This window comes from Drosophila mauritiana, chromosome 2L, assembly GCF_004382145.1.
Source record: "Drosophila mauritiana strain mau12 chromosome 2L, ASM438214v1, whole genome shotgun sequence".
NCBI lineage: Eukaryota > Metazoa > Arthropoda > Insecta > Diptera > Drosophilidae > Drosophila > Drosophila mauritiana.
Window position 1 is genome coordinate 17,848,134 of NC_046667.1, and position 120,055 is coordinate 17,968,188.

A 120,055-nucleotide genomic window follows, 5' to 3' on the forward strand; every position below is an offset into this window, starting at 1 on the left:
GAATACTTTTCCAAGTACATAGTAAGCAGGCCGAAATATGAAGAGCTAGGCCAAGTAAAATGGCATGCAAAGCAAAAATTGAATGCAAGCCTCAAAAATGTTCTATGTTGTTGGCTGCTTTGGGCCATCGCCGTTGTGATGCAGACATCACATGTGGAGAATAGAGTGTTTCTGGAGCAGCAGGACTAGCAGGAGCAGGAAAATAGCAAGGAGACCAAGGATGTGCCACCGACGGGCGGGGGACGCCTCCTGTTTGTTTTTGCCGTCTGCTTGATGCTATTCCGGCTGCTTTTCCGGGGCTTTACACGCCGCACTCAGAGCTACGGAAAAGCTACGCCACCGAATCCCGTCCTGTCCCTTCCCGCCCCGCCTTCGAATCCTTCTTTCGCCCTTCTGACCATTACACATTACGTATAATCATCATTTTGTGCTGGCAATAAACACATGCTGGCTGCTCTCAGCAGCTTGGCTCCCTCCCTCTGGTTATCATCCCCAACCGATCCCACCATCCATCCCCCTTAAGTCCGCCCATGGACACGGGCACATAGCCGGAATTTACAATTTCCAGTCGTGTGCGCCCTGAAATCACAAACCTTATAGCATGCGATATTTTTATTGCATGCTAAATGCAAACCTAACAAACAAAAATATTAGTGGAAAATTTTGAAATTTTAAGTTGAAACCAAATAAAGGGTAACTTCGCATACTGAAATGCTCTAGCTCCACGAAAATGTTTAATGTGTTGCAAATTTGGTAACGATGGTCAGATTACCACTGCACTTGCACCAAAATAAAAATTAGAAAAATTTACATTTTCAAAGATGACAATATCAACATTTTTGCAGCTATATTTTTCTGCACAAGTCCAAGCGACCCTATTTCATCCAATAGGGTGTGCAATTTCTATGCATTTTTCATGGTTTACCTTTTCATAGTCCAAATATGGCCCCAGGCTTATTGAATGTGTGTGCTTTGATTAAATTTAAAATGTTTGATAATACTATTTGCTGCCTGGTTTTCGGGGGCACACAGGGAGTGCACGATGGCAAGTGTAATAATGCAGAAGTAAATACATTATGGGGCAATGAATCGAAAATGGAAATCGCACAGGGTGAGGGTGCGAAAATACGGGTCACTTTAAATATTTCCCAGTTTATAGTTAACAGTATACAGTATAAACAGTATATATCGTACAATAATGTAGTTAAAGCAATATGTTAGGGCCTATAATTATTATGTAAGCTATACGATCGCTCTATTTGATGGCCATTACAAACTTCCTAAGCTGCGTAGCTTACTGTTTTCTCTTCTCGCCATAAATCGAGCCTGCGTTTACATCATTCTAATCGAAGTGGGTTTCAGGTCACAGTCCCATTGCGGACGATTCTGGGGATCTGGAGCTGTGGCAAACACAGCGGGCAGCCTTCAATATTTGCGGAACGGGGAGCGGGAAACTGGGAACGGGAATCGGCAACCAGAACGAGGAGCCACTGTGCCAAAGATTCGCTCTCGGTTGGAATTTGTATGTGTGCCATTCGACAACACGACAGGCAAACAAAAGCCGGCGAAATCCAAGGAGGCGGCCGGCAAGGGGGTAGATTATCAAACGACAAATAGACAGAAATCCGGCAGTTGCAGCAGCAACGGCGACAGCCTGAAAGCAAACTTGGCCAAATCAACAACAACACCAGCAATAACAACAAGCTGCAACAACGGCAATGCACAAGAGCCAAACAAATTCAAATCAAACTAAACAACAAGAACAGCGGCGGCAGAAAGTATTACACTGTATGGAGTGCCCGTTTAAATTCTACTTACTTCCAACACTTGTTTTTGTCGATCCGAAATAATTTTTCTTTGTCCATCTAATTTTTTTTTATTTACTTGCCTAGACTAATTGGGTTGTGACAAATTGTCACGTGGCTCAATAAATAACATGCTTTCGGAACTTTGAGCCATTGATTCTACGGCTTTATTTAATTATTTTATATTCAATATATAAAAATGTTTCTACAAATAAATCAATCATTTGTGGGTCAAATACATACAAGCTGTTAACGGCTTATAACTTGTACTTTACAATCCCATAATCATAATAAATAAATTAGCGCCCTGCTAAAAAACTTTATTTAATCTCCAGTTATGACGCAAAGGAAAATAGAACACGTTAGTCACCTAAAATTTTCCACCTAAATAGATGTGTCATCAAAACCGGAGATGCAGGCTAAGCTGTAATGAGTTTGTTATTTTTAACAATTTTAACAATAAAAATACAGCTCCAATAATTTTTAAAGTATTATTTTAGCGTAGCATAGTCCATATACCCCCACAATTTAAAAGTACCCTGCACACAAAGTCGCTGTAAAGCGTAAACTAGAACGAGCAATGCTGCTAGCTCGTCGCGCATGTAGCGGCAGCAACATGCAGCAGCAACATCGACGAACGCCAGCAACATCCAGCGGCAACATGCAACCCCAGCGACTGCATATGTAAAAACGCATACGCCTGGTGTTCGCAGCATGCTGCCGCTGTCGCTGCCGCCGCTGGCGCCGACGTCGCGGCCGCTGCGCTGCCCATGTTGGCAACTTTATAAACACGGAGCGGATTCAGTCGTTTGGTAACTGTTGCTCCTATCAGTCGTTCTCTGTCGCTCTTGGATTGCGTGGGCACATCGGTCGTTCGGCATTTTGGGTTCGGCATTTCGGGATTTGATATCGTTATTCGGGTCGGATTCGTATAAACCTGCGTCCGTGTGCGTTAGCCGGCCATTGAGCACTATCGCTGCAACTGGCATTTGGCCCACCGTGTGTGTTTACAAGTGTGGCATAATCTTCGATTAGCGCAACCCAACCGATCGGATATACCCCTTGAAAATAACAAATACTAGCAAGGATTTAAAAAAGCATCCAAACACACACTGTACACCCCAAAACACACACACACACACACGTCACATAAAAAATATAAACCAGAGCCCCAGCGGCCGTAAAGTGCCACCAAAACGTACTTGGCCGTATATTTTATGCATGAAAAGCTAAAGCAAGTGCAACCAAACGCCTGAGTGACACCAAGAAAAAAAATATACATACATATAAGGAAACCCAAAAAAACAAAACCGGGATTACCGCACACTCATACGCTCACGCTCAGTAGAAAAAATACGCGAAGCCAAAGGAAGTCAGCAGCAAAATTATGTCACGGATCGTTTTTATATGTCTCGCAGCCATCTTAACAGGTAAGAATAAACAACGGCTCAGAGGAAAGTAAAGCCAAAGTCGCGCTCATGAGATGATATCACGCGCTCGTTTAAGACCCGCGCAAATGTGTGAAAAAGTTTAGCTTACTTCCAGATACCTATGTATATGAATAGAAAGATGCTAGCCAAAAAACGTGTTCTCACCTCGAGCTGTATAAAAATATGATTGTTGAACGGCAAACTTGATTGATGAGAAGACATCGCCCCGCGGGGCTGTGGAAAGTGTTGTCTCTATGAAAGTGATGATTGAGTGAAAAGTTCGCTGTCATAATATCCATAAAATTGATAGTTACTCCTCTTTTGGCGGTTGACCCCGTTTGGTCCATAGCTCCAACTGCGCATGCTCAGAGTGTGACCGAAGCTGTTTTGAATCTGTGTCCGTGCCAAGTGTGACCTTTCTCATCTTGGGTACAGCTGGCATTTGCCATGCGCCAGCACAGGTTGGAAAGGTCAATTACACTTTGGTCTTCTACGGTGATTTCAACCGAATTGGGCTTGCCCGAAAGATCTTCGCCGCAGATGATTCACGGATCGTAATTAATAGGTTTAGTAGCTGTTTTAATGGATTTTTTTGGTTTTGTGTTTATACGTGATAGGGTTTGATAGCTTTGTGTGCCCATAAGAGGTTTGCTTGGTTTTATGACAGTATTAGACTGTTTAATAGTTCTACTTTATGGGAATCGAATAACGTGATCAATAATGTGTTTTTGAAAAATATTTTGCCTTGGAATATTATTTTGTACTATAACAATACTAGTTTCCATATTTTAGCATTTCCCGCCAAATATGTAGAAAATTAAAAACCTTCTTGAGTATTCCACGTTTTAATATTCGCTCCATTGTAATTAGTCTTTATTTGGCTCCTTTTTTAATATATTAAAATGCCTCATCTTGTGCCAGCATGCATCCTTGAAATTAGGAGACAACATCAGCATCCACTTGAGCATTACTTTCATCTCTTTGTACCACGTACGAATGCGGATATAAATTCTATGCCATCATCAAGGCCCCAAAAACGCTGTCGGTTCTATTTAATTAAAATCCTTCAATGTTTCAGCCCGTGCTTATTATATTGTACCCTCTTATTACGTCCTTGAAGAGCGAGAAGGGTATATGGGTGCAGAGCTAGCTGGGGAAACTGAGACAGATTTCTCATTAGCTGAAAAGAAGATGCTGGTTTATGCCAAAGCCTAACAACATTAACACAACACACGGCACATGAAGCTGTTGCTTTTGCAGCTGCCTCATTACTGCCACAGCCCCTCGGCAGATTCAAGAGCCCCTCCTGCTGGAACCGCCCAATGGTGAAGCCACCACCCCATGGAACCACCCACATGACGTGACTTTAAGACAGCCGCGTTTTATTCAGTTGCTAAGCCTGCCTGCAACCTTTCAAAGGTTTACGAAAATGTAAATGCAAAAACTGCACACAAAAAACCAAAATAAAGTACACCAGGAAATCCACTGCAGGTTCTGCCCTTCTCCCCATCTCTTTCCGCTGGCCAGTTGCCGTCTTTTTCTAGCAGGGCTTTGCCACTTCACACTGAATACTTTTACATTTTTATAGGACTGACGCATCGCAGACATCGCATCAGTTGACTGCCGGCTGGCTGTTGTCTTGCAATTATAAATGTTTAATGCAGCTCCGGCCATGGCACCATGGACCGTTTTTTCAGACGGGCATGGGCCGGAAATTCAACTATCCGACCCAAAGGATACGCTTAAGCGTACAAAAAAGGGCAAAAGTCTCTATAGTATTTAACAATATTTTATGCGAATCGAATTTTCGTGGTAATAGTGTTTATTAACATGCAAATATAACCAACCGATTTATTTCTCGACACTTTTTCTGGATGTTCTCAAAATATACTTAAACTTTAAATTACTAGCTCTTGAGATAACTATCCGCTTTTTTTTAATAAAAATAAACTCTCCATGGCATACTCCACTTTCGCAACTATATATATGAGCAGAACCCACATAAAAATCAACCACAATTTCCTTTGCAAACTTCCCATTCAATTTTATGGACGCTCTTTGTGCAAGGACATAAAAAAGGGATGAAGGAGACACGAACTGCAACATGTGCAGCATGTAAATAAGGCATTGCATCCAAAAACCATTCACAGTAATTCAAATGGCCAAAAGGAGCTGCAGTCGTGACGTATTTAGTTATGACTGCCTCATCTAGGAGCGAACAAAAAGCGGTCCAGCATTTATGCATTTTAATGGCCACCAATTGAGGCATGTTCTATGCTATATTTTGTATATATATGTACATACATATATGCCAGCTGGTATGGTCACAGAAAAGATCCAGGCATTGAATTAAATACGTGCAGTGCTTGCCCAGTTTGCTGCTCCCAAATGTGACTCGGACAGTGACTGTTACTGCGAACTGTGACTACTGCACCTATATCTATTCCTTTTGGTTTTTTGGCAATCCACCCACTCCCGCCCATGACATACATAATTTTCAACTCTTTTTCTACCTATGGTAATTGCAATGGGAATCGCAGAGAAGGGCTAGCTCCTCCGTCTCTCATTCATATTCATAACATCGTTTCATTTTGGCTTTTTGCTTTGCTACCTGGTCAACAAAAAAGCGTCCGAGCGACCAACTGAAAATTTTGCAGTAACTGAAACGTTGCGAAAAAAGGACTGGCCATAGGACACAAAAGCTTTATCGCGCTGGGGGCTTTAGTTTACCAAAAGGTATTCCCCAAATGAAAAGCGGGAGTTTTCCCGCTCGAAGGTGCGGAAGGAAGAGTCGGTTAATTGCTAGCGGGCTTCTTTCAAATGCCTTTCTTCGCCACTTTATTGCTTGCTTGGATTGTAAGTCTGTAATCAATCTATGATTTATGGTTTGTGATATACATATGCTGCTCTCACCTTGGCAAAATCAAAGTTGCCACACGAATATTATATTAATTTCAGTCAATGCGTGCAGGGAAAATGTATTTTTAATATATACTACTACTATACTACTATACTAATAAATTTACATAAATATTTGTCTTCTTCAATTCTCATTATAATTAAAACTACATTGTCAGGCCAAAACTTTCAGCGCTTATCCCTTTCCAAATGAATTGATTTGTTTCCCCAAAATTTGCTCTATCATTTTTCAATTCGATTTTCCACATTGACACTTATATATATTGCTGAATAATCGCCGGCAGCCAATTTTTATTTACAAATTTAGCAATTTGGGCGAGAGACAAATAGAAATGCACAATTTCATGACTAATTTGCTGAAAAATGACTGAACATTGTCAACAACAACTCTTTGCATGCATCCCTTGTATATGTATGTACATACGCGTTTATCTGCATGTTTGTCTGTCTTTTTGTGAGCTTGTGTGCGTGCCCAGGAAGTTTGAAGCGCTTTGGGCCATGCTGGAATTTTCGGGCCAAAAGGGTTGGCTGAGGAGGGGGGGAGTGCGATATTGACAAAGCGTATGCCAGGCAAATTAAATATAATGGGGGATCTACCCTATTTATTCTGCTCCTCTGCCGCACGACAAAACAGTTGAAAAGACAATAAAGAAAGAAAAGCGGGAAAGCCGGCAAAAAGTTGCACAGCTTATGGAAAAGTTACCCGTTTTCCTCTGCTGTTTTTCGGGCTGCAACTGCATACAAGTGTGTGTGTGTGTGAGTCTCGAGCACAATGAAGCGAACTTATGATCGATTCGGCGGCACAGAGTTGTCTTTATGAGCACGTACCAGGAGCGTGAAAACGTGGCCAAAATAAGGGAAACCGACACAATTGCAAAAGGCCAAAGGAAGAAGTTCCAAAAATGCGCTTTTGGAGGTGTTTCGCAATGAAAAGAGACAAAATAATGAGGATGGGGAATCCAATAAAATGTCTTTAAACACATTTTTGAAATCATAAAATAAAAAATGTATTTTTAATATCCATTTAATAATATATAAAGTTGAATCAGCGGGACTTTCAATATTTGTTGCACTAAAGGGTGAATTTAAAGGGTTATCAGCACGTTCCATTTGTAATTCCCTTTTTATAAGTTACTTTCCCCCCTTTTAAAAAACCACTTATGAAATCTACTTCATTGTCAAGTTATTTATACGAACGCGCACAATTGCGATGATAATTGCAATTATTGTTTTTCTCCATTTTCAAACAAATATTAGTTATTCTGCGGCTGTATGTGGTGATTCATAAGCTTCGCAGGTTACTCATGCAACTGGCGTACAAAGGCAGTAATCGACTAATTTGACGTGAACAGAAACCCGCTTGATTGACTCAACTTTCTATATCCCCGCACGTTTCTTCTACTCGTATACATCTTCCTATGTTAGTCAGCCCCAGAAAATTGTGTCAGGTTTGTTTGGCTTTTTCACATTCTCATTGACTCTTTATATTTGCGCCCAGTGCAGTTGGCTTTGATTTGGGTCACGATTTGAGCTGTTGATAAGAAGCACACTGAGAAAAACCAGCCTTAAATTAAGCCCGGTTTAACCAGGTTGCCAAAATAAATATGGTCAGCCTCTTCAAGATTGTAAAAATTATGTAAGAAATAGTTATGATTTAAAAACGAAATTTAACAACTTCAATAAATTAGTCGGAATTTTACGCTGTGTACATCACCTGCAACAGTCCCACCTGCAATTACTATTGCACGATACACATCCAGAAGTTGCTCTGTATTCTGTATTCGGTATTCTGGTTCTGTTTTTGTTTGGGTCGCATGGGGAATATGTGAACGATTAGATAAGGTTTACGTGGGCAGTACTACACGGAGTGGGTGGTGAGGGAAGGTGTGCAAGGTGTCCCTTATCAGCTGACAAAAACAGTGACAGCTTTATGCTAAATGTTGATAATAGTTCTTGGGTCTTACTGGGTCACCATTGTACGGTGCACTAAACATGAAATGTGGCGAATGCAATTCGAATCGCAGAACATTCTGCACGGCAAGAAAATATGTTCGCAAATCGAATGGCTAATAATTTGTTAAGTACGTTCGATTCATATCCACACGAATAATGGAGCCAGCTTTCATCCCTGCACAGAACTGCCTATTCATCGATGAATATTATTAGGTAATTGGAAATGTAAAATTATTATGCCGCACACAATCTGGGCCATAATGCAATATTTGGGCTTACGGCCACACACATGTGCATATATCGACATTATTGGCAATAAATTCAATTAAAATTTTATCAATGTCGAAATTGCTAAACAGTTGCACTTACATCGCTTTCGATTCATGTCCGTTTCTCTTTGGAAAATTAAATCAATATGTGAATATGATTTTTCTATTATATTATGCATCGCCATAAAATGACCGATTGAAGGAACACCAGAAATGCTCCATAATTGCTGCATTAAATCGTAATCTGTAATTTGAGGGTGTGGGTGTGGCTTAGGGATTTCTATATACTAATTAAATGTGCAGTTCTAATTAAATTTACATGACTGTGTAAATTGAATGGACTCGTCATGTCAGGCTGACTGACTTATTGCCTGGGTTTTGGTAGGGGGCTTTGGGTTTTTGGCTTTACGCTGGTATGAGGCTGCATGCCAGCCCCGAAAGTGAAAAATAATTGAAAATAATGTTGCGCCGGGCATTATAATTATTAATTATATCAAATCATAATGCATTTGTTCACCGAAAAGCACCGAAACGCAAATAAGCGTCCAAAAACAGACGTGCAGAAAAAACTACTGACTGCGGAAAATGCCAGCCGTTAATTAAATATTTTTAGTCTGTGTAAAAAACCGGGCTTAATAATACGAAGCCCACACCTTAAATGCAGTAATCACGCGGCATTCACATATGGATAAACAGTCAATCAAACAAATATGAGAGTGCTGCGGCGAAAGAAATAAAAAGATTTTGCAGATTTGCATGGAAATTGAACAAAGAAAATTGCGATTAAGAAATTAAAACAGATATGTATAATGAGCGAGCAAAAAGCGTTTATAAGAGGTAATGGAACAGATTGATGTATGTAAAAACATGTATTCATGAATGCGATAATTGTATTCATTCAAGATTCACAAAGAGCTATAATTGGTTACGACTGCGAGTTGGAAAGAGAAACCAGTTTCACAGTGAAATAAATAAGAAATTATAAATACGTAGGCATTAAAATATACATATTTAGTTGCGCCTCATGTAAAATTTTAGTTTTCAGATACTGCTTTAATCGCGGCAGATCGGCTTACATAAGTGATTAAGTGATGTAATCCATTAAAAAAAAACCGTATGAAGAATAATCTGACTTTACCATATGCCCTCCCTCTAAATTTTATAACCTAGCAACAGGTCCGAGCTCCATGCCCCCAAATCTTCATCTCAAAGTTCAGAGACTCGGGTTTTTAGCCATTCAGCCATTCATTGGCCTTATAACCATTTTCTTGGTATTACACACCCCGCACACCTCCCCGTATCCGTCATTATTTGGCTCGGAACAAAAGCTTCGAACAAAACGCAATCTTTAACCATACATCTCAGAAAATGCTAAAGTTTTGTCCACCTCTCTCCCTCTCGCACGCTCGCTCTTCGCTTGGATTTTAATTTCGTATTTCAGTATCTCACGGATACACAACTCTAGTAGCTCACGAACCGGTTTTAGTGCGGTTTTTCAGTTTTTCAGTATTTCAGTTTCAGTCTTATTTTATTGTCTTTTATTCGACTTTTCATGTTGTTGGCTAGCTGTTCCAACTAGTTTCCATTTTTGTTCATTATTACTTGCTGTTTTTATTTCCCCAACCTTTTCTACAAGCATTTTCAACGTTGTTTCTTTTTTACGTTTGCTACGTTTGTTTTTTAATTTGCCACAGTCTTTTCTCTTTCAAGCGTAAAAACCAAAGCACGCACACATGCGCAATGATTGCTGTTGTTGTGTGTGTTAATATTTTTAACTGTTATTATTGTTGGTTTTTTTTCCGTTCCACATTATTGCCTTTTATTTGGTTCTGTTGTTGCTCACTTCTGGTTTTTTTACTTTACTTTACTTTACTTTTTTTTTGTTTATTCAATGGGTGTTGGCAGTCAAAGAGAGTAAAAAAGAGAGGGCGTGTGTGAGAGAATTGTTAAAGTTAATTATTTTATATTTGTATTGCCTGCACGTTGTATTTGCTCAACTTTTTTGTTCGCCTCTTGCTGTTTGACTTTTTGAAAAAAAAGTGCAAGAAAATACAGAAATACAAAAAGTCGAATTAAACTCCGTAAAAAGTCTGTGTGTGCCCCCCTCGTTGGCACCACCCCCTCATCAACACTCCTCCGTGGGAGCCACCAATTTGACAGTTTCGTTTCAGGTTTGCGTTTTGACCCATTTTATTTTTTCGGGTCCGAATTGGGCGTGGTTACTGAACCCAGATCTTGAGCAAGTCGAGCTTACTGGCCAGAGAAAAAATTAAAACGGAAATGAGGAATGTTAATAACTTATTAACGGTCAAAAAATAATTTTCAAAGCATAGATCCTAAACAATCATATCTTATTGTGTTAACTGGAAATTAAAAAGCTGGGAATTAATTTTCTTTCAATTTCATTTCAATACTTGGGTGATTCAGCAAGAAAGTATATGATATTAAAATTTCTAGTGTCTGACTTTATTTTCCTATCATGAGATAGTATCATGCCCATCAAAAGGGCCCAATAAATGTATATTTCTTTCTGTAATTTATGACTTATTCGTTTAATTTATGTGTGCGTTTCAGCAAGCAATAACTAATCTTTACACAGACCACACACATAATTAAAAACATTTTCCAGCTTGCAATTTTTCTCTTCCTAATGACAATTCCTGGTGCGGACAGTGCCAAACATAAATGTCTGAATTTGTGTGCCTGGCAGTTAAAGCGGTTGGGCAGTGCCAATTCGAAAAGGAGATGGGATGACATGCCAGAGGCTCGTTATACGTCCATTGTTGGGCTTAACTCTCATTTTACAGGGGGGATGGTGGGTGGGGGTTGCGGGGTTGAATCCACACCTTGGCCGCACAAACAGTGTTCTCAGTGCTCCTGTGTGCTGGCAATCTCAGCCATCTCCCTCAAAACTCTGTTTAATTTGATAAATGTCCGGCGTTCGTGCAACAAAACAGTTGTCAGCTGGCTGGCTATCCACTGTAACCGATGCACTGAAGAAAAGTGCGATTTAATCACCAATCATGGTAAATAAGCAACTACAGTCTATGAAAAATGTAATGAGGTGACAATAGTGTCATTTTATCTCCAAGACGGAGAGATTCTTTGCCAAAAATATGGGCCATAACATATCCCAATTTCAGGCAGTGTACTACTACTGGATATCCAGATTTACTGGTGTCTTTACTACCGCAAACAAGCGTGGGTTTGTGTGCCTGTCATTTACTCATTTATTGGCCAGACAATAGTCTCCACTGAACAGAAAGATTGACAGACTGACTCGACCAAGATTAGGATTGATGTTAGCATATTAACATGTCAATTCAAGCGGTCGGGGAAATTACTGCAGGTGGATTTAAGCTTTACAAGCTGCGAATTCGATTTCGTTGAATGAGCAGGTAAAAGGGTTTTCACGACTTTCCTCCTCTTTCACGTCTTTATTTAGTTTTCATTGCGGCCTAATGGCGTGCGTGACTAGGCCCTAAAAAAAGTGAAAAGCTTTGCCCATAAGAGCAATTGCAATTTCAGCCGAAAAACACATAGAATAAAAATTTAATTTAAATAAATTTCACAACTCACGCACTTCTCATGGGAATTATCCCGCGTTTAGCCCTTCTTACACTTTTTTGGCCATATTTTTTAGGCAATTACTTTCTAAGTGAGCTTGTGAGTGCGTGAGTCAGGCCGTCAGGAAAGTTTTTCACTTTATGGCATTTAATTTATAAAACTTGCGGAAAAGGGTTTGCCAAGACAGAATAACTATAAAAAAAGAAATGTATAGTAGAGAGAGCCAAATGTCAGCTGAAAGTTTCTCTGTCTGTTTTTTCCTAACTAGCTTTGGGCTTAGTCACGCCTGTTAACTTATCGCTCGGAATGAATATTCCCACTTTTTTCTGCTCTTTTCTGTTCGAGTCTAGCCAACTTTGATAGTGTTTACCTTGTGTGTGTGCGCGTAGTATTTGCGGGATTTATCAGTCAGCGACTTGGCTTTATATAAATTCTATTTTTTATTTGCCACTTTTGCCCGGCAACTGACTAAATGAAAACTTCTTGGCGGCAGAAATGATAAACAAAAGGAATGGCAGCAGAAAAAGTTCAAGTTTGCTGCGGTAGATTATGGGGGAAAATTCCGAAAGTTTAGATGATGGATGAGCAGAGCTAGAGGAGGATTGTGTCTTGAGGGCAAATAATGGCAATTAAATATTAATGCAATGTTATGTCACAAAAGCCTTGGAAATTAATTTACTCTCTGTTTGATAAGAAAATATCTTAATACAAATATGATAGCAAGCAATGAAATGTATTTTATAAATAAGTATATTACGAAAACTAAATTATTACTCCACCACAATGTTTTTAATTCTCATACATTTAGTGTAACAATTTCCTCAAAGGCGAGCCAAAAACTTTCACTTTACAATAAAAATCACCTAAAAAGAAATGTTCTCATATTTATCAAAAGGAAACATTTGACTCTCCATTTTTTCTAATTTCCGCATTTAATTCGGTAATTAAAAGCTACAGCACGCAGACATAAAACAGATAGACACTCTTTTACAACCGAGAAGCAGACACCACTTTCACCTTGTAAGCAGTCAGTACAGGTATTCACGGGCGTTTACAGTGCCGACAAAAAGTTTGCACCAATCATAACGCTCTGTGCGAGAGAAATACGAAATTAAAGCCATGGACAAACTTTGCGAGTAGAGAGCAATTCAACAGGGCCAAATTGCATTTAACTCCCACCAAATAAGAGTAATTAAAATGTTTGCAAGCTGAATAAATTCGATGCGAAATAAAGTGGTGGGCGATAAAAAATTTAATAATTTCGCGCATTTAAGCTGAATTGATTATGAATTTTATTTGTTCTATTAACAGGCAAAGTCTGGTCAAATTTGATTGCTGTAATTACGCCTGTAATATGATAAAAATACGCATTCCCATGGCTCCCACTTCATACAAAACATACATATGTTCAAATTATATGCAAATGTGTTTAAGTGAAAAATTATTTTCATAATCGAATTATGGCAATTATTTTGTGCCACAGCCCCTGTGCTTTTGTACAGCGCAAATTTCACATAAAATCATTTCTAATTTACCACGAAAATTCGAACGTTTATGCATTGTTTTAGTTAGCCCAATCATAGCGGTATAATTATTAAAAATTGCGATTTTTCATTTAATTTAAATATCAATAAATCGGCCAGTTGGAATAATACCACTTTATTTTGAAGAATCACGGGAAAAACGTTTAGTTTCAATATTTTTATTTAATCAACAGAATAATAGTTATGCCAAGAGAGGTTCTATAAAAAGCTAATTCACTCAACCACTGTTTCAAGGTTGAACAGCAGCATTTAGAACTAGTTTTTTGCATCTTTTGCAAATCTAGTTTGCTTTAACTTGTTCTGCAATCTGCGCACTCCACAAGTTGTCTTTTTCCTTTTGCCAGACAACGGATGGCTCGTAAATGGTTTACAACTTTGTCGCCTAACTAACTGAAAGCCGGCTAAAGTGAAAGGCCAAGCGATTGTAGCTGACCCGGCAGTAAAACGTCATTAAGTGCCCAAATTCAATTTTCCCTGCAGTTAAGCGATTGCAGTAGACGGCTTAGAAGTTGGGAGAGTAGGACCAGTAGCGAAGCAAAACCAAATCAAGGCCAACAACAGTTGAACCTTTAGCGGCAACTTGAAAATCTGCAGTACCAACAGCAGCAGCACCACCAGCAAGTACAGCTTAAAGAAAATTGCTTATGGAACAGCAGCAACATCGGTTGTTTAAGCACCAGCAACATGGCTGCCAAGAGCAGCAACATCGGCAACAAAACAGCAGCAACACCAGCAGCTGCAGTGGCAACAACGCCACACAGCAAAAAAAAGGTGTTGAAAAATGGTATACAAATAGTTTTATGTTTGTGAATTCATACAAATGATGATGGTGAAATATGTCTCTTAAAAACATGCAATATAAATAAAATGCAAAGTTTGAAAAAACTTCTGAAACACAATAGTGATTTGGTATATGTGTTTCACATTTTTTAAGTTCTACCATGGACTCTCATTTCCTTTTTTGTTGTGCAGTAGCTACTCAAACTATAGCCGGCACAAACAAATCTCCGGCTCTGCTATAGAAAAGCTACTTCCATGGCAAGTTGGCGCTACTAAAGCCAAAGCCAAATCGACCCACTTTGGAGTGCCCAACCCGAAGCCGACTGCTCCGCACTTGACTGGGTCAAGTAAAACCTTTTTGTCAGCGATAAACAGCGGCTGCAACCAAGACCAATTTAATGGTCGGCCATAAAGTGAGCGACTGGCTTGACAGCAGCCCAACAAAGGGCAACAAATTTGGCCAAGTGGTTCCAGGTTTGGGCTATTTTTCCCTATTTTTCGCGGCACACATAAAAAAATTCATAAATAAATGTGGTCGTTAGCAATAAAACATTTTCCTGGACTTCCTCCAAATTAGCGGGTTTTGTTGTAATTATTGCCACTGTTTTGAGTTGTTATGCAAAAATAGCAGAGCAAAACAAAAGGCAAATGGTGAATGACATAAGACCCTGTGACGTTCCTAAGTGAGAAATAATTGCCATATTCCGAAACGTAGTGAATTTTTTCCTTTCATTTCGCTGACATTGAACGTTTTTATGAATGGAAACTGACTCACCAGCTGTCGCCGCACTCGCATTAATTGAAAATGATTCACGAAGTGGTCGTGAGTGTGAGTCGCTCTAATCAAAGTGGTGCTCGCCCCGTTTTCGGTTTCGCCATTTTCCCCTCCCCACAATGCGGAAAAATCGCAGCTGCCAGTTTTGTGGGACTCGTTTTAGCCGAGATTTCAGCCCGACCAGACCAGCAATTGTGGGCTATGAAACGTGTTCTTAGGCATGGGGCCAAATCCGGGCCAGGCCTGGCCTTTCTCTGTGTGACGGTGGATTTCGCCCAGAAATGTTCGGTATTGCATTTTTGGGGAAATGTCTATAAATTGAGCATGCAACCGAGCAACCCGAAACGAAATGAATTTTGTTGGCGCCAGGAACGCAAAGGAAATGCAATGGAGTTTACCAAATGCTGACCAACTGATAGATGAGTGACAGATATTTTTAGTGAATTTCGGTGAACTGAACAATTTGCAAAAAAAAATATCAATTGGTTTGAAAAACAAGTTTATAAGCTGGGAACTGTTTTCCTTTAGGCTGAACCTTTAATAGATTTTTTAATCGAATCTTCAGACTGGCTGTATTGAACTGAATGTATTGCGACAAGAAGTCTTAGATATTATTTTGATATTGGGGGCTTCCCTCTTATTTTTAGAACAAATGTATCTCCTGATAAATTCCTGATCATTTAATTTTAAAATCCTACAATTCCCTAATTAATTTCCCCATTTTTCCCTACTTTTCAGGTAAGCTGAACTTTCCATAGATTTTGTTCAACCTCTGTGATCTCACGTAAGTCGATTCGAAATTTATGTATCTGAAGCAAAAGTTCTGTGTGGAAATTTCGGGAGCCAAGACACGTTCACAATAAATGTCACTTGTTGGCGGCTGGCTGCCGGAAAAACTATTAAAAAAGAATTATCACCTTCTCGAAAATGTCATCAACACGATACACGAACCGTGAAAAGGGAAAAATAGACGAGGCGAAAAAGAAAGTTGCTGTCACAATTGGTAAACAGAAAACCGCCTCAAAAGCGGAAGCGAATTGTAAACAAAAGCCGACAAAACGTTTGCTTCTTCAATACCTTGGGTTTTTGTGTTTTAGAAATTTAGAGTTAAATTTTTAAATGCTTGCCTGCTGACAGCTGTTTCACTGAGCCGAATCCCGTGAAAGTGGAAGGCTCTTCGGATCGGGTTGAAAACGCCTAATTGTTTACGTTTTCGCTAAGGAGAAGTTCGACCCAAGAGCGAGAAATGTAAACAAAATAGGAGGGAAAGCAAACGAACACGCCCATAATTAAAGCAAAACAAAAGGCGTGAGGCACACGCACATGAGGGCAGGTCGTAAATATCTTTAAACCAAAGTCGGAAAATCTTCTCTGTTCACTTGCACATGGGATTTTCATTAACAGAAAGGTTGCGGCCATTAACACGTCCCGCTGGGAGTTTTCAAGAACTTCAAATCCAAATCCACAAATAGCAATTGGAATTGGTAACTGTTAACGAATGTATTTACACACTATTGTTTCTGATTCTAGAATTATTTCTTTAAATTTTCGAAATCAATCCTACAAACTTTTTAATTTGATAATTATTTGGTTTGGCTTTTAAAATTGTTCCAGCATATTATAAAAATAATATATTTTCACTTTTACTTCGATTTCTGAAACTCACTTGCTGCTCGTATTTTTTCTCAGTGCAGGCCTCAATTAGTTTTAGCACGTGTTTGTAACAAGTGCAGGCAATTGCAATCCGATTACGATTCGAATCAACTGCAATCAAGTGCAGCAACTGCAAATGTCATTGGCCTCGTTTGAACTTCACTTGGCTCGCTGTGAGTGTTACCTTTCTATTTTCCCTCCCCGCTTTTCCAGCTGCCCTCTTTATTCAGCAAGAGTTTCCCGGTGCGCTTTCATCAAATTGTTTTCCGGCTTTTGTTTTCGTTCGCTCCCTTAGCTGCCAATTTTCTTCCCCAATACTGCGGTTTCTCGTGATATTTGCCTTGTGATAGCGTTTAAGTACATTTTCTGGTTTGGGGGCGTGGCGAAAGCAAAAGTTTAACATCAAATTTTATGCAATTTCACTTGGGGAAAATGGAAATGTACAAAAATCCACCCAATATAATTAAAGTTTTCGGCCCCAAAAAGTAACGTAACAAACTGAAGTCAACTCTAATTGAATTTCAAACGCTCACCAATGCGGTTGTAGAAATTGGGCTTTTCGGGTGGCTCATGACAAATCAATTGACTTGCAACCGAATAAAATCAAATGTTTTGCGGCCCAAAAACCAAAATCCGCAAATGTTTTCAATGTTGTGCGGGTGTTTTTGTTTTTTAATCTGTCGCTTCGAATGTGACACAAAACGCAAACAGGCGAACCAAATCCGCAAAATATTCTCAATACAGAGATTTAGAATGGTTGGTAGCACGGGATGGGTTGAACCACAATCTGTTGCACACATGATTTCATTTTTATTTCCCATTAAAAACACATAAAAATCAAACGCAAATAACAATGGCTCGCTCGTGCGGGCAAACAGAGAAATATATAGTAGAACGTCTAAAAAATATTTATTTGCCATATATAAATATCAGAGTAACAAAATTGGATTGGGATTTGTGGAAGAACGATGGCGGGGGTTTATCCCTTTAATTTTTTATTGGGTTAGTGGTTAGGCGGGGGTTTCGTGGCGCATTTTGCATAAGGGGTTTATTATTTTCAAATTGAAATTCGTTTGGTTCGATTTGGGCATTCGGCGCAATGAGAGGTCCAATCGAGTTAGTCTGGCGAGTATTGGTTTTACATAAATAACATTTCTATAATGAAGTTAAAAAGTCGTACATACATAACTTTAAACATTTTCCACATTTATCATTACTATTTAAGAGTAACAAATTCCCATTATCTGACGCATACTTCGTCGCTTCCCATTTGTGATTAAATGTCATGACTGATCCAACACTTTCTTCTGATAATCCCTGAACACAACTTTCAAACCTATAAATAGACCCAAAAAACATCGATCGATTTTAGGGGCCTCCCCTTCTTTCCGACCGAAAACAATGCAATCGAACGATCTCAAGCTTTCCGTTCTGTAAACACTTCACACAGACAGTGCCCATCTGCATCTTTCAGATTTTTCCGACTATTGTTCGGCATGCAGCCCTTTGTGCTCATTATTCTTCATTATTTGTATTTTGATTGTGTTACTGGTGCGCCCACCTCTCGCCCGCAATGTAAACTCTGTTTAATTTCAAGGAAAAATATTTATTGATTGCACTCCCAGGAAATGGAACACACAAATGTGGGGAGAAGCCTCGGCAGGGGAGGATGTGAATTTTTGAAGAATGCCAATTGTGATGGGTATGTGGGTGGAGAGATGGGGAGTTTGGAGTGATACCACTTGAGTGCCAGACAAGTGCCGAGCTTTGCATGCCAAGTGGGGCTTGTATCTGTCAGATTCGCTGATACAGTGGGACTTTTGTAACTTGTACTAACAAGTGTGTATTACTTTTTTGTGTAGATACGCAAGAATGTTATCCACAAAAAACCACAGGGCTGGAAAATCTATTTTTGTCAATGCTTTTCAGAGCTTTGTTGCCTCACTTGCTGGGCTTTTGGCTAAACTATGATTGTTTAAAGCCACGACTTCAAATGCGCATGGATTGACAATTTATTACAACACAATTAGACATAATCCACAAACTCGTTGCAGCCTCTTGGACTAGAACTGTTCTAGTTTATGGGGGCGTTACATAAATCTCTGAATAATAGGAGGGCAACATGGGAAACATACTGACAATTGAATCTACCACATCCACGCCCCGTGCCACAGCCCTTATCATTCCCGACATCGCCTGAAGTTCCGCTTGGCAGGCCGCCGGAATCAGTCCTCGGATGCAGTTCGACATTCTCCAATCGTTCTCGTTTTCGCTTCCATTTCTCCAGCTGTATCTGCATCGGTACGTTTGTATCTTTGTGGCAATGTATCTGTATCTCAGTCATCCAGTGGCATGTTTCATTTGGCATGTGTGGTGTACACACAAGTGCCTTTCTCTCAAGTGGGCTGCAGATTGTTTGTTCTTTTTGTTTATGCATCTTTGTCGTTGCCTGTCCCTTTTTTCTGTGGCTTAGTTTTGCATTTCGCTTTGTTTATCCATCAATGACGCCTGACAAGAAACATGCAACACCACCAGCGACAACAATAAAAACTACATCGAATAGGTATAAACAATGGAATCTCCTCCGTCGATTTATGTTTTTGTTGCCTGCTCAATTTAATTTCCTTTAATTCCTATGGCATTGCGGTCCTCTCCTTTGCGGCTGCTGCCATTGTTTATTCGATTTATTCTCCACTCGGTTTTTATGAAAATGTTTATAAAATATTTCCGTTCTGATTTGACAAGGCGTTGATTGAAATGGGTTAAGGCATTCATTAGCCATCTTGAAAATTCGATTTTAAAGCAATTAATGTGTGAGATGTTCAATCATCGAACAATTTAATTGGAAATTAAAAAAGCGGTATGTATATATTGAATGGAGTGCGCCTTAAAGTACTTATTTTTATTCTGATTTGAAGGCAGTATTAAATATTTGATGAAACCAATTTTCTTCCCACATTTCTCTCAATTAAAAAAGCCCAAGAAAACTAGTACCGAAAAAATCCCGAAAAGAAAATAGGTTTATTAATAATGGTGATTTTTGGTTCTACACTGACAGTTAGGTTGTGTGGAATAAGCCCCTCAATGAAAAAAATCATGACTGGGCCAATTCGCGGGCTACTTATGTGAACGAAGTCAATGCCCCGAAACAATCCATATTTTAGCTTTCTCATCACCGCAAACATGAAGGAAAAACAAGCAAACGAAATATCTCAGATGGTTTCTCAGGCCCCAAAGTCCATGATTTCATTTACCTTGATTCTTGGTCAGTGATTTAAATATTTTCTTTAACCTTAACACATTTTCATGTTAATGAGTGTTTTCTTTTGACTTACATTTTGCGGAACTCAGGCACAACAAAAGTTAATTGTCTGGCAGAAACTCATACAAATTGCTGCATAATAATTATGGGAAAACACAAAAAAGGTGAATTAATTATCAGGAAAAGTACACAAAAACGTGAGGGGATGCTAGCGAAAAGAAGGACTTCCTGGGCAAAAATCTAAACTTTTTGTTGCGAAAGTTGTACTGGTTATTCATGAAGTTTGTCGTTTTATTTCGCGGTTTTATTTGCTTTGACATTGCTCAAAAGACAAGTGCTTTTCGCCCACGAAGGTAAATTATTAGCTCTCACAGCTGTCTCTTTTTTAATTGACTTAAATTGAATAGCTTGCCTTAGTTTGTCACTGTGTAGGCGTTTATGTCTTTCAGTTTCGAATCGATTAAAGACGTATTCAAGGTGGAACCAAAATGCTTAGAGAGTCACTTGACAATTTCCTGCAATTTAGCTGTTTGTTTTTTTTACCTCTTTTTTTTAATTTTTCGTATTCGTGTTTACGTATCTCTTGCCTGAATGAAGTTTTGTGCAAAGCAACAGACACAAAAAAAAAACAGAAAAAAAATGAAAACAATTAGGTTGTTGCGAAAACAGAAAGAGAACTCTGTTTTAGTGGGCAAATCGGGGGTTTCGGGGATCCTCTACATGTGCTGTTGTTAAACTTTTTCTCAGTTTACTCGTTGTTCATGTTGTTTTCGCTTTGCTTTTGTAATTGCAACATAATTTGCTATTACATGCTACTTTTTGTTGCTGCCTCAGTTTTGTGGGTCTCTGGGTCTCGCAGCTGTTGCGAATTGCTCATAGAGAAAGAGAAAACCCGGCAAGCGGGTAAGAAAAGACAATTACCAGCAATTAGAAACGAATTGCTTAAGGAAAAATAAGAATAACTGCAAACGATAAAAGAAAACTACAGGAAATTGAGTGCTCTGTAAAGTTATTTCTAGAATTGCCGAAATAAAAAATGCAACTAAACAACGTTTTAAAATCAATCAATTTTTAAATATAAAAGATTTCTTCTTTTTATATATACCAAACCAATTTATTTGAAATTCAGAACAAATCTTTATATAAATACCTGCAGATAAAAAACCTACAAAAAAAGGTACGTTTTCAGGACGAAAGATAAATCTGCTGCTTAAAGCCCACAAAAAACGGAAGTTAAGTAGATTTAAAATTGAAAATATTGCAATGTCCGGCCAGAACCATTTGCCCATCTGCCACCTTGCCATCCGCCAGATAATCCGTAATTAGTTGCATATTTAGTGGGCCACATATGCTGAACTTACATGGCCAGAAAAACCAGCCTCTGCATTTGTATATTTTACTCTCCAGAGGACCGCAGGCACGGATACGCTAACTATATATAGATAGTTGCTCGTTGTCGTAAATAAAAAATACCAGTTAAATGGCAATTCGTGTTTTGTGCTTTGCGACGGCACAGCACAAAAATAAATGCAACACGGTTCACGAGTTTAGTCAACTATTTTTATTTTCCCGTTGCATTTTTCACATTTTCAGTGGCCGAGTGTGCGCAAGCTTTTTGCACAGACTGTGTAAAGGGCTGCGAATTGATGTTGCTGTATATGAAAACGTAATTAACAACATTTTACGGTAATTTTTTCCAACTCTTAGACTCGCTGGTAGGGGGAAAAATCTGTGGGGGGCCTGCCAACGCAAAATGGCATAACTTATGGCCTCGTTTGCTTACTTGTGTTTTTTGCATTGTGCAACGGCCGCCTCGACAATTAAGTCACTTAAAATACTTTTGCCCTAGAGTTGCATTTAATGATTAATTTTGAGTTTTTTCATCTGTGTGGCTACAAAAAACAATTGACTGCAGGCTTTGCTTTGATTGCCAAAACAGGAATTAATAAAATTAATATGGAATGGCCCATCAAAGTCAATTATTGGCCGCTGCCCCAAACAAATTGAGGCCCATCGTAAAAAAGAAAACTATTTCCATGCTCAATTGATAAAGTTCGTGCCCCCGAAGAGAATAAAAAAAACCGGCTGCCTCAAAAGGGAACTTGCCACTTGAACTTTTTTTGTAGTGGAGGAGGAGCGAGCATAATTTAAATGAATATGCCAGAGGGCAAGCAACAAAAAAATACTTTTCAAGTGACTCAGTTGGAGATTAAGCTGATTCACTTATGCAGAGGTTTGCAGTCCGAAACTGGAAATATTCATATAAATTGGGGCAAGTCAAAAGATGATTGGGAGACCATAGTCCAGCAAATTGGCACAGACCCTAAGTCAAATATATTATTGAGGTCTCAGATAACAAACAAATGTGGCAAGCGGTTGTTTGCTATTGAAATCAAATAGAGCAGATTTAGTTTAGTTTTATTGGAAATGCCTAAACAAATCAGTCACGATTTGAAACGAAGTAAATTTTATAAAGGAATAATCAATGCAGCCAGAAAAATAGTCATATATATTGGCTTATTTAAGTTTATATTTATTTTGTATTTCGCAAATATTTAAAGGAATTGGTTTGTTTATAGTTGGTTATAAAATAAAAAAGCAGAACTGTTCAACTTTAGTTGCTTTGAAGTACTTTGCGGAAAAAGTTAACATATTAGCTCTGTTTTCCCTTTTTAAATACGCTGCACAACCGTATTATTAGGGTTAATTTGTGGGTTCTTTGGCCGACTTCTCTGCGGCAGTTTTCCACATACATATACTCGGTTGCCACGCGTCTTGCATAACATATTATGGCTGCCTTGCCTGCGTGGATATAATTATGCCTATTTCCTATGTGCGCCACATTTCCATGCGAGCTGCGCTGGCATATACATATGTATGCATGTTAATGCATATATATTTTTTAATGCCACTTAAAATACAAATTGCCTGGATCTCTGTCTGAATGGCACACGTAGAAGGCTGCAGGGCTGCAGGGCTCCGACCCCCTTGACCCCCCATCCTATACAGATACTATACGCTATATGCGTAATTGTCTCAATTATTCACCAAAATGAGCCGCCGCCATGCAGCTGCATTTGTGTGTTTGCTACTGATTTCATATGCGCCTTGTCTGCAGAACTTGCTTGCCACCAAAACCACCCACCGCCGCCCAGCACCGCCGCCCAGCACCGCCGCCCAGCACCGCCGGCCCCTTAACCCTCGACTGCCAACCCCCTTAACCCGTCTTATCCGAGCTGTTTGCATTTGGGGCAAGAGCGCGCGCGTTGCAAATTACATTTGTATGCGTTTTGTGCACGCATTGCAATCGCTTGCATATAAATTGCGCCGCAAATGCAAAGCCACAACAATTGTTGCCTCCGTACGTTGCAGCACCGCCCCCTCCCCGCACCTTTCGGTCCACTAACCCACCATGAGCCCCCCAAGAGCCGCTGGATCCCCCCTTTAGGCAGTCATTAATGCGCCCGCCATGATGATGACTATCTTATGCTTATGCATGTTGACTTCGACTTCGGCACACTGAGCGAAATAAGTTCCATGATTTTAAGTCATAAGAGTCATAAGCATTTAAGTCACAAGTACTAGCCGCGATGGAGGAACAAAAATCACTGCCATCTCAACCATGTTCCCTCTGATTGAAACACATTTAAAGCTGATTTTGTAAGCCATACTTACTTTTTTAAGACATACTTACTATGCAAATACATTTCTCAGTGAGAAAGTAGCATGAGGCAGTTGCAATTCAGACGGCGCCTGCTCCACATTTGGCAGTTAAAACCGACTTGGAATGCTGTTTGCTGTTGGCTGAACGCTGATGACTTGATGTTGACTTCGGTCGATTTATTTGCTGAGCTGCGATTTACATGAAAATTTACCACACAAATTTAACCAAGTCTGATCCACGCCCCCTTTGGCCCGTTTGTGCGACCAACCCTCTTGGCACTGCAATTAAATGTTTTTTCGTTGGTGGCCATATCGGCTGGCTAACTGGAAACTGGCCAAGAATGATTTGTACGTTGGCTAGCTTGAAATCTGTGTAATTAGTGCCTTCCCCTTCATTTGATGTGGCTAACCCCCAAACTACTCGACCAGATCTGCGGTTTATTGCTGGTCTCAAGCTGATTTATTCGGAAGTTAGTGCCTTTGGGTCGAATTTAAATAATATTAGCCAATATCCGGTCGTGAAATTGGAATGCCAATTGTAAATGGGTAGTTTTTAAAGTGGTGTGGTTAAGATAACATACCTTGTTGACTGATAAAAAAAAGTATTTTGTATGATATGACACAACGATAGATTGTCAAGAACATATGTACCATTAAACTGTAATTGCCATTAAAATTCTGCAATTTTTTTTTCCATGAAATAGTTCACATTTTTTACATTTATACTTTGAGCAGAAAATAGTTCAAGTCCATCAACGTGTCTTTCTAATTAATTGAGGTTTAAATTAAAACTGCAAATGCCGCAAATAGCAAACATTTTCATTGCTGCGACTGAAAAAATGATTAATAAATAATTAAAAGCCAATTAAAAACAGTCATCAAAGACGGCGACGACATGCAATTGTCGCAAACTTTCACCTGAAAATGGCCACGACCACTTACCGCCCTCAAAAAGGTTAAATGAAATATGAATTGTATAATTTGCAAAACCGACAAGACTAAAAGCGAAAATTACTTTCGCCCCGGTTAATTAATCACTGCCAAGCGATGAATTTTCCTAAGGCCAGTGTGCAATCAATCTAATTACCGTCAATTTTCTAGCGTCTCACTGCGAGAAAAGCAACGACACTCGCACTTCACTTAGCCGCACTTCGGTCTCACCATTTTTGCCACACTCAAAGTGCAACGCACCGAATTTAACTGGAAAATGCTGTCAACTGAAAATGGAAAGCTAACATCTATTATGCAGGCGACTGCGACTCTGGTCTGTCCAGTTTTCCACTCTTGGACTCTCGAACCGAGGCAATTAATTTACGAGCTCAGTGAACATGGGCTTAGCTTTCACATCACTCGGGGCAAATAGATAAGAGCCTGGCCAAAAAGTCGGTCTAATCCATGGCCTGGCCTACACTTGGATCTCGCGTCAGCTTTATGGCATTTAGCTGTTGCTTTTTATGATATTGCCACTGCTGGATATTTGCCGGCAACTCGGCCACTCCGACTGTAAGTGGCTCTAATCCTGTCCAGCAGTTTGGCAGCAGTGACCCCGGCAGAGCTGCCGTTTCAAAGTGAAAGGGTTTTGGCCCGAACCGCAGTTGGCCATTGGCCACAGAGGCAAACAAAACATTCGGAACGAAACAAAACGCCAGGCTGTGTTGCCATTTTCGGGGTCACTTTGCAATCGTTTGTTTGTTTTCCCTATAACACTGCAGTGCTCCAACATTTTCATCTCCCCCCTCCGACCAACATGCATAGCATTTTCCGTGGCCTAGTGTTTAGCTCAATGCTCGGCTCAAAGCTAACTAATCTTCTGACATTTTTGGGCCAGCATGCACAATACGAGTATCAAAGGCGTACACAATTATTTTGGACCACAGAAATGACACTTTACCATTGGCTGCTACTCTGAATATAAATTATAAATGGTATTATAATTATTTTCTAAATTTTTTTTTACTTAATGTGTATATTAAACATCTAATCCTATCTTACCAATTACCTTGTTTCACTTGAAGGGAATTTACATTGCATGTTATCCTTAAAAGGAACCTCTGATTTAAGCCCCTCCGACAGACGTTTGTCATTCACTCAACTCTACCATGCTGTGATCATGATGACAAAAACTCTTTTGATTTCCTACCAACTTTTACAACGGAACTCACTCGTACACCGATTTTACTCAGGTTTTTCCCGCCCCGCCCACTCTCCGCCTTAGCAAGTGCTGGGCTTGGGGTGTGGCATCAGGTGGAAATGGCAGCCTTTGTTTTTCCATTTGGACATGCAATGCCGCACTTTTTTGTCTCCTTCACTCTGGCAACACTTTTCGGTGTTGCTTTCAATTCTGTTTGTTTTGTTGTCGTTTTTATTATTCTTTTTTTGTGTTTTGTGTTTTTGGCCTCTGCAGTTTCCTTTTTTGGCATCGGTAGTTGTAGTCGAGTTTGCCATTTCCGTGGCGCTCATGCGTATAATTTTGCTTGAGGCTGTCGCCGAGTACGAAACTATGGGGCCACCACCCCCGAAAAACCCCACTTTTTACATTCGCTCTCCTTACTCCACTGTATCAGTTGGAAAAAGTCGAATGTCTAAAGTGAAGCCAAAAACTGGAGGCCACCGTGACGTATGCGCAATGTGACAAAACAACAGCAGCAAACACAAATGGAAAATGCCAAAAAATATTGAACCTAAATTGCAAAATATAAAGCATTCCAGATGGTGTGGGGCATTTTACTTTGCTTTTAATTTTCAAGCAAAAATCAAGGTTCGTTTCGGTCTTTTATTTCTGCTTACATTTTGCAGAGGAATATCGGGAATTCCCTCACCGTTTTAAACCTTAAATTGTGGTCTTACATTGACAATTGTCACATGGCTGGGCACAGCATTGAAACTGGTAAGAGAGTGGGAGTTTTCCAGAGAAGCCGGGCGGCTTTCCACGCTTCAATGCCCCCATTTCACAGGCTCCATTCTCGTTCGTGAGTGGACAATGGCTGTGTTAAAGAATCCGTTTTCCACTTTTTTCTGGACTTTTTCACCGGTCTTTTGTTAGGACAACAACGTGTTAATGCTGCTGCACAAAAATGTGCATTGGAAAACCTTTAAATATTTTTCCCTTGCATTTTAAACTTGTTTCTTTTTTTTTTTGTTTGTATTTGCTTGCGTTGATGTTGAAGTTTATTTATCTAAGTTTAAGATCAACACGAAGGCAACCCCTTGAGAAAGTCCAACGCGGGTTTCCTTCCCCTTTTGCAACATGCAATCATGCACCACCTGCTGCTGCTGCTGAAGTTGCTGGTGCTTGTGTTGGTGTTGCATGCACGACATCAATGCCAAAAACACGCAGAAAAAAATTGGGGTCACTTCGCTATAATAGGATCAATAATGAGATAAATAGTCCTATATTCCAAACTTAAAGAATTCGAACTCTATATATAACTTATGTTTCGTCACTCGCGGATATTTTCCGATTACAAATCACAACATTGTTTCCCGTGCATCGGCAACAACAACATGTGGGAGTGCCTTCAGCGCCATCATCGTCGTCATCATAAATGGCCGATGCACAAAGCTCACGTTCTCCTCGTTACGCGGGTCTGCTTTTGCCTTCTCAGTTTTCCCTGGTTTTTCTTTCATTTTGTAATTTTTTTTGGTTTTTCCAAGCTTGGTTTTCCATTTACTAGTGGTCCCATATGCCTCAAAGTCGTTGCTTCTGGTTAAAGGTTTTTAGCACGGAGCCACTCTCCGCACTTTTGCGGCCTGGAATTGCCTGTCAGGCAGTCAACCGTTCTACCTCTTTCTACCTCAGTCTCTCAAATATTGCCGCCTCTTTCTATGCAACGCCACCCCTCTCTTTCTACTTCCCACTGAGCGTTGGGGCATTAGGCAATTTCTTGCAGGCACATTACACGATTTACTTTTCCATTTCAAATTCGAATTTCAAGCCATGCAAATTGCCGAGCGGCACAGGGGGAAAGCCCTCTGAGAAATAGACATAGAAAACTAGGAGCCCTGGTGAAAGAGCGGGCAGGAGAGAAAGGCAAGTCGGGCTAGAAATGAAAGAAACAAATAAGAATTTGTGGCTACCACAATGCGGCCAATGATGCACGCACAGTGTGCCGGAGTCGTGCGAAAAGTGAAGGCAATATAAGACATATATACAATGTTTCACAATTTCTAACAAGCAAAAAAACAGAAAGATATTCAACAAAATTATTAGCGTAAAAAGATTCATATAGTTTTCAAAAACCCGTTGACCATTTTAGTGTAAAAATAATTTTATATTCAATCTGTAACCACTGTTCGCGGCTCCAAGCACAGTCCCACTGTGCCTAAGCAGACTTGGCTGGCTTCTGCTTCCCTCGCTGCATTTAATGCACACGCTTGAGGGAGTTTATTGAAAAGTCTGTCGTGCCAAAAGCATTTCCTGCCCCTCGGCACAACTTCCCCAGCCAATCGCGATGTTATACAAAAGACAGGTAATACCTATGTCGAGCATATTGGGCTGGGGGTCCATTGTTGCCACTCCAACACACGTACGCACGCACACACACTGGCAATGCAAACGGCCTCACGTAAGTAGCTCTGCGATTTGGAGGCTATAGCTTTCGATTCAGAGATCTTATGAATGCGAAGCATGCCGATAAGATTTCCTCCTTATTTTCCGCCACCATCCCCGTTCGGTGATAAGCGAAACGTGTTTGGGACGCGTTATGGGAAGGGGGGCGTGGAGTTTCGAGGAATGTCCATGGCGACGATGATGACTATTATGAAGATGTAGATAGAGGTCGGAGATAAAGATAAAGATGCTGCTGCACTGGGGATTCCTTAACGTTCCCAGGTTTCTTGGCCGCCCTTCCATTCGCAATTTCCTCCTTTTTTTATTGATTTGGTCTAAAGTTTTCTGCACTTGTTCCGTCGCCATTGTTCGACTTTGGCCCTTTTGTTCGCCCAGCGAAGTGATTGGCTGCGTATGGGAATTGTACGCGAAAATAGCTTCATTATTTAAAGTAGATTCCCAGTGCTGAGTGCCGGAGATGTGAATAACTTCGCAATTGAGCTGTGCTCCGGGGACGGACTTTAGTGAGTGTGGGCCCTGTAAATTGCCTAAATAATTTGTATGCTTTTGGGAGACTGCGAGAATGTGCGTGGGACTTGGCAAAGTGCCGAGCAGGCCACGAGAAGGAAATGAAAAACGGGTTAAATGTGTGGTGAATGGCAGTTCCTTGTGGCGTGGAAAAGTTGAGAATCTTTCCTTAATTCGAATTTTATCGGATATATTGAAGGAAGTTGGAGCGAGTTGAGGTTCCGTAGGCGTTGAGTTCGAAGGAAAGCGAAAATTAAATATTTAGAAAGTAACTCAGCAAATCAGTTTTACTCATTTTATGGAACAACTCTTAACTTTCTTTTATCTGGTACTCGGAAGATACATTACAAATGAAAAGAACAACAAATATATCCCAATTAATTAATATCTGGCATAACAAAATGTACAAACGACCAAAAAATAAAATGTACATTTATGCTCCCATGAAAATGGAAAACTTTTCGCCTGACAAAATAAAACAACAAGCTTTGGCAACAGTCGAAGCCAAAGTTCAACTGCCAATCTCGAAACCCGCGCACTCAATGCACAAAAAATAGAAAAATAAACGGGAACAAAAAGTGAGGGAGTTTGCTGCAAAAAAATTTGTTTGAATGGGTGGCAAAAATTTGTCATCGCTACAGGAAGCCGGAAACTAGCAACAGTTGTTGTATCTGCTGCTGCCAAAGAACTTTTGTTTGTTTTTGCAAGTAAACCCCCAGATCCAACACACCCCGGCCCCTTTTGTACATAGCTCCTGGCTTCTGGTTTTTCGCCATTTTTTATATTTTCCCTGCCTGCAATCATTGCAGGTTCAATGTACCTGAAATACAGATGAGAGCAGCCAGAACATGCATAATGTATGTAAATTATGGCATAACAAACAGCAGCGCGAAGCTAAAACTGTGGGGCGGATTGGGTGGAAAATGCAGGAGAACGCGAAGTGCGAAAGTTACCATATTAACCACCTGTGGCTGCTTTTTCGCCCTTTCTTGGCAAAATGATAACATAGAAAAAATAACCGGAGGAAAACAATAACAAGCTGCGTTTATTATGTGTCTGCTGTCGATGTTGTTGCTTTTGTCTCAAGCGGGCTGTCTAATGGGGCGTATGTGTGATGCACACAATATTAAGTAAATAAATGTTCTCGGAGGAGCCTGCGGCGCCTTTGCATAGAAAAATAAGTTGCTTTGACATGAGAAGTTTCTTTTGTTTTTGCTCCTGGTCGTGGGAAATAGCTAGCTTCTCCATCTGTATTTCGCTGCGAGGGAATGGGTTTTTGACATGAAATGAATAACACATGAGCTAGGGATATTACTTTCAGTGTACAGACAGCGCGTGACGCAGCATTATGCGGGAGATTCTGCTTAATGATTTAACGATAACTTTAAGAAATTTAAAAGCAATATTAGATTGTTGCCCATTTAACACATAAGTAAAAACACCTAGCACAGTATCAAAGTTTTAAACTCGAATTTCTTTTCTTTACAGGTATGTATTTCCTACATCAGCTTCAGATGAGTGAAAAGCTTCCTTTCAATTGAATTAAATTAAATTAAAAGTCAGGTAATCTGCACTTATAACTCAAACATTTGCTCGACTGCAACTTAAACTCGAACGCAGGTGAGACAAAATGGAATGGAAGCGTGAAAGCTGCGGAAGCAGAAATCAAAAATGCAAACGAAGAAAAGTCGCGAAAAAGGCAGAATCGCAAGTAGTAGCACTTTGCTGGTGGGCAGCGTAAAAGTGAAAAGCGAAAAACAAAGAAAAATCTTTGCGCCAACAATTAAAGCGGCGAGCGAAGGAGAGTTGCGGGCCAAAGAGGGAACATTCGAGGGGATTCCCACTCAGCTACAGGCCATTTCTGGACAATTGGGTCAACAGGGGCCATCAGCAGCGCCACCTAGCGGCGTTAAGCGAATTACAAGCAAAACAAAGAGAAGTGCCAGAGCCAAAGTGGCATAAAAATAGAAAAACCATTCTCAAACGCCGGGGATTGCATACAAAGTGCAGTCTCCGGCCATGGATTTCCCTCACCACCCCTCCCCACCAGCCAATTTTCCATGCTCTTCTTTCCACCTCTGTGTAGTGTTTGCAATTAAAATGAGGCCAAGAATGGGAGCCATAAAAATGGTAACCAGAAAGTAAGTTTTCAGGTCTGCGCGACCAAATGAAAATCCAGAAAAAAGAATCTAGCTATAGCTTCGCCCCTCTCTTTCTTCACATGTGACTGAGCGTGGTTCTGTCTCTTTCTTCGGTCATGCTTGACCGTAAAAGTAGCGTTCCTGACCCAGAAACGTGCCAACTGGTCCAACACGCATTCTCGCCTCTTCACCAGCTCCGAACTCCGAATACGATTCCTCCAAACTCAAAAGCCAGCGACGCTGACTATGATTGCGGCAATGATGACGGTGATGGCTTTCACATTCCAGCGGCTCCGCCGCTCTTTACTTGACCAAGCTGACTTCCATTCGCTGACAGAATTTGTTCCCGCCTGAGCAAGTTTTCACTAAGAAAAATGGATTAGAATCTGAAAATGATTTCATAATAACTGATTTGACAAGCTACCTAAGCAACGCAAAAGCATGACAAAAATCTATTTTATCTGCATCTTATTAAGAAAAAAAACTTCAGAAATTCAAGTCAAAATCCAATTCAGCATATCTAAATTTGTTGAAGTGCATACTCCGTTCTAGCCTGTCCCGAGCCTTCATAGGCACTCAGGGCACTTTGCCGACAGCCATCCACTTGTTTCAGCCAACCTCCAAGCACTCTTGGCCACCAAACAACCCACACACAATTGCAGTTTATTGGATTCCAGTGCGAGTTATCCGACTGTCGCCTGTCGGCGGTACAATTTTGTATTTTCTAAACATTTTTACATTCCATTCCGAGCGTATCTGCCCAATATCCGCGCTAAATCGTTTAGCGCTCTTTGTTTGAAACAAGTTTAGTGGAAGTGTTCAGCTCGACGCTTCGCGGTCAAACACTCACTGTTTGCATTTTCCTTTTGCCGGACACACAGTTTGCCCCCATAGCAAACACTCGCTTAGCGTAATTAAAGTTTTGGGGTTTTCCCGGGCGAAAGCAAATGAACATTTTTCTCTGCTAGGGGGAATTAATGAAATGCGAATTTGGCCATTTTAAAATGCTTAGATAGCAAGTAAGTGCTACAGATGCAAAGCGATTGACTAATTGTATTTTACTTGCACAGTATTTAACAAATTATTATGTTTAAGTGTGATAAAAAAAATCAAAAGTCCTTGCACTACGTATAAAAAGCTTCTCTTGGTGTTTCCTTTTTGAACCTTTCCAAACTGTCTGTTATGCAATGATAAATAACCTCAGCCAAGTAAATTACCAAAAAAAAGTGAAGCGAGCGCGAGAAGAAATTAATTTAATTTAACTCCCTCACTTTTATGAAGAAGCTATTAATTAGCGTTGCTTACTTTCGGCTAGACACGCACTTTAATAACACAGCACCCAAGAAGTAAAAGCAAAAATCTACAAGAAAAATGTGCAGTCATAAATTAAACTCAGCTGTTTCGGAAATATTAGAAGCTAAAACGAAATGAAGGAAACAACAGTCGCGGCTGGCAAATTGACTTTCACTTTAATGATGTCTTTAGCAATAAACTCGTAAATTAATATGGAAAACTAAAAGGCATAAAAGTGGAGAGGGGCTGTAAAAGACAGCATTGACTGTCGGTGATAATTTATTTACACTTTTTTCTTTTATTCGCCAGAGAGAGAAAAACTTTCAAATTTGAATATATGAAGTGCACGTGCATCGACTGCAGTTTTCTGTGCCCCTTTTGTTTACTTGACCGGTTTTCTGGTTTTCTTTTTCGAAGGCAGACCCTGACTTTCAATGGCTTGGTTCGGTTCGGCTCTGTTCGGGTTTGGGATTGGAGTTTTGGTCTGACTTTGCAATCGGAGTCGCCATTGTGTGCCAAGTTAAACATGCAAATGTTTCGCCCAGAGTGTCTACCATGAGTTTGCCATTTGTCTGTCGGATTTTCCGAGGGGTTCCGTGTACCGGGGCCATAACCATAACCATAACCATAACGATAACCCCAAAGGCAGGCGCAGTGTCATAAATGTCTTGTCCATCAGAATGTACTATTTGGGTCACAGTCTCTGGCTCCCTATACTCATATATCCAGCCGACATTCGGGACTCGCCTTCTTTTTGTCCGCCACTGACTTCTGCCCCTCCTGCCACAAAAATTGACACTTGGACAATGCAAGTTCGGAGCTTTGATTTGGCCTATTCATAACAGCGGGGAAAACACCCTCCTCCAATTGAGTTATTAATGCTCATTTCCAACCGACTTTGGTTTTTTGGGTAGGCCATATTTCGTCCAGATTTATGGCTCTAATTAGTTAAATATTTTCCCTTTTGTTTTGTGGCTCCGCAACATGCAATCCCCAATCCCAGATCGGGATTTTATTTGATTTATGGAACACATGTTGAGAGCGGCGCCTTTCTCTTAAATGGTCAACTCTGGCACTTGGCACCAAAATGTAATGTTGATAGCACCAAAAAATCGTGTTAATTGCAAAGCGTTGAAATAGCCAGCGATAAAACGATAACACTACAAGTGATAGTTAGGAAAAATGGGGAAAAGGGTTGGAGCACTCTTAAAAAGCCATTGAGAACGGTAACATTTCGAAGTGTGCTATAAAAGTGAATGGATATTTTTTATGATATTGCTGAGCTAAAAACAAATACACTCTAAAAAGAGGACTTTCCACTATTAATTTCCGTACAAGCTAACTAGTCTTCGAAAATAATACTAAAATGGTAAATAGATTTTCTTTATTGCAAAACCTGAACATTCTGTTCAATCCATTAACTTAAAGTCCTCGCCAAAATACGTTCAATGCATCAGAGTAACCACACATTCCACATGCCCATTGCAACGGCTGCTGTTGCAGGAAGCATTTGCCACCGCCAGCATGCAACATCGACAGCCGCTGCAACAACCTGAAGCGATTGTTCAAGGTTTTCGCATAGAAAACATATTTACAAAGTGGCATTTGTGTGCTTGTTTGCAGCTACTATTATTAAATTTTCCTTTGGCTTCATGACTTTTGCCGAGCGTATCTTGCGGCTATTTGTTGGACGTTGCTGGGTGGTTACCATTATCATTTGTTGCCTGGCTTCACTTTAAATAATCGTTGGCTCTTCAAATTGTTTTGTGTTTCGCTTGTATTTTACTTTTTCTTTCTTTACCTTTTGCTGTGTAATTTTTATCAAATTTCTGGTGCTTGTGGTTGATGCAGTTGCACAATGTGCAACATTTGTGGGTTTCCCAGGGGCCGGGGACAATGCGAAGATGACGTTGATGAGCTTTTTATGGCCCAGCCATTAGGGGGCGTGGTTGAGAGGGATGGCTGGTGTGGCGTGGTGCGGGGAGGGGAGTGGTCTGCGCATTGTTTTGTGAGGCATTCGTTGTCGCTGCTGCAAGTTGCAGCATTAGCCTCTCCTCGCCATGCTTGTCATCTTGATGTATCTGCATCTCCCTACTCGCAACCGGTTTGGGCGTGCCGGTTTGCGTGTGCCAGCAATTTGCCCGAACGTTTAACGATCTGTTTATGGGGCATCTCACAGGGTGCCCACTCCTTGAAAAAGAAGAATTAAACTTTAAGAAACCCTTTACTTTCATTCCGGCCCTTCCTAGCAATCAGCTACTCGAAATCTAGAATCGTTGGTTCTGTTTTCTTGTGTTCAACTGTTTTTTCCCCTGGTTTTCAAGTGGACAGCTTTGCATAACTGAAGCCGCATAAATTCAAATGAAGTACTCCAGCTGGAGGCACAGCATATGTCGAAAGATTTCTAAGAGATTCCTAACAATAGTTGGCCCTATACAATAGTTTTTTCCTTGTGCTGCCTACCTATTGCCTTTGTCATTCAAACAGTCCCTCCTTATCCGCTGATCTTTCTATCTGTGGTCTGAGAGACATGAATTTCTTGTTAGACTGCTGCAGGAGTTTTTAAATTTTATAATTTTTTTTATCGATGCTGGTCGAATTCTACAGCACTGCTGATGGCTAGTGTTGGCCAAGAGTCAATAATTCTTCAAAAGAAATCGTCGCTGCCTTTGGGCACCCACATCCACCAACACGCTCGATTAAAGCGGAAAATATATCTACTGCTCGCCCTCTTTTCCATTCATCTTTCATTTTCATGCACTTGGCATTTCTTTTTTCTCCTTCATCGCCCTGCTTTGTTTGCTTCCCATTCCCAATGCTCATCCCTTTTTTGCTGTCGACCGCATTCAAATGCTCTTTCAATGCCAAAGCTGCCTCCTTTGCATTCCGGCAACTTTCGAATGCCTGCAGTCAGACTTGTCGGCTTAGGCCGCACTCTTTTAGCCAACTCCCCCTGATTTGCACCCCCTAGCCACGCCCCTAATCCAACAGCCCGGCCCGCAGCCCTCTTCTTCAGCCCTTCTCGATTCGGTTCTGTCCCACTCCAATTCATTCCACTCCATTCCTCACAATGGCCACATACACGCTCTTCATTTCGAATGCTTTTCCTCGCTTCTTATGTGCACGCCCTACTTCTTACACTAATAAAAAAGCCATTAAAAAACTATCTGGCACATTAACATTTCAAAAATATACATATTTAGTTACATATGTACTTTTTCTTTGTTAGCAAAATAAATTAATAATTTTGAAAGAAATATTTAAAAATAATTGCTTTGCCTAACTGAATCTCATCATCATCACTCGAATGCATTCTCTGCATTTACTTGTATAATTTAACTATTGGTAATTACCCATTTCTTTGGCTCAGTGTTGGCTCAATCCGTTTCGCGTCTTGCGAAGTATGGTAGTCATGTAGGCCTTGTAGGTTTTAAGTCCTGCAGCTCATAGTACTTCCTTCCTGGTTGATTCCGGGCCCCGAGGACTGCGATCCGAAGTCGGAGTCTCGGATTTTCGCAGTTTATTCGTCACTCAAGAAGCGAGTTTGGTTGTTCTCGGAAACGTTTAACTCCGTTGATTGATTGCAGTCAGCAGTTTTTCGTTCTTTATGCAACATTTATTTGCTGTTATGCGGTTAGTCACATGTCTTAGACTAAATCCCTGTCCCCCATTTTCCGAGCTATTCTCTTCTCTCAACTCTGTTTGGTTATGCTAATGCATTTTTTTGCGGGCAAAGTTTTTGTTGCCGCCTGTTATCTTTAATTGGCTTTTGAGTCATTTTATTGTTGGTCGTAACAATGCTTCGTTGTTTGTGTTGTTGTTTTTGTTCTTGTTTGCTCTCTATGTTCAACATATGCCCATAGCTATAGATCAAGTTACATAAACACACACACACACAGATACGACCATGTGCACAATCAAATTGACAGGAAAATACGCCTACAGACCCGCCCACAATTTTATAATTGGTTAAGTGCTATCCCCTTTCCTATTTTAGTGTGTTCAATGATTCATGTTTAAAGATTTGAATTTGTTTTCTGGGCTGGAAAATGTTTTGATTTTCTATTGCGTGAAAAGCTCAAAGGGGAAGGCTAAACTGGCAATAACTTCTTGGGCTTACAGGAATTTAAAATGTTCTTTGCATTTTTAAGGCATCTTGGTGTGGATAGTATATGGGTAGAACAATGATCGGGTTTAAATTTTAATAAATTCACTGGCACAACATATTCCTGACTTTTGAGCTATGGGAAATCCGGTGCACATGTGCGCTATTGTTTGATTATTATCGGTACGAGATTAGTTTTATTATTGTTTTTCAGAAAGCTTTCGAGCACCATAAATTTGTAATATACCTATAGATGCATTGTACACAACTTTCTTTAATGTAACTAGCCACACTAATGAAGCGAATTATTAACGACCTTAGAGCCAGCTTACCAGCACTGTTGAGCATCATTCAATAAAGTTGCATCGATTAAATTCGAGTTTTAATTAAATCCCGCTTCAGCTGCAGGATCCCATAATTAAGAAGTGACTAGTAAAAAAACGGGGAAAAACGTAAAGCGCACTGCAAAAATACATAATAAAGAAGTGGAGTACTGGAAATGAAACACTAATCGAGAATGAACTCTGGCCGAGGGAATCGATGGACCAGTCATTCGTTTATTGGTGACTTTTTAGTTACGGAAATTGATTGACATAATAAAATAATCCTTGAGAGTTAATTGAAATGAACGAGGCGGCAATGTGATAAAGAGGGGCAAAGCGTGCGCTCCATTTGATAGACAGCTGGATCAGGTGAGACAGTTGGGACAGGTGCGCAAAAAGGGCAGCTCGAAAGAGAGGGTATAAAAATGGCAAAGGCCATGGGAAAAAAATTACAGCAAATAAATGAAATTAATGCGACTTTTATTGAAATGAAATTTGCCGTAAAAACGAAGCTAAAAAAGCGAAACAAAAAGGAATTTGTGACAAAACGAAGGAAACGCTCAATGGGCTAATAAAAGTCGGAGAAGGACGACTCGTAAATTCGATTAGTCGCCAGTTCGATTCCATTCTACTTAGCAACAATGTAATCTTTAAAGCTGCACGCCTTCAATTGAATTTCAAAATTATTTGGCCGAAAAGGATTGAGGCAGACCCCGCCGACTTATTTACCATCAATCAGCAAGTTCAGGCCCGGGAAAAACTTGGCTATAATCTGCCCAGGGGCTTACAGTACGAAAATTTTAATTATGCCCGGCTTAATGCTGGAAAAACTTTGGCCACGGTCAGTTTGCCTCGCCCTCTGCCTTTTGCAACTCACTCCCTTGACAACACAACTCAAATAGCAAAACTTTCGCAACATTTTATTTATTTGCCAAAAAACGAATAACGAAAAGCATCTAAGGAGCAAAAAAAGAGCGAAAGAGAAAAGTTTAATTTAGAAAACCCTTTTTTCACAAAGCTCCAGAGATTTCCCCGCCGGCGACCGGGGAAAACTGTCAACCAATTTTAATTGACTCGCAATCCCCAAAATACAAAATACAAAACAACTGCTTAAAAGAGACAATATCACAATATCAAATACGCATTACTTTCTGCACCCAATTTTAATTGGCCCTGGACCCAGAACATTGCGCACTACAAAGTTGGGGTAGGGAAATTTATTTCTGCCCACTCTGGCGTAAAATTAAGGCACAAGCTGTCTTGTGTTTTCCTTTCGTTATTTTTTATTTCCGTCTCAATTGCTGCACTAAATACTTTGCACAAACATTTCACAAAAGCGAAGCGGAGCGAATGTGGGAACCAGTTTTTGCAGCTCCCCGGCCCGGAATCGCGTGTCCCAGCCCTAGACATATGTTAATTTTTGCCCGTACTCCCGACAGGATGATACTTTATCAGCCCTTTTTAGCTCGATATAGCCTTTTTGCCCTGCCTGTTAAATTAGCTAGATATGTATGCCTATTCCCGGCATTTTCAACGCTCGAGTGAGAAAACCGTGGCTAAATCAACATTTGATCGGCGTTTGCGAGTTAACAAGACTCGACAGCTGCCTTTCGCTAAGGGATGAAATTGCAAGTTAATCTGTGAGGGTTGTAAGCCGGTGGAGAGGGCTAGGATTAGGCTGAAAGTTAATCAAATTATTGCACAGAAAACCATGTAATTAAGGTTTGAATCCTTGCGATGTTTTTGATTAGGTAAATAATAAGTTAAGTGGTGAAAAATCTGCAAAAATGTTAAGCGGAAATACATATTTGTTATCTTTTTCATAAATACTTTAAATATGAAACATTGTCTAATATTCTGGCAAAAGTTCCTGTATCCATTAAAACAAAAAGCGCATAAAAAAGGCTCCTTTTTTTAAATGAAAAAACATTTATTTTATTTTCTGTTTTTAATTAATATCCCAAAAAAAGTGTAGTATACATTTTTCCACTCTTTATTCTGCTATGGTGGCTGCTCTTCGCCTTTGTCAGTACTGTGAAAAGTGTAAGAATAACTACTTAACCTGACAAATTGTTTAGCAGCGCATCATGCCTTTCTCCTTGTAGTTTCGATTGAACGCTCGAAGATGAGTTCGACGTTGACTGCGACGATGAATGAGACGATGATTGAGACGACGACTGGGACTTTGACTCCGACTGAGTCTTAGAGCTCGATTGATCTAGTAGCAAGGTATTTCGATTGTCAGCCTCCTGTCGTTGTGCTCCAGACTGTGATGCCTGCGATGTCTGTGATGACGAACTCTGCGAGTTTTGTGAGTTACTCTGCGAGCTTGAAGAAGAAGTTTTATGATCAGTTTCCGTCTGAATGCGCAGTTGCTCCTGCTCCTTCAATCGCTGAAGAGCGGCGCTTTGAGATGCAGAACTATCTGTGCCTTGTAGGGAACTAGTCTGCAAGCCAGTGGATCCAGCTTGAAGACCCTGTTGTGAGCCTTGAGATCCAGCGCTTTGTATATCTTGCTGTAACTTAGTCTGAGAACTAGAGGCACCAGATGAGGACTGCTGTTTACTGATTGATTCCTGAGCTTCTTGTTCCTTGTGTTGTTGTCCTAGCAAAAGCTGTGCGTTTTGTTCTGTTTTAAGATCATTTTGTCTACGCTGCAAAAGGCTCAATAAATGTTGATGCTTTCTTATTTCTTGCTGAAGACGAAGCTGATCTCGGTAATTCGACAGTTCATTGATATCCGGCGATAGAAAATACAATCCTGTTGAAACTGGCTTGCCGATTAGCCCTCCGCCTGATGGCAATTTGCCCAGTAACCCGGGTTGGGGCACCAGCTTAGGCTGATTCACTTGGCTCTCAAGTGTAGCCCCTTGAGATCCAGGAGCTGGCTTTCCTTCGGAAGGCAATTGTCCGATAATATATAGATTGGATGGGTTACTGCCCTTTGATATTTCTGCCAGCGACTTCTTTTGGTCTTCCAACTCTTTTAGTTTTAGCTGTTTCAATTGGTAGCTCAACTTTTCCTTATTTAACTGCAGAATATTTTGGTATAGCTCATGTATTTGTCGCTGGGAGTCCGATTGAGTTTGTAGCTCAGACTTGCCCTTCTGTAGCAACTGTCGAATGTTTTGCATTTCCAACTTTATTTGTTCCAATTGCCGAAGATTCTGATCCCGCTGCAACTGTAACTGCTCCTGCGACTGTGACTGTGACTGAGACTGTGACAGTGAGTTGGATTTTGACTCTTGCAACTGGCTCTGGGCTTGAGCATCTGATTTTAGCTGATTCTGCTGAAACTGTAGAAGCAGCTGTAAAAGAATTTGCTGCTCCAGCTGCCCAGGCGACTGTGATTTTGAACTGGGTCGTACGGTAGGTTGCTCAGCCAACTGTTTCTGTTGCACTTCTCTAAGTTTCTTTAATTGCAAAAGGATTTGTTTTTCTAAGTCTGATTTCAGTGCTGACTGCGTCTTCAATCTGGAGTTCAGAAATCGAAGAAGTTGCAAAAGTGACTGCATCTGTTCCGCTACCTGTAACTGTGACTTTGACTTAGGAGCATATTGCTCATCTAATTGTTTTTGCTGCAGTTCCCGAAGGCTTTGTAATTGCAATTGTATTTGTTGCTCCAGCTGTGACTTGGATTGTGACTGGAACTGTGAAGCGAGTTGCTTATCCAACTGGTTCTTTTGTAGCTGTGACTGGATTCGCTGCCCCAGCCCTAGCCGTGACTGAGATAGTGAAGACGATAGCTCCTCAAGTTGTTTCTGTTGCGCCTCTCGCAGTAGTTGCAAATGCAACTGTTTTTGTCGCTCTAGCCGTGTCGTGGATTCGGACTGCGACTGTGATGCAGATTTGTCATCTAACTCTTTTTGCTGCAGCCCTTGAAGAATTTGAATCTGTGACTGGATTTGCTTACCTTGCTCTGACTGCGATTGTGATTGTTCTTGTAATTGTAAGTTCGATTGAGAATCAGATTGCCTCTGCGATTGGATCTGAGAAGCAGATTGTGCGGCAGATTGCTCATTTGATTTTTGTTGCAACTGTCGCAGTATTTGCAATTGTGTCTGTATCTGTTGCTGTCGCTGTGCCTGCGACTGTGACTGTGACTGATTCTGTGATTCGGACTGTGACTGTGACTGTGTCTCTGATTGTGACTCCGCATTTTGCTGGGATTCTGAAACAGTTGGGTTTTCCAACAGTCGATTGTTTTGCACCTGTGCCTGGGACTGTGAAGATGCATTTGATTCAGATTGTGAGGCAGATTGTGACTGCGACTGGGACTGAGAGTCTGCATATCTCAACAGTTGCAACTGCAATTCTGGTGAAATTTTATCTACTCTATCCCGAGGAATCGTTTCCAAACTAGGATTATTTCTTCCTTCTCTTAGTCCTGTCACACCTAATCTAATATGCAAGTTATTGTTCTGAACCTGCGTCTGTTTCTGTACTTTGTCTGAGAGCAACTCCTGTGGACTAAGTAGTTGTTGATTTGGAAGTCCAAGTAAATTGGCTGACGGCAGGGATGGATACTGACGGTACGGCGATAGCGACCCATGTATTCCTATCTGATTTTTCGTAGAAATAGTATCGACTTTTGGATAGTAGATTGGCTTAAGTATCACTTGTGGTTGATGCACGTGAATCACTTGTGAAGACTGCAATATTAATATACTTTGTTTATGGACTCAATATACGTGCATATATTGACGTGCACTAATTACCTCTGGTTTTGGGGTCACCTTTGTTTGCTGCACTTCAATCAATGGCTGTGGGTTTACACCAAATATCGGAGGACTTAGAATGTCCCTAAACGATTCGTGAACCTTTTCAATATTTTTCCTGAAGCAATGCTTGCAGAAAAAAGACTCACTGGGCACCAAAGTGCCGAGGAGCATTAGGGCAATAAACTGTTGACACGTCAAAGTCCACATCTTTGGACCAAGTTCAAGATCAAGTCGAAAATTCGTCTTATATAGGGCCTGAGGCCATAACACCGTGAAATAAAATATGCCATGGTTAAAGTGGGTTCCCTTACCGAAGATAAGCCCATTATTATGCTTTTACATCACAAAAGGTTATAGATCTAGAAACTATGGCTACAAATGTTTTGAAAAGGAAAAAAAAATTGATTGTTAGAACATTTTAATATTTTAAGAATACATTTTTTGGTTGACGAAACGGTCAAATATGAATTCATTTACATATCTGTTTAATTTCAACAAATTTGATAAAGTTCCGAGTAACTTAATTCCCATTTACAACACCCCCAAGCCCATTAACCATAACAGCCGCATTGCACCTCAAAAAAGGTAGAAAATAAATAGAATGTAAAATGGGCCACAACTTGTTAAAAAAAACTTAATTAAATTGAACGCATTGAACGATGCAACAACTTTACAACGCTGTGCAACATAAATGGGTAGACTGTATGGAAAAAACATATATTGATTAATAAAAAGGATGAACGGAAAAACGTGAAATATACAAGTGCAGGCTGAAACTGAAACGCAGTCTCTTCAAACGGCTGACTCAATATAAATTTTCCGAAACTGCTTGTGTAATGTGAGAAAAGCAAAGTTTTCAGCCTGATTGTTTTGAGTTTGCTTGCGTGGGGAGGGGGGAAACTATTTGGTGATGACAAAAGTCGGTTTTTTCAGAGTCCTAAAGAGATTGCCTGCGGGGCGTTCGTCTATTGTGATTATGCGATGGCATTCCGCACTGACAGCGAGCCCAAGGGGCAATCTGCAGCCAAGTCAAGCCGCACGGAAGCAACAAGCAACAACCTCGGCTGCAGTAACGTGCAACAACAGCAGCTGCAACACCAGCAAACCAGCGTCAACAGCAACTTCAACGCTTCATTACAAAAGTCTGGTCAGGAAGGAGGCGTTTCCCAAAAGAGACCAACGAGAAATGAGAAACCCGATAGTGAGAAAGAAAAAGTGCAAATAGCAAAAGTATCTGCACTTTTCCTTCATCTTCAACTTATCTGGCAGATACAATTTTCCAAATTGCTGAGTTACTCTCTCATGGCAAAAGAAAAGCAAAACATTCGAGGGAAAACCAGACGACTGCCTTCTGCTTGAAGCTCGGTAGGTGGCAATTGAAATTATGCAACAGTTTTCAGCAAAGTTTATTTAAAGTGGGAAAGCTCTCTGGGAAGCCGCAACATTTTGCAATTCTCACACTTATTGCGGATTTGGTTTCTTTTACGTCTGCCAACCTTGACATAGTTTCTTTTACTTAAGGAAAAGAACCCATATAATGGAGTTAACTCCACAACCAGCTGCTAATCAGCCCCTATCTAAGACCCCATCAAAAAGCAAACATTGTTGACAGGGAGGGATAATAACAGGGAGTTAGTTTCAGCTAGATCTAGATAATTGTGCCAGAGTCATTCAATTAAGGCAGTCGAGAGACTGTCACATCTGACATTTATTAACGTGCAATTGTTGACAGTTCCTTTTGGGCAGAGACCCATTGCATTTGACTCCTATTTCTATGTGTGTCCTTTCTGAAGGTAGACAGTCATAAGGTATGTGCTTATGGTTTGCGTTGTCATGCGGGCCTTGTTGGTTGCCGATTGTTGTCAGTGCTGCTCGGAAAATGAGTGCAATCTGTGGTTAGTTATCGCCCGGGGGTGTCTCCGGAAAATTTGAATGGTTTGAAGCCAAAGTAAAGGGAGTTGGCCTACTGCTGGGCTTCTGCATTGAAATGGCCTAATGAAATTAATGACAAGAGACTAATTTCCAATTATAATCGCACTGATGAGCACTCAAAGGTTTAATAAATTCGTTTTGCAATTGGGAATCTGATTGATCAGATTAAGCCCACTCAAAAAATGTACTAATAAATATCATTGTTGGGAATTTTGCTGTAATTAAACAAATTAAAAATATTCTTGAAATATTCGAATAAAAGTAGCTCATTTGTTGCCAGTTATCCCAGCCTATTTAATCTTAAAATCTTTTGACTCCATCTAGCAGCTAATTCCGTTTAATAGAATCCGAAAAGGCGCTCAGATTTCAAGTCGCACACAAGCAATTACCTTCTGGCGCACTATCTATGCCACCTCAGATTATATATATTGCCAGTAGAGCGTATATCTCGCTATTCCTATAAATCTGCTCATCCCGAATGTATCTACGTATATACACATGAGTTGGCCCTGCTGAACAGTCGTGTTGACAGTGTATCTCCGGGGTCTCCGCCTCTCTCTAATCGCCGGTCTCCAGCTGAGCCAGCAGCTGAGTTTTTCCTGACGCTGCTTCCACTTGAATAGCAGGCTGTTAACATGTTGCAGCATTGCACACACTTACACGCGCCGCCCCTTAGGAGTTTTTCCCCCACCAATGCAGCCATTTTCCGTCTCAACTGATGTTGCTGCTGCTGTTGCTGTTGCCAGTGTCATCTGTCAATATTGATTTAAAATCAATTCATCTCCCGTTGCGCCAATGTCTGATTTTCGACCGTCCGAGCGCACAGCTTGAGGTTTTCATTAGCCGGGAGAATTTTTCACCAATTCCCCCCTCTAAGCAGACAAATTTGCCGCCATGACGCTTAAAGCATTTGCAAACTTTCGCATTTCGGAAAACTTCCATCAATTGATACGGTTTAAAATATCGTTACGCTTTAAACGTTTATAAAAAGTAAATGGTTTCAAGTTATTCAGTTCAGAACATTCCCTAATTTTTCTATATTTTTTCCAACTTATTCATGTGGAATTAAATTCAAAATAGGGCAGCGTTAGAATGCAAACCAATTTCTAAAGTCTCACTTTACTTGTGTAAACGCCCCCGGGCAAATGCGTCTTGAATTAATCAAATTTAGACCCACGACGACGCACCTAAAAATAAAACGCAGGAAATGTAATTCATGTGTAGGACGGTGGCTCGATGACGATGGCCGATCCCTCATTCTCGGTCTTCATGACACTTGTCCATCAGTTGGCCAAACAAAACGGGTGGAGGCGTCATTTGAGACGTGTTCGCTCCACCCAAAACGACAGCGATGACGATTACATGGCGGGCACAACCGGGAGAAACTACTGGAACTACTGAAGCTACAGAAACTAAAAAAGCAAAAGGCAAAAGGCAAAAACCAACCACCCACCCGATCCAGCGACTCTGACACGAGTTCAATGCTCCTTTGCAAATATGCAAATTCCCGCTCGATGCGATTCAATTTTTGTTGTATTTTTTTTATTTGGGGTACGCGCGCACGCACAGCCAACTTGAAAAGCGGCTTAAAGTTGTTCCACGGCCTTGTTATTTAAGAATTACTGGGCAAAAATAATGTTAACTTCGCTCTTGGCCATGCAAGGACCCACTCGCAATGCAAACGAGTAGAAAATGCGCTTTTCATTTGCGATTCTGGACCCTCCGAATCCTCATTTCAATTGCATTCAACGACGCTTAACATTTTCACTACCAAAATGAATTGCACACACAACGCACTCATATCAATAAATTTTCGCACAACAAAAGGAGGCGGGAAAAGGGCTTTCCACTACCGGGAAAAGCCATGAATGACACGAGGACTACAAGGCCTCGGATGGCGTGGAAAATATTTTATTAAATGCAATGCCATTGAGTACCGAAAAATAAATTTAAAAAATGTGTACTGCTTGTGAAAATTACACGACAGAATTGAGCGAAGGCGAAATAATTCTTTTCATTGTTCACTTACACTTTTTTTTTGATATTAAAAAGCTTTTCGTAATTGGTTTTTGATTTAACACATGCTCAATTCAATTGAGACAAATTTTTACTTCTGCTTAATGAAACGCATGTCGGTTAACCAAATTTAAAACATATTTTAACGCATTGTGGAGCCTAACTAAGGTTAACTAAAGTTTGTAAATGACATTTTAGCCGCAAATCCGAATCTGAAAAGCTTATTTAAAATCCTTAAATTATTAAACACAAAACCTTTTGCATATATTTGCATTTGCCGAAATAGTCGAAACAAATTTTGACAAATATCAACACAAACACAAAGTTTTCTGACAATAACAGAAATTGACAATTATAAAGCAAATTGTGGGCAAAAGTAAATGAAATTAGTTTACTGGTTTATAAGCCTAATTCAAATGCAAAATGCCTACACACAAAACTTTCGTCACACATGTTGGCCATAAAATTTGCATACACACAACTACAACCCTTTATGACTTATAGAGAGCCCCCAAAAATGTAATCAACATTCGCCAAATGTACCATGTGAATTTAAATTTGCGATTTAATTAAATCAAAGCATAAATTGTCTGAACTTTAAATGTGGTTGGGGCACACGATGGCCTCAAGGAAAATGAGTTTGGTCTGGTTTTGTGTTAGGAAAGATATGCACGTGTTGTTCTTACAAATGAGTTTCCATTAAACGCAGACAATTGAAAATTCAATTTTAATAACTGTTTGTTGACATTTTGATTATCCATTAGATAACTTAATAAGGAGAGAAGTCATTTTCCTGAATGATTGATAATTACTCAGAGTCTTTGTCGGCTACTATCAGTAGTAAAATTTATAAACTTATTTTGGGTTATAAAATCTTCAGATAGATTATAAGGTTACTACAAATTTGTTGACAGTTTCATAATAAATAAATGGGACACATAGATGCGAACATAACTTAGTCGGTGCCGCAAGTTGTTTTGTAAGACAATTTGGCCTACGTTGTTGGCACCTTAATTCACTTAGACGACGAAACTTGTAAAAATGTATTGCCATGAAAATGCCAAGACAGCAACAACATGTAAACTAATTTCAGTTGAGTGACATACATAGGAGCAGAGGGAAGGGAAGGATACAAGGTAAATGCTGCATGTGCAACATGCACACACACACACGTGCGGCCAATTTTGGGGTGACGGAGAATTTTAAAGTTTTGCGTCTCTAATTAAATTAAGCAAGAGGCCAACTAGAAAAGTTTTCCAACACCTGTGACAGCCCCTCTCGGACCACCCGTTTCAGTAAAATTCCCACCACTTAAGGACGTTTTCATCACCTGTTTTCGCATAGGGTCTTAGGGACCAAATTTACTTAAATAATTACTAGAGTTGTCTCAGCCAAAAAATTTGAGATTTATGGGGTGAAGTGCAGGAACTTTTGATGTATTTTCTTGGATCGTTTTAGCATGCTTTTCGTCGTTATTTTTCAGGGTATGTTGCAAAGATTCCATTTAAAATGGATTGGAAAACTGAAGTGTTTTGCCTTTAAAGTAGCCAAGCCTAATAGTTTATTTTACATTGTAAAGAAATCGATATGTTTTTAAAATTATAACTACAGTACATTGGTGGATAAATTTTCCTCAGTTGAAACTATTTTGCACCATTGTTGCGAAACATTGTTGCCGCTGCAACATTTGGCTTAGATACATGTGTAAGGGTGCAAAATCACCCCTTAACATGTTGGGCAACTTTTTGTGAATTGCAGCCAATGGAAACTCTAGGTATTGGCATCTCTTGGTATGATGATGTTTGCTTTTTGCGATGATGATGTTGATGATTTGATGAGGATATGGCGTATATAGCGGCAGATTGCTCACCCCGAAAAGCCGCAGGAAACCCAATGGCCATCACAGGTTTCTGTGGCCCTCAACGGTAAAAGTAAACGCAATTTGGTAAGCGAAAATTTCATTAGAGCTAGCGAAATTTAATAAACCCATAGCGACATCGTGCGGATGGCAAAAATGGCAGCACAGTAAACATCAGCTTGAGGTGAAGAGCAACCCCGGGCTTAGAAGCTTGCCATGTCCGCACCTTATCGAATAAAAAAGGGAAATGGTGGAAAAACCTCCAACAGTAGAAAATTAATTTTTCCAACCAAGGGTTGAGATAGTCGTTCTCAAAAAAGGGGGATAAAATATACATATCTCTAAAATTGTTCACGGTACAGCTTGTTTCGGGTAAATGCTTGGCATATTTTTGCGTTCCATTTGCATTGAGGTCATAGGTCACACATTTCTCTCACACGGCGGGGCGGCGACCATTTTTGATTTATTCGACGCGCCCCGACACACAAACACAAAATGGAAATTTATTGGTTGCACCACACCATTCCGCAAAAAGGTGAATCAGAGGCAAAAAAAACCTAGCTTTACTTTGTGGATTTCAAAAATGGTGGCTTAGATGGGGTGGGTGGCTCAAAATGGCATTGATGTGGGTTAGAGTAGCATAAGCTTGTAGTAAGCTAAGGATTACGAATTGCTAATATATCGATGATAGTCTGGTACAAACGATTTTTGCTTTTAAGTACACAATCATTTCGTGGCAGTTACATAGTTCTATTTAAGTTTAAAGGATACGGCATTCCTTAAAGAATAGCAGATGCACCACCTATTAATCATGCAAAGTATGTCACTAAGAGCCTAAAAAATTGTTGGGCATGGCAATTTCCTATACATCACTTTGAGTGGTTAACAGCCCATTTAATCAATCAATTGCTTGTGCTGAGCAACTCAATCGAAAAACAAATGCCAACGAGTCACCCAATGCCACCTCAGGCTTTAACCCGCTTGCACCCGCTTAACCCCCCGGTGCACATCCTGTTAACAGCTATCTAAAATTCCATTCGCTTTGGTTTGCAATCAAACTATCCGAATAGATTTGAATGTTCTGAACGCCACAAATTGAAAGACTCACCTGTGAGCGAGAAAAGTGAGAGAAATTTAGCACAAGTCCCGAGGACAGGTGAATAATGTTCGCCTGCGACTTCATTAATTTGAATGGGCAAAATAAATACGTGAAAAATGCTTTCATATTTCGGGAACAATTTAGGGTTCTTGGTTTTCGCAGTCGTTGGCTTCTACTGTAAATAAACGTAATTTGTAATGAAAATCAACTCGAAATACAGGCAGCAAAAGTTGACTGTGGCGCCCCATTTGGGCCACGGCTTGTGGCATTGTTGGCATTCCCATTTTCCAGCTCCTCCGTTGTTTCAGATACATTTCTGCTTTCTTTTTTTAATTTTTTGTGATTTTTTTGCATATGAAATATTTCATGATGGCACTTTAAAGCTTTGTGTATATAAGGTGTGCTCGGCATGGCGACGGAAGGGCAATAAAAATTCCGCAATGGCGTTAGCTTTGCATACGTACAGCAAAAAGCCCCAAAAACTGTCGCACATTGCCTTTATTTTATTTAGTTTCTTTGGCAATAAAATAAAATTAAAAGCATAGAATATTTTTTTGACTATTTACGAGACTATTTATGCACCAGCCAAGAGATCTCCTTTTCTCTGTTGCCGTAACTCCATGAAATTGTATTACTGCACGCGATTCCCCTGAAAGCCATTAACCCAAAACAAACCCGAAAAAAGCGTGCAGATATGGTAGCTGTATCTCTATATCTCCCTAAGCCGCAAAAGTTTTCGTCGGCAGGAGGAGGGAGGTGGGTGAAAATACTCTGGCCCCACAGTAATTAGAGTAATAAGCCAAGATGTATGACCCATCGGTGTGTTTTTGTGCACATATGTGGCTACGTGGGGCTTGGAATGTATCCTTCTATCTTATGCCGAAGTCTAGCCTCGTTTTTTGGCTGCTTTTTCTTTTATTTCATATCAGCTTAATGTAAATTTTCCTTGGTATGAAACATAACTAATTTGGTTATTTCCTTTGTTTCTTTTCAGGTAATATTATATTTCAATTAAACCTCAAGCCAGACTCTTCAGCACAATATTGCAAATCAAACAATGAAAAAACCCCTCAAAGGGCCAAGCATAAATGTCGGAGAGGGGCAGACCATAATGAATTTGCTCAATTAATAGGCAATCAGTAAGTGCCCCATCTTAACCCTTTGAAGCCATCGTGACCTCAAATACACACACACACATCCACAAAGGCCCTCTTGTGGTCTGTGCTCCTTCAAACAGAAAAGTTAAAATGCAAATACAATTTGCCACTTTAAATCTACATAAATTGAAGTGTGGAAGGGGTAAGAAAAACAGAGGGGAAATCGAGGCATTGGAGGGCCTCTTGAAACAGTTTACAATAAACCAGAGTAAGGGCTGGAGTAAACCCCCAGGTTCAAGGGTGTTCCGTGTGGAAAGAAAATCAATGAACAAGATAAACGCTCACTAAAAATGAATATGACTAGAGCAGTGTAGTAGTGTGTAAGCTAGCAAAAAAATGTGTGACTAAAAGGTAGTTGTGAATAAAAAAAATGTGGTTTAAAGATGGTTGTCTAACTGGAATTGGTAACTCTATGAAAGCCTATAACGAAAGGAGTTTCCACTAGCAAATGTGATTATAAATCACTTTGGCACGTGTCTCTCGCTTTGATTTTCACTTGTGGGGCTGCAAACAAGGTCAATATAAATAGTAGCGAAATTTAAAACGTTCTTGGTAATGAAATGAATCTGAGCATTGTATATTTCTTGATATAATTATTATCTCTTTACCTGATCTACTACACATAATCTCGTTTCGGGAACGGTTCAATCATTTATTTTGCCAGCTGTGGGCTGACAGTTCCATTTTGTCAAATTCAAAAAATTGCACTCCTCTTTGTAATTACCTAGAAAACGTAGACAGAAGCAATCGCATTCCATAATAAATTCATAATTGACAGGGGCCCTTTCCAAGTTTCCCCCTTTGTGGACTTTGTTTGACAAATGTCCTGACGCCAGACGAATTTCACGCATAAACAGGCTGTTTCCACTGCCACTTCCTCGACTTCCCCATCCTGTTTAGCCACTCCAGCTGTACGCCTCTCCAGCGGCACTTCCGGCCAAACCCGGTGAGGGTTATTTTCCGGAACCCTTTTGGGTAATTGCAAAAACTATTAAGCCAAATTATGGGTTTTACTTTACGCCGGCGGCAACCCCTTTTTATTCCGCACTTGAGAATTAGAAGTGCCGTGAAAATCAAGAGCACGCCAAATTATTATATAGATTTAACCCCGCTCAATTCCCAAATACAATATTTGCAGATCTCGTGGAATGGGGCTAAATAATACACGTTGTGCGTGTGTGCATAAAAAGAGGTTAATATTTGTTTGCCTGCCCACGTTCACACACTGAATAATCTGACTGGATCTCGAACCCCTGATAATTCCCATGGCGCTCTTTAAAAGGCCCATAAAACTGGCAAAAAAAGGAAAAAAAGTGAAAAGCCAGGGAAAAAAACAGTCAAAATTTGTGGCGCCAATTGATGCACAACAACAGAAGCCATAAAAGAAAAACTCCAGCCATTTACCCCAAATACACTCAAACGCGGAAATGTGGGCAGCTAAAAATGAAAAGTCATTTTCACATATTTGTGGAGCTAACGAAACATTTTTCACTTTCGGCTAGTTCGGTTTGGTTTTTGTGCACCATGGGTGTACTTTTTTCCCCGTAGAGCTCATCAGTTCATAAATAATTTAAGCTACCGTATTTAAGAGGAATTATTGGCTGCAAAATACTCAATGGGGCATGAGAGGTAAAAAGGTGAATGATTGTTGCGACAATGGGTTGGAAGCCGACCAAATTGCAATTTAAATGCAATTCTTTATAATTTGATTGCAATGAAATTGTACTTATTTCGACACGGAGAACTGTAGTTTGTGGAGATTTTTCAACAGTTGCCAAATTGAATGAATAGTTAATTTGTTCTGCAGCACATTTACAACCAGAGAAATATTATTTAGCAGACCAAAACGGAAGTACTATTCAAAAATGTTCACTAAAATATCTCAAGCTTTCTTATCATTATGCTTCTTAATCTCTTCCCTTCGATGCCGAAAAAAATAAATTACATTGGATTCGGTCATAAATTCAAATATAACTTTTTGCCATTCCAAATCTAGCGAAATCCTCACATCAGCGCCTCTAAAGTATTTCCAAGTATGTATTTTTTCGAAATACCAGCCAAAAGGGTCCCATAGCCTGTTCACTGAAATTTTAATAACTCAATTACGCACACATTTGAATTCATTAGCGCAAAACACCCGAAAGGGGGAAAATCAGCAGGGATAGGAAGGATGTTAAGGGTAGCCAGGAGGCAGTAACAAATATATACAATCAAATGTATATAAATCACATCTAGCACCGAAATAGCGTTGAGAACCGGGGGTTCCTTTTTATTTCCTATTCTAAAGAGGACCACAGGGGTGCATACAAAAATTCATATAGAGAATTTGAAAAATTATTACCTCTGCCGAAAGGAAAAGAAAAACTAATAACCATGTACGGATTTAATAATAAATCAAGCACGCGAGTGAGAGTGAGGACTTTATATGGCTATATGGAACAGGAAGCGGAAGGAGGGACTCATGGCACATTCTAAATCCGCATTTCAAATAGACAAATAAAAAGTACGAACAGTAGCTTGCATACAACAATGGCCATTAGCCGGAATTATTCCTCGCACTCCCAAAAGCGGACATTTATCATGCGTATTGCACAATGCTTTCCAAACTGGCAGTTACATATGTCCCATTGTGGTGTTCTTCGCATTTCATTCATGGGAGCTCCTGATCTACCGAAAAACCCCAGACAATGATCTCGAATCGAATGCGTTGGTTTTTCGGCCAAATTCAGGTAGCAGATTCTAGGATAATCCTCTTTTTCGGCTAGTTTCCAAGTGGGATTTTCTACCCTCCGATCCTCTCGTTAGTTGGGATTAGCAAACTCAGCTTGACTGCTATTATTGTTATTTTTTGTATTCACTGTTCAATGAATCGAAATTGGGTTGTTCGAGGCGATAATTGACAGCTCAATTGGCGGGTTGGTTCGGCCCGATGAGGTCACTTAAAGGTCACTCGAGGGCTTATCGCTGCCCATGGAGAGGTAACGGTGGAGGAATGGGCCTACATTTCCAAAGGCCTAATATAAATATTTGAAATATGTTCAATTTTTTTCGCCATAATTTCGCCCAATTCGATAGATTTGGTTTTAGTTATTAAGACAAAGCACTCATATGGATCTAAAAAAAAGTCAGCCTGAAGTATTTTCCTCTCTTACATTCTTATATGTCATAAAACCACGTGAAACTAATTAATTATGGTTTCGTAATTAATCGTTCAGTCATGCATTTTAAGCACATTGTACATACTTTGAGCACAATAAACTTACACACAAATATTCCTAAAACTGAGTAGTAATCCAAATGCACAATAATACGTATTTATGTAACTAATCTCATTAACACTTGAGTTAATTTTCTATCTATTGTGAGCTTATTCTAACGAGGCCTACTGTTCAGTCCAAGCCTTTAATCAAATTTTCAAATATTCAAACAAATGACAAAAGAGGACGCCGCGCAAATGTTCAAATTTTGCTACTTTGTGCTACTGCCATTTAACCATTTAAAGTCATTAACTGTCATTGTGGAAATGTAACTGAAGCTGAAACTGAGCACAATGCTGGCTCTGACAAACATTAGCTAAAATGCAATTTTCACAGCGCAAAGTGGGCAAGTAAGGCAGATTGTTTCAAGTTGGCTGCAGACAGCACCTGTTTGCATTTTCCTCTATTTTTTCTTTGTGCGCCACAGCAGCTGACACTTTTCCTGCTATTTGGCCCCAGGTAACAGAGAAGAGGAAAACTTTTTCCCTGCCATTGTTGTGGCTGTTAAATCCAACCCGTAAGTAGCCCAAAAACCCCCGATCTAATCCGGGCAAGAAGCCCTGAGGCCCTCTTGACGTCTCAATTTCCAAATGACCAAGCTAATCACAAAAGGCTGAGAGAATGGATTTCCCATCCTTTTTTGTTTTGTTCGTTTTCCGCTTTTCCCTGATGACATAATTCGGAGCGCTCGAATTTCTGCCGCCTGACTTTACACACTCTGACATAATTAGGGTGAACTACCCCCTGCCACTGGCCATTTAAGACCCCTATCCGCGAACCCCCTTAAAATGGCATCGACACACCCCTGAACACTTGTGTGCGCAGCTGGCTGTCTTCATTTAAAAATCAAATGCCATGCGCTGCAATTGTTTAATGAAAACTCCAGTTTTTTGTGTAGTGCATAACATAAAATTATGCAAATTTTTCATGCTTTTCAATGAAGTAACAAAGGTGGGAAACCTGGGTTTTATTATTAATAGGAAATGGATGTCATACTTTAATAAATGAATGTATTCCAATGACATTGGAACAGAAAAAAGAAACGAAGTTACACAAAAACTATTTTAATAGCATTGCAAGTGTCGCCATAACATCTTAAATTCAAAATCTGCATACACTTTAACTGTTCAAAATATTATAACATTTTTCTCCTTGGTTATTGCGGAGTCTTTTGCATTCGCTCTTGAATAAGGTATCGTATTATCCGACACGACTTACCCTCACCTCAACCGCAGTAAAGTTGGGGTATTCCCCAAGAAGAACTGACATTTATTACGGCTCCATTTCCCTTTTGAGAAGAGTCCTGTCCTGCATAGAAATGCAAGTCAGTAAAGTCCTGGAAAATCCACAAGGATTTGCTCGGTGATAGCTGAAAGCTTTTTCCCATTCCCCACATAGAGGGTTGGATTTCCCATTCGGGGATTTTCCACTCGTAGTTGATTGTTGTCAAAGGTCATGAAATATGCAAACAATATACCAGCACATTGTTTGTTTCCGATCCGATACGATTAGCTAATCGAAGCGATAAACTCTGTAGAAAAATCACGGCTGACCTGCTTTCCATTTTTAATGGCTCGTAGGTCCCTCGCTATTAGTAGATTAATAGTTCGCAGGCTTTTAGTCGAATTGCAAGTGCTGACTTTTCAATTGTCTGATGTTTTGGCTAATGGAAGTAGCTACGGTTAAATGCTAATCACCAAATTGCCATTTGATTGATAAACTGGCAGACACCCGCTCTCAATCGAAAGGACAAGCCACAAAAACCCGAATCGGAAGCGTTTCCATAGCCTCGACCTCAAGTCCGAGCAGAAACCATAATTAAATATTGCTCCCCAGTCTGGTGGTTGCAAAGTCCAAACTGGTTTGGGCAATAATTACTGAAACTTGGCACGAAGCCGCACCAGAGTTGAGATTTGCAAGGATGGGCGACACAAGCGAGAACAGTGACCGTGTGCACTTAAAAAAATAATGCAATAATTTAACAATAGATGCACTGACATTTATAAATTATTACTTAACTTCAAGAAGTGCTGGAATAATATATAAGGATTTTAGAGCCCCCTTTCCACATGAATTCAATACCCAAGTGTTTCGGAAATGGCGTACATTTTTTTTTTGAGTGCCTTACCAACATCGACAGGGATAGCTCATCATCATTAACACCCGTCCTGGCAACTCTCGTCGTCAATTGAGATGGGATGGAGACTTCGAGCCATTCTGCTGGTCGGCGGTCGGAGAATTGTTGCTGTGCCAGCATAATAATAAGGCGACCAGGGGAATCGATGACAACGTAAATCAATGCTCTAGCTGTAAGCGAAGGCGACTCGAAACAATCATTAATTAATGTCAATCGAATCGAATTGAAGCGAGCTGAAATGAAATTTGGCGACAAACGTTTTCCGCTCGAAATCAACGTAAATGAGCAGGACTATGGAGCACTTTCGGGTCCGGGAATCTGCGGGTTCTGCCAGGTATGAATTCCCAGCAATCCCCTGTTTTCGGTTGAAATATGTAATTCGGTTTACTTCACAACTGCCAGCAACTTTTCATTTTCCCATCGCAAACGTGTTCGCCGTGCTGGCAATGGAAATCTGCAGTCAGTTCTGGGAATCGGAAGCGGAAACGGGCTGGAAGACATGACAACAAGTTTTTGGCAGAGCGAACATCAACAAATGTCCTGCAATTAATTATCTTCTAAATGTCCGCACAGACGAGATGAATATTAAATGGGAGAATCTGGGGCAAGTTTAAGTAATAGGAAAATTGTAAAACTGCCGGAACCTTAACTTTTTGTCAGATAAAAAATTCCGTATTTTCTGATGCTTCAATTAAAATAACTTTTAACTTACTAAACCGTTGGCTGAAACCTTAAAATATATTTAAAATATTCATTTTCCTCAGATATTAAAAAACGGAAAGTATTCAATATTGACAACGTTTTTTCCCATCTTGTTCGATGCGTTTTAAAGAACCGCCTTCAACTGGGCGTCGAATATGTAGTAATATTTACACATTCAAAGATAGCATAATAACCGCATGAACAACTCATGCAGCCAATATTAAAATGCATTTTTAATGCACTTTTGCACTTTGTGGTTGTCACTCCCCCAGAAAGCTGCAAGTTGACTTTGCTTTAATTAAAAAAAAGTGGTAAAGAGAAAAGGAAGCGAGCGAAAAGGTTTTGTAAGTGCAAACAACACGCATACGCACTGTAAGCCGGCTGACGAAATACTCACAGCCATTTATCAGGCTATTGAATGCCCAATGTTCAATACTCGCCGGTGCTGTCAGCAAGAGCAACAGCATAATTGCAATTTAATGCACTTTTATTGGCATTCAATGGGCTGCGAACGGAGGAAGCATCAACGTCATTAATTAAAAACACTGCCTCGCAGGCGGTGTTAAAAAAATAAACTTTATTCCGCTGGTAGTTATCTCTCGGCCGTTCAACTAAAACAGGAAAGGCATGTGTATGCAGTTGCTAAATGGCCTTGAGCCATTCATGAGTCAAACAAAATCATACAATTTATTAAAACGGCAAAGCTTTTAATTAGAGAGCTACCTGGAAAATCCTGTGTGCCTATCCATCCCCCCACCGACCCTCCTGCATTAAAAAGTTATTCCATCATAATAAATCTTTGGCTTGCGCTGGGTTTGCATAATTAGCCAGCAACTCGGACAACTTAAACTCCCACCTCTGCAGACGTTTCCCGGCCATGTCATAATTATGCAAACAGTGTGAAACTGAAACTGAAGCTGAAGCTGTAGGAGAAAAAGTTAACTAAACAAACCTTGCCTCATTCTGCTCAGGCTTTTGCTGCTGTTGTTGCTGTTGATATCCCCGGCTCAACTTTCACAACATAATTCGTTATTTATGACTTCAATTATGTTTGCCTGTGGCCACACACAAAAAACCCAAAGGTTAAATGGGCGCAGCGAGGCAAAACTTAACCCCGGCTCAAGGCATCACACTTTAACCCCCGGTTGGCCCCTGGGCATCCTACACATTTGTCGTCACCTCACTTTTCTGGCGAATGAGTGACCCCCCCGGGAGAAAATGCAAACGGCAGGAAGATAACATTTTAATTACCGCTCTAACGAAAGGTTCCACCTCCTTGAATATTCTTGTGATAAATTATCCTAGTAAAATAACAAGGGGGTTTTCCGAGAAGACTTTGGAACTTTGGTAAAGAGTTGTGGCAAAACTTGGCTTGGTAGAAAAATGTATCACCTTAATTATTTATATTATTAAAAAAAATATAAATACTGAGAGGCAAACAAAAATTGGTTTCATAAAAGAAAACCATAATTATTATGATAACAATTTTCCTTAATTTTTCGAAAGCTGTTGAAGATGTGTGTGGGTGTTTTATTTGGTTAGATAATATCAACACAGTTTATGAATTATAAATGCCTGTGGCATATAAATCATACCGCTGGTCCAGCCAGTCTGTCAAAGCGCATTAATAACAAATTGGCCCGGCATTAAAAATATATGATATTTTTTTATTACAATATTTTCACAGTTAATATGGAAATATTATTAATAAACTTTAATTACCAAAAGATGACATTTTCTGCGCGTCTGTCATTTAAAATTTATATGGTCGACGCAGATAAAAAGTGGATTTAATAAATGATTTCCCGGGTCGAAAATAAAACGATTGTGAAAATTAAAGGCAGGTGGTATATCGACTGTTGATGAACAAGCATGGGAGCCACAGTGGCTAGCCTTGGATGGAGACAAGCCACGTCTTCTAACGCCGACCGACAACCGACTGCATTGCCACTGCAACTCAGCTCAGCTGGTCTCAGCTCTCAGCTCTCAGCCTTGGAGCTCGATTTTGTTGGTCTGGGAAAACATGTTTCCCACTTAGCGCTGGCACATTTGCATGTGAATGAAAAGCGAGTCATGGACGCCGACAAATGTTGCATTCGGCTGGTGTTGTTGATTTTGTATTTTGTGAAAAGCGCTTAGTTGCCAAACTGTTTTCAAAGTCTCTTCAAGTGGGCAAACACAAATGCACACAGGGCAATTAAATTAAAGACGAAAGGTAAACAGACGGCAAGGCAAAAAGTTGATCTTGCCAAAGTTCAGACAAAGTTTGTTTTAGCTGGAAACTCAGCACTCAGCTATTGTCAGCATATTATTTTATGCTTTAATTAGCAAAGCATTTCAAACGTGCCAAAAATTCTATTTCGCCAATTTTGGGTCAGCCGAGAAAGACTGAGTCATACTTTATGGCCATATCCGTTCGGCAGATCAGTGCGAAAATCAAACAGACAACAGAAACGCTTTTTTTTGCACTTCAACTGCGAAAACTTTAAGCTGAAAGCGGGTTCAAAGACACACATGGCCCAGTCAACCGTTAAAACATAACTGTTGTGCTGTTACTCATGACCAAGCAATTTCTTTTATGTGCTCTTGCGCAAATGAATGAAAAGAAATTGCGAATATAAATAATAACATATTTAGCATACAAATTAGTTTTGCATATTAATTATGCAATTTAACTGGGGCGCGCATATGGAATTCCGTGGCGCGAAGAAAAGGTCGAACATAAAACAAAAACTGTCGCATAAAATTTGACCCCGTTAATTGTGCGGGCAATCAGGCGGTGGGTGGGGAGCTTACATAATATTTTAACGCAGATTGATGGATTTTAACTTGTAAATTGCAGCTCAAAAAAATGCTTAAATAACACGCTGTTTTTGCACTGCGTATAAATTCCAGAAATAGCTATTACATTCGCAGGGTTAATTACGATCTAGTCAATCAATAATTGGCAACATTTTTCTGCGTATTTTAATAAAGCCAAGTTGAAATATAAAATTTATATACTCACACCTATCAAAAAAATTCCATTCAAATCATAACACACGGCTGTTCAATATTATTGTTTTCTATTTAGTTCAAGTTGGTTAATTTTCTGACTAATTAACATGCCTTACTTCTCCATAGTTGCTTTACCGAATTTTCATTAAATTTCCCCAACATTAAAGCCCCCATTAACAAACAGCCATAATAGTCTGGCACTCCCCTAAGGATATGTCAACACCAATAGAAATCAATATCCTCCATCCACCTATGTGCGTATTCCTTCACGACGCAACACAATTGACAACAAGAATAATTAATTGATTTCGCTTGCCAGTAACATAAAATTAATGTCAGTTTCGTTAACATTTACAAGAAGAGCTTTTCTATTCTTTTTTGGAGCGAGGCTTGCCGTTCTCTGATTTCCAGCCATTTGTCAAATTTCGCATTCAGCATTTCACTCCCTTTCGCCCGCCTAAGAAAGGCTCATAAATTATAAGGCCAAAACCACAGATCAATTTATTTTGTGGCCCGAGACAGGTCGCCATGCCTTAACATCCTGTGAAAATGTCGGCGCAAAAGGAAAAACAATTAAAACCCACTCGCAGACACTTTTTATGAGCACCGGCGACGTCTGGCCTCGGAATTCATATTTATATATATGTATATAGGATTTCGTTGACTTTATCTACCTTTTTGGCCGCGTGCTGATTTCGGTGTTGTTTCTGATTTGGCTAGGCGAAATTTCAGTCTGTCTGCATAATTTCTCTGCGGTTTGATAAATGTCTCGCAAATCGCCGGCGACACTTGGCGTCCTTCCAGCATTTATCCCTAAAAAATAGGCAGCAACAATTTCGAGACACTTTTTTTGCATATATATTAATAACTGTCATTTGGGTGGAACACTGTCATTTTCTCATCCTCCATACCCCTACACACACAATTTCTTTGATATTTTTCCTTAAGTTAAGCAATTCATATGTCTCTTAAGGTTTCCCGTCCTTGGTTTTTTGTGTCCCCCCGCCATTTCTTTTTCCTTTGGCTAGGTTTAGGTGTGGTTGCAACTTTTGGCGCGTGTATATGAAAATTATGTTAATTTATACTCCGCTTGGTTGCGGATCCTGCTGTTTCCCTCGTTCTCTGGAAGGTTTGATGGCTGTTTCCCCTTGGGGCGTCTGTTTGGGCTAACATAATGTTCTCCAGGGTGTCTGCAGGGTGTGCCCGACTTCTGGTTAGCTTAGACCAAGAGCATTTTAGATTATTCGTTATGAAAATTTACTGAAAATGCTTCAGAATTTAAAAAACAGAAACGGGTCATTAATGTACTTTCAAACTCTATACCACAATTTATAGTACTGGGTAGTAAAATATTCTTAATTCCTGTCAAGCTTTTCCAGCCACGTCGGTTGCTTGCGTGTGCGTTTTTTTGCATTAAATTAGGCAACCTTCGTCTGGTCGGGAATATGTTATTTCAGTCTTCTCCAGTTTGGCAGACGCTGTCATCGTCACAATTTGTATAAGCTTCTTAAAGGGTTAAGGCCAGAAAGCGAGTTGCACAAGCAGACGGCCGCATATTAATTTGGCCAGTAACATGTTGCACAACGTTGGGGAATTATATAAATTGCTGCCTGCAATTTTGAACTCGTATTGTTGAATTTATGAGAAATATTGACCGCAATATTTATCACATGTCTAGTGCCAAGTCTAACACTACTCTCTCTCTCTTTGTCGGACTAATCGTACGTGTAGAATATATTGTACAATAATCCAGACTTAGCATAAATTTCCAGCTAGAGAACTGGACAAACTTCTGCGGTCTGTATTGCACTTCTGTTCGGGGCATTAATTATGATAATATTTCTTCGACTATAATAAGCATTTGGCATTCAAGGGACGCTCAAATATGCAAGCAGTACTCCCTGTCTTGCCAACGCCACTTGACTTCATTGTCCCCTAATTACAATAAGACGCTCATAAGCTCATCGAAAAGTGAAGTGCCAAACGCAAGATGCAAATGGTAGAGGACCACAGACCTCATTGTCTCCCCCACATTAATTAACTGACAGATGTGGATGTCTGCTGGGGCAGTTGTCTTACTTTGTTGTCTCTGTGGCACGGCTCAGATAAATCTGTAGCGTTTAAATGGCCGAACGTCTATAATTGCGAAAACAAATGTGGAATGTTTGCATTGAAAAGGGGAACTCAAACTGGAGCATGAATAATGCAATTGGTGTGCTGATGACTTGAAAGTGAAAATATAGCAGCTCAAATGGCAATGATTTATTGCTCTATTCATGCAACAAGTTCAGTGATTGAATGGCACAAGCGACATGAGATCCAAGTATATTATGGATATGCTTTGCAATGTAATTTCCCAAGCGATTCCAAACAATTAATATTGCAAACGTGAATAAATTTATAATAATAAGGCTTTTAGTGTTTTAGTAGAATTCTGATTGCATTTTGCAGCATTATTTAAAGATGGGTCTTATTATTTAGGTGGCAATTTTCGATATGTTTGATAACTTTGAAGCACTGACATATCTGTCACTTAAATTGCAACTTAAAATATGCTGCTAGCTTACTTTTTACTGCTGAAAATTGCTTTGGTTTTTCCTAAAAATATTACCACGATTAGGATCAACCATTATCACGAGCCCACCTATAGCCATTTGAGTTCGTATCTGGTATCCTTGCGGACTCGCAAATATATTCACACTCCTGGAGATAATCACTTCTGCACCGGAGTTATCCTAACCAATCGCCATGTGCTTACTTCAGCACACTGCATTACAGAGTGGGTATATCATATGTTTATTATTCATTACCTATTTTCGAATTTTAAATTAGTAAAAACGGGGTGATGATGAGCCCCAAACGAATTGTGGTGGCACTTTGCGCGTCCCTTTTTAAGACCCCAGAGTCAGAGGAATTTGTTGTAGACATTCATAATATGATTATCCACCCGTACTACCATAGAAACCAACACAATGATATAGCTATTATAAAGCTGAAGAGGTTTGTGAAATTGGACGGCCATCACTTGGCTCCAGTTGTTCTGGGCAATTCCTCGCTGGAGGTGGGAAACGATTGCAAGACCATTGGTGGAATCTTCGGCTTACGAGTAGGTACTATTCAAATACTCATAAGGTTAATGCCACAGAAACCCTATCCCTTAGAGGCAAAGATTTGGGTCATTTCATAGCATGTTGCTTGTGAATGTCGAACTGCGGCCATTCGACGAATGTCTGAAGGTGAAAAAGAGTCTAATGGCTGCCAGACCCGAAAACGAGGACCTCATATGTGTAAAGTCGACGGAGAAACAGCTGTGTACCACAGATTTCGGTGGTCCACTTTTTTGTAATGGTCAGCTGTATGGAATAGCTCTGGGCTCCATCAATTGTTCCAGTCCAGATCCAGTTTTCTTTAGTGATGTATCGTTCTACAACAGCTGGGTGACCAAAATTATATCGGAGGCAGTGGACCATAGCAGACCATTTATCGCAGAGAGATATTCCTTTATGTCCTTTATCATTTTAATACTCAGCGTTGTCTGAAATCAGGACACTGAAATATAACTCTCTCTTGGGAAAGGAAAAATTGACCGGCCCCTGCGATCCATGGAAAATTGGGGAAAGCACTAGTAAACTTTCGCCTGTACTCGTATTGCACCTGTGTGCCACGTGTGGCACGTTCACTTTTCCCCCAGAAAAACCGCACTGACTTTCCTTTCTACTCCAACTGCCATTTTTTCGATTATTGTTCAACGCTTTTACACTTTTGCATTAATCAAGAAGAAAAGGAAACTGCCGAAAAACTAAATAAATTTGTACATAAAACATGATTGATAAGGCCATAAATAATCCCAATAATAAATAGAAAATTGGTCAAGAAAAAGTAAAAGGCCGCGACACGGCAATTTGATGTAACAACCAATCATTATTTATAGCCACGAAACGCCGGATAAAAACCGGACCCGTTAAGGTAACAAGAAATTGCGCACACACGCGATACTATTGGCCAAAAAAGAAAAGTCAGAAGTTAACAATAACATGTCTGCGCTGAACTCTTGTTGCTTGACTCCCATTGACTTTGGGTTCAAGACTCGCTGTCAGTTGTCGGATGGAAAGCCAGCCATAAATCGGTAATAATTATATTTTTTGTTGCTTTTGGGCAATTGCAGGCCCGAATGCAGGTAGCTGGGTATCACAAAAGCTGATAAATCGATGCTGATAAATTGAAAATTACCAGCCAAGCGATATATATGATAATGGTCTGGTTGATAAGCCCACAGATTGCACACAAATGTATACGTACTCGTGCATACAGCATTTGATTTTCCTTTTATAGTGTTGAAATTGCATACCAATTTGTGGTAGACAGCAGTCTCGACTTATGTGCTCGATTTGCTTTTTTCATTCTCTTCGAAGGCGAAATAGATGTTGAACTAAGCCGTGGGATAAAGGAAAGAAAGTTCGTGGTGTAATTATTAAAAAACTATTAATTAGGGGTATAAAATGTCACACATTTAAATGAAATAAAATATTAAATTAGGTATCCAATATTGTGATTTATTGATATAAAGTTTGAATAAAAAATATACTCTTTGTAGGAATTGGAATTAAAATTTGTACAGTACCTCGATTAAAAGAAAGAAATTATTATTATCATATAGTATTATTATATATTAAATCATATTATTACTTCATTCCACTGTGAGCAGGGAAACTTTAAGAAAGACCCAACTAAAACTGTGGTTGAAATACCAAAGCACCCGAACACAAAATTCAAGTAAAAATCACGTTTCGAGCAAAAGACGCTAACGTGGCCGAAAAATAGGAAACAATAGCCACAACAAGGAGACGATGCATCGATATGGACTCACAGACCCAAGTTGATTTTTATTGGGAAGAGTGAGGGCATTAAATTAAATCTATTTGTACAATTTATAGAGGGGAAAAGTGAAGTGAAGTGATTTCTATGGCCACACACATGTGTGAGCCAAAAACCATACAAAAAAATCACTTAAAGTTGGGCCAACGTTTCTGCTGAGGCAAGACCACTGAACTGGACAAACGTTCCTGTGAAAAGTGCAGACATGGCATCAAATAAAACATGGGGACCAACGGAGAAGGAGAATCCGGTCGGGGGATCTGTAAATCCAACCCAGAGGACGACGATAGTCCGCTGCAAATTTCGCCGGCGAAAAAAAGCTAAATAAATAAATATCACCAGCAGGGGGAATGGATAAAAAATAGATTTTCGCTGTGAATAAACTCATGGATACGTAGCATATGTCGATGATAGAGGTGAATGAGTGAAAAGTGTACTCAATGAAAATAGCCATGTGAAATGTGCTGGACTTGTAAATATACCTTCTTAACAAATATACCAATTTATGCAATTAGTAATGAAATAAAAATTGAGAAGAAAATTTTTTAGTATCGCAAAATAAAAAGAAAAATTCAAAGCAACTCATAAAGTTTATTTTTCCTAATAAAATTCGTAATTTGTATACTTTTCGTGTGTTATCACGCGCTCATCTCTGTTCGTTGCAACGTCTCGAGTTCTGGCGTTTGTTTTCATAGCCGTGAATGTGACATTGTCCAACTTCAACTTCCACGTTTCCCCACTCTTTTCAGTTTTTTTTTCGAAACTCGAGCCACAGTTTGTTGCAATTCCCGTTTTTATTTGTGGGAGAAAGTGTGAAACCGATTTTGCTGACTCCGTACTCTGGTAATTCAAGCTGCAGCAAAACTTCTCGGCGGCAATTCATGCAGCCCTTTTGAGAACCCTAAGTGGTTTTATAGGGACTACGAATTCCAGTGTGAAAAAAAAAAACAGAAACCAAAAGAGCGCGGGAGTCACATAAAAATATCAAAAACAGCAAAAAGGAGTCTGCAAGCGAAGCAGACAAAAAATTCACTCACAACTCAATTGTCAAAAGTTAAGCGACATCTCATGGGGCGGTCGAAAAGTTTCGAATTACATGGCCAGCTGGCTGACCCGATTTTTAAAGTCGAATGCAAATGCAGTTGATTTTCCGCACGTTTCCGGCTGACCAAACAAAACTTCACTCACTCAGCCAGCCAGCCAGTCAGTCAATCCGTCATCCAAAAGCCAAAATGGGCAACGGGATCGAGCGGAGAAATCAATTCATTTTTGGCCAGCTGCACTATTGAGGTTCCCCTCTTAGCTGCCCCTTTTTTCACCTCATGTTCCCATCAGTTTTAAGTTTGCAGCTGCTTTCGATGCCCCACCTCTCATATTTCTGCCACAATTTGCAATTTTGCGGCTTTCATTTACAGAAATTAGTCGGTGATTTCCGAAATCGCAGCCTGGCGATCGATACACGAACGAATTTATACCAAGTTATAAAAGTTAAACATTTTGTTAAATTTCGCGATTATGATGCATTCTAAAAGTTAAGATGCACACATGTTGATGTCGGACTAAATCTTAGCAAAATTTTGAGCTTTGTAATAAATTTATTTTTATTAGGACAATGAAAACTCTTTTGTTTTAAATTCATCGTGGAAAGCATATTAAGATTATATTTTTGAGTTCAGCTTTTATAGTATTTTAATGAACTCCTCTAAAGAATTAGGCTGAAACCGCTTGTTTGCCTTCCTGAATCACAAAACACAGGATTACAATCTAACTAAAATTAAAACTAAATCATTTACCAGAATCTGGATTATTCCGAGTCGAAATTTCATTAGAAATTAGTCCCCATCGACAAACTTGAATTTGCCCCGCCTAACCGACAAGGCCAAAGTCGAGCAAACAAACAACCAAGCAAACAAACTAGGCAAAGAGCTTCACTTTTGCTAGAACGTTTAATGCTCGACTTAGAAAATTACTCAAATGTCTTAATTGGCAAATGGAAAATGCTTAAAAAGAATGGCAAGCAACTGCAGTTGGGAGAACTTTTCGCCAAACTTTTTGAACTGCGGCAATGGGAGTGGGAAAACGTTTGCAAACAAAACCGAGAAAAAAGAACTAACGAATAACTTAATTGAAACTTAATGAGAAAATGCAGCCGCATTGTTTGCAGTGGCAAATGGAAAAACAAGCTGAGATCTCTGGGTATGCGATGCGTATCTTAAAGATGCAAACGTGCAGGTGTCTCCCGCTAAATGCTACAGTCATTTGCCTGATTGCCGAGACATTAGGACAGCGTGTCGAGTGTTGCATGGAACGTGCCGTTTTTTGTTGCCCCTCTGGCGAAAGACAATGCCTAGGATTATGCGATACCGAATACCCAGATACCAGATACTATATACTTAAGTGAATTGCACAACAGCCACAACATAACGTAATCGCCTCTTTTGTCTGCACTTATCTTTCAGATGCACTCACCTGGGCCCAGGTGAATGTGGAACCCAACACAGCGCTCCTCAACGAAGGCGATCGCACGGAGCTGCTCTGCCGCTATGGTAGATCCATCAACTACTGCCGCATCGAGATTCCCGGCGAGCAGAAGGTCCTCAACCTGTCGCCGGAGTGGAGCAAGACACCCGGATTCACGTACTTCGGAGCGGGTCTCACGGCCGGACAGTGCGGCGTGAGCATCGAGAGGGTCAAGGCCAGCAACAATGGCCAGGTCAAGTGCAGTCTGGGCGTTGAGGGAGAGGAGCTGTCGGGCACCATCGATCTGGTTGTGGCACGTAAGTATACAGCAACCACAACACTTGTACTTCATGATATTTGAATACATTTTCTTGAAATATAAGTAAAATGTAACTTTGTTATATACTAACTTTATTGTTATCCATCCAACTTTCAGTGCGTCCTCAGCAGCCCATCATCGAGCTGCTGTCGCGGCCAAATCGCGAGGGCTACTTCAACGAGGGCACTGAATTCAGGGCCCGCTGCAGCGTTCGCGATGGTCGTCCGCCGGCGAACATTTCGTGGTACATCGACAACATGCCGGCCAACAAGCGCACCACTCCCCTGGAGGTCATGTCCTCGACCAACGACAACGTGGAGCTATCGACCTCCGTGCAGGAAATCCAGTGGCACCTGTCGCCCGAGGACAGCAACCGGAAACTGGTCTGCCGCTCCCACCACCAAACGGATCGCGAGAGTGTGCCGCCCCAGGAAGCTGCCTACATCATTAACGTGCGCTGTAAGTGACCCAGCATAACTGAGCACTAATTAGGCTTAAGCTAAATCAAAAGGCAGACACAAAGTGTATAGGTTACTTCAGGTCAAATGCATGAAATATGTTACTAAGCTATCAGAAAGCTATCAGCAATCCTCTATTACTAATAAGCTAGAATTATTATTGTCTGATGATATTAAGACCTATTTCACTTTTCTATACGTTTTGATTCTTTTGATTATGGTTTTTCAATGACTGAACTGGTGGATATTAATCATAACTTGTACCCCTCCCCAGATGCTCCCGTCCATCAGCCAGATGCCGCCGTGTATGGACTCTACCTCGAGCACACTGCCATTGTGAACATAACCATCCGCGCCAGTCCGCAGCCTAAGATCGAGTGGACCATCGATGGAGCGATTGTGGGGCAGGGACGCACCGATGGACGCTACTCGGCGTATGAGCCGCAGTATCTGGGCAACGATGAGTACAACGTGACACTGGCCATTGCCGGACTGACCCTGGAAGATACCACCAAAATCTACAATCTGAGGGCCAGCAATGAACTGGGACTGACGGACTACCAGGTGCGAATCAGTTCGTCAAGCAAACCGCCCAGCAGCAGCCTCGATGTGGCCGCAATCGTTGGCATCGTGGTCGCCGTTGCCGTTTTGGTCCTGGTCGTTTTACTGATTGTGTTTGCACGGGCTACCGGCCGATGGTGTTTTGGCGGTAAGTAGAACATGTTTTTTCGTTTCTTTATTTTTGGTTTTCCATACACAATATTTTGCTTATTTCGTGGGTGAAACATCGTCATTAGCTTCTCAGCCACATCAACAAAAACAAAAACAAAAGCAACATCATCATCATTACGACCATCCACCGCCACTATTGTCTCATCATCAGCTATGCTAACAATAAATTCTGGCTTTAGGTTCATCCCACCCAAACCGCTCAACTCCAGCACCCATTTCCCCTCGAAACTCCACCACTCATCCTGCAACTCATATACGTACTCTCTGGTTTTTTGGGTGGGCTATGGGCCATGCTCTTCTGCCACAAGCCGTTGTTAACTTTCGACACATTGTGCGGCTTTTAAATTTTAATTAGCGTTAACATAGCAGAAGGAGCAGCTGAACGGGCGGAAGAACGCACCAGCCCTAAAAAATTCATCTAATTAAAAAAATTTCACTTGACTTTTCCGGTGGAGTTTTTGTGGAAAAATTTTCTTTGCGAAGTATGGGGCACGGGCCACAAATTCAAATGTGGAACACATGGTTTAGAAAAGCAACGAATAATTTTGGCTTTTCAAAAAGATACAAATATAAATTGGTTTAATTGGTAAAGGTAGTTGAAAGGTTAGTAAAAGAGGACACTAGTTAGGAGACAAGGTTAAAATGAAAAATAAAAAAAAAATATGAATTTAATTTGAAGTGGTCGATACTCTTGAACTTATGTGTATTCGATTTTATTCTAATGAAAATCTAGTCGCCTCTAAACGTGTAATGATTAAATGTGAAATTGTGAATTCGAAATACGTATCAAGCTGAAACAAAATAATGTACTGAACTCTCAACCAAAATAAATTACTTAATCGTATACTTAAGTTTAACAAAACAATTGTACAACTCTCTGAGAAAAAGTGTCTACAAATGACAACAACAAGAAGAGCTAACATTGAAAACAAAAATTGGTCACTAAAACTTGCCAAGAGAAATTCCAAATTATTTGTAAAAACATGTTTTTGGCTTCCTATTTAAAAACATATATAAAGATAAAGTGTATTTTCTCTGTTTCTTAATGCTTTCCGTACTTCTTGCCTGATAAGCTTTTTGGTAAATGGACTAACCTCGACATTAATATGGAATTTTGGTATCTTCGAGATCGAAATCTTTTCGCTCTGTCTCTCCTTCCTCTGCCTTCCCTTTCTCTCTCTCCCTCTCTGCACACAAAGCTAAATGTTAGTTCTTGTTGTTGTCGTTTTTACAGGCGCCACTCTAAACACGGACATCGGTCCCGATTCCGAGGCCCAAATCCATCCGGAATTCAATGACGACGAGGAGCTGGATGGTCGCGATAATGGCGATGAGCATATCGATACCACCCAGCAGTCGGAGGAGGCCACGCCCCCCGTAACCGATAAATTGGAGGCGCAAAAGAAGGCGGATCTGAAGAAGAGTGCGGCAGCCACAGCGGCAGCGGTTATTGCCGCTGGAAATGGCAGCCAGCACAATTTAAATGGCATCGAGGCTCCCAAGCCGCCAAATACTTCCGTTTGAGCCGTTTAGGCCGCCTTCGCCACTCCCAATAAAGGGGCGTGGCTCTTGGCCAGTTAGCTGTGTGCCCCATTTGCTGAAAGCAGAAGGGAAAAGAAACAAAATCGAATAATATATATCCTTACCACACTTTGCTCTCAAATAGTTGCTCTCTCACAAAAATTACAAAAATCTCAAAAGGCGCACAACAAAAAGTTATATATAATTTTACTATAAACGAAACAAATGCAACAATTTACCTTAGGCCAAGTAATTTTAAGTGACCAATTTTCGTGAAATCGCGAGTCTCGCAAGCCCTTGAATTTCCCTTTATCCACTCGAAAACAACTAAAACGAAACTCTAATAATATATAAATTACGAATAATAAAACAACAATGTCCCATTTATTGTAATATATTTTGTCCAGCAATATTGATGTTCATCCATGTATTTATTTAAGCTATAAGAGCTGCCAGCATTTTGCATTTTGCGTATTCTAATTTTTATTTCTTGTCGATTGGCAATATCAATCAATTCGAACGCGGCAAACAACGCAAATTAGAAAATTAAACATGCCTATGATTTATTTTAATTAGTTATCCGCTTCACACTTGTGTTTTTTTATGTTCTTTGGTAATTTTAGCAAGACAAAACAAATAAACGAAAACATGAAAAATACAAATTTGGTTAATGTTAAAGTTTGATGTGGCAGAAAGTAAGCTGATGATGGTGTTGTCAGGTGGGATACCTTTTCCCGGATCATTAATCATGAAAACCATTTTTATCACGCATGCATGTGACTCTGCAAGTATTGCAAATATACTTAAACGAATTTCTTAAATTTCTCCACACAGGCAAATCAATCAAGACGCCCACAAACGAAACGTAAGTACAGTGAACTCTCCCATCAGTCTAACAAATGTCAAAATAAGTTCAGAAAAGTGCAATAAAACAGACGGGGCCATTCCATGCAATCATAAACTGTTTCCACGGATACACAACTAACCCGTCGACGGTATCTGGTTTGCTTGAATTTGCTTAATTTTCAAAGCCATTAATCTGTATCCATTAGTTTAATGTTGCGTAGCTCGGATGTGTGTTTGTTTGTCTACTTGCATGTGTCTCTTGAGTGGCTTTAATTTTCGATCTTACATTAACCGTATGCCGAGTAAGCAATAATCTATATACTATATACGTAGCGCAGCTCATTACCATTTTAGGTTAGTTCATAGTTCATTTATAGTCTAAATTCAACTTAAACTTAAGCACACGCATACACATAAGCACACTACTACACACCACATTTGAAAAGTCCTAAAAAATGAAATTCCAAATTCTAATTTCATAAAAGCAAAATCGGTTTAAAATGTCTCACGCTGTCACACACACACACCATACACACATACATGTGATACACTCCTGAACTTTCACTATAAAACGCTCGCTAGTCGCTCTGCCACGCCCACTGTGCTCGCCCGCCCACCAGAAAAAAATAAACAAGAAGTGTCTGTCTCGCTCTGTCTCTCTCTTACCCTCTGAACATCATGAAGCTCTCTTGCTCTGTCTCACGCATTTACTAAAATGTCAAAAATGTCGCTGTCCCAGTCATCCAACCAAACAAAAGACAAAGAAAAAAAGAAGCAAACAAATGCATTGAAAAAAAAACAACTCTATAGTGTTAGTGCCACTTTGCTAATGCATCACAAAAATAATAAATAACAAAAAAAAAAAACGCTCAACCACAAAAAGAAACGAAAACAAACTTCTTGCTATGTTTTGTCTTCTTTTTCTGCTACTTTCATATGGACGACAACCCACCGAAAACCCCCTCAAAAAATGTGATGGATCCCTAAAATAAACCCACAACATAAAAAATCAAACACATTTCCTTGAATTTTTTTCCTTAAATATTTAAAAAACCTATCGATCGACTTACAACGCAATCCTCCGTAAATAGTCAAATCGACAAGCAACTGGAGTTGGGAGCCCAGCAGAATCACGGTCAAAACGTAGCACTCTTGGAAACCCCCAATGGCATAACCTTGTTGGGCGCCAGTAAGCTGAGAGAAGTCAATGGAAACGGAAACGGAAATGGCCAGCAGGATCGGTTGTCGGTTGAAAGACGCCATCACGATGAAGATGACAGCTTTGAATACGGAACGGATCGGGAGAGCAGTGTATATAACCCCACCACGAGACCTCTAAAGAGCATCCTGATGAGCCAGGCGGCAGGACGAAACTCCCGGAACTCTGCCACCGATAAGGAGGAAGGCAACGAGAACGCAGATCTCCTGCAGAAGGGCAATCAACTGGGGATCCCCGAATCGCGCTTCTCGCGCTGGCTGCCCAAGGATCAACGTGAGCTGATCGAAAAGCAGGCTATGTTGCTTTCGGGAAGGGGCAAGTCGACGGCGCCAGCCACTCCCCCCAAGCCCGAGAGACCACCGATGGGAACAAATACCACTGCCACAACGCCGACGACACCGACGACGCCAAAGTTGCCACAGGAAACGGAAATCTGAGCGTGTGCACGTGTGTGTGTGTGCACGCACATGGCGTTCATATTTATTTATTTCTTTTTCGGTACAGGAAACGCCCAGCAGGATTAAGAATGGAGCAGTCTTGTGACCATCGGGAACTTTTCGGGGGGCAGCATAAGTGTCATAACTTAAAGCTGATGTGTCAGAGCCAACTCAACCGATATAAATTAAGTTTAGCAGGCGTAGGCCTGGTATTTATCCAATGAGACCACCATGATGTTAAATAGAATTATTCTTTTCACAACTGAAATATGAAAACCGTTTCCCATAGTATAAATTATTATAATTATATACTGGTTTAGGCTGAAATACTTCATACCTTATTTTATTCGAAAAGAATTTGAATTATAAGCTGACTCCCAGATGAAAATTGAAATAGTTCCGTCGCAAATCTGTCCCCATAATAGACTCTAAGCTTGGAATTAAGTCAAGAAAGTCTTTTTTCCTGAACGACAAAAAACAAACGAAACATTAACGAAACTGATTTATTTGATAGAGATTAAGCCGGCATGAAATTAAGTTTTTATCGAATACATTTAAACGAAAGAGTTTGCATGGCAAGCATGAAGCAACAAATAATTGTTTTACGCAAATATTTATTGTAGTCACTGTAGAACAAAGTCGTCAAATGACATATTTGTGTATCAAAACAGTGTTCATTTAAGACGCGCACAATGTACTTTAAGAACGAAAAAGCTTCCACCAATTTTCGATCATTTTAGTTGGCTAAAATTCGAGTGCCTTAAACTGAAAATAAATTTAGTAATTAAAAACGTGAACGATTATAAATAGTTAGAAATTTTTGTACGTGTTGCTTTCCTTTATTATTTTTTACAAAACGTATGTTTAATATTTAATTAACAACAATAAATATTGTTAAAAGTGCGATAGCTTTCTGTTTTGGATTTATTTATTTTGCGAATGCCTGAATATGTATGCGTGTGTGAGTTTTGAATAAAAGGGAATTATGTAAAGTTCACCGAGACCCTGAAAGGAAATTTCTAACAATGCAGCGTATCAAAGAGGAAATCCCCGTACAATATTCCATTTTCCATAACAAAAGCAATATCATTAAAATACGAAAGGAGCGTTTCATGCAATAAACATTTCATATATGAGAGACTGACACGCCACGCCAGAAACCAACACAAATACAAGCACGAACACATAGCCACGCACACACACTGCTAGCAAAATGTATCCATCAGATACTTGTTGAGCTGGCCCAGACAGCAGGCAGACATTCAAATGAGCAAAAAATATTTATAGAATATAGATGAAACTCATTTTGGCCAAGCGAAAGCAATTTACTTGGCCAGCCCACGCCAAACGAAGGTTAAAATGGGGGATGGAACTGGTTAAACTGGGTCCATAAAAGGTCAAATGCGGATTAAATTTTCCATATGCCATTTCGTACGGGTATTAGGTGTGGCACAGAGCAGAGTAATTTTTTTGCCCTTGAATCAAAAATTCTAGGTTTAGACATTAAAGAACTTTTGTAGCGGAATTTTAGGCAGAGCATTAATAGTCTTAGGACTCACAAAAATAAACTGCCCCAAAAACGACAGTTATAAAATATATTTTTTTAAGAATCGGATACATTCTGTGTAACATTTTGTTATCTTTCTGTGATAGCATTAGTATAGCACATTGACAGGGTTACACATACATATAGACCTTAAACTCTTTTCCAAGTAATTTTTGGAATACGAACGAGAGTTTAACTTTTCCACTCGAATATTTGCTTTTCCTAACACAATTTGGGTTTTAATGGTCCACACACGAACAACAATAACAATTATGCCATAACCAAAACACAAGTTCTTAAACCCACTAACAACCACCAGATCGGATAGCTCCTAAAAGGCAGAAAGCTGCCGAGAAAGGACTTTAAACCACACGACTAACCCCGAACACTATAATGGCTATCTTTTGTTAACTTATATTTTTAACGGGAAGACATTCGCACAGCAGAAACTATTTTGACACAGTAATAAATATAATAAAAATAAACAGAAACAAAAACTTTCATACCAAAACAAAATCATGAACCCATCCAAAACCTCCTCACCATTTCACAACCGACAAGCAGCAGCGACACCGAAAGCGCCGATATAAAAGCCACGTCAACAGCCACGGCCACAACCACCATGGGCGGAGTGGGCGTGTCGGCCGAGGAGGAGGAAACCGTTAACGAACAGGAGAGCCCGCAGGAACAACAGCAGCAGCAGCAGAAGAAGGCCAAAAGATTGCCCGCTTTTGCCGCGGCAATTTTAAGGCGTTTCAATGAAAAGGATTCGCGGAAGTACAAGGATAATCAGGAGTCGTTGAATATTGTGGAGGGAAGCGTACAGGAGATTCCAGCGACCAATAATGCCATCGATGGCAATGACAATGAACCAAAGGTATTGAAAAATGTTCCCGATTCCATCCTTTCCACCTTCTCTTTCCAACTTCTCTGTTTTTGACTGGGCACACAGAAAATAATATCTTTGAAAGCGAACAGACAATCGATATTTTTTCATGCTGACATCCATAAGATACAAAATAAAATTCTCTCGATGTTCTAGATATAGTAGTTCTGATCAAAGAACCATCTCAATAAACACTTCCGTGAACTGTTTAAATATTGTCATATGTGCCTCATTATTTAAATCTTTTTATCATTCAACATTCTATTTAAAAATTGAATATTTTATTGCAAAAAATAAAAAAAATTCTTTGGATTAAATTTGTATAGTCACAACGATAGACATAGTAATGACTAAAATTCTTTTCAAGTTGAGATGATAACATAGAATTAAATTAATTTATACCATTTTTCTCTTATAAGTATTAAATGTGTGCGTGTGTTTGAGTGCGAGCTGTATTCACCTTAAGCTTAGCATAATTCCTTTATCTTAGACGCAAGCTTTAAGCAAACTTTAAATTCGTTCTTTTATAATTTCTCTTTTGCTATTATCACAAACTTTTCTACATAATTTTCTTTGCCATTTTCTGCTCTTTCCGTTAAAAAACAAAAAAAAAACCAACCGCATGCAAAATAAAATCCGTTGTTGTATAACTTTGTATATATACGCAAATAAAGGCTATAGTTTGGCAGAGCACCTCACCAGTGTGGACATTTAAGTAAAGAAAAAGGTATACCAAATTCCCCCATACAGAACCTACAATTAACTTCTTTTGTAAATATTCACCCACACTAGATAAGTACTTATAAACGAATCTCTCATTTATTTCCAAAAACACAGCAAGACAAACAACTCGTCTATGCTGAACTTGTACTAAAGCCAGCCAATGAGGCGACAACAGCAACAACACCAGCGCCAACAACAGCAGCATCAGCAGCAACAACAACAACACCGGAGGGCTCTGGAGCCGGGGTCAAAAGTTCAACGGAATACGCCGAAATAGTCTATGTGCAAAAGGGAGGCGAAGGAAAAAAATAATCTAGCCCATCAATATAAAAATCCCTGGGAGGCTGACACAGTAACAAATAACAGAAAAATGCACAAAAATTAAGGAGCAGAAACGTAAATAGAAACCCAGTGCAGCATAAAAGTAAACTCTACGATGATATTAAGAATGCAAAACAAAAAAAAGTGAACAAAATGTCAAAAGTGGTTTTTCAAAAACTTCTTGAATGTGTGTACTAAAATCTAACGAAATGTGAAACTAAGAACATTAAAGCGTAAAAATAAACTTATACAGAATAAACTTACTTCTCCGCACAGAAATCTTGACACAAAACACATCCTCTAAATCAGAAACCCTCCTCCTCCCTCAGCCCACACATTAAATCAAATTTACAACCAGATAAACATAATAAGAACCTTAAAAAGCTAAAAGAATATTTGCAACAAAAAAACTAAATATATATAAATAAAATTTACATAAACATAGGCAAGAAAAAGAAACCATTTGAAATCTCAATTATTTACATAAATGTCTCGCATTTAAGCTAAATGTAAATTTAAGACAAGAAGCAAGAAAATTATGAAAATACGCGAAATTTAAGTAAAACTATTTAAACTACCTTTAAATTATTTTTACGCAAACCTTTTTTACACATCGCCGTTTTGACTATGCAAAATTAGGAACAGTAACAATTTAGGCAGCCAGAAAAAGCATTTAAACAAATTAAGGAAACAATTAAAAAGGGAAAGTATTCACCGAATTCTCTTGCAACTGAAAGTATTCTATCATAAACAATTTGGTTTGTCTTGTCTCTTAACGACGTCCATCCAATTTCCTTACAACTGGCAATTAATGTTATTATTTAACACTTTTTACACAATTACGTATTAATTAATTATTGAATAAGTTAAGTGCATAAATAAATGTACTCTCATGATGATGATTGATTTTTGTAAGTTATAATTTGTATAAAGTTAAGCTGAACAAGAAACTTTTTGAATAAAATTCTTTACCGTATGAGCTCTGTGTGTATTTTAATCAATTCCCAGTAAAATGTATCATTGCTAAATAAAATATGTAAGTATTTATTTAACCATAAATATCAGAATGAAATTCTATGAAATCTATCATCAAATACTGACTTCTAAATAAACACAATTCCTTGCCATGTCAAAGTTAAGGTAAAATAAGGCTGGTTAAATGAAATGTCAAGTTTACAAGTAAGTAAATTAAAATTGCAGCTGAGGCTGCCGGCAAAAGTTATCTGAGGCATCTCTTTCTGGATTTTCAAGCACAACAAAATAGTCAATTATACTAAGTAATAGCACACTTCTGATTCGATTTGCAACGGAGAGAACGATAATAATATCGCATTATTCATAGCCGCATATTTTGGCTAATACCGAAAAAGAGAGGAAACAACAATAATAAAATATGGCAAAGTTTTGCAGTTGACTTGGCTTTCTCCACTGGCGGATTTTGGTATCTGGCTGTGGCTGCTTGTCAGTCAGTCAGTCAGTCATCTGCTCGGTACTGCGGCTCCCTCAACTTTTTCTGACATTTCAATTTATAAAGCTCAAAATCTGCACGCGTTACCCGAAGCGTCGCATTTTACATTAGACAAAAACAGAGCGAATCTCGTATATTTTATTTTCGCCAGTTCTGGGGGGCTGGCTTACTTTTTCACTGAGTCCACCGCGATGGCTTGAAAGTAAAATACAATTTTGCTGTTTTTCCCTTTGTTTAATGCCAACTGCAGTACATCGAAATAGACTTGAGGGCGAATGAAATGAAACTCTCAAGGCTTGTACAATGCACTCTCAGCGAAATGGCAAGCTAAGTACTTTTATTTGCTTTTGGATAGAAAATCAAAAAATGATGGAGTGAAACGTTGCAACCGTGAATAGATCTAACAAAGAATACTTTATATCAGCCCTTCGTTTTAAAAAATGCTTAATGACTGAAATTATATTATATACTCCTTAAATTTCTCTTTCAAAAGTATGTATCTAAATTCAATTTCTAAGCTTCCTATTGGCTATCCGTCTTCCTTTAATCTATATCCCTGCCACAGGGCATATTGTTAATTATGTAATCAGGCTTAGAAATCCGCGACGCATTAATTTCGCTTAATTAGTTTGCCATTTGCAGTCGACTGACTAGAAACCAGGTTGGATTTCTCTCCACGTGCTACGGCTCTAATTGCATATTAATAAACAATGTTTCAGGCATTGATTCAATTGCCAGTTAACCTACAAACGCCCATAAATATGCATGCAACGTCAGTTTATTGTCCACTAACTAACCAAATGCGAATTGCTCTTCAGCCCACAACTGCAGGTTCCCTCAATCTGCATACAATTTCGGCACAACAACTGGTCTAAAGTTTCTCCATTCAGAAACAATAATGACAACTACAACAGTCATTAGATAAACAAACTAAACTCAGGAGGAGCAAGAAAATATAGAAGGCGAAACAAGACAAATAAAAATCAAACGAAAATCCAAAATCAAGGGTCGACCAAACTCTGTGAACGGCAGGGGAATCAACAAAATCCCCAAAAATATGCAACAAGAAAGTTTTTGCTCCAACACTAGCACCTTTCTTGTTTCAGATATTGTCTTACCAGTTAGCCGGCAAAGCACAGTGCACTATGGGAAAAAAGCCGGAAATTTGGGTATTAATTACAATTTTAAAGATAGCGTCTTAATTTTTTTTGTATTTATAATTAGGATTTAAATAGAATTTCGGGTTTTGTTTGTTTTTTGATCTGACCACGCCATGGTCCCCTACTGGTCCCGTACTGGTCCCGTACTGGTCCAGTACTGGTCCAGTACTGGTCCCGTACTGGTATTGAACTGGTCCCGAACTGGTCCCGTAATTAAACATATATAAAGTAATATATATAAGCAAATATTAAAAACTAATAATAAAATATATAAAAAAGGAATGTCTATTTAGTGTTTTTTTAAATTATTTCATTTTATTTATTTTATTTTATTTCATTCAGTTAAAAACGACAACCACTAAATAATTTTTTAGGTTATATACAATGATTTAGTTATTCAAAATTAAAAAAAAAATTATAATACACTTATATGTGCATATATACAAGGTGAAACAATATATAATTTAAAAATATTGCTCAAGTAAATCAATGGCTGATTTTAAAAGCTTTGACTTGAGTTTGCATGGAAGTTTGAAGCAAAGCTCAATAGAAGTCTGTTCAAAAAGTCCGTATTTGTCAGTATTCTTGATATTTTTCGCGTATGTCTCGTTCTAAACAATATTATGACCTTATTTTTTGCCTTATCAGCTTCTTTGGAAAGTTCTCCAATGGACCTTGTTCACTGAGGGGGGGAGGTAGTAGTAAGGATATTTCTCAATCAGAAGTTTTGCGGTGTCCAGAGCATAGTCTCTGAATTTTGACGGCGTTATGTTGTAGCCCGATGACATGGCTGCTCCTGGGCACCTGTCGGCAGTTGAATTAAACGTTTTCTTAATTTTTAAATATTAATAAACACTAAACACAACGCTAATTTACATAAAACAGAACGTTGTACATATAAGTTTTGTTTTAAAAATATTCTAAATACCATTATTTATTATACGAATTCCTTCCAGTGCAGAGTAATGTCGATTTATAATGTTTTTTATTGACCTTATGGACAGCTTCACTTTCAAGTTCCTCACGCTGCAATCATGCTGTCAGTTAGAGCAAGACAAAAATATGAATAAATTTGAATAGCTAGACCAATTATGAGACATTTATACATTTAAAGTCAAAATTTGGACTTTGATTTTTTTATTGTTGGCCTATAGGGAAACCACTGTGCAACGGTGCGTATACGTAATCGTACGTATACGTGCGTATACTGCAATCCAAATAAAATATATAAATAATTTAAGTGAGACAAAATAAATAATTAACATTAAATGTAGATTTAAATGGCGAGCAGAACAAATAAAATATTAATTAAATGCCTTTTCTTTTTATGACTCAATACATCAAATTTACATTTTAGCGATGCAATCCTTTGCTCCAGTTCACAGCAATTGAATTCGAATCAATCAACACTTAGAACACGAAACATGTACGACATTCAATTCCTTTCAAAGCTTTTCAGGAAACAGCTGTTCGTGTAAATCCTTATCAGAAGCTTACAGTCCACAAAAACCTTCTCCGCGCTGAATATAACCACAGGTTAAGAGAAAGCCAAAGAGAAATGGTGGATGGTAAGCTCTGGGTGATGGTTTCTCTTAGCTTACGAGCTTTTAAGAGAGTTAAAGAATATTTCGAGGTCCTGAAAGGCTTAAAATGAGAAAATAGAGCTAAAAAACTAAGTCATTTGGACAATTGTCACAATTACTGTGGCAGGCACACCAAATTGGATAAGCTCTTAAGGTTCTCACAGCTTTATACAGAGCAAGTCAGAAAGTTACCGAAAACCCGAAAGAGATATTAAGCTGAATGCGAAACACATAAAGGAACTGTGCCACTCGAACAGCCAACAAGCTTTTTCCACTGTCATTCATAATTTGCACTGGTTGCCATTTGTTGGCCAGCAACAGGTCTGATTAAATTCTCTTTCCAAAAGATGCACACAAAACATCAATATGAAAAACTTTTTAAAGATTTATCCTTCACCGCAGCCCGATGTAAATTGACCAAACTTTTAGGTCAGTTCTTCTGAAACCCTCTTACAATTGCGCTTGATTGCCACAAATTGCGTAAATTAAAACGCGAGAAACACAAAAAAAATACATCGGATAAGGAGGGGAAATGACGGAAAAGAGCACAAACTTTTGTTCTTTTGCTCCTGAAAGGGCAACAGGGCGCATACTTAATTATAATTCGAGCTGTTTATATAACGCTTTCCCACTCAGTCTTCCATCTTCAATGTTGTGGTTTCAAAAAAAAAACAATGGCAGCGCCTTATGGAAGGGACACAATTAATTACAATTTGGCAGAAAAAAATCCATAGAAAAGTCAAGAAACAGAAACCAACTGTGCAACAAGTTTAACTTTTCCCGCAAGTTTGGTCAGTGAAAAAGTATAACATATACATATATATGTAAATACTTTCGAAAAAAAGGGAATCAACAGAATTGTTGCGAAAGTATCAAATAAACTTTTGCTTTCCTGGACCGCAACCTACCCAGGTGAAAATGAAGTGATGAATTTGATTGAAGAACTTGACGGCCGCCAAAGGTGCGATTTTAGGTGGGTATTCATTCTTATTATTTAATTTATTTTCAAAATAATATACAGATGTAAAAAATGTTAAAAAGGGTACATATTTATTTCCTATACTTAATTATAATTCGAGCTGTTTATATATACAAAAAAAAAATTCGAGCTTTGATTTAATAATTATTTTATCGAGGATTACAAATAATTGCTATTTAAATTACTCGACTACTTTTAGTTTTTCCACTTGGCCTGAAAAGATTTAAAGTCAACCCGGCTCAACTTCATTTCGCATAATCCAAGGGCATCGCTCAACTCGACTGACACTTTCGTTATCCATTCGGAAAAACCCTTTCCCTTTTTCATCTCTGTGTCGCCTACTCATTTCATGCCACATTAAATATTTATACCCAAAAATGTTTGACCCCCATAGGGCCGCCGCATATTTGTGGTTTTCGGTGGGTTTTTTTTCCAATTTTATGTTTGTTTTCCATTACATATGTGTGTTATAATATTCGCATGCAAATGTGGAGTGTTAGTCAAGTGCATGGAATATTATTTACATTTTTGAGGTTGCTTAAATAATTTTAATGAACTCAGCATCTCCTGGAAAGCGGGCCACAAATCTAGAGCAGCTAAAACTGGGCATCCGAGTGGGTCAAAAGTTGCTTTTTTACCCCATTTTCCGTGGCCATTTTCAGTGACATTCAATTTGGAAAATGTTCTCGGCGCTGCGGCTTGGAGCGCGGAAATTGAAAATGTTGTGCTGTCTCACACACAAAACTGAAATGCGGCAAGACATTGTCGGGGCATGTCGGTTAAACAATTCTGTTTGCTGATTTCCTTTTTAAGCGCCCCGCCGGATGCCCGCAACTTTTGATGCTGCCATTATAATTAGGCTCAAATTGGTGCACTTTGCTTTGCATTTTAATTACTCAACAACAGCTCGAGAGGAAGAAAGGCATCTCGGAAATGTTGCACAATTAGAGCGAGAGTGAAAACGAAAACGAAAAGGAAAATAGCACGAACGGAGCATCGCTAACAAGTTGCTGCCTCGCTGCCTTGTCATGGGCTGACTGTTTCGTCCTTCCACTGTCACACCCACACCCACGCCCACCACCGAACGCCCCCTCCCCCAGCCACGCCCCCATCAGTGTAGCATTTCAAGCAAAGTATTTAATTTCCACATCATACACACGGCCGCCCAGGCAAACAATGAGGGGCGAAAAACATAAAATGTGTGCCAAGGCGAAGGCTGCCAGCTGATGGACCATTCAACTCAGCAGAAGACGAGCACTGGCCTAAAATATAACCACCTGGTTTCCCTAGAATTGGATAGAGTTTTTGGCATTTCCTAGAATTTTATCAATTAAATAAATTAATTCCTGATAAGTCTTATTTTAGCCCCAACTTGCCTTTGTTCTGCTTAATAATTTACAATGTGGGCTAAAGGTGTGTTTTCTTTGGACTCGTAAGTTTTTTTGCGTGTACCGAAAATATTTTGAATTTCTCCGGCAAAAAAAGGAGAACACGAGACGTAGCCAAAAGTGGTAACTCAAAAAACTCTTTCTACCTTTGGTTAATGGCATAAAATGAATATTAAATAAAATTAACTTAGTTGCTAAGCATACATACATTTAGTACTTACTTTTCCTTTATAATTTTAAACATTCTTTGTATTTCATAAAATAATTGGCGTTCCGCCTACAATAGCTGTAAACAAAGCTGTAGACCTCGTAGACCTGATATTGTAGGCGAATCTATTAGAACGACAAAGATTTATATTTACAACGAATGTAAATATAAATATTTTTATTAAAAGTGGCTAAGCAAAAGTGAGCAAATGCAAATAGGGGTAGTAGGAGTATTATCTTAACCGCCATAAATGAATATATATTTAGTTAATACACATACGATGCCTGGGGCTTTCAAAGCAGTATGATAGAATAAGAAAATCACAAATGTTTTTATACTTAATTATGGGCCATTTTTTTATCTAAATATAACTTACCAAATTATAAATGAATACCTGCTTAATATGTTGCAAGTCAATAATTTTATTTTTTCTGGCAATAATAACAAATTCTATTACGAAACCCATATTTGTAAGCATTACTTTTATACACATTAAGTGAATTGTTATATTTCCAAATATAGAACTCCCAATAAAAGTCATTTTTCTTCAAGAATAATAAAATATGAATAGATTCGATTAAAAATTAATTTTTGTGTAACATTTTAATACTTATACCCCGTTCTCTGACGATCTGCCATTATTTTATTTCATCCTTGTTTGAATTGTATGTGTCTATGCTGTGGGCTAATTGTAAATTTTAAAGCAATAAAGCTGATAGTGCCAATAGTAAACTGACCTTTAAAAATGTTCTAAAATCTGTAAACTATTGAGTCGCATAAAATCTTAAATCTTATAAACTTATTTTGAATATATTTATCATGTTCAGCTTAGCCTGGGTAAGCTCTTTCCCCTAGCATGGTTTAAAAGCAACCATAGAATCAAATCTATTTTCATTGTCAAGACAATCATTTTCTGTTATTTTCTTGATTGCTTAGTGTGCTGATAGTTTATTTCACTAATGTAGGATAATTGAAAGCTTATATGAAATTTCAACTTAAATAGCAGTAGTGTGTTAATAATTGATTAATGTACCGTGAAATTGTTAAAATTAAATTATATTGCAATTAAGCAACCAATTGATTTTTCAGGAATGAATTCTAGGTGCGATATTTTTTAATTATACAAAATAAATGAGATCTAAAAATATATATGGCACCTTTTGTTCTTATAAATCAACTAAGCAACTTTTTTCTTTTGGTAGTTACCTTTTTTTTTTGGTAGGTGCCTTGCAGGAAATGGGACTTATTCGAAGGCTTTGTGGTTTTTTGTCACTAGAGGAATATTGCTAGTGCTCAAACGTGACATAATCAGACTTTGGTTTTGACTAACACTTAACTTGAATCCTCAGCTCACTATAAAATATCGGAAGAAGAGAATGTTAATGTTCACTACCAATAGGTAGGAATATTTTCAGAATCCCTCCATTCTTCACTATTCAACTGGGCGATTCTGATTCATATGCTGTCGCTCAGGTTCCGCGCTTCATCCATTTTATTGGTTTAATTTTGTCACGTTTCGAGGGGAGAAAGTGCCGCCAAAGAAAAGGAAGATGGAAAGTATCTGGCAAAAGGGCAGACAGGCAGGCCGGTAAAAGGTTCTTGCAAATCATTTCCATTTCAGTTTCCTTTTCTTTCGCCTCTGCGAATAAATATAAATAGCAAAATTTGCCATTTTGTGCAGCGACTTTCGAAAGTTTTCAACGAAAGTTTTCGTTGGGCAATTGGTTCTTTTATTCCATTTCCATTTTTTGGGTATGCAACTGTTTTTCCCTGGCATTCAAATCAATTTTCGGCGCAGCTCAAGTCCTTAAAGCTCCAGATGATTTAAGGATTTGTCTGCATTATAACGCATATCCTTTATATGAGAAGATGGTGAGGTGAGGTCAGGTGGAAAATTCAAGGGGAAAAGGGCGGATGTCGACGGTGACCCGCTGCCAAGTCAATAAATTCTCATTGCCTAAGCCATAAATCAGCATCATGGCGCGCTAAGTGTCATTTTTTGTGACGTTTGGATGGCTTTTTACCTGGCCAAACAACAGGGGCGGATCCAATGCGATGGGGCGTGGCAGGCGAGTATTGAGGGGAGTCTCACACTGAAAGAAATGCAGATGCCAAACCTTCGAATTAGAAAGACTGGGCCTTTCTTCTAGGCCTCAGTTCTTTCAATATTAATGCATTTTAATAAAATCAAATAGAAGTCCTTAGATCCAAAATATAATAAAAGCTATTTATCTCCGGTTTACTTTTCGTTTCCCAGTGTAGATTGCCGGAGAATTGGATCTGTTACTGGCAGCTTCACAATGCGCGTTATAATTTACACCTGGCGAATAGCGAACGGCAGTAGCAGCCAGCAGCCAACAACCTCAACCAACTACAACTGTCATTTGACCTTAACCAGACTTCGGGCTCCTGGTGGGCGGAGGAGTGGGTGGGTGGGCGCTAGCAGAGGGTGGGCAGGTAATCTTTGTTGCGGTTGAGGTTGGCTGAATGCGGTGCGGTTCCGAACACTTCTGGGCGTTATATAGTGCCATGATATATTTTTCACTCAAAAGAGCAATTGCTTCATTTGAAAATTGTCAACTGACAAAGTGGAAACGAATGGGAGGGAGACATATAGAGACGGGTTGTCGAAGGTGGCTTGTCTTAGCTTTTCCGGTGATGGATGCCATTCAACCTCAGTTGTGCACCAGAAAATCCGTTGAAATGTGGATGCAGTTCTAGCAAGGGTATTGAGAAACGCTTACCTGAATGATGTCTTTAAAGCAGAGTATAATTTTATTGAAAATAAATGCCTTTCCTACTAGTTAGCCTAACTCACCCAGTTCACTCAGCTCTCCGGCAATCGATGGACTGTAAAAGGACTAATAAAATGTTCCAATTAAGCCGAATGCGATCAATAAAGGACACAGGCGCTGGCAACTTAAAGCTTTACGCTTATTGAAAGCCCATCTATCTGGCTCTTACTGCCAGTCGTGCCCCCGGCAACACCCGCCCTTCATTCTCCTATTACTCCAGGCAGCTGCGTTGATTGCCGTAACAGCTTTTGAAATTAAGTCGCTGCAAGTCGGCTATAGTTGGTGGCACGGGATTGGGGCGAAAAGGGTAAGGATTGCAGTACCGGGGGACAGGACATTCCCAGCAAGACGAAATGAGGCTGACAGCCAGCTCAGGCCACACAGAGAAAATGTGTGATCCAAAGTGCTCCATCAGTACGTGTAACTCACTACTTGGAAATCTTAATTAGCTCTAAAATTGTGGTCTGCTTTTATGGATATTTTTGTAATTGTGCAAAAATAGTAAGAATATTCCAATTAGGAAAATATACTTTTAGTCCCGGTGCAGGGCCACACACTCGCACAATTGACGCAATTGCAGCGATACTTTGATTTTATTTCATTTGCCGAGAACATCTGAGGGTATGCCATGGGTGCCCGGGTCGGAAAATGGTGGCCCAAAGGAGGGGGCTTGGGTATAAAATGCAGGCAACAGAGGAAGAGATGAAGAGCCAACCGGCGAAACAGTTGCCAATAAAAATTGCATTGAAAACGCTTAACCAAGCAGCGTGCATCAAATTGATTTCATGCTCCTCCAACGTTGACTGTAGTTTTACAACGTGCATCATCCTCACTCGCGCAGATAGCGCGAGTCTCAAAAAAAATATGCTACGCTTTTCCCGAGTCGCACAAAAATATTGTCTGTCAATATTCGAATACCGCACATCGCAATCCACACCGCCCAAGCCCAAAAAACCATTGAGGAGCGAGCGGTAACGAAATGTAATTTTTGTTTTCCCTCCGATCTCCCTCCCACCTCCCAATCACCCCGGCGAAAAGCGATGAAGCAAAATAAAGGAAAACAAGTACTAACATTTTCCGGATGGAGACAGCCAAACTACGAATTGTATTTGCTCTGGTCATTTCAATTGGTTGCAAACTTTAATTGCACCAAAGCAAATAAAACACTTATTTACCTTTACTCGTTCGCGAAAGATAGTTTTAATAATATTTGAATCTATTTAAAACACTCAATGGAACCATAAGATAAACTGCTTAAAGCAGCTTTCAAAATAATTGGTAATGATTTATATACCTATTTGAAATGTATAAATATTCCCATTTGAAAGCAATGAAAATATAATATACTTTGCATTCAATAACTTTTGTACACAAGTATAAGCTTTAATACGCTTTCTTAAAAAGAACGTTTAGCTCGTTTTGCTTAAAAGTAGAGACCTACTTTAGTCGAGCATTAAAGTGCGCAAATCTGGAATGTTAGATATATTTTTCAGCAAAGTGTTCGTGCCACTTTTAAGGGTATTTAAGGGGGGAAAGCAAAAGTGGCATGCGTGAAAAACGTGAAAATTGCCGCCGCTGTTTTCGATTTTTATGCTCAATCCCTCAATCAGTGGCCGCCATCACACCCCGCTTGCCACCCCTCACCCGGTTCGATCAACCAATTCATGGCGCCAAAGAGGGAATCCAGTTATCCTGGCATTGAGAATGGCGCATGCCTTTAAACTTGTTATTTCAAGGATATGCACAGCGCTCTGGCTGCAAACCGAGAAACAGACAGGAGCTGAGTCCCAAAAAATCTGACAATCGCGGCTTTGGCAACAATTTCGCAGTGTTGTTGCCAGATTTCTTTATCTGCACATAAGCATCGAATAAGAATGAACTACATACTACAATCGAGTTCAGAATAATAGTGTATTTAACTATAAGCGCTTAGTGCAATGTAGATATCTTTTAATACATTTAATTTAATTAAAATTATTTTTTTTTTATTTTGTATCTTTAAAATGTCGAAATAATTTGGTGAAACGCTCATGTTTCTTTCGAAATTCCTTTATAAGCTTTGATGGTATTAAATTTTCGCAGCTTAACGTTCAAACGTCTGTACAAACATAGCTTCCTTCAGCATCATATCTATTCAATTTGCAACTCTCAGCGTTGTTTGGCATGTTTAGCAGCTCACTGAGCAATTTGGATACCATACCAATGCCAAAGCAGTTGCCAATTGCAATGTGAAACTCACCAAAAAAATGCGCTCGATCCGAACCGAAGGATCAACTAAAGGCACTTACGTATTTATGGGAAAATATTTAATATGCTTGTTCAAGGATTAAGGTTGTAAAGCTCGGCGTATCCTTCGCTTTCTTTTTGCCTAATCCCTTGTTTTCAAGTGCATCTAACATTCGTAAAATTTCATGTTTATGACAAAAATATTATTTTATATGCTTCGAAATGCAACGCAGCTGGAATCGAAGTGCAGTTCGGCATTTTCACATCGGGAGGTATGTGTTTTTTGCTAAATTGTTAGGGAGAGAATATTGTGTGCATTAAAACTAAAGACGGGGACATGCTCTTTTGTGTTAAGTAATAAAAATTGAAATATATACCAAATGTTATGTACATATTGCTCAGAATTAAAACAAAGTAGTTGCGACCTTACCAATAATCCCACAACAGCATTTATGAATGCATTCAAGATGTGTTTATACGGCAATTAGAGCTAAGACCCGACTATTTGGAGCCACTTGGCAGCGACAGGTGATTTTGCACCTGTTCATCACACACGCACACCACATCAATCAACCCACGAAACGAAAGGGATACCCAACAACAATCGTGTGGCAACCTTGGGAGAACTCAACCACAAATTGGTTCTGGCAATCGATGGCTAATCGAAGGAGGTACTCGGATGTGGGGCTGTTCGAGTGTGGTGGCATCGTTGAAGTGTCAATGGCAACATTCCATAAAGCTCAACCAACACACCGCCCTCTTCTTTTTCTGCGCCCCCATCTCTCGAACTGAATTTGATTTAAGACCAAACTACTACTATATTTTCCACGACGAAAACACAAAAAAAAAAACTCTGAAATAGATCCCAGAAAAAAAACGCGACTGGAGTGAAAAACTGAAACTACTCAAACACCAACTCACACATACACACTCGCATATAAGTTCGGCAGATACGCATACATAGTCCATGGGCGGGCGAAGAGCTAGTGGGCGTGGTGCGTCAAAGTCAGTCAAAGCGAAGGCAGAACCTTTAGTCAAGTTTGAAAGATTGATTAGTTTTTAACAACTTGTGACTGGGAGCGGGAGCGGGGAAACTGGGTTGAAAAAGGCGGCGAAGGATCTAGTTCTAGTTCTGGTTATGGGTTCCACTTCTCAGATAAACTAGCAGAAATTATAGAAATAGAAAGCTGCATTTGCTTAATGGAAATTAGTTCGGAATGCTTTGAACTATTATGTTTTAGTTGTTTTAGTTTCTTAAGTTTATGTTGAATTTATCTGCATTTCCATAGAACTTTTTTCCGCAGTGCATAGGATGAGTTCAACACGTGCACTGAATTAACCCGGAGTGGATTGGAGCAGCAGGGCAAAGGCAGTCCGAGAGTCCTGGCAAGGATTTTTGTCGAACCAGGAAGGCTGAATGGCAGCAATTAGCCACAAGCCAAACCAGCCACATGCAAAAATGTCAAAGAAACTGGGGGAGGGATTGTACCATCCCCTCTGGGCCGTTCATAATTCCGCATTTCGATCTTGGCCAGAAAGTGTATTTTAAGCTCCCCAGAAACTGACCACGTAAATCATGTTGCACTACCACTTTCACTACTATTTTTAATGCATGTGACATACTCTTGCATTTACGGAGCTGCATACGCAATCACATTTGATATTTGCATGCGAAATGTATTTGCGCTCCACGAAGCACAACAATAAACATTGTAAATATATTTTCCCCGCATTCTTTCCTTGTTTTTCCCAGCGTTTCCAATTTTATTTATGCTTCATGTTATTCGTCCTTTGCTGTTTCCCGCCTTCGGTTGTCGCTCAGCGTTCTGCTGGTGTTAGTTTTTATTATTATAGCATATATTATTCAATTGTCGACCAGGAGGAGTTGAAAAAATGAAATGCTCTGTTTGCCCCGGTTGGGGAAATATTTTTTTACATTGGCCGCAGAAAACGCAAATCATAGAAAAATCGCAAAAAGTTTATCAAAAACAGGAAACGATTACATTTAACCATTAACCCTTAAATCAATTAGGTTGAGTGATTTTCAGATGGTTGAAAAGAAAACATTTAAAGATAGATAGAGTAAATCACTTTTGGAAAACATCGTTTAAATAAATAGCGTGCAAATCTATATAAAATGCAGTTCATCAAATAATTGTTAATATGCGTATTAAATGATCTATATTGCTATTTAAACATTTTGTTTTGCTGCCAAGTAAGAGGTATCTAATAGTCGCGACCCAAGCGCTTATAAATCGCGTCATATCCTGGAAAATTTCAAATTGCACCGGCTTATTAAAAACGAAAAGCAAAAGCACTAAGCGTAAACCGCTTCCTCCATTTAGTTGATTCAACTAATTTGGTTAAGTTCACATTAACTTCACTTGCAGCGGCGGCAACAACAACATCAATTAGCATCACGTGTTGCCGAGCAAAGTGGAAAATTCAAGTAATTGAAAAAAAAGAGCGGAAAATAAGGTCTCAACGGACCACGGCCACCAAGTGAAACAGATCCAGAAGATAGCCTGGCCAAAACCCAAGCAGCAGATTCTAATTAAATTCGCGCTCGCACTTTCATTTAAGCAAATTTACAATGTGGGCGTGGCAACTGCGAAACGGAGGCGCAGGGTCGATGGGGCGTGGGCCAAAGTTGAAGGCAACATTAATTGCAAATCCGCACAGGCCACACAGCTAGTGGGTGGGGAGGTGGGGATATAAATGGGTGGGAAACCAAAGCCGAGCCTTGTCAACCGGCGATGTCCTTTAGCGGCGCATCCTTGACCCGTTTTGCGCTCTCTTTGCCGCGCCGCAATGCCGCAATATTAAAATGACTTTTTCTTACTTCATTTCATTGCATTTCATGAACAATTTAAGCCAATTGTGCAGCTCGTAGTCGCAAAGTGTCCTTGCACACAGGACCCTATAAATTAATTTCGAAAAACGGTTTACTGCAGTCACAGAAACTGGCTAACAGAAAGTCAAGCAAACTACTAGCCTGGCTCTAAATTAAATAAATAACTTAAAGGGATTGACCAGGCAAATGAAATCAATAAGGCAGATTGAAAGAGAGAAAAGTTGGCTTTATTTGGTTTAAGTTCTTCTAAATGTTTTATAAACCTAATTTTATAATCCAAGCTTGTTCGTATTAGGTATTAATTTAATTTAATTTAAGTTTTGCACAAACTAACGAATTTACCAGAAATTCATTTCAAAGTCAATGTCCACGAAACTAAGTGGCAACAATTCTGCAGTGAGATAAATTCAATTATTTGCAGGATATATTTTGCATTTATGTATATATATAACCCACACATCACGTCTGCGACTTCACACGATTTTTAATTAAATTGGAGCGACGTCTTTCGTGCAACTTAACACGAAATCTTATTTACACGCCAACCGCAATTTAATGTAGCATACATTTGAGCTCGCCCGGGCGGCAACCTTTTTATTTACGACTTCAATAACACGAAACGCGCCTACTTGTGTGGGCGAGGGGCGTGGCACCGGATAGGGCTGCTGTGCGAGTGTGCGCGTGTGTGTGCGTTAGAAGAGGCCGTCAAAAAGTTATTAAAATGTTCCAGCTTTGAGCCCCAGTCTTCCCTCATTCACTCTCGCCCACTGTCTGCGACTTATTTATTGGGGTTCCGCTCGCGACAGGTGGTTGCCCCGCCAATTTACTTCACATGGCCACATGTTGTAAGTGCTGCTGCGGTATGGTGGTACTGATAATGGTGGTTCAGATTTCTCTGAAGCCTCCACAGCGAGAAGAGGCGAGGATTTCAGAAAGGTAAACAATTCCTGCAACTTAATGGAAGGTATTATAAGTAGTTCCTATTGTATTTAATATCAACTGCCAAATAAAATGGTACCAAAGGCAAATACCAAGTTAATCTCACATTTAACCCAACAAATGAAACGAATTTCGGAAATAATTTGCAACATTATTGACAGCAGAGGCTATTCCATCTTGGTTTAGTTGCACCTGGCAGCCCTTTCGAATTCGTATTGACCTCAACCTCTTAACTGGTTTCCAGACGTGACACAAAAAGATATTTGCACAGCACTTGCAGCTAACACAAAAATAACACACACATACGCATACACAACCGTAGGGAGTGCCATTGAAGTTGGCTTTTCAATTGCCAAGAAAAACTTTTGCCAGAAGTTCACTCCTTTCCCTCCGTTGACTATTTTTATATAATAATTCTTACTTCAAGCGGACCGAAGAAAGAGAGCGAGAATTAAAATAAACATCGCAAGTCCTGTGAAATGCATATAAACAGTTGTGGGCAACACAATAGTACCATTTGCATTGCTTGAAATGTGGAAAATAAAACTTGCATATGAGTAGAATTGGTATAAATATTCGGTTTCACAAAACATGTTTTCGGTTTTGGATCACAGCGAATTTATGGGTGCCTATTTTGCTAAACACCATTGCAATCCTGTACAAGAAGTTCATAAAAGGGAAGTTTGAGTTGACTCCTGCTGCAAAGAATTTGAATATTTATAAAGATTTTTGCATTTTTGGCCGAGAGAGAATTTCTTCATTGAAAAATTGTTTATTTGTCCGAGTCGAACAACTGCCAGAGATCGTCAACGCCGCGGGGCAGCAGGGGGTTAAGGGGCTGTTGGGGGTTCTAACAAAACTTTTGCCTAAGTCATGCAAATGCAACTTTGAAGTTGTATTAAAAAGTTCAGGCTCGTACCTCTTGTGTGCTCCGTAAAGTTGGCTATATTATGCGTCCAAGCGTTGCAAGTCTATTAAAAATTACTTGTACATTTTCCACAATATACAATCGCCACCATGGGTTAAAGCTGTCCCGGCAATTTGACGGCACGAAAATAAACACCAAAGTTTTTGCCAACTCCCATGCTGGAGTCATTTTCCAGTGGAGTTTAAGAGGCGTTTCTGGATGGCTGGATTTAATAGTTTTGGGTTCAACAGTTTGCCGTTATTTTTTGGATTTATGCTGGCAGTTCAAAAACGTCAAGTTTGACACTCGCAAAACTTTTATGGGTTAATTGGAGTTGAAGCAACTCAATTTGGCGAAAGGAAAATCTTTTAACCCAAAGACTGTAGGATAAATTATTTGGAAACATGTGTCTCAAAACTATTTTGTTATCAATACAAATAGAGAAGTGTACACTGGTAGATTGCACAAAGTCAGATCGACATATCATTTTTCTGATTCGTGGGACAATTACCGAGTTCCAAAAAACAATTTAGCACAAAGCTAGCTGGAGCGCATGATTCTTACACCTAGGCTAAATAAATATTGGATATTTGTATAGCAAAATCTATAGCAACTAGCTGGCAACTAGAGCACGACCCATTCAACACTTTCAATTAAAATAAAGCACGGCTTTTCCGCCCCATCCATAAACAAGCGGCAAACAAACGCGCGTCGAAAGGCAACAAATGCGTTTAATCAAACATGCAAGAGATCAAAAAACCGTACTGAAGGTATCCCCTCCATTTGGAACGGGAGTGCATCAAAGCCGGGAGGGATTTTGGGTGCAAGTCAACCTATAGTACATAGTGCCTCCGGGCAATGGGAGAGGAAAATAGAATGCGATCTGGGCATAAAATGCAGAAAAATCAAAAACCAACAAACAGCCAGGGCAAATATTTGTCAACTGTAATGAACATTTCATATTTTGCCCCCTCGCTCCAACTCGCAGTTCGGTCGCACGCTTTTAGAATTCCTCAGCAACTTCATCACCAATGTTTTTCCTGCCTGCTTTTCATAGCCCATTTTCTTTTCACATGCAAAAATTGTGTTCAGAGTCCAGAACTCAATGAGCGAAGAGCTTCTCACACCTGCCAACCCATTTTGCTCTACAGTTCTGCACTGCAACCGCAATTTTTCAGTCTTACCAACCAGATTGGTTAAAAAAACCAGAATGTTAAACAAAGGATTCATCATTTTGTGAAATGCAAAACATCTTATTAATGATTGCAGTTTCCCAGATTTATCTTGCACTTTTTGTAGCTAAAATAATGCATTACCAATAACTTTTGAAGAATATACCTAATTTCGGCGCTGTGCATCCGTCGCACGTCATAAATAGAAATGCGACAAAACACATGTTGCTGTCCCGCAGGCAGCTTTCACCATTGCCCCACCGCTTTCTCCTTTCACCTCAAGCTGCGTGGCACGTGTAGACAGACGCACTCACTCGAACACACACATCCATCTGTGTGTGCTAGCTGTTATCACTTAACAACACAAATCGGTGCGAAATACGTAGCCAGATTCTAATTTATTTTCAATTTAAAAAGGTAAATGTGCCAAGCAGCAGCAGACAGAAAAGAGGTTGGCGAATGAAGTATCCATCTATAGATGGATAAGTGGGTGGTGGTTGCTGGTTAGGTGGTAAGGTGGTTAGATGGTTAGGCGGGTGGTGCTTGGGCGGTTTCATGGGCCAGCCAACAAGCAATTGCCCCGAGGCAAACTATTTGAACACAAAAATTGTTGCCAGCAATTTTTGCAGCAGGTGAGTGGCGATGGCGATGGAAACGAGTGGTCCAACTGGGGTAGGGGAAAAAATGTGACACAAAGCAAATGTTTGTGTGAAAAGCGGAGGCCTCTAGCAAATGCCAGGCAAACGAGGAGGTGGATCCGAAAAAAACGGGGAGGTGGAAAAAGAGGTATTAACAGACATCGGGATCAGCCTTTGAGTGCTGTGCAAATTGTTTAGCTGGCCGTCAGCTAGAGAAATTAAAACGCTGTGCACAATTTAACTTTGCAGAGGCCGAGCCAAAACAGTATCCTTCCACTTTTGCCAGCTGAGATGCTTAGATGCAGTTTGAGATTTCAGTTGGTTGCTTTGAGATATTTCAGCCAGTTGGCTGTTTGCATGTTTGCTTTGCATTGAAATTGCATCGCAACACAATGAGATTGCTGCATCTTTGGGATGCAGCAGCATCAGACACAGGAGACTAGATTAAAGCTAAGAACATTTGTATTCATTTCACCATACAAGAAATTTCCTCACGCGCTTAGCAGAATTTAACGTTGTGCGTAAAAAGCAGGGAAGTTAAAAGCAAAATGATTGAAGTAGGAGTAAGTGTTGGATAAATATAATAATATGACGACCGAAATGCCTAAACTGATAAGCAAGTGTCAAGTCTCGCCCAGCTTTTCAGCTCGTATTTTACAGAGAATTCCAATTCATTTTGTCCTTGGGACCCAAAAAAATGTTGAGATACAGGGCAATCTCTTTCGCCTGAATTTATAATCCATTTGCCTAACATTTCATCAGCTTTGGCGCTGCTTTTTACAAACACAACTCACGTACTTCACCTGCCACTGCTGCCGTCCTCCGACGTTTTTGGCCAAAAACAGTTTTAAAGCCCTAAAACACTGACAGGCGACAACAACATTGAAGTGGCAACAAAACGGGAGCGAAACAGCAAAAGTAACAGCAGCGACCTCAACACGCGGCTTGCTTATCAGAGCAACAACAGCTGCGACCAAGACTCAGGTACAGTCAAACCTCTACGGGTCGAATATCATAGGTTCGACTATTCTTAGCCTAAAAGATATGTACTCTATTTATTTAAGATCTGAAAAGTTTGGACGACTTCTTGAATTAAAGATTGATATGAATATCTTTGGGAAAACTTGATTGTTCAATGCAAATAGTATACTTTTATGGAAATAAAAGCAAAGATTGTTCACTTAAAATGATTAAAGGTATAGAAAAATTTCTGTGCTTAAGGTTATAGAAGTTCGACTGTAGACACCAACACAGTCACACATGCAGATTGCTGTGTTACATTTTGTGTTGCATAAGCCAAGGCGCGAGTGACTCTAAAACAGCCAACAGCCATTTTATTATTATGTGCAAAGTTTTTCAAGCGCAACGCTGCTGTGAGAAATATAAAATAAATAAAAATAAAAAGGAAAACACAAATTCTGTGGAAACTGAGAACAGAAAATACGAGAGGAAAAGCGTTGGCTCATTTATAACCGGCATGCGGGCGGGAGGGAGTGAGATGGCCGGCACAGCGAGAGCGAGACAGCGAGTGACAACGACACTTGATGCATGATGACAGCAGCAGGGTAATAATGACAACGACGACGACTGCAATGGAGCAGACAACGCTCCAAGACCCAAAGAGCCAAGAACCAAGACCCGATCCCGGTCCCGGGCACAAGGTTGAAAGCTGGAAGCCCGCTGAAGATGGAGTGCGCGCGGCAGGTAGGTGGAAAATTTTAGATGCATTTCGCATGCAAATGTTTGCAATGCCAGATAAAAATGACTTTCACAAGAGTCGCTCGGCGCAAATGAGTAAAGGTGGTAGGATGGAGATGGAGCGGAATTGCAGCTATTCCGCAAAATATTTCACTGGAAAAAACTTGACTTTAATATACATTATGGCTTGAGAAAAATGAACAGCTTAAAGCTTAATTACGCAAACACAATGTGTATCTTAAGCTGATATCATAATCCATTTCTAGTTTTTAAATTCATACTCAAGAACAAAGAGGTGCTTCGCCGATAGATTTCATTACAATATCGCACAATTTCAAGAGATTTAAAATTAGTATACAAGTTTCTCAAGGTGTTCCATTAGCCAAACCCGCATTGACCCCAATGACAATCAACGAGACACAAAGCAAAGTTTCCGAAAGCGCAAATGTTCCCCTTAACAATTGCGATAAGGCAGAGCCAACTCAATAGAGGAAAAACTTTCCCTTAAGCACACACACACACGCAGATGTCCTAGTCGAAAACTTCATAGAAAAGAAATTACGATTTAGTTTTAGACCATTGATGGATTGTTATGCCTGAGTTCGCTTAGCTTGACACAAGTTTTGCATGGCACTACACAGGCAAATTTAGATTGATCTGGCTAAAGAACTTGGCTTATTAATTTGCATCAGCTAGGAAGAAAAGAGCAGCAGCTGCTGGGTAAAGTTTAAATGGCATTGAAATGGCGGACCAACTTTTTGTCAGCTAAAGCATTTTGAGGGGCAGATGAAAGATACAGACAGGTGAAGAAGGAGGAAAAGAGAGGGCTAGAAAGTGTGCGACAGAGAGGCAGACAGACACACACGTTGGCTCACTTCAATCACTTTAATTGAAACACGAAGTCTACGCATTTATCTACATCAGCTGCAAATATTACTTTTTTGCCTCAGTCGCCTGCTTTCCTCATTGCAGATAATGATGAAGAATACCCCCTCCCCCTCCTCATTTTCCCATTTTCCGCCCAACTCTCCAATTTCGTACGTGTGTGTGGGTTGCGTGAAAAGACTTCAATTAGGCGAATTGTGAGCAGTGGATGGGCAGAGCATTTCCCCAAATATGTTTATCTCCCAGACAGGAAATTGACACAATTTTTTCTGTCGCCCGAAAAAGAGGAAAAAGTTGATGAATCACGGATGCAGATTCAACAAGTCCTTGTGGCTGCTAACGAGAAAATCTATTGTCTCAATGGAAGCTAAATAAATTAGTGAAGCCATAATGAGTGCTGATAATGAAAACGATTAAAATCAGAGCCAGAGTCTGGGAAACTGTGATTTACTATATCGTTTCTTTTAAACTATTAAAAAATTCGCTGCTCTTTAACCTTATAAAAATTATGCAGATCGTGAATCTAAATTATCCAGTTCATTATTTTAAAACACGTAACAAATTTCGAGCTGCATTAAACACACACATAACAGCTAAGCCAAAAACCAATCGCTGGTCAGTAATATACACAGTTTGAAATGTGCATTTAATTAAATCGACTTAACATAAATAGTAGGACGCAAAAAACCAATTTGCCAATTCAATAGGCCACAATAAAACAACATGTTTGGTGGCTAAACAAAAAATTCCACTTTATGAAAATAAGCAGCGCAAGTCGGTGTAATGACACATGCAAATTGTGGTTATCAAATTGTGCAAATTAATTACCGTATATTTTCAAAACTACATTGCCTATGTTATACAAATGTTCTTGCCAGAACACTAATAATTAATAATAAAAATAATTATTTCAATTATAATTTTTCGTTACTATCTGCAAAACTGTTCTTTCTTGTTAAAGAAAGAACAAAGAAGGTATCTTCAAACCCCATCAAGCTGAAAAGTATTAATTTCTCCCTCATTAATTCCATCCCTCTTGGTCGCATTTTCAAACTTAGTTTATTGGAGCAAAATCCTTAACTGGCCATACAACAACCATTGCCATTTATGGCCGCCAAATGGTTTCAGTTATAATTTAACGTCGGCCGAGGGGAAACGCCACGTGGCCGCCGGGCATGTCGTTATGTCTGAGCCATAAATTGACGGTATTAGAGAGTGGCTCAAACGGGCGAAAAAGGACACTCTAACCCCAGGTAATCAAAGAAATTTACTTTTTGTAAAACTCTGGTTTAAAATGCCAATAATTTTTCAGCCATTATTCTTTGTTGACAGACTTAGGGCGTTATTAAAGACACACGCAAATATATTTAAAATATAAGAAAAATATTTTTAAATATTTAACAAAAAAAATATTATGAAAATGAAGCTTTCAGTTTTGGAAGGCATACAAGTTGAAGATTAAAAGATTCAAAAGAGAGCAGAAAATTGAGGTAGGTCGTAATTTGTGCATGTTAGCCATAAACTGAATAATCTTAATGCGGCTATTGATTAAAATAAAACTCAAGAAATTTCTTAAAGCTTTTTCCTCTTCTCGGGTGTTTTGCCCATTAGAGCGGCTGCTGAGTCACCAGACATCTGGTGGCTCTGGCTCATTTGTCCGGGAGAGTTCCACTTGCCACCCCCCATGGCTCCACCGACTATTTTTATCACTAATAGACGCCACTTTGTTGGGGATGTTGAAGATGGTCAAAAGTAAAAAGAATCACAAGTTTCGCCGGCCAAATTGTTGACAAATTTCAAGGCGCACCTGGAAGACAAATTATCAAAAAAAAATGGGGTGGGGAGCTACAACTTTCTGCACGGTAATGAAATGATGACAAAGCGACCAAGGAAAATTGGGAGGAAGTGGGTGGTAAATAGGAAAACCAAAAAAATTCCCCTTTGTTTTGTTGACTTTGCTGTGGGATGTAAATTTTCTTTTCTTCTATTTTTTCCTCTCAGCATCATTAATTACACACTTTGGATGGATGGGTCAGTGTGGGAGGTGAAGCTGGGGGCGTGGCAGCCATCAGCCGAGAAGACGGTTATATACCTGCGAATCGGTATTTGCTCTGGAGTCTGGATCTCAGGCTCACTTCGCTCGTAAAAGCCAAATGTCTGTCATTTAGTTGATTACAAACACAATTAGCCAAAGGTTTATTTGATTTTCAAGAAGCTATGCAAAGAATGTCTAAGATTTATGTGCCCATTGAGGCGAGAGTCTGGAGTGGACAAAGGAGGACCCTCGATGTTGGGCAAATATCAACGCGTCTGTGGGTAACAAATTGCGATCAATCATCTCGAGTAACATTCGCCAGTGACAGGTGCAACTCAACGGAAGAAGTTTCGCTTAAATGACATTTAAACGAATGAATTTGTAATATCTTAGGGAATCCATTGAAATGACAGTTAAATTAGCACAAATAATAAACGAAATCGAATACTTTAGCAGAATTTCAAATTTAATTGCAATTTTTTACTCATTGATTTACTTATTTGATTCGATTGAAATTAGTTGCATAAATGTGTATCCGTTTAAAGGATACATTTGATCCGAGTCTATATATATATATCCTACCCTGATCAATAGATGTACCTAGATCTGCTCCACCATGTCCAGATCTCTAAAACAAACCCCGTACGGCGAAAATGCAACATTTACTCAAAGCCAAGTCAAACACACTGCAATGGAAGTCCATAAACAGGCTGCACTTTGCAGCTATCTATCAGTGCAATGTGGAGAGCCCGGAGCGAAATTTCTTCCCCTCATCATTTCCATTCACCCATCTATTCCAGCGACCTGTCAAAAGTTGGTAATCCGGAACTTCGTCCCACACCAGACAACAAAACCAATATCAATTTCAGGTTCCAAGCAAGTGTTGCCTGGACAGGCTCATTTTTAATGCTCGACGACAGCGTGCATAATTATGCATGATCCTAAAGGCAAGTCCGGACACGACACGCCCCCTGGCCATTGTACACCTAGGAAAATAGATAGGAGTAACTAGGAAAATTACCTTCGGAACAAAAAAGAAATTCCAGTATTTTTGGATATCCAAATAATGTAGTTCTTCTAAATGGTCATTTTAAAAAACACCAGCTAATGATTACAATGCTAACAGTTGGACACTGTTAGTCCAATAATTTTTGGGAAAATAGTAAAAGAAACCATTAATTTATGCATTATATATATTTCACCGGTTGTTGTAAGATTTCAAATAACTTTTTTGCCAAGTGAATCCAGCGTTTCCCGTTTTATTTTCCCCGCAACCATTTAAGCCACCAATCAGCGTCATTGGCAGCAGCGCCCAGTCGCTTCAGTTGCCCGGCTAATGCCAACACGGCTGGTGCCTGTTTTGAATTTTCAAAAAGTACGTGAAGGACTCCCTCCAGCCACAGGCTCCTCCTTATCAAACACTCCACCAGGCCCCTGCCATCAGTGACTGCATTGCCCAGGACCAAACTGCACCAAAGTATGGCAATCATTTTTGCTTTAAGGCTCGCGCTGAGCTCCTGGGCTCAGATCCACGGACTACGGCTCCATCTCCATAGCTGCGCCATCTAGGAATGACCAACATTTTCAATTACAACAAAGGAATGCCGGTCATTATTTATTATGCCGACCGCATGGCCTCCAGACTCCGACGGGAGGAGACTACCTCTCATTTCCTTGCCATCACCCGGCGGACTTGGATCGTTGAATTATGCACTGCGCAAAATAATCAGTAGTGGAAAATAATCATTAAAAGTGTATTGTAAGTTAAATAATAATCATTAATTATTTTCATTACCTAAAATTAATAGACATGATTATTTTTAATATTAACAAAAGTAGAAAGTACTTAAACTAAAAACGAACCAATCGTTTCCATATACATTTGTTTTTGGACATACGACTAGTTGTAGATTTTCTCTATAACTAGATATATTTTAGTATTTTCATAATATAATGGTATGAGCATAAATTATTTTAGGGTGTATCTTTTGCATTACTTTTCCCTCTTCCATGGCTCATTTCAGTTGGCGCGGGAACTTAAGCCTTCCACAACTGTCCTTTAGCCCTTTGGCCCTGCCCCCACCCTCGATCCAGCCATCGCCACCCACTGACCATCCGATATTCATGAAGAAAACGCTGGCTGGTGTATATATACTTTTTGCAGTCACTGTCTGTGCTTCGTCATTTTTCAGAAACAGCCGAGCAGAACTCCGGCAGCCCCTCGCCGAAAAGCGGCTTTTCATAATTTTCCGTTTGTAAGACGTGCAAGCTGCAGTTACCACAACCCACCGTTTACCTCTCGAATCCCCTTTAGTCCCGTCAATTTTATGTGTTTAAGGAATTTTTACGCTGCATATTTCTGTTTGTGTATACGTATAACTTAATTTTCCACAAACAAGGGGAAAACTCCCATAAATCAAGTACAGGCGGAAAACAACATCTCTCATCCTTGAGAGCGGGTTTTGGTTTTGTTTCTGGCCTAAAAAGTGCGAAGTTCATTGGCTCCTCCGAAAAACGGGGCGAACATTTTAATTGCATTCTGAAATACTAGTTTATTTCCCTGCTGCCAAACGCTTGAAATGCACACAAAATGTAGTTTGTGTCTGTCTGCTTAAAAGGACATGGGGTCAGAGATATATTTTAATATTCATGAGCCATAACGGCAAACTGCAAAACAGAATCTGGCCTGGACATTCATAAATGGCCAACAAAAGGCCATGTGGCCCTGACTTGATTAAACTGTTTATGGCCCATAAAACATTCGATGCGATAAGGCTTAAACTTTCTAAACAGAAAACTCTTTGATTGGTATATTTAAAAAGTGACTGTCTGACCAAGTTCTTTGAATGACTTCACAAAAGCCCTTGGCCTTGCTCTCCTTTGGACTTTGTGCCGTATTCTAGCTACTCTATTTATGTTTGATAAATTTTTTCCTTCTCTCATTCTAATCCAACAAGTAGGTCGGTTTTAATAGAATGCATTCAAAATCAGGATGGACAAAACATCAACTAAACCAAACAGATGTCAGAATTCTGTACTTAGGAAACAGGAACTATAAATACTCTTTCAGTCATATAAATAATGTTTTTGTGTAAGACGATAACAAAAAAGCAGCACAGAAAATTGCTATAAACTCATATATTTTAAATAAAACTATATAGCTATGAGCCGTATTCTATTTTATATAAGTCCGCAGGTTCTTAGACTTTCGCCAAAATTAAGCCACCCGAATAAGTAAGTATTCTAAAGGAAATCCTCGCCATCGCTAGTATTTGTGTGTCCTGGTTTCCTTTCTTTTCTTTTACTGCTGGTTTTTTTTATCCTTTTCTGTACTCAGTGAACGGAAAATTAAGTTGTACAAGCTAACCCCAAAAGGCAAATGAAAACAATGATGATGACGATGATGACAGACCAAGAAAACGCTACTAATTTGCTCGTTTTGTATTCATGTTGATATTTTCCCAGCCATCAGCCATCGGCCGACAGTAGAGCCTGCCTAATTGTTGACCAGCCCTGACACAGATAGCCGAAAAACAACAACAATTAGGGCGGCAACAACTGCACAATAAATCCAAACAAAAGTAAAAACCCTCTCGGTAAAGCCAAACAAATGAGTTCGGTCAACAGCAGCAGAAGCAACGTGGCGTATGCGTAATATTATTTGTTCTTGCGGTCTCTCCTCTTTCTCACGAACTCTCGATTTGATTATGTAACAAATAAGCCGCACAAGTGGTTACCCCAAACGCAACAACAAGTTGGCCAACAACAATGGATAAACCACATATAAATATATTTTTGATTTATTTGAGCGTGTAAAGGGACACAGGAAGTGAAGGCAAACAACAGAAGCGCCGAAAAGTTTTTTTCTTTGTGCTATCCTTCATAAGTTCGGTGGTAGGACATACCAGATGAATCCTAGAAAATGTAAATCCCAAAAAAGGATTCTTTAATTTTTTAAGTTCCCTGTAATCACCAAATCATTTAAAAATATTTTTTGTTTAACTTAGTAACTTACCCGTTAGCATTTACAACACTATTACTAACTATTATTAACTATTACTATTAATCACATTAAAAATATATATTTTTTAAATTTATTTTAGGCATTTAGAAATAGGAATTTTGTAGTCCAGTTGTGAGTTTGGTAACTGGTTACTGCCTGTTTTTTCGCTGTGCTCTCTTTTTTATCGCAGACAATTGTTGGCCATGTCCTCGCGCTTTATTCCCGACACACCTACGATAATCCTGTTAAAATTTGTTTGTTCCAAATCGTAAAAAGTTTTTACTCGCCGTCCTTTTTTTCCGAGGCAGCGAAACAAAAACTTTGCCAGGTTAACCAAACTCAAATCGATTTGAGAACGATGGCAGGGGCGCTATAGCATCAGCGGGAAATTGATTTCGTATGCCAAAGACCCATCACGTATTCAGGCGCGCCCCACTGAAATCCCCCAGAGTCGTGTTCTTTGGAAATGTTGCAATAAAAACACGCCAGAAATCCAAAGAAAAATGTTTCTTTGATTTGGCGCTGAGGCGATGAGCAAATTAGCCAGCTCCATAGTTGCAATTTCCCTGTGCTCCCCTTACTTTCTCCTGATTTTTTTTTATGACTGACCATAAAATGTTTTTGCGCGAGTTTTAATTTTACTGAGGAATAGGGTAAAGAAGGAAGTGCTCCCCCATCAACATATATTTTCCTTTCTCCCCGGGTGTTTTCATTGTTAGCTCGTAACTCATTTGAGCGTAAAACATTGTTCCACTTTTCTTTCGCTTTTTTTCCCTGCCAACATTTTGCCCTCAAGAGCTGCACATGGCGCACTTGTAAATGCAATCGATGTGATTCAATTTGTGTGGGCATTAGATTCGATTTATTAATTAATTTTGTTAGTTCGCACAAACACAGCTTGGAACAACTTTGCCAAACTAAATAAACGCCGGGGAAAGCTGGGCCAGAGATGAATGGTTTAGGGAGAGTTTGGCCGATTTGTACTGTCGAGCAATTTAATTAGTTTTGCACACTCGGTTCATTGAAGAGTTCATGAAAATAATTTCCAAAGCCATTTTACACGAAACTGTCATATAATTATAAGCTCAATTACCATAGCTGCAAAGTAGTTATCAAGTTCAGGTCTGTATGAGTATATTAATACAAATTAGGTAAGTAAATACCACAAATTTAATGCTTTTTAATTGCTGAACTTTTGTAAAACAGGAAATAATTTGAATAAAATGTAAAGCGCTTCATATAAATAGACAATGGCAATTTAAGGCTCCCACATCTGATACATGTAATTAAAAAGCCAGATTTAACAGCCTTTTTTCATTTCTGATATATCAGTTTAAAAATTATTAAAAGAATAAAACTGTGCAGTCTTTTGAGGTATCTCAAGTGTTTCTCTAAGTAATTACAAAAGCCCACAAGTGAGTGTAACTGAGATTACTCAGAAATGTTTACCCCAAAAGGACGACCTACTTTATGGGCAACTTGAGGACAACTTAATAACTTCGGCACAAATGGCAGTGCCATTACTACCGGGGAACTGCTGACGGTATATTAAATATCCTGGCCAACAGTAGACTGAAATTACTTGTAACACATTTAACAGACCGAAACAGCAAATGTTTCATTCGGCCAAAGTAACACTTGAAAGTCATTAACTTTCCCTCTTGAGCTGAAACAATTACTTGATGATGAAACGCTTTTGCAGTTCTCCGTTTCGGGAACTATTTCTCAGCGATATTAAAAAGGAATTATTCGACTATTACAGCTTTTTGGACTGACACAAATTTATGTAAACGATAGCGAAAAAATATTGTTATGCTCACAAACACACAAAACTCCTACATCATTTTCCTTTTTCTTCGTGGGAAAAACTTTCGCAGGGCGAGAAAACTAATCAATCTTTATGTCGCAAGCGAGCAACAAGCAACAAATTTGCGTGTTGTTGCTGGCGTCGTAGTCATTAGAAAATGTTGCAGGTAAATGAATGGTTGCAAAAAATATATTTTCAAAAAAAGATTGCAGACAAGTGTAAGAAAATTCGGAAAATGTACAAACTTTAAGGGGGCGGGGCATTGAGTGAATTTGACAGTGCGTATTTTTGGGAGAATGACAAACGCGCAGCTTCGTGATTGATGTCTCATCATCCAACTGGCAAAAGAGAAAATTCCTTTCTTTTGCAAAAAAATATAAGGTTTTCCTTTTCCCCATGTAATTTCTTTACTTCTTGTTTCGCCACCACCCTTTTAAAGCAGCTTTACAAATGTTTACAACGTTGCGTGATTTGCAATTGAATAAGAAATGCGGAGACAGGGAAATGTGGGGGGAGGAAAAGTCAGTGCAACAGGGAAAGAAATGTGGGAAAATCCCTCCTTGGAATCAGATGGGAGATGGATTCGTGTTGGGTCACAGAAAGGTGAGAAGTTCATCGTTTGGGTATCCTTGAAGGAGGAGGGAAAAACTTCAAATATTTACAAGTAAATGACTTGAAATGTATTGGGAAGAGCGTCAGTTGTGTTCTGGGATTTTCAACGAATTAGTTTGGATAACAAAAATATTACCTTGATAAATTTAGCTCACCTAACTCCAACATTTTCCATTTTCAGATCCAAGCCAATCCAACCTTTATAAATGTCTACACCCTTTACTTCGCCACCTTGCTCAACACCTTTTACAATCCCCATCGATTAAGGGTCGTCGTGGCAGGAATGTTTTGTAATCCAGTCAGATTTTTCTGTAAACTGCCAAAAAATGTAAAACGGAAATCGCTTAACCTTGAAAGGCATTAGAAAATGGCAATAAAAATCGAATTTAGGAGAAGGCTACATTAAAGTGTATTGCTTTAAATTTTAAAATTTTATTTTCTTATGCTCACATTATTCACAAAATTTATTTAAGCTTTGTGACATTATTTTAAGCTTTGTACTACTCGAAATTTAAATTAAAAATAAGACCAATATAAAGTATATATATACATTTTCCATAATTATGTGCTTAAATACTTTATATTTGATCTGTATATATGATTTAAAATTGTCAAGTGGGCGTGCCAGTATTTATTTAAAACTTCCGTGTATTTTTTTAGCATTTCCAATTTCAAATTCGCAGCCGCAGAGGAAAGCCCACTGAAAATTTCACACGCAAATCCCATAAATACAAGTAGCAGCCGCCGATGCCAAAATAAATTATCTGAAAGGTCCTCAGAACCGCCGCACGCACACATGCACACATTTGGCCCACACGAACATACCGCCGACGCATACGATAAACAACAAATACAAATACGTACTCCAGATGAAATTGGCATGCAACATCCGGTGGCGTCTGCGCTTAGAATTGCAACAACTGCACGGGCTCCGAAAACAAATGTCGAATTGAATGTCAGAATATTGTTTGGCTTCTGAGGGGGCGGAAATCATGTGGGGGTGGGGGGTTCGAGTTGGGGAAAAACGACAACAGGATCCCGGGCAGCTTTTGTGTGTAAGCCAAAATGCATGTCAATGAAGAATATTTTTGGCGTGAGATATGCAAACATGCACCAAAAATGAATTTACTATACAGAAGGCGGAAAATCGGAGGTCAGGATATTTCCAAATATTATGAGCCGCTGCTTCTTTTTTCATATGAATTTGTTGGGTCGGTTCCCGTTGCGCTTTTAGCTATTTTTATGCATTTGTCATGACTTCTGCGGACTTTCAACTTTGCACAAAAAACAATTCAATTTGTTTGCAAACTTTGCAGACAGGAGATGGAAAAGTGGCTGGCATTTTTAAATGGAAATCGGAATGACAAAGTTCACTAAGCCTTACCTAGTTTTAGTTGTTTTTTCAGCTAAGGTTACAGCACAGGTTAAAATCGTTAAAAGCATTAAGAAAGTAAAATTCCAGATATTTTATATAAATAGGAAATTCATGTAAAACAATAAATGTAACAAGCGAAGCATGTTTTAGAAATCCAATTAAAAATACCTAATACATGTGCCAACCGTATGGAGTGTATTTAAAGCATCCTTGAAATTTCACAACATTTAATTGGAAAATCAAAAGCAGCCACCGCAGCGGCTGGAAGCCCATTTTCCAGACAGCCCAAAAGGCCAAGTCCCAGCAAAGTTCCTTTGCCATACAAAAACTCTGTCAGGACCAACCCTTTTTTTGACAGTTTGAGCTGCAAGCTTCAGATACAAACAGAGACAAACAAGCTGCAAAAGAATGAGCATTTTCCACCCACAACCAACACACAAGGCACACAAGAACGGAGCGAAATACTTTTCATATTACGTATACGATTCACATTTGTGACCTGATTTCGGCCTTATCAATGCAATGCTTTTTGTTATCTGTGCTTTTTTTCTGCTCCTGTGGCACTCACATGACAGTCTGCACGGTACACGGCCGGAAAATTAAATTTTTTTGTGTAATGGAAAGATCAATCTGGAGAGGAATAAAAATAATAGTAATGTTGTTTTTTTTAAAGATACTTTTATGACTTTAACCGACAGTACAATTGTTTTTCCTGCTGATTTCTGTTGAGCACGACATTTTCATTCCTGTAAAACCGAATCGCGTAGCTTAAATGTTTATATATTTATGATACGACATTGAAACACATTATTAAATAATCGCGACAGCATAGGGAATTTTCCTCTGTGCCTTCTTGTGGCATTGCAATCTGCAACACAATCTCTGCTCAACGACGGAAAAATGAAGTTATTGGAAATGACTGTCAAGCAAAACGGCCACCAGCTCGGTCTACACAATCCCAAGTTCCCGGCATCTCAACATATTTTTGTACTCCCTTCTATAGTATAGATATTTTTTGTATTTCCCTTCACTTTTTTTGCCTGGCCTGCACAATGCGAAATGTTTGGCATCTTTGGATTTCCTTTTCTTGGGCATTTGTTGTTTTGCCAGGACCACATGGCAGCACTTTTTACTGGTAAGCAACAATCCCAGAACCGTGTCGATAATCAAACGTCAGCGTATAAAACTCAGGGCTTTACTATTCCTGGCATCTCCTTTCTTGCCGGTGGACACTTCTCGGGTTATTCGGTGCGATACAGGGCTTTTTGTTGAGAAATTTGTTGGTTTTCTTGGCTCGAATTGAATTTGCGAGAATTCAATTTGGTAGCAGAATGAATGGGTTCAACTAGGTGCCGAATGAAGTGGCCATTTTACAAGGCGATGGTGCTAGAGTATTCGATATTTTAAATAAAGTTCAGCAGTTCTTGCTAAGGTACTAGATAGTAAATTTTTAAATTATTAAATTCAGAACTCAACTAATTCCCCGCCCGTCAATTAGAATCCTATTTTATAATTAATGCCTAATTGAACCACATGGACTTACCTCTTCACCCAAACTGGTTTCTTTGAGCCCTTTATTTATTTTCCATTTAAAAACACACCTTCGCTGTGGTATCAACACTTTGATTACATTGTCAATTAAATGTGCATTGAAAAACCGCAATTATATTTGCCATTCATGCCCTTCAGCCCCTCCTATCATCCTTAATCATGGTTAATTGATTTTGATCAATGAAAATAATTTTACATCCATTGAGGTAAACAAACGAAAAACAAGGCTTGAAATAATATTTAATTAATTAATAACATATTGACAATAAATGGAGCAATTAACACAGCTTTGATTATGGGACAATTCTATTGATCATTGCGAGAAATCCAGATAAACTGATAAGCACTAGAATGGGATTCTCATTCGCCGCTCCATGTGCGCTTTTTATATATTTATTCCTGCATTTCGATGCATATTGCATTTATATTCAGCAATCGTACGGTGCATTAATGGGCAATTAATTTTTTATTTGTCAAACCAATGCCAATTGAGGCGTAAACATTTCAATGGATAACCAGACAAGAGAATTTTGACCAACCGACAAATTGTCTGCGTAAACAATGTGAGCGCAACATATTCGTAGCAAAAAAAAATGGAGTCATTAAATAGTTATAAAACTACAAAAAAGGAGACCCCCCCTACCTCCCCCAGCTGCTAAATTCCATTACATTTTGGCTTCATCAATTGTCTGAAAAAAAAGGGTAGTCGGTATGGGGAGTGCATTTAAAACTGCATCAATATGCATCCAGATGAGTTCTCCAATTCCACAATATTTAAATTAATAATGCAGCGACACCAGATCGAAAACGTACCATTGCCAATGCTTTCGCTTTATCGGATGACGCATTTTATAAACCAAATACATTATAAATATACATATATACTATACATTTGCCTGATTTCACTTCCGTTTTCAACTGTCGCGCGCACGTAAAATTGCAGTTTTTTTATCCTGTTCATTAATGAATTAATTGTTGCACCGGATATTTCAAACATTTTAGATTTGTGGTTTTTAATTTCCTGCAAAATAATCGGCCAATGATTTTAAATAACCAACTCTGCCTCGTTCTGGCGAAAATCAAATGAAATTTTATACGAATGTAAACATTTTGCGGTAATTTCGGTTTCGGCCTTCCTGACTTTAAATTGCCAATGGAGGAAAATCGGACAAGCAGCAAGCTGGCGGGAAACGGGGGAAAATGTCGGGAAAGCGAGAGAGATTGCACAAATGTTGTGACAATGGTTGGCCAGAGCTGCCAAATGACTGACAGAATGTGTTTCCCTCGCCTATAACTACGTTTGTATGCACATATGTACATATACTCCTGTCTGTTTTTTGTGTTTGTTTAGTGGTTAAATTAGACTAAGTGCAGTCGGCCAAACGTCAGTGGTGGGGACATTTTTACGATCTGGCAAAAACTATCCGCTAATAGAAATTATAAATTTGTGAGTATGCTAAGTGCCCTTATGAAATGGTAAAATGAGTTGTAGATCTAAAATGCTGTGAATAGGTTTTAGGGAATGGAAAAACTAGTCAGTTAGATTCTTAACTTTGTGGACTGCTCACAACATAAATCTGATATCTATACCATATAGTATATAGATTCCAAAAGTGTAACTCAATCTTTAAACACAACACACTTTAGCATATTTGATTTCGGAGAATTTTCGTTCGAGGTACCTTCATCAGAGATGATTTCGCTAAGCCGCTTAACGTAACAGTTTTGGCTACAGCTTTCGGCATTTTCTTTGCACCAACTTAAAGACTTTCCGAAGTATTTTGGCAACATGTGAGAACGAGAATTTCAGCAGCCACCCGGGTTGGCCAGTTTTCCCCTCGAGTTTCCCGGCCGGCCAAGTTGTTCGCTTGCCATGTGCAGCGGGCCTACAAAACATATTTCCGTTTCATTTACTGGCCAAAAAGAGAAAAAGTAAATATAAAAACCAAAGCCCAGAAAGGGAGCTATGAAAATCGCCGGCCAAAAAATACCAGAACAACAAATTCAGAGCGGGCCGAAACTCCATAAACTGGTCGACCCGCAAGTAGAAATTGCTTGTAACCTATTTGGCAGCCAAATTTCATCATCGAAGCCCAAAAATTTGCTCGACCACAAAAATGTTCTCGTCTCAACTTTCTTTTTGGCTTGGGTCTGCGAGTATATTCTTTCCTCGCTTTCCCCTGCCGAATTTTCCCCGCCAACTGTCCTCCTGCTGTCACACAATGTTTGCATGTCCTGCGAAAAAGGGGAACTGGGTTCCCGTTGGCTGGCTACTTCATTTTCTGCTTTATGTTTTCCATCGTTAGCGCAGGCGACGCCAGCGAACCTAAAAGAGCTTTTCCCCGCATTTCTCGCCTTTTCCCCCATCGCTTCGAGAATTCTTGGCAGCAGCTGTAGGTGCCGGCCATCTCCCTTGCACTCCCTATTGCCGTCTCATTCATGGGCCGACAAGATAAACAGCATTTTAGGCAAAGGTCCTGTCCAGGACTTTTTTCCTCCTGCCTTTTGTCGCGATAACTGCAATGACTATTGTTTTTTTTTTTGTTTTTTGGCTTTTGTTGCTCGCTGGTTTTGTGTCACATACATATGTGTTCATTGACCGCATTTTAAACGAACGCTTTTCATTTTTTTCCTCGCTTTTCCACCCACTTTTGCGCCCTCAATCGCATTGAAAGTGCATATATCTAAATGGGCAGTTTCACATTGATTTCGTTTTCGCATAAAGTTCAATGAGTTTCTGGAACAACCGGAAACATTTTGGCCAGCCAAGAAATAGTTGCATATATGTAGAGCCTAGAAATATTTATATGGTTATCTGTCTTTGGTCCATGGAGCATGGAGATTATCCTGATAAACGGTTATGGGTGAAAGTTCTTGGGATGCCAAAATTCTTGGAATCGAAATTAAATGATCTGGCTTGGGGTGTAAATTAATATTTCCAAATGGTTTTTTATTGATTTTCAAGCTTAATATGAATGACTAAATCTTGATTATTCTTTATAGTAACCCGTTTATATTTAGTTTATGTTTACTACCTTTTGCTTTTACCATAAACGCCTGAGCAATTAACTTATCAACTTAGAGACGAACCCAGATTATAATTTTGCAAATTTGACGAAGCTTAACCACAATTAAAGATGCTAAGCTGTTTGCCAGAATAACACATACTCAGCTCAAAATAATTTTATGATTTAACTTCTTATTAATGAACAGGTCGAGGGGATGAGAGCAAAAGGCGCTTTCTGTTTGGCAAACCAAACGACAAACCACAACAAGTCAGCTGCCATTAAAACCGAAATAACCGGAAAAGCCATGAAAAGACAATAAATAATTTTAAAATGACCGCAAGATTTCCATGCGAGTAGGCAAACATTCTCGCTGGAAAATTCCTTAAGAGATTTGCCCAAGTGTTAATAGCTCATAAATATTTGAAAATGTTTTGCATTTTCTTTGCTGCTGCACAGCGAGTCGCAGCGGACCGATGGAATCCTTTTAGCAAGGACACTCATGTGCGGTCATAAATGGAAGACGACAACCTACACACAGCCTCCCTTAAGTGTGACATAATATCTAAAATATTTTGTGCAAAGTTACACAAAAGACGAAGGGAGCCAAAGGACCAAGGGCGCTCACATGAGCTTGGCTTGCATGGCCATTTAATTTTGCAAAATGTTTGTTTGATGTCCTTAATAGGCTTAGAGACGCTACCTTGCAACCGAAAAATGATGAAATATTCAAAAGCTCGTGGCACGTGGGGCAAGAGAGGTGGGTAAGCCAAGAAAGCTGCAAGTCAAACACAAGTTTCCAAGATTTTTTCTCATTCCCATTTTCCTCGGCCCGCTTCCTTGGCTTTCCACATATTTCACTTGATAATGCCACGACAAGCAGTCCAAGTCCACCTTCAGATATCCTTTTAGCCCAACCTTATCCTGCTGCTCTCGAATTGCATTTGCCTTTCCACATGTGTGCACAGAGAAAAAACGTAGTATACTGCTTAAAAAAAAAAATACGCATATGTAAACCAAACTTTTGAGAATAGGTATATAAAACAGTATTGTAGTAACAATATTTAAGAAGACAGTTTGAGTTGGCTATTTGTGATAGTATTTTCTTTAAGGAGTAACTCTTTGTTTCAGTGTAACTCTAGGATTCTGTGTGCAGTTGTCGCGGGCGAACTGAGAGCAAAACTTTGGCACATTGAGGTTGTCGAAAGTTTGTCTATTCATTAACCCAAATACTTTGGGGGGACACAAAGCGTTGAGAGCTAGGCCAGGTTTTAGCCGAACTTCCAAGAAGCTAATTTGCATATTTGAGTGACTGCACATAGGACTCTCGCTTTTTTATCGTCTTTTGTTGGCCATGACAGATGACAGCGATAAGGCAAGAAGTTTGGCTTTAATGGGCTTAATCGTTTTTGCGGTCTAAGAGCATGACGTCAAAGGCTTTCGACTTAGTTGTATTGCGTTCAACTGATCCAATTAGAACCTATGGTACTTAGCCTACTTAGAGACTTGAATTGATCTTTAAGGAGGTTAGTAATCTTTACCATAAGTAGTTTACATTATTTCACATCAGATTCAATTAGATTTTCAATTCTATCTGCAATAGATTGTAGAAAAGCCAGGGTTTACTCAAAATCGATATCACATTAGTAATTCTTAAATTTAAAAAGAGTATCCTTTTTCAAAGTCTGTAATTTTCCAAGTCTCTATCTTAACCTTTACTATTTCATATACTTTTGAACACGCACGTTGCCGTTCCATTATCAAATCAAACATTTTTATATCCCCCTGGCACATGATTGTTGCGTTTCCTTTTATGACAATCAAGGCCGCAAATCAAATACGCCCAATTAAACACCGCCTATTTTTAATCCTGGCGAAGCCGTTGGCTGCCTTTCCGTAATTATTTGCCAACAAAGTGAGTGGGGCTGGGTAAGGGGCATTGGCATTAAACGTTTAAGGTTCATAGAAAGTTGAGATAGATTGTGTGAAATCAGCGCCAACCAATTTCGAATCAATCACCAAACTCAAACTCCAGAGCCAGAGAAAAAGGCAGTCCAACGAATCGAGGATCTAATCGAGCGTAATGATTGCGTTGGCCCCAGCCGAGAAAAAGTTTCAATTTCTCCAGCTGGTTTTGTGCTAAATTAAGCGCTCATTATTTTAAGTGTGTGTCGGAAAGGAAGGAAGAAATTTTGGGGAAAAAATGTTTAAGGGAACTTATCAAAATTTGTAAGCTTAAATATTCCTTTGGAGTCGCGAACTAATAGTCGTCTTTGGGCTGAGGTCACAGTTAGACATTAATGAACACATGTTCGCAAGACATTAAAATTAAATGTACCGCTCATTAAAATTTGAAACATTCCAAAGGGACCGGCCTGCAAGTTTCGAGGCAAATGTAGCTTGACATGCGCAATTTGATGGGTTGAAAAGGATTTTCCTCCGACTTTCCCCGCCTTGCCCGGCATGCATCATATCACAATAATAACGAAGCATTTAATTTTAAGTGTGAGGAAAAGGGTCCTGGTTCAGGCTTCCATCATCATCATCGTCATCCGGAGCGGCATCGGTAAAGTCAGAGTGATGGCTGGCTCGGATGCAGGAGGTTCAGGAGAAGATGACCTCCAGGGCAGGCCCATAAAACAAAACCGACAGATTGCTGGAGTGCGAAAAGGACAGACCGAAAGGGACACCCGCCGAGTGACCGACTGACTGACATGGAGATTGTCCAGGACATGGGACATGCTCGGACACAAGTTCAATTCAATTTTTCGGCCATGTTTTTGTCATTTCCATATATGCAAATGAATATGTTGAAAACCGGAAAATCAGCCGAGGGGCGGTGGCGAATTCAAGTCGAAGGAAAGGGTTTCAGGGATGCGAGTCAGTCCCGTGGATTTTTGGGTTTGAAAATGAGCCGCGTGTATAAACAAGTTTGGCATAAACCACTAGATATTCAAATATACATACGTACGATTTAAATTACGTGGCCGAATTTAAGGCATGCAAGTGCTTGAATTTCCTTTATAAATAAAAATAGTTTGTTTAACTATCATTTCAGAGCTTGGTCTAAAATTCTGTGAAATTTAATACAAATCTTAAAATATTCAACTTAATTTTCACTTAAAATAAAAGTTATATGCTCTTCTATGTTCTACCATTTCAATAAACTTTTAAATCCTTTTGGCTGAACATGGAAGAAATAGCTCATCATCGATGACAAAGGGATATATGTAGCCATGAAGTAATGCTGGGAATTTTCGGGAAAGACTACAATAAACATTTAGGAGGGGCTTGAACTAAAAAGGGTCCCTGGGCTTACGCAAACATTAAACGCTGCCGAATGATTTGCAGCTGACGAAAAGCCCAAACAGGACGAAGGCAACAGTTGTTATGCACTTCGAAAATAATATAGATATTATAGATATTGCCATCGCAATATGATTACCATGTTTTAAATGTGTGATAGTAATATTCGATTTTTAATTCCTTGATTAGCGTGAGTTGAATTAAACCGGCTTATAAAATAAGACTAAGTAATGATCAAATAGGAGGATTTTCCAGTGCAGATGCCGTAGAGAACGGGGGAAAAGGACGAAATGTGGAAGGAAGTGGGGGGAACACAGAGTGAGTCAGATGGATAGATAGATAGTTAGATAGAGAGCGATACAAAATACAAATGAACATACGCAATGCGGCAATCAAAAGCCAACACGCACAAAGGACGTTTTTCGGGGGATGGGGCAGAGGGCGGGAAAATAGGGCGGGAAACTGAGGGAAAGTGGGCGGCAGTTTAGAGCGAGGTAGCGCCTGCACAGAAGGACATCCGGTCTTTGGCCGTACAACGACAAATGTCATCAAGCAGTCCAAATAATAATAAAATATACACTTAAGCCCCGTTTTGTCTGACTGCCTGTGTGTGCGTGTATTTTGGCCACATGTGGGCGCCCCTAACCACCACTACCCACCCACCTATCCCCTCCACGCCGCTCCTCCCGCCCGACTGTGCGTGGATTTAAATAAAACGGAAATTTATTTCGACAAATGGCATTTACTTGCAACGGATGTGCCGCCATTACAATGACACGGAAAGGCTATACAGACACATGGGCACGGAGAAAAACATGGTCAACACAAGATGGCCCATTTGGGTTTTTGTAACTATCAAATTGCTTGCTATTAAATTTAAATTCATGTGTTAATTAATTATTAATATAATCATATTTATATCACTGAGGCTTAGTAGACCCATGGATACTTTAAAATATAAATAGAGAATACTTCAATATAAATGGTATTTCTCTCTGTGTAAAATACAAGCAGGACTCCACAGGATCTTCGCTCAACTCGTGCGCTATTCAAAAACGAGCGCCGACTGGGAAAGCCAGCGTGAAGCCAAAGGAATCGCAAGGACCAACAGTCTGACTGACTGGCTGACTGAATGCCTTCAATGTGCATAAGTGGGATAATGGGTCAGGCTAAGCCACAAGATATCCAAGTGGCTGCCGTCACGATGATGATGTCGGTGATGATAATGACGCAGGATAATGTCCCGTACCGGAAAAACCCCCCACACGCAGTCGGAGAATGCGAGCCGAGCGAGTCCTGGAACACGAACACGCACAACTCACTTTGCAGTATGATAAATTGCAGAAGATATCACGGCAGACTCCTTTGCATATGTACATTGTACTTTATAATTTCGCACTGCCAAAAATACTTTAAAAGCATGATGAGAAGGAATTTAGATCAGAATGTAAGCATAGAATTCGTTATTATATAAATAATATAAATACATAAAATTTGAACTTCTGATAATGTTAAAAAATTAATAATAATTTCTTCCTGCGTAATCATAGCCGCAGGCACAAAGGCTTCCTCGCAATCTCCCTTTATCATATTTTCCCCCACAGACGCCCAGGGCATTTAGCATTCATGAGATAATAACAACACAAAAAATATCACAAAAAAAATAAACAAAAAAGGCAAGTGGACAGCAATAAATGATTTCGAGTTCAGGCCGAAACATGTCATGATTCTTGGTATTTTTTTGGTTTGCCAACACTGCGTATACGCAATCGTAAGTGAAAGTCGGTGTTTAGGCCTTGGGCTATGGATAATTTGGGTTAAGCTCACGCACACACACATGCACTCATCGCACACATATGTACATACATATGTGAATGTGGCACAATATTTTCAGGCCAATTTTTACTTTGATCCATTTATGGTTCTCCTTTTTTTCTGTTTGTTTGGCTTTTTATTAAAAACAAAATGTTTTATTTGACTAACTTGTTTATGTTGGGCCTTATGGCCCGACCCGCCCCAAGAAAAGGTCCCAAGCTGGAAAAGGGTTTCTGATTGTGCGTATCAATTTTTATGGCCATTGGGATGGGGATTAAACGGTGGATGAGTGTGAATAGCATAGGAAATGAAATTCTTATCAGGCCATTTGGGGATTTCCTGTTTTAAGTGAGATAGCCAGTGTTGGTTGAACTTAATTTATTAAAGCGCTGGTAGTTAGGACTCAGAGTTGCATTTATAAATCACAAAGCTGCCACATTTATAACCAATAATATTTGCGATCCCTATTATGGGTAAATGTAAAACGTATCGGAGTAATCTAATTAAAAGTTTCAGCCTCTCGCTTTATTGTAACTCAATCAGTTGCAACTTTTTCAATTAAGAACACATTGCTGCCGATCCCAAAACACTTTCACCTTTAAGGACCAAACCGAACCGTAACCGCAATTTTCCAGCCCCCACGGCTCACCCTTTTCCCCCATCCATGGGAAGCAACCAACGTGGCCCACGATAATTGAATTATGAAACATCATTTCGCTGTCTGCGTTAACCATAAACGCATTAAGTTCGCGTTAATGAAGAATTATGCAGATGATGTCCAGGTCCAGACCTCAGACTAGACTTCAATACAAAGGCGGGAATGAGCGGAGAAATATAAACGAAACGAACCTATAAAAGCCTCGGCCATTAGCAAGTCTGGTCCATTAAAACTGCACACACAAAGGATGAAGGAGCTGGGCAAAAAGTTCTGCAGTGAATTTGCTGAATTATTAATTAACCTCAAACAATTAAAAGTGAGATATTTAAAAAATGCTCGTATAATTAAGCAATGCGCTGGCCCAAAAAGGGGGCTGAGTCGAATGTTTGGAAATCCTTTTAAGCCTCCGTAGGAAGTGGCTGGAGGTTTCAAGACCGATCAACAATGTAGATTGTAATTAACTTGACCGCTTGCCCCACCTGCCCAACTGCCCACCTGCCCACTTTTCCTGCCATTTCGCATCCGCATGTAAAAGTGGGCGGCAGCGACTTAATTGCATGCACGAAATGCACGACTCGAATGAATGACATTCATTTTCGACTCGCCTCCACTGTCTTTGCTGCACTTCTGCTTGCCACACTCACACACACACACACACAGGAAGGCAGCCAAAGGATTCAGTCAGGATATAGCTTTGTGGGTGGTGGGTGCAGAATGAAAGGTAAAAATCGAAGGGGCTGTGGGAGGCATCGGGGGCCATCAATGTTGAGCAATTGGGTCGTCGCCCCTCTCGAATTTCATAAAGCATTCTCATTGAAAATAATTAAAATGCGTCAAGCGTTCAAAATCAAGCAGCGTGGAAATTTAATTGTATTGAAACGAAGGGAGCGATGCCCACCTGTTCCCCACTATTTTTCCCCATTTTCTCGCCCCTTATCGTTGCGAATGAATTGGTTCCATTTCGCAATTGGGCCAACAAATGAGTCCACTTCTCTTATTTTTTACGTATTTATTATCACAGTTGACCGATTCGAGAATGAATAAAGCAAATATGGAAGTTGAGTGCGATAAGTGCAATTGATCAAAGGAGAAGAATTGAAGAAAATGATAATGCGTGTGTGTTCTTAAATAAAGTATTGAAGGAGTGGTTTAGTTTTCAATATTTGTACTATCAAAAAATACTTTTTACTTGAATGCAGGAACTATAAATCGAGCATTAAAATTTACAACCCTCAATGAAGCTATTTGAATATTTCTTAAATTTCCATTCCCAATGATTAAAAATGGTGATTGCTCACCTACGCAGACTCGATTACAAATAAAGGCTTAACATTCATATGCATATAAATATTATTTGCAGACTTTTTTCCTCATTTCAGCTCCACTTTCCAGCGGACACATGCCACATTTCCCACGGTCAAAGGGAAAAGCGGACGGAGCCCAAGGCCACGCGAGTACAGTGAACACTGGTTGGTGGGGGACGAGGTGGGTGACGGCGAAGGCATAAAAAACCCGCAGCTGTCATTGGCAATAAAAATAATAACACCCATCCAGAGTTCAAAAGTAACAAAAGCAACAGCAATCAAACATTTTCGCTGCTTCGGTTTCTTTTCCTTTTTTTTTATCAATCACAATATAAACACTCAACAATGGATGGGGCGAAAACGAGTGTATGTTTATGCATTTCCATTTCAATGCAAACATTTTTTTATATTATCATATTTATTTATAGGTACTACACACACCCCACAGGAAGCGTTTTTCGCGTTTCACTTCGATATTATTGAAGAACGAAAATACATAAAAAGGCATTTTTAATTTCCACGCAAGCCTCGCTGCCATAATTGAAGTAAAAGCCAACGCCATTTGATTATTTGTATATAAATAAAAGAATGTCGATTTTTACGATTTGTTTGACATGGAATCAAGCAACACAAAAAGCCAGATGTAAGTAGGCGGCGCAAGGAAAAGCGTCTCCCCTCTACAACAACCATTTTTCATTTCCAGCGAGGCAGAGAAAAATGAAAAGTTCACAAATATATGGCAGTCTCATAAATAGGAGACCAGAAATCAATTGACAATTTATTGTTTGAAACATAAAAAATGAGCGAGTCCAAGTGGACTCGGAGTGTGGAAGGATGTGGGCTGGATTCGAGGAGAAATCTATATTAAATTACAAGCCGGCTAACAAAATGTCAAAATAATAATAATAAAAAGAAGAAATGGCAAGAAAAGTGTAGAATTGTGTAAACTTAAAGATAGAGGCAGCTGTAATACTGCTTGATTTAAATAGTTTATAAATATAACAGATATTATATCTATATTTTATCAAAGGGAACTTACTGAGATATTAAGCTTGCTATATAATGAGCCGTGCTGATTCTAACCTTTTTTACTATCCCCCATACCAAGAATGATATAAGCAATACGAGTTCTTTTAATGATTATGACTAATTTACCATAAAATGGTACTTTAACTTAATAGACATTGTAATAAATGAAATCAAAGCTTTTCCCAAACCCAATGTCCTGATTCTGGGAAAGCAAATACACCCATCATTCGAGGAGCATCCCATGACATAGACATATACGTATCATACCCATTTATATATAAAGAGATATTGTATGTGCATTGCTTGACTTTTTGTGGCCATTGTTGCTTTTTGGTGGCTGTTTTCGATGCTGTTGCTGTTTCTGTTCTCTGGTGTGCCCAATTGCCTTTAAATTGTGCCGAGTGTTAAGTGGCGCACGTTAAAAAAACATTTAACGTTTTTATTTACGATACAGCGAGTGGCGAGCAACAGAAAGGACGAGAGTAAAAAATCCTAGGAGGAGGCAGTGAAAGTGTTTTGTTCTGTCCCTGGCATTAGGGACTCGCAAAAAATACGTGTATATATCTGTATAGGTACAACGAAAATAAAGGGGATATTGGAAACGCAAGCGAATGAAAGGCTTCGGCCCGGCAAAAAAATGAAACGGAAATTAAAGTTAAAATATGGCAGGAGTCTGAGGGGCGGAATGAGCGATTGGGGTTTAGAACTAAGAGGACGAGACAATTGCGAGTGGAAATGTGGAAATGTGAAAATGGGAAAGTGAGCAGTGGCAAAAAGTTATCACGGCTATGCAATATATAAAATTGAGTATTTGACTATAGAACACGCTTACTGAAGTGGAATAAGTGGACTGGCATGCACTTTACATGTATATTTATAAATGGTTGATAGATATTAAACAGATTTAAAATGGTAAATATAGATAAAGTTAAACATCCCATGCCTAACTAGTTGAGGTAAATGAACTCATTTATTTAGTAATAGAAATATTGCTCACAGGATTATCATTTTTTTCTTATCCAATGGGCTTACTATCCTAGCAGGAGTGTGATGAAAGCCCCAGGGTGAAATCTTACTCTGTGATGATCCGCGGCTTATGTGCCTTCAAATGCATTTTAAGCCTCGTCAGTTGAGGGGGAAAACCAAAACCATGCTGCCTCTTAATAAATTCCAAGTCCTGGGGGGCAATCGCCAACTGCTGGCCATCCGCCATTTGGAAACTTCATCGAGAAATATTTACATATGAGCGATTAATATGCAAATTCCGCCATTTGTACCCTGGGAATAAACTCATTTAAGCATATTAGACAAGCTCACCTAGGATCACATGATAGACGATAAGAACCCTTGCTAAACAAGCCAAACTTTTAGCAATAATTATCTTTTTTATCAAATATATTAACTCATTAAACTAATTTCCTCCTGTGTGTCATCAATCAGTGTTGAACACTTCATTAGCACTTGTGTGTGCTCTATTTAATTTATGCTAAATGATCAACGGCTGCTGCTTATGTCTACGTTTTATTTTCATTTGCCCGGCAAAACGAAAACAATAATTCAGCTCAGCGAGCTGCTGCTGAACCAGCAGAAAGCGACGAAAAAATGGCTACGGCTCAAGAAAAAAATATAAAAAAAAAAGGGTAAGCAGGAAAAGGAAGTGTACACACACACACACATACAAACACACGCATGTGACCCATTGGAGGCAGGTCCTTACTTCCCCCCGCGCCCACGACCGCGCACTCATTTGCCTTTGCACTCACGTCTGTGTAATTTATGCCAAAAAACAGTATGCAAGGATGTACCATAGCAAAACACAATCGCGATGGGTATATTGGACTATTCAGGTGCAGCCTGGAAAAAAAAACTTTGCTCGA

General features: G+C 39.5%; 3 protein-coding genes and 1 long non-coding RNA gene across 9 annotated transcripts; 3 read left to right on the top strand and 1 right to left on the bottom strand.

The window, feature by feature from the left end:
- Positions 1–2,601: 2,601 nt before the first annotated feature.
- On the top strand, positions 2,602–75,188 carry LOC117150720 (fasciclin-3). Of its 5 annotated transcripts, XM_033317739.1 has the most exons (8): positions 2,603–3,235; positions 65,770–66,087; positions 66,207–66,548; positions 66,822–67,256; positions 69,635–69,665; positions 73,413–73,725; positions 74,409–74,461; positions 74,572–74,649. In XM_033317739.1, the coding sequence occupies exons 1-7, from the start codon at positions 3,193–3,195 to the stop codon at positions 74,451–74,453; spliced, it is 1,527 nt and encodes a 508-aa protein (XP_033173630.1). In that variant the 5' UTR covers positions 2,603–3,192; the 3' UTR covers positions 74,454–74,461; positions 74,572–74,649. The 5 variants fall into 5 exon arrangements, with proteins under 5 accessions (XP_033173628.1, XP_033173630.1, XP_033173629.1 ...); XM_033317738.1 differs by lacking the exon at positions 74,409–74,461 and having other exon boundaries at positions 74,572–75,188; XM_033317737.1 differs by lacking the exons at positions 73,413–73,725; positions 74,409–74,461; positions 74,572–74,649 and adding an exon at positions 70,738–72,208 and having other exon boundaries at positions 2,602–3,235.
- Positions 38,537–41,487, bottom strand: LOC117150719 (accessory gland protein Acp36DE). Its single transcript, XM_033317736.1, has 2 exons — positions 41,278–41,487; positions 38,537–41,211 (listed from the first exon to the last, which is right to left on the bottom strand). The coding sequence occupies exons 1-2, from the start codon at positions 41,485–41,487 to the stop codon at positions 38,617–38,619; spliced, it is 2,805 nt and encodes a 934-aa protein (XP_033173627.1). The 3' UTR covers positions 38,537–38,616.
- Positions 60,115–62,261, top strand: LOC117150722 (trypsin-2). Its single transcript, XM_033317742.1, has 3 exons — positions 60,115–61,214; positions 61,268–61,541; positions 61,597–62,261. The coding sequence occupies exons 1-3, from the start codon at positions 60,988–60,990 to the stop codon at positions 61,972–61,974; spliced, it is 879 nt and encodes a 292-aa protein (XP_033173633.1). The 5' UTR covers positions 60,115–60,987; the 3' UTR covers positions 61,975–62,261.
- A 41,685-nt stretch (positions 75,189–116,873) lies between the features above and the next one.
- Positions 116,874–118,028, top strand: LOC117148466. 2 transcript variants are annotated; one of them, XR_004459901.1, is made up of 3 exons: positions 116,874–116,959; positions 117,225–117,515; positions 117,578–118,028. It is a non-coding gene; the product is annotated as an uncharacterized LOC117148466 (long non-coding RNA). The 2 variants fall into 2 exon arrangements; XR_004459900.1 differs by having other exon boundaries at positions 116,876–117,515; positions 117,578–117,792; positions 117,853–118,028.
- The last annotated feature ends 2,027 nt before the right edge of the window (positions 118,029–120,055 follow it).

What these genes read in the sequence shown, in the direction of transcription:
- LOC117150719 (XM_033317736.1), bottom strand. Translation starts at nt 41,487, where the DNA reads ATGTGGACTTTGACGTGTCAACAGTTTATTGCCCTAATGCTCCTCGGC. An exon ending in AGGTGACCCCAAAACCAGAG is followed by an intron (nt 41,212 to 41,277) that starts GTAATTAGTGCA and finishes TTAATATTGCAG; the next exon opens with TCTTCACAAGTGATTCACGT.
- LOC117150720 (XM_033317737.1), top strand. Translation starts at nt 3,193, where the DNA reads ATGTCACGGATCGTTTTTATATGTCTCGCAGCCATCTTAACAG. An exon ending in CATCGATCTGGTTGTGGCAC is followed by an intron (nt 66,088 to 66,206) that starts GTAAGTATACAG and finishes TCCAACTTTCAG; the next exon opens with TGCGTCCTCAGCAGCCCATC. An exon ending in CTACATCATTAACGTGCGCT is followed by an intron (nt 66,549 to 66,821) that starts GTAAGTGACCCA and finishes ACCCCTCCCCAG; the next exon opens with ATGCTCCCGTCCATCAGCCA.
- LOC117150722 (XM_033317742.1), top strand. Translation starts at nt 60,988, where the DNA reads ATGCTGCTAGCTTACTTTTTACTGCTGAAAATTGCTTTGGTTTTTCCT. An exon ending in TCAGCACACTGCATTACAGA is followed by an intron (nt 61,215 to 61,267) that starts GTGGGTATATCA and finishes ATTTTAAATTAG; the next exon opens with TAAAAACGGGGTGATGATGA. An exon ending in GTGGAATCTTCGGCTTACGA is followed by an intron (nt 61,542 to 61,596) that starts GTAGGTACTATT and finishes CCTATCCCTTAG; the next exon opens with AGGCAAAGATTTGGGTCATT.